This window comes from Schistocerca serialis, chromosome 2 (genome assembly GCF_023864345.2).
Source record: "Schistocerca serialis cubense isolate TAMUIC-IGC-003099 chromosome 2, iqSchSeri2.2, whole genome shotgun sequence".
In the NCBI taxonomy this organism is placed as follows: Eukaryota; Metazoa; Arthropoda; class Insecta; order Orthoptera; family Acrididae; genus Schistocerca; species Schistocerca serialis.
This window is the reverse complement of record NC_064639.1, coordinates 549,509,632-549,634,655: the sequence shown is the minus strand read 5'-3', so window position 1 is coordinate 549,634,655 and position 125,024 is coordinate 549,509,632. Positions and strand designations below refer to the sequence as shown.

General features: G+C 39.2%; 1 protein-coding gene across 1 annotated transcript; it reads left to right on the top strand.

The window, feature by feature from the left end:
• Window positions 1-14,081: 14,081 nt before the first annotated feature.
• LOC126457537 (homogentisate 1,2-dioxygenase) lies at window positions 14,082-123,929 on the top strand. Its single transcript, XM_050093895.1, has 10 exons — window positions 14,082-14,217; window positions 65,860-65,995; window positions 67,449-67,579; window positions 67,672-67,855; window positions 79,690-79,769; window positions 79,854-79,953; window positions 92,940-93,172; window positions 103,032-103,158; window positions 116,873-117,054; window positions 123,477-123,929. The coding sequence occupies exons 1-10, from the start codon at window positions 14,197-14,199 to the stop codon at window positions 123,615-123,617; spliced, it is 1,335 nt and encodes a 444-aa protein (XP_049949852.1). The 5' UTR covers window positions 14,082-14,196; the 3' UTR covers window positions 123,618-123,929.
• Window positions 123,930-125,024: the final 1,095 nt, after the last annotated feature.

Genomic DNA, 125,024 nt, shown 5'->3' with positions numbered 1-125,024 from the left:
TGCAGTTCACGCAGCAGAACCTTGAAGTATCTATTGTTTCTACTGCAGACTTAACTGCTGCTAAAAGCTATGATTGCAAAGTGCTTTAGCAGAACCAATATTCATTTTTTCGTAATGTCTTGGTTTTATTAGATATCCTCGTAGGTTCCAAGCAATGTTGAATTTTTCTATTTTTCTCTTTGTCAAAATCACACAGCTTTGAAACAGAGTCAATGGAGACAGTAGACAGTTGAAAGTGGCAAATTACCCCCCTCCCCCTCCCCCCCCCCCCCCCCCCCCCCGCTTGGTAGTACACATTATTGAAAGTGTGTTGCTAGTGGTAAGAGTGCGTCAAAAGGTTCTAGACCCCACTCACACATCAGTATCTCTTCAAAAAGCACGTTTTTAATATAAGTCAAGAACAATTAACGAATTAACTTTCGAAATGGGAGATTCCACTTGGACATGCAACATCCTGAGTCAGTGTTTATTATGGAATATTAGTTTAATCGTAAGGTCAAGCTGCTCGTATCAGTTGTGCTGTAGAGAAGCATTCTTCTATGCAGGTTGTTCACGCACTTGCAGAACTGTACCATGTTCAAGCGTCACAGACTGTCTCAGAGTGATAACTGTAGAATCTATAATGCTCACCACTCATATTGACTTCCTTTATCGCTCTCTAAAAGGGGAAGATGCCATAATGCGGAAACCAGTCGATGAAGATCAGTGAGTGCCATATCGTCAGTAGAGAAAGTCTCATACCTCGTTGCAGTTGCCCCAATCAACCTGCAAAAAGTAACATGGGCGTCTGAAGATGAGCACGTGCCTGACGCGATTAGTAAGTACCTATGCAGCAGGAAAGAACGGTGGCTGTTTTCTTGGCCCTGAGGTGAATTCTGAAACGCGAGAAACTTTCAGAAATAATCAATGGAACTCAGTACGCGAAACGATGCTTCTCACGGGAATGCTTAAAATTATGGTACAAGTTAAATCAGTAATCACACTAACTCTTCAGCACAATGAAGCTCTTAGTGCCTCAGGATTGTGACCGTGTTCTCCTGCCTGAAGACGCTTGAAAAAAAAAATGGTTTGTCTCAGAGAACGTAAACAACGTTCAGAAAAAGAAAAAAGTGAGGTAAATAGAGTTTCACTGCAAAATTCTGTTCATATGCTTTGACTATGATTTTGTCTTGTGTGCTAAATAAAGCAGAAGGCAAAGTTTTGTGTTACTGCTACTGGTTCCCTGCACTCTAAAATAAATCGTCAATTTCTACATGAAATCTGTTTTGTACGTAAGTGAAAGGTTTCCTAATTTTATTCAAATGAGTTTTATGCGTTTGGTTTCGAAAGATCTGCAGCAACGAGAAAAATACGTGTTCACATACTAACTAATAACATCTGAAATTAGAAATCACGGAAGCGTGTGTGCAGGTTCTATAAAACAACCTCCTGGAAGGTACAAACAACCCAAAAACAGACAAATCGTAGCAATTCGTGACATATGATCGCGGGAAACCGTAACTGGGGATATTCTGAGCCTTCATTTACTCACAAAGATGAACCTCACATAAAAAAAAAACACAACTGAGATGTCATCTAACAGCAATTTTGATTTGACGTTCTAAACTTGTTTTGACCAGTATTCCACACAAAATATTTTTGTTTCTCTTTCTTAGTTTTACAAGGTTCCCAGAATAGCAAAAATATTTCGATTTATAACACAGTTGTGAGACTGAAATATTTGCTTACTTGAGTTGCAGTTTTGTTGCTTCCTTTTAGTCAGAATTGAACATGGCCAGCATAAAACGAACTGCGCCTCTTGATTAAATATGTAACAAATAAATTTCTCCCAAAAGAAAGTTAACTTTCAATCTTATGTTTCTAACTTGGTAGTTTGCGTTCTGCTGCAGCACATATAACTAAAAATATTATTTCCTAGTGAAGTTGTCAGTCCGCATAATCACATACATCTAATCGTGAAAGATGCGGACTGCGGAGCATCGAAAAATTTTGATCAGAGAAATTGCACTACTAAAGCAGAACAACACCAAAGACGCTTCTACTGAACATAAACAAAGGAAAGAACAAATATTTTCATTTCAAACAAAATCACGAGCTCTGGTGTAGACCTACAAAAAAGTAACGGCGATTCGTAACAGATGTGTAACTACGTTTCGAATGAACAGCGGCACCGATTTAAAGAGATGAAATAACGTTTCACTTGAGTGCAACAGCAGCTACTTAAGACTAATGAATTGCTATATCAACTTGTGTCGTTTACTGTCCTTTCTTAGCACGCTAACAGTACGTATTCGATGACAGAAAAATAATATTGGCACAGCAATCAGTCATTCCTCGGAAAGAAAATAAATCATTCTAGTAAACAACTTTATGGTTCAGATGCATATGAAATTGAGAAGAAATGGTAATAGTCTGGAGAAAGACTAATCTGTAAAGTTTACACACAAATCCTGACACACGAAGTCCAAATAATTGTGTATCCAGTTTCCTGCGGAGCATTATGAGAATGTTCCTCCATTGTCATTTATCGTTACTTTCATTAGAAGGCGAAAATGACTACTGAATGATCACTGCGGCGGATGCAAGCACAGCTCGAACAGATCGCTGATAAAATGACATTTTCTGTGGTCACACGAACTCCAACATGTTCTGAAGTAGGTCCCAATCCCAAAATATACAAATAATATATTAAAATCCTCTTTTTATGTAATAATACACGCTTATTTACGTCTTAGAACACTGCCGTGACCTTATATAGGTTTAACTGATATTATATCAAATAAATTGTTGTACCGTACTTAGCGAACCATTAGTCTAATATTCTCAAACAACAAAAAATTTCTACTTCATAAATGTTTAGAAAACACTTTAATCTCGAAGGAGATCACTGGACTCGTTAAAACCATGAAACATAGACAATACAAAATCGAAAACTTCTTTCTATTCATACCTACCCATTTAGAAAGTCAGTGTGAAATCTACGTTAAAGACCAGCTGAATATAAATAGGCGAACAAACGATATGTGACTGTTTCCAGAGAAAACTTCATCTGGTTGACGAGAAGGAGCATTTCGATTCCGTTTCGGTAGCTTTTATCTGTTAGTCTCAGGCATACATAAGCATTCGGCAGTTCTTAGAGTAAGATGAATGACCATCCACATAGTTACCCAGAGTTACAGAATTGTGAATGTGCAGCCAGACTCAGAGTGTCCAATAGACTCAAAACTACCCTAATGATATTCTGGGCGGTTACAGTTGACCATTCAAGACGAAGACAGACCTGTAAGATGTACTTGCTTTAGCCGTAACCACTCTTTTAATTTCCCTAACCATCTCTTCAATTGCCTATATCGCGTGAACCTTTTTATTAAGATCAGGATTTCAGTCGAAAACGGTGATGACATAATGTTTGGCAGGGCCGCATAATGCATAAGTCTATTAGAAGATGTAAACAAGAAAGCTCGTATTAATGCAGCGCTTTTTGGTTTTAGAAGGGAGAATTTGAAGAAATGTACTTAATAGGGCTCAGGAGGCAACTAGCCTGACTGAGTCTTGCTTCTTTAGATGTTAAGTACTCAACACGCTGAAAGGTCCATGGGAAAATGCTGTGGTGTGCAATATGAGTAAGTAAATGGAATTTCCTGATACTTGTGGGGAGGAATGAAGCTATAATTTAATACGCTATCGACACTGAAATCATTATAGACGAGCACCAGCTCCGATTGGACAGTGAGGAAGCAAGAATTCTCCGTGGTCGACTTGAAGAAGTGGTTGGGGCTTTTGCCGGAAGGATCTTAGAAAATCTTGAACCAATATGAGCAAACAAGGCTGTGAACCTTGCTGTTCTCGTATGTCAGTCCAACTTTAGGATCCGAAGTTAGAGTAGTGGAATCGGAAGATGAGATAAATAACACCAAATGGGAACTAGTAGAGCTATCGCAATTGCGACGAAGAAAAAATCACAAACAGTATAAAATTCAGAAAATTTGTTGTGCTATAAAGGTACATAGCGGTGAAGAAATTCAGTTGTAGGCTTTACAGGGATGCACAGTTAATAAAGAGTATTACAGCTACTGCGGGCCATATTTTCCTTCCTGAAAAAATGCAAATGTTAAAGGAATCTAAGACATAACACTTGTTTCAAAAACAAACACAGGATATTTCACAGAAATCAGTGAAGTCCATGCACCAACGTGCACATATTTTGATTAGCAGATAGAAGACCTCTACTAATAAGGGAACATCACCAACTTTATGTCACACTTGAAGCAGAAAAAAGCACTCAGAAACTGCCCCGCACCAAAATTTGGGCCCTAATTCTGACAGTACACAGTTATGATCTTCTGTACATGCAGCTCTTAACATGTGCGTGTGTCTGTTAGTGTCTCCACCTCCACTGCAACAGCTTAATGCCCGAGCGTGAAGTACAGTTACATGGAGTGATTAAGAAATTTGTGAAATACTATTTTGACATTGGTAACACGTTTTTTTCGTTACGTGACAGAGCACCGTTTCTACCAGGTAGCTGGTAGATCTCTGAACATTTTTATGTTGCGAATCACAATAGCAGTTGTACACGAATAAAACGAATGAGTGTGTCATTAACCCTAGAATACATGTACAGAGCCTCGAAGGCCCTTGAAGGTCTCACTTTTAAAATTTTCCTGTAGTTCTTGATTTCATTCCAAACTCCTTTCCAGTATTTTCCCGCATCCCTCGTATGACGTCTGAGCTAAATTTTTTTCTAGGTCTTTTTTTGCAGAACTCAGAATATTTTCCGAAACACCATTAATGCCTATGTAGGGCTTCAGAAGCCCCCTTACAGTTATATATGTCCTCTATTCCACATTGACTTCTACATTTGCTTAGGAGCAATTGTTAATTCAACAATAACTGTAGTAGAGGCAATGATGCTGTTAGCACCAGCAGCAGCAGCATTAGTAGAAGTAAATGTAATAATACTATTAGAGCGAAAATAATAGAAGTTATCTCTATTTATTAGAGATATCGGTATACCTTTGAGTTTGTTGTTAGCACATGCATTATTATCGCATAGTATTGTTGTTCTCTGCTGCTATTGTCACTGAAATGCTTAGTTTATCTTGTTGCCTCAATGACGCTATTGTTACCATCATGACTTGGTTAGTTTTCCACACTAGCTGCTGTTCGAGTGACTTATATTTTGTTACGGCTTCATCAAGCTAAACAAGAGAGTCAGTACGTGCAAGCGCAGGTAATTTTGAAAGTGTTGTCACAATCAATGGTTTGAAGAAGCTGATACAAGCGAAGATGGAAGTATTTTTGAAGATAGAATTAGTGAAGAATCAAACTTTGAACCTGTTGATACGAATGTTCGGAAAGGTCATTACAATTACATATAGTATTACCTCATAAGAGTCTGAAAATGAAGTTCCACATCTACAATTCAGAGATACCAGCATATACATTAGTCGTAATGGAACAATTGGGATTTAGTTCCTCCTGCAACTTCTCGCGTGCCTGTTCAGAATTAGATTAAAAAGGCACCTGGTCCAGCTCGTGGGTTACACCTAAGGATGCCTGGAACTATTTCATCACTAAGTAAATACTAAATGAAGTCATTAACTGCACAAATATAGAAGGCAGTAGAATGGCTGCTTCACATGGTAAAACATATAAAAACATTTCACTTAATGAAATGCAGGGTTTTGTTAGTCTTTTACCGTTTGCTGGTGTCGAAAAGAGTTGGTAAGTCACTGTAAGAGAAGTATTCTTGGAAGAAAAGTGAAATACTACGTATAAGGCCACAATTTATGTAAATAGATTCGAAGATATAAGGAGAATAATAAGAGTCGCTGACAGACGCACCAGCGAAGCTCGATCCGTAGATGCTAAACCTTCAGTTGTTCGCTTTTTCTTGACAAGTGCAGAAACAGAACGATTCATAATGGTTCGCTCACAGCTGACGAACAGTTCCTCCCATTCCATGGAAGATGCAGCTTTATCCAGTATATGCCCACTAAGCCAGCCAAGTACGGCATAAAGATATTTTGGTTATGAGATGCTACACATGCGTAAGGTTTAGACGAAATTGTGTATTTGGGAAGGAAGCCGCATGAACATATTCAGTAAAATCTTCCATAGAATGTGGTGAAATATCTTGCTAAAAGAAGGACAATCCAGAAATATGAATGTTGGCAACTTCTTCGCTAGTTTTCAGTTGGTAGAAGTGATATTCCAGAGGCAAATAATAATGGTGGGGACAATCAAACAAAATAAATCAGAAATTCCCAATGAAATGAAACCGTCTGCCTCAAGAGCAATGCATTGTCTTTAGAGATGAAATCACAATAGTGAGCTATGTTCCAAAAAAAAAAAAAAAAATGAAATAAAATAAAATCGGTAGTTCTCATTACTACAACGCATCACGACAAAGACATCGATCAAACTCATGCAAAGAAGAAACTAGACACACTAAAGTTCTATAACACCAGACAAAGTGGAGTAAATCCAATTACCTGGGAGGTTGCACATTACATCTGCAAGATACAAGTAGGTAGATTGCCATTTACATAATGGATGAATATGACGGACGTTGCAGTAATGAACCGTGAAATTCTATTTTCTGACCAATATCCGAAGATCTGGAAGAACCGATCGATGGCGTTTGTTGGCAATAGATATAGTAGGGGAACTGGAAAGACCATTAATGGAACTTCGATTTCAGGAGCTTGGATTTCAAATCCCTAATCCCCCAAAGAAAACAGCTGATGCCATACACAGATGTGGTGTGTAAAAAGATGTCTCATCGCTGAACAGATTATCTGTATCAGGAAAGAGAAAAAGGTGCATATACTGCCCATGTAATCGAACCAGTGCTCTCATATCCTACCCAAGCAAAATTTCACTCTACAACATGGATCAGCATTTGAAGCCGTACATTCAGTCTCACGTATCCATAGAACAAGCAGGTTTTGTTGAAGAAAAAGAATCTCTTGAGCAGATTCTCAACATATGACAAATAATCGAGAAAGCGGCAGAGTTCGGTGTTCCTATCTTCATCTTTCATCTGCTTCTATGACTATAGGAAAGCCTTTGACTGTGTTGTCTGAGAAAAGTTGTGGCAGGTGCTTGCAGAGTTTGGCGTCCCACCACACTTGACAGAGCTGGTCAGAAGTCTACACAGTAATCACCTCGCAGCTGTGAAGACAAGTTCTTGCACATCTGATATCTTCAATGTTTCAATAGGTGTCAGACACGGTTGTCCCCCCCCCCCCCCCCCCCAACTTGCAATCTATGCAGAAAATGTCATTAGATATGCTGTTGATGGTTAGACTGAATGCATCTCAATTGGCGGTAGAACTATTAACAATCTCCGATTTGCTGATGACACCGTGCTTTTAGCCAGCAGCGAAACTGAACTTCCTGAGCTGTTAACAAAAGTAAAAGGCATTAGTCTGTCATATTGATTGGACCTCAGTCTCAGCAAGTTCATAACTGATGGATGAGTACAGGTTCAATTCACAGGTCGATTAAGGGAACTGAAAGTCGCGCATTCTTTCAACTACCTTGGGTCAACGATCTGTGACATGGGAAGCTGTGAATATGAGATAAGAAGACGGATCAAAAATAGCTCTGAGCACTATGCGACTCAACTTCTGAGGTCATCAGTCGCCTAGAACTTAGAACTAATTAAACCTAACTAAACTAAGGACATCACACACATTCATGCCCGAGGCAGGATTCTAACCTGCGACCGTAGCGGTCGCTCGGCTGCAGACTGTAGCGCCTAGAACCGCACGCCCACTCCGGCCGGCAAGAAGACGGATCACGCTAGGGCGAAAGACTATGAAGAAGGTCGCCAAGAAGTGGCAGAACAGAGCAATAACAAATACCACGAAGGTCCAGCTTGTTGAAACACTCGTGTTTTCCGTCTTCTTTTATGGTTGCAAGACATAAACACTTAAAGCCAAAGACAAACAGCGCATCGATGCATCTGAGCTTTGCTGATGGCGCAGGATGTTATGCATAAAGTGGACTGAAAGAAGAACAAATGTGTCCATTATTGAGCAACTCAGTATCTCCACCCGCTTTCCTTCTCGTGTCAACCACAAAATTCCCCATTTCTTTGGCCATATGGTGAGAAGACATGGAGAAAACCTAGAGAAATAATCGTGGAAGGGAAGATCGAGGGCAAGAGACTGAGGGGAAGAGCACCGAACAGGTGGACTGATCAAATCAAGAAGATCTCTGGTCTACCTCGTCAGCAGGCTCTAAGGGAAGCTTGTAACCGTCCAGGATGGAGACGTTTGGTCCATGAGGCTACGACGTTCACCAATGAGCACAACGACTTGTGATGATGATGAACAAACATAGAAAACGCAATATGATATGTACGAAGTACGTTTATAAGGCACACAGTGGCATTCTTTGTGCTTCTCGTTTGTCAGATGAAAAATTTTGTGAAAATGTACAATAATTATTTGTTAAACGTAGCTTATAATTCCTATTATTTAGACCAATAAGGATGTTGTAATTCAAAGAATTAAACTTAATAACTCCTACAAAAGGTATAACCGTATCTTTTAAGCGTATTAATATGATTATTTGCAGACGTTGTATGTAAGTGATTGTAACTGATAAAAATACGCTTTCAGAGTTCTTTACAAAAATCAATAAAATATTACTCAGGCCCTCCAGATTCTTTTAATATAATTTAAGAACATTTCAATATGTCAATAAATTTGAAACAGATAAATTCAACTCCAAAAAAAATGAGTACATAAAAAGAGAATAATTTAAAATAAGGACAGGGTGTCACAGACACTGCATATGCATTCATGTGTGTTTTCAATACTATACATCCTAGGGTTAAAGAAGTAACGCAGCGCTATTTAATTATTATTAGCATAGCTGTTGTGCGTTATTTTCTTTGGATTTTAAAGCTGGTACTGTTAAAGTGAACTACATTGGAAATATTACGTTTTTCAGCGTGGCTGACTGATTAAAATGTAAATCGAAAACCATTAGCTAGATTTGGAAACAGTAATTAGGTTTATTCATTTTTATTTTGAGATATTTGTACAATTGCAGAAAAAAAGGCGAGAACATTATTAAAGTAATACTGAACGTATATGTGCGTTAGATTGACGTATTATGTTCTCACATAACATACTATTTTTCGCACATAATAACACGTGTTTTCGTACAACATTTCAAAACACATTGTGCAAATGTTTCCACCCCCCCCCCCCCCCTTGCTCTTCCCTCGACTTCAACATCCCAGGAATAGGATGGCTCTGGTTGTCACTCCACTGCTGTACAGTACCACAGTTTAACATAATTGTCACAGTACTTCTCGTTCGGGCATTACGCGCTGAAATGGTAAGGGCGGATAGAGAGACCAACAACCGGACAGTGTGGAAGTTGAAAGCTGCACTTTCCGGATGTCATAACTGGGTACTGTCAGAACTGTGGCCAAAATTTTCACACACTATCGATTGCTAGGGTTTATCTCTTGCAAGTGTGCGTTTTTCTCTTTAAAATATTAAGTCAAGTTTGTGATCTTCCTTTGTAAGAGCTGAAGAAGCCAACAGATGATAACAAAGTCCACTACAGAATGATAACGAGGGATCTCAATACAAAAGTAGGAGAAAAACTAAAATATCATTCTTCAGTGGGAAACCAGAAATGACGGAGATCACACAAGTCCGCACTGAAACGTAATGCCACCAATATTTTATGTGAAATCTGATAAATATTTTTAAATAAGACAGACGTTCAGAACATTCTACATCTTTATTCTTCATGCTACATTTTTATTTCCCAATGTAGTATCCCTGACGATGAACACATTTCTCCCAACGAGAAACTAATTTGTTATACTGTCACTGTACATGATAATGATAGAGGCAGAAGAAATTAATTAAAATTTGTGCTACCATCAGGATTTGAACCGAAGTCCCCTACTTACGAGGCAGATGTGCTAACAGAGCTGCACAGAGAAGATAAGTCTAGCACTCTCTCTAACACAAACTTCAATCATTCAGCCCATTTTCCCCTTCTCATACAGTTACTATTGCTGGGCCTCTCCGACATTGGAATAGCACCCCAGCTTTGTACGTAATAGGGAAAATGGGCGGAAGGTTTGAACTGAAGTTTGTGTTGGGGAGGGCATTCGACTAAGATAGTCCATACAGCACTAGTAAATGAGTCTCGGCAATGGTGACGATATGGGAAGGGGAAAATGAGCTGAAGGCTTGAACTGAATTTGTGTTAGGGTTGCATTGGGCTTACGTGGTGCATGTAGCTACGTCAGCTACAAAGCTGCGGTCTTATGATGGTTAGCACACCTGCCTACGAAGCTGCAGAGTCTTGTTCAAGTCCTCGCTGTGGCACAAATTTTAATTTATTTCTCCAGCTTCTTCTATCATCATCAAACTTAATTTGAGACTCGTATGTCTCGAAGAAGATTTAATTCCATCTGGTCAACGATTGTTTGACTTTGATGACAGAGCCGCGATATCACTTTTACTTACACCGCTTCATCACTATCATTGTGAAGTCGTCGAAGGTGCACTTTAAATTTTGTAACCAGATGAAAATCGGATGGAGCGAAGTCGGGACTGTATGGAGGACGGCCGATGACAGTGAACCCAATGCGTCGGACTGTTGCAGACGTCGCAGCACTCGTGTGTCATTTGGCATCTGAGTGGACGAACTCTTTGAATTCGAAACTCGATTACAGCTCGCTGTTTCTTACGCATCGATATAGTATGTCAACGAACAGAATTGGTGCCACTGGGTTACTGAGACCCCACGCGTTGAAGCTGCTGTCCCGAATCGTCAACAAACAGTCTCTGTTTAGTGCGCAACCAGCGCACAATGCTGTATTGGGGGCATTTCTATTGAGAAACCTGTCACAGCAGACAAACATAGACAGGTACGGCAATGTGAATTTGTACCGACTGCACGGCGCGGCCGAATACTCCGAAACTGCTGGTTAGCAAGTCCGCACCGTACTGCGGTTGTCTTCGATTTATTTCAGATACATTCAGAGATCTGATCGTTATCCTTGACACCTTAGAATTCATTGGACATATTGTACAGTGGTCCCCTTATAATACTGATTTCAACCAGTGTGATTATTTCTTATGGGGTTATCTGAAAGACAGGGTCTTTAAAAATGTACTGCAATTTCCAGGGAGATTCGTGCAACCTAAACTAGTGTTCTTCACAAGATCATACAAAACATTTTCATCGATTCTAAAATTGCATCAAGACACTAACAGTAGCAAGCTTTACAAAAAACACTGTAAATGTTTTGTGTGAAAAAGGTGACTGTTCAGTGTATAAAACTGTTAAGAAAGGGAAAATCTTACTACCCAATACGTGATTAGCTTTTTTTTCGCCAGTTTAGAATTTTTTGCGGTGCACCTAGGGACTTTTCACATGTCGTTGAAGGACATGGTCGAAAATTATTCGGCAGCACGGCTGTCAGCTATGAAGATCAGTAAAAACTGTCGAGAGGACTTTTTTGGTCCTAAATTGGCATTTGGTCATCGTCATACAGCGGTTCAGGTCTAGGGTCCTGATTGCACAACTTACGGTTCAAACTCTGAACGGCTGTTGAATGCAAGTCTTTTTGGATCTTTTAGGACAAGAGTCGTACTTGTAAGTTCGGTTACGTGAAATATTATCCGTTTCGATGTAATCGGGATTTTTATGTTTCCTGACCTGGTTTAATCGGGAGTCGGGTTTTCGGGACAATCCTGTCCAGATCGGGGCACCTGGCAGCCCTGCTGCTTTTCTCGGTTGAAGAAACCATTATGTGTCAAGAACTTCTGGAATGGCGAAGAAGTAATTTTGGTGGTGGAAAGTTTCCTGAAAAGCCAACATGTAGATTTCTACTATCAACGTTTCCGCCATGTCATCTTTTGTTGGAAGAGAAAAAGGTTGAATGTCTAGAGAAAAACTAACACCATCACTGAAAGTTATAATCGCAGTTTGATTTTTTTTTTTTTTTGAGATAATAATTAAAACTTTATGATTGCCACTAGCACAAATAAAAAATTAGTAAAATTAAATAACTCCATCGATTTTGTTTCAAAAGCCTCATTGGTCTTCAACTAAGACAGCCGCAAAGAGTGTCAGAGTGTCGTTTCAGTCAGTTTACAAGAATAATTTCCGATTGACAACTTCAGTGATAACTACGAGATTTCTGTAGATTACCGTGTTGATAAGAAGCTCACCTCCTGCGAACCTTGCAGAACTAGCACTCCTGAAAGAAAGGATATTGCGGAGACATGGCTTAGCCACGGCCTGGGGGATGTTTCCAGAATGAGATTTTCACTCTGCAGCGGAGTGTGCGCTGATATGAAACTTCCTGGCAGATTAAAACTGTGTGCCGGACCGAGAATCCAACTCGGGACCTTTGCCTTTTGCGGGCAAGTGTTCTACCAACTTTTTTTTAATCTCGTTTTGTTCTATATTGTTCGTTGCAAACGTCTGATGACTTTCGTTCAGGTCGTTCGTTGTTCCGTTCACTCAGTTTTTTTGTTACAGAGGGTAGCTAAAATGGTTCAAATGGCTTTGAGCACTATGGGACTTAACATCTGAGGTCATCAGTCCCCTAGAACCTAGAACTACTTAAACCTAACTAACCTAAGGACATCACACACATCCATGCCCGAGGCAGGATTCGAACATGCGACCGTAACGGTCGCGCGGTTCCAGACTGAAGCGCCATAACCGCTCGGCCACCAGCGGCCGGCGAGGGTAGCTAAACCCTCTGACCGAACACGCTGAGCTACCGTGCCGGCAAAAAATCTCATTTTGTTCGCTTTCGTTCGTTGCATCTTCTCGAGGCGGACGTCGTAAGACACCCGTTTAAGTTCGTCGTTGATCGATTAACTCAGTTTTTTTTTTTTTTTTTTTTTTTTTTTATTACAGAGGGCAGCTAACCTTCTGACCGAACACGCTGAGCTACCGTGCCGGCACTGAGCTAACCTAGCACGACTCACGCCCCGTCCTCACAGCTTTATTTCTGTCAGTACCTCGTCTCCTACTTTCCAAACTTTACAGAAGCTCTCCTGCGAACCTTGCAGAAGTAGCATTCATGGAAGAAAGGATATTGCGGAGACATGGCTTAGCCACATTCTGGGGGATGTTTCCAGAACGAGATTTTCACTCTGCAGCGGAGTGTGCTCTGATATGAAACTTCCTGGCAGATTAAAATTGTGTGCCGGACCGAGACTCGAACTCGAGACCTTTGCCTTTCGCGGGCAAGCGCTCTACCAACTGAGCTACCCAAGCACGACTCACGGCCTGTCCTTACAGCTTTAGTTCTGCCAGTAGCTCGTCTCCTACATCCTTTCTTCCAGGAGTGCTAGTTCTGCAAGGTTCGCAGGAGAGCTTCTGTAAAGTTTGGAAAGTAGGAGACGAGGTACTGGCAGAGGTAAAGCTGTGAGGACGGGACGTGAGTCGTGCTTGGGTAGCTCAGTTGGTAGAGCACTTGCCCGCGAAAGGCAAAGGTCCCGAGTTCGAGCCTCGACCCGGCACACAGTTTTAATCTGCCAGGAAGTTTCATATCAGCGCACACTCCGCTGCAGAGTGAAAATCTCATTCTGGAATAGATGTCTGCTGGTTACAAGTATCGGAAAACTAACGTGTTGACGATTCCGGCTGTGTTAACCATCTGCGTCTACATCTACATACATACACCGCAAGCCACCGCATGGTGCGTTGTGGAGGGTACACTGTACCATAACCAGTCGCTTCCTTTCCTGTTCCACTTGTAGATATAGCGAGGGAAAAATGAGAGCCTAAATGCCTCCGTATGAGCCCTAATTTCTCGTATCTTATCTTCGCAGTCCTTAAGCGCAATGTACCTTGGCGGCAGTGGAATAATTCTGCAGTCAGCTTCAAATGCCGGTTCCGTAATTTTTCTCAATACTGTTCTTCGGAAAGAACGTCGCCTTTCCTCCAGAGATTACCATTTGAGTTCCTGAAGCATCTACGTAAACCAGAATTACACTCGAATGTTCATACTAAGACAGCGTAGGAATCTACATGATAAGGCCGCAACAGCACGCCGGAGCAGTAGAACAGGTTCTGGTCTTGTTTACTCGAGGGGATACACCGCCCGGCCTTGGGTCCCTGGCAACCGCTCCGTTGCTGCGCTGTTGACAACCGGCAGCTGCCGCAGACGAACGCGCCATGGACTTCGAGGGCCTCAAGGTAGGGCTGCAGCTCTCGTCTCATGTGCAGTCTCCACCTAACACTGACGAAACTGTCTATTTGATTAGGTCCACAAAAGCATTGCTTGCCAGTTGCTGGAATCATTTAGTGACTGAATCTGTTTTGACAAATCTAAATGACATATATTCGCTTGCATCTTCTCGTACAGTCTGGAGCTCCAATGAACGGTACGCCTGCATTCACATGTTATCACATATAAGGAAATAGGAAACTACGAATACACCACATTTGTCGTTCTAAGTACATGTCAGTCTGCTTTAAAGCTACAGACAGCAGCAAAATGTTCGTTTAATATTTGCTAGAGCAAATCCTACACGCAGCTTGTTTGTAACAGACTGCGCGACTGCGTTCCTCTTTTGATAGTGTAAACGGCATTGTGACGAAGATAGACTGCTTTTCCGTTTCTGCTAGTCTGTACCTACCGCATTGTTCTTTCGTCGGCAGGAAATATCACTCGCAGCCTAGTGGAACATCAAAATTATTGATGAACTGTGTCGAAATAGAAAAAAATATAACTAAAGGAATGTCTTTAAATGAACTGTTCCCAAGTAAGTACACGTAATATTATCATGAAAGGAACGTTGCATTCATTTACGTATGTGGTCTCATTGGTTGAGCCTGGTGGCCTAGTGGCAAAGCGCGTGCCTAGAAATTGGAAGGTCGTGGTATCGAATCGCGTTCGGCTCACGAGAAATTTCACTCTGCCTTTAACATAAGCGTCACCTTTCAACGACGTGAACATTCGCCGAAAACGACTGGTGGTTCGCATTCAACGTTACACTATTAAGTCCCTTTTCCCCCTGTAGTATTGCTGAGGTAGGTTAGGGACACAGAAATCGCCGAAGTGGCGGACAATCGAAAGACTTGCACCACACCACTCAGCCACACTGATTTATAATTATGGCTCCATTAAAGAAAAACAGAAACGAATTTTGATAGAGTTAACCTTTCCGTCATCGATTACTTTTTTCCGTCTAATAACACCCTAGTGCATCGCTGCATGACTTAAAGAGTGAATCTGAAATTTGTTCCTGTTGATAGCAACCTCACAGTGTGCCGTTAGACCACTCGGTGCGCCTTGACAGCAGCATCAGCTCTTTCGGTTCAAGCATACAGGAAAAACGCGTTCACTGTAATAGCTCCACTCTAATGCAACGATTATAATCATTCAGATATCTCGTTAAACGAAACACCTGATTTTGGCCATAGGTAAACCATTAGCGTTCACGTTATCCGCACCATGAAAATCCCTTGAGGTAGGCGCATATCGAAGCAGTTTTCTTGTGCCTTTTTTGCTTTTTTAATGTCATATCAGCAACAGAGAGCACAGTATTATTATTTATATAGCCTTCTCGTACTATTTCTTGCCTTGCTTTTATTTATGACGTAAGAAAGTTACTGTGTTACAGGATTAGTATAACACTCTCATGCATTGCGTGTGTTGTATAGAGAAAGTGAAGGCTTCTGGGGCAAGTTTAGAGCAGTGACTTTTTGTCACTCTCCCTTCTCAATAGGCTAGTTTTTGCTTGTTACAAGCCCGTCTGTTGCTTACCGAGTAGAGAATGGCTGCAGTCGTTTGAAAACACCACCATTACAACTCGACTCTTTTGATATTCATGATGGATAAAGTGACGAGCGTTTTCCTTAGTACTTGTTCAGACCTGCTGTAAAAGCCGTTTCTCTCGAAAATGTGTGTCCGATCTGGTTCCGGTAAAATGCGTCTAAGGCAAACCGATAGGGGCGAATTTAATGGTTACCTGTAAGCTGTTTCGAAATGAATTAAACGAACTCAGCTTGATTTCCATGATGGATAAACTGACGACCCATGTTCCTTAGCGCTGTTTATGCTGGGTGCTTCGGACTTGTTGTAAAGGCTGTTTTTCTCAAAAATGGTATGTCCGATTTTTTCGGATGAAATGTGACCTATGCAAACCGATAGAAGCGAATTTAACGATGTGCCTTACGCTACCTGTAAGCTGCTTACACCAACTTAACTACAGAATTTCGATTAGCAATATAGTACAAACTTAGTACCTTTGAGTAGAGAGCTCTATAAATTGACCATTTCCCGCTGGATAATTTTTTTTTATGTGGCACTGATTCGATACCTTGAAAAAAACTGCTGGAGCCGATGATTCGAGCAGAGTTCAAGAAAGAATTTTAAAAAAAGTTAGGACAAGAGATGTGCTTTCAAATACGAAGGAAAACGTTTTCTGTGATTTTCTGCTCTGGACAAGCTTTAATTTTCCATTTCCCCACTTATAAAAAGTTATTAATAGGGATTTTTTTTTCCTGTTTTGATTTGCGATACTCTCGAAATGCTTTCCGCGTTCTTCTAAGCACAGCCCGTTTGCGCACTGTAAGTACTCACAAGTACCTCTCCATCTATTGGCGGTAATCTTTCATCTCATCTTTCATTATATGCCAATGTCTTTGAAGCGTCCCGAAAGAAGTAATCGAAGGAGCTAAGTCACTTGCATTTTTCTATCGATTTACAAAACAGTCACGCCTAGCCACTTAATAATGTGCCACCTGTACTCTAGCCGCAACTCATTAACAACTATGTTGCTAATAGGACATCTTTCAGCTATTGTGTAAATGATAATTTGATTAGACTGAGTCCGCAGCAGACATCTGTCATCTAGACATACTGGACTCTTTGTGACGTAACCATTGATGGTTTTTTTCTTCTGACCTTTAGTGAACATTGTAGATAGTTACTTCGCTATTCGATCTCAGGTGAAATATTGGAGACATAGCACGAGCTTGGATTGGGAAAGCTTGAGGAAAGAAGTTGTTTTCTTTCTTTTTCATAAGAACCAACCTGTGATTTGCGTTAAGCAATCTAGGGAAATCACGAAAAATCTAAGCACGGATTCCCGGACGGAGATTTATGCTGTCGGCTCTAGTCTGCAGTCTCACTCCCTCCACCAGATTTGAAGTCTCCTCATCAATCCATGTTATGCAATTTGGAAAGTACAGATTCTGATTTAGTAAACAGTTGCGGCAGACGATTCCAGTCTGTAAATCAGATGCGCATAATGACTGATGAACATAAACGTAATAAAGACGTACAACACAATGATGTGAAATTCTGTATAACGTAATACAGTTCACCCCAGAAGACTGTGCGAGAAGATGTCAATCAAGATTTATTGCTCCCAGAATCTACGAGTTGGCTCTAATGCGTCTACTGACTTGCTTGATGCGATTGTGTTCCATTTTCAAATGGGCATTATGGCTGAAAAACATGTCGCGAGCAACTTTTTTTTTTCTTCTTCTTCTTTTTTGGTAGTCAGTCCTGTGACTGATTTGATGCGGCAGGCCTGAGCCAACCTAACCATTTCAGAGTAGCACTAGCAAACATCCTCAATTACCTGCTGGATGTATTCCAATCTCTGCCATCACCTACAGTTTTTACTCTCTACAGGTCCCCTCTAGTACCACGGAAGTTATTCCTTGGTGTATTTTCCCATCTCCTATCGCCTTACCCCTTCTTCTCGTCAGTGTTTTCCATATGTTCCTTTCCTTGCCCATTCTTCCTCGCCCATTCTTCCTCATTCCTTACCTCACCAGTCCATCTAATTTTCAGCATAATTCTATAGCATCTCACCTCAAATGCTTCGAGTCTCTTCTGTTTTCACACAGTCCATATTTCACTAGCATACAGTACTAGTCAGCTTTTTTTTTAGGTCCTCCTAGCTTCATCCGGTATATGTTAATCTGCTTCCAAGCTAGCACAATTCATTCGCTTCGTTCACTTTTTGTTCTCCAATTCTGACGTCAAGTTTATTGCAGGTCTCGTTTCTGCTTCGTTTCATTACTTTTGTCTGTCTTCGATTTACTCTCGACCCATATTCTGTACTCCTTAGACTGTTCATTCCATTCAACATATCCTTCAATTCTTGCTCACCTTATCTCACACATTATCAGCGAATCTTATCGTTGACAACCTTTCACCCTGAATTTTAATCCCACTCGTGAACCTTTCTTTCATTTCCGACAGTGCTTATTCGATGTATAGAAAGACTACACCCCTGTCTTATACACTTCCGATCTGAGCACTTCGGTCTCGATCTCCCATTGTTATTTTTCCTTCTTGGTTCTTAACATATTGTATGTTACCAGTCTTTCCCTATAGCTTTTACACATGTTTTCCTGAGAATTTCTACAATGCTGCACCATACTGCAATCTTGATATTGCGATAATTTTGGCAATTTCTCCAAGCGCTCTAAGGGTATCAAATGCCTCTGTGCTAGAATATGATATTACTAAACACTGCGAGGACTACCAAAGATAATTTTGACAGTGCAGTGCCAGATCACATCTTGGCACACACGAAGAATGACAAAGGCCACCAGGAAACGCAAATTACGCACTCTGTTGTCAACAGTTCCACTCGCTACAGTTGAGCTGGCGCCGTGTGCTGCTAGGCGAGAACTTTTAGGTGGCGTCATAGAGTCGGTACAAAATAAAAATAAAATCACGAAAAATGTGCAGCTGTCACAGTTCTATTCAACGGTACTGATTTTGTGCCATGCTCCCATTTGAAATTCTAAAGTTGAGATTGTCTTTCCTCGTTTCCGACCAGCTTCCACAAAATGTAAGGTTTATTAATAAGCCATGGATCAATGGTAACGTGCCGCCTGGTCGAATAAATCACGTTTCTTGTTACACCAGGTCGCTGGTCGTGTTCAGTTCGCCGTCATCCAGACAAACGGCTGTTCGAACCACTCAGCACGCCATAGACGCAGATCGACTGGGCTATATTATGCTATAGAGGACAGTCACATGGGTTTACTTTGAACCGTTACAGTAATCGAAGCACCATGACAACATGACATGTGAACATTATTGCGGAACAGCTGCATGCCTTCGTGCCTGATGTCTTCCCCGATGGCGACGGTGTCTTCTAGCAGGACAACTGTCTCTGTTCAAGGCCAGAATCGTGGTTTGAGGAGCTTGATAGCGGACTAACGATGATGTCTTGACCCCTAAATTCATCTGATTTCAACCCAATGAATCACATCTGGGACGCTTTCGGCAGCCTGCTCTGCGCCCAGAAACAACCTACCTTTAATTTACGTGTATTGAGTGACCTGTGCATAGACGTATGGTGCTACACACTTCCGGAAACCTACCAAGTACTTGTCGAACCCATCCCACGCAGAACCGCCGCTGTATTGTATTCCAAAGATGGATCAACACACTATTAAGAAGGCGGTCATGACGTTTTGGTTCATTTCTGTGGTATGTTTTCCTAAATCACATTTTACCAGAAACAGGATTTTTCAGGGAAAAGGGCCAGTGCGGTAGATCTGAAGTATCCTGTGTAAGCACAGCCGAGAAAGTGCGACTTGTTGCAAGTGCTTTTGCACACCTTAATGTTTTTTGGAAATTTGTGGTAAGGTTCTATGGGACCAAACTGTTAAGGCCATCGGTCCTTAGAATTACACACTACCTAAACTAACTTAAACTAACTTACGCTAAGGACAACACAAACACCCACGCCCGAAGGAGGACTCAAACCTCCGAGGGGGGGGCGACCCGGCGAACCGCGAGAAGTCGCCTGGACCGCGCGGCTATCCCGCGCTGCCGCCTTAATGTCTCAGATATATTTCTATGAGGAAATGTGAAGAGCGAACCTTATGTCACCTCACGGGATCCAAAAATGGACTGATGGTATGAATTTTCGGAACTTTTGAACGAAACTAACGCAGACCTCAAACGGCCAGAACAGGTCGGCAGTGACTGCTAGAACGGAACACCCTCCGCCAAGCACCGAATGGTGGTTTGCGGAGTATGTATGCAGACGTAAACGACATGTAATCGCGTTTCAAGCTAGATACTTTAAACGCAGTCAGTGAAATAATCACGAGCTTAACATAAAGAATGAATGCGTCATCCATTTCAATTCTTTGCGTCTTTTCCTCAGTGCTTGTATAGCTTATCGTGTGATACGTGAGTTTTGGTAAAAATATGATTATTAATTCAATATTGCACACAGAAACATAACAGAACCCGTTCACGTGATAATCGAAATATAACCTTCGCTGTTCTACTCGATACTTTTTGGGCACGGGAGCACAAGTGCACAATGGACACTTCGGAGCGGACAAGATTCTTTGGCAGAAAAAAACTGTCTTCTCTGCTGTATCTATCATCGATAAGAGTTTGCCGCATACAGATTCTGACTCACTTCATGTCATTACAACTTCCATATCGGCCAGTAGGTCAACATACAACGCATGAGTATTTGAAACAATAAATAGTTGTTACAGTTTAAGGCATGCTGTAGCTTTTAAACTATTCATATTCTTCACGACCATTGAGTATGTACTGTAGCAATTACTTTTATGTCTGTTTCTTCTACAAGAGGCTCGAGCTTCATTTTTTATTTGTTTATGTTTTTTCAGCGTTTCTGTGATTTGCATGCCGTTTTTATGTGATTTGCGTAAATATTCGTGCTTGTGTCGTCGCGTTTAATTGTTTATACTCTGTCTCTGAGGTAGGGAATTAGCCTTATATTCTCCTTACAGGATGCAGGAAACTGCCCAGAAATAACGTGCAGATTAGCCAGTTCAACGAACCACATGACTGGTTCAACTCTTTTTGTTTCGCCATCTACCGGTCTATGCGTGCGCTATAAGAGCAGCTTCTGCGAAATATAACCTCAATCTCGTGTAATTTAACTCCAGTGGAGTCGCACCGAATGGCTCCATGACTGGACCCTTCTTGCGTAATCACTAGCTGCATTTCGTATGGGTATCAAAAAGGCGTAGTTCTGCTAACTAGCGTTACGTCCCTGTGCATTTCATGTGCAGTCTCCTGATCTTTTACTTATCGTCTGCTGTATTAGGAAAAACAGAGTACACCGCAAGTAGTTACTCGTATATGACTTCCTAACTTTTTTTAAACCATTGCATAATGTGTGCTTAGGGTACTTGACAGTGTTCGTATTCTTTTGACTCGCAACAGCTTGTCGGGAAAGCACTTGTCGCTCATGAATTCGTGTGATAGGCTCCGTGCCAAGGTCAGTGACAAACTTCATGTAAATAACACCCACAAAGCTTTAACGTTGCCAACTCTGCGAGCTCACACACACACGCGCGCGAGCAGAAAAAGACACAGACAGACAGATACATACTCTAAGGTGACAAAAAGTCATGCAGTAGCGATATGTACATATACAGATGGTGGTGGTATCGCTATACAAGGTATAAAAAGGTATTAATGGAGCTGTCATTTGTAATCAGGTGATTCATGTGAAAAGGTTTCCGACGTGATTACGACCGCACGACGGGCTATAACTGATTTTGAACGCAGAATGGTAGTGGGAGCTAGACTCATGAGACATTCCGTTTCCGAAATCGTTAGGGAATTCAATATCTCAAGATCCACAGTGTCAAGAGTGTGCCGAGAATACCAGATTTCCAGCATTACCTTTCACCACGGACAACGCAGTGGCCGACGGACTTCACTTACAAGAGGAGGCCGCCAATTGTGAAATTCAGATTCGATTCATACTGCGCATAATAAAAGCTCATGGCCAGAGGCGTAATGTGGCAAAGCAACAAGATGCACTTCTCAGCCGTTGTCTGGATTGCAAATCGTTCGTTTCATTTGTCCATAATGCTCTTCAAACCAATCGCGAACAATTGTGGCTTGGTGACACGGCTCATTGCCGTCCATAAAAATGTCATCATTGTTTGGGAACAGGATGTCCACGAATGGCTGCAAATGGTCTAGAAGTAACCGAATATAACCATTTACAGTCAGTGATCAGTTCAATTGGACCAGAGGAACCAGTCCATTCCATATAAACACAGCCCACATCATCATAGAGCCACCATCAGCTTTCACGGTGTCTTGTTGACAACTTCTGTCCATGACTTCATTGGGTCTACGCCGCACTCGAACCCTACCATGAGCTCTTACCAAATGAAAACAGGACTTATCTGGACAGGCCACGGTTTTCCAGTTGTCGAGGGTCCAACCGATATGGTCACGAGCCCAGGATAAGCACCACAGGCGATGTTGTGCTGTTAGCAGAGGCACAAGCGTCGGTCGTCTGCTGCGATAGTTCATTAACGCCAAATTTCGCCGCACTGTCCTAACGGATACGTTCGTCGTTCATTGCACATTGATTTCTGCAGTTATTTTAAGCAGGGTTGCTTGTCTGTTAGCACTGACAAATTTACGCAAACACCTCTGCTCTCGGTAATTAACAAGGGGAGGCCGCCAATTGTGAAATTCAGATTCGATTCATACTGCGCATAATAAAAGCTCATGGCCAGAGGTGTAATGTGGCAAAGCACCAAGATGCACTTCTCAGCCGTTGTCGAGAAAATCGACAGTTAAAAGAAACCGTTGCGGTGAAATACTCTCTACGATTAACAGCTTTCTACAGTGTCGTGGCGCAGCGGTGAGCGCTCGGGTTCGTAATCCGAAGGTCGCCGGATCGAATCTCGCGCCATGCAACCTTTTTTTTGTACTTGATTTTTGTAATTCAAATATATATATATAATTCCCGGCAATCAGTTGCAACAATTATGCATATAATAAGTTGTTGAAAGTCGTTTGTCGTGGAAAAACTGGCGACTTCGAACATCATTATGTTTTCCGCAAACAAAGTTGTATTTCACAAATGTTATTAATTGTCTTCATAATTTTAACCACGTATAGTTAACGGAAGACGTAGAAACGATATTCCAAAACGAATACGTATAGCGTAAGTCAAACGTTCGAATTAGAATAGAGAACCCACGAACACAAATTTGCTGTGGCAGGTATGAAATATAAACTCCGTTACTCGGTCGTTACACTCGAAGGACAGACGTTGAATGGGCCGAAGCGAGCCGCCGCATAACTAGCGTAGTTGCCTGCTAACTTCGAAAGAAGGTAGATGCGGTCCCTAGCGCAACATCGTCCAAAATCAGTGCGGACGTGAGAGCTTTGGTTACACCCTGTTAAAAAAACGGAAAAATGGAGGCGGTACAATTGGAGAGCGATCCGCCTTCACCAACATGCATAAGCAATTCAAACAAATAATAAAAAAATTGCATGACGCGAGATTCGATCCGGCGACCTTCGGATTACGAACTCGAGCGCTTACCGCTGCGCCACGACGCTGTAGAAAACTATTAATCGTAGAGAGTATTTCACCGCAACGGTTTCTTTTAACTGTCGATTTTCTCGACAACGGCTGAGAAGTGCATCTTGGTGCTTTGCCACATTACACCTCTGGCCATGAGCTTTTATTATGCGCAGTATGAATCGAATCTGAATTTCACAATTGGCGGCCTCCCCTTGTTAATTACCGAGAGCAGAGGTGTTTGCGTAAATTTGTCAGTGCTAACAGACAAGCAACCCTGCTTAAAATAACTGCAGAAATCAATGTGCAATGAACGACGAACGTATCCGTTAGGACAGTGCGGCGAAATTTGGCGTTAATGAACTATCGCAGCAGACGACCGACGCTTGTGCCTCTGCTAACAGCACAACATCGCCTGTGGTGCCTATCCTGGGCTCGTGACCATATCGGTTGGACCCTCGACAACTGGAAAACCGTGGCCTGTCCAGATGAGTCCTGTTTTCATTTGGTAAGAGCTCATGGTAGGGTTCGAGTGCGGCGTAGACCCAATGAAGTCATGGACAGAAGTTGTCAACAAGACACCGTGAAAGCTGATGGTGGCTCTATGATGATGTGGGCTGTGTTTATATGGAATGGACTGGTTCCTCTGGTCCAATTGAACTGATCACTGACTGTAAATGGTTATATTCGGTTACTTCTAGACCATTTGCAGCCATTCGTGGACATCCTGTTCCCAAACAATGATGACATTTTTATGGACGGCAATGAGCCGTGTCACCAAGCCACAATTGTTCGCGATTGGTTTGAAGAGCATTATGGACAAATGAAACGAACGATTTGCAATCCAGATCGCCCGCCATGTATCCCATAGGACATTTATGGTACATAATCGAAAGGTCAGTTCGTGCACAAAATCTTGCACTGGCGCAGCACTCTCTCAATTATGGACACCTGTAGAGGCACCATGGGCTCAATATTTCTGCAAGGGGCTTCCAACGACTCGTTGAGTACATGCCAGGTCGAGTTACTGCACTACGCTGGGCAAAAGAATCTCCGACACGTTATTAAACGGTATCACATGACGTTTGTCACCTCAGTGTATTTGTAAAGGAGTGTTTTCCTAGTATTTGTAACCCACGCTATATCTGAAAGGAAGAGCAGATGAAATACGATGGCATATCGAAAGATTTTTACTTATTTAATTACACTATGTGGTCAAAAGTATCTGGACACTCCCAAAAACATACGTTTTTCAGATTAGGTGTATTGTGCTGCCATTTACTGCCAGATACTCCATATCAGCGACCTCAGTAGTCATTAGACATCGAGAGAGAGCAGAATGGGGCGCTCCGCGGAACTCACGGACTTCGAACGTGGTCAGGTAATTGCGTGTCACTTGTGTCATACGTCTGTACGCGAGATTTCCACACTCCTAAACATCCCTAGGTCCACTGCTTCCGATGTGATACTGAAGTGGAAACGTGAAGGGACACGTACAGCACAAATGCGTACAGGCCGACCTTGCCTGTTGACTGACAGAGACCGCCGACAGTTGAAGAGGGTCGTAATGTGTAATAGGCAGACGCCATACATCTATCCAGACCGTCACACAGGAATTCCAACCTTCGTCAGTATCCACTGGAAATACTATAACGGTTAGGCGGGAGGTGAGGAAACCAGGATTTCGTGGTCGAGCAGCTGCTCATAAACCACACATCACGCCACCACATCGCTTGGTGTAAGGGACGTAAACATTGGACGATTGAACAGTGGAAAAACGTTGTGTGGAGTGACGAATCAACGTACAGAATTTGGCGATCCGATGGCATGGAGTGGGTATGGCGAATGCCCGGTGAACGTCATCTGCCAGCATGTGTAGTACCAACAGTAAAATTCGGAAGCGGTGGTGTTTTGGTGTGGTCGTCCTTTTAATGGAGGGAGCTTGCACCCCTTGTTGTTTTGCGTGGCACTATCACAGCACAGGCCTACATTGATGTTTTAAACACCTTCTTGCTTCCCACTGTTAAAGAGTAATTAGGGGATGGCGATTGCATCTTTCAACACGATCGAGCACCTGTTTATAATGCACGGCCTGTGGCGGAGCGGTTACACAACAATAACATCCCTGTAGTGGACTGGCCTGCACAGAGTCCTGACCTGAATCCTATAGAACACCTTTGGGATGTTTTGGAACGCCGACTTCGTGCCAGGCCTCACCGAACGACTTCAATACATCTCCTCAGTGCAGCACTCCGTGAAGAATGGGCTGCCATTCCCCAAGAAACCTTGCAGTACCTGACTGAACGCATGTCTGAGAGAGTGGAAGTTGCTAAGGGTGGGCCAATACCATATTTAATTCCAGCATTACCGATGGAGAGCGCCACGAACTTGTAAGTCACTTTCAGCCAGGTGTCTGGTTACTTTTGACCACATAGTGTGTTATAAAAGTCACTGTCTTGGTCACAGGCTACTTTATTAAATCTGATACATGATTTACAACCACCATCAGATCTAATGTTTACAGCATTGACGTGTAGGCGCATACTAAATAATTCTGATGATTGATTGAAAGCCAAAAGTGGTAATCAATTTAATAAAGAATCCTGTGGTCAAAACATTGACTTTTATAATCTAATTTGGTATAAATGACACAGGTCTCTTCCACATGTCCAAACGCCCTCATTTCGTGCTTTTACTTGTTGTTGGAGAACGAGAAGTAGTCATATAGCGAGATGTCTTGTGAACAACGTAGTGAGCCAGCATTTTATGATTACACATAAATGTTTTTTCAGTAGTACATCCAGAATTTAGCTTCTTCTCTAACCCTGCAAGCAGACCTGTACATGATAACCTATAACATATTTTCCTCCTCGTTTCCTTGCGATACTAGTGTTGCAGGACGGCAAGAGCGTGAATCATCTTCGAAGGACCCCTCTTCCAAAACACAATACTTAAATTTCAGCCTATCACCTTAGCACGGACACTCTCATAAATGCGTTAAAAAAAACCAATAGTACCCTTCTACATCAGTCCTTGTTTCTAATCCCTTTTTTCCCACACAGGGTGACCCAGAAGGAATGGTCGATATCTATGGATATGACAGCATTGCTCGTTTGAAACAAAACTTCGTAAGGACATGTATTCTATTCCGAATTGTTTCTGAGATAGAACACATTTAATGTACATTTATTTGCTTTTGAGCTAGTGGCGTACACGTACATGTCTTACCCAATCAATCTCTTTGACGTTTTTTCTAGCCCAACTTACAGGTATTCTTCCAAGTTCCTATTTTTCTTCTCAACGTGTAGTTCAACAGCATGTGTAGGAACAATAACACTTGTCGAAATGGTGCAGTGTGGTCTTACTGCCAGCACTGTACATCAGCTGTAATGTGACACGTACGATAATGCTTAGAGGTGAAATTGTTAAAAATTAGTATTTTTCAATCGACAGTTTGTAAAACACATGTTGTAATGTTTACGAACTATTGCACATATGTAAACCTGACAATATATTAAATAATACAAAAAAATAAATAACAACAAATATTAACCGTATTCCATCTCAGAAACTGTTCGGAATAGGACATAAGTTTACACGAAACTTTTTGCTTCCTGCTATATCTCTGAATGTTGGCCGCTCGTCCTGGAACATTCTGAATGTCATACGAAAATCATACTATGAAAAATTCATCTTGGAATAAGATTTGTCTGTAAATGATTCTATTACATCTTTCCTATTTCCAGCGGAATATTCGGTTATTATCAATAAGATGTGTGGACCAACGACTAACTCATTGTCACATATTGAAAAATACGGTTTTGGTGTGACTTCTGTTTTCTATACTGCTATTGCTTAAAACTTATTGCATGTTGGTTTTCGTCCTGGAATCTTCCACCGAAGATCCCTATAAGAAAGCTAACAAGCAACGTATCAGCAAGTGCTCACGAAAGATTTAGCAATTTTTACAGCTGACTGATACACTGGTCTGATATTAACATGTATTTACACTGGAATTTTAAAACGTTTTTCATCTCAACTACATTTAGGCTAGGTGCTTCTCTTCTTTCTACATATATAAGTTAAGTTATAGTCAACTTCATCATCATTTTACGCAATATATTTTTTAAAACAAATCCACTCATGCAGCAGGGTTCTAGCATCAAATTGTGAGAGCAGGAAAATGTACAGCTGTGCAGTTCACTGTAGTAAGCTTTAACTACACTGAGGTGACAAAGTCATCCGTTAGCGATACGCACATACAGAGATGGCGGCAGTATTGCTTACACAAGGTATAAAGGGACACTGTCTTGGCGGAGCTCCCATTTGTACTCAGGTGATTCATGTGAAAAGGTTTCCGACGTGATTGTGGCCGCACAGCGGAAATTAACAAACTTTGCACAGGGACTTGTAATTGGAGCTACACGCATGGGACATTGCATTTCGGAAATTGTCAGGGAATCCAATATCCCAGAGATCCATAGTGTCAAGAGAGTGCCAAGAATAACAAATTCCCGGCATTGCCTCTCACCATGGACAATACTGTAGTCAACAGTACCTTCAGGTGTGCCCAAGGGAAGCGTGTTCGGACCCTTGAGACATCACTTAGCGACCGCGAGCAGTGGCGCTTGCAAAGTGTTGTCAGTGCTAACAGACAGGCAACACTGCGTGAAATAACCGCAGAAATGAATGTGGGACGTGCGACGAACGTATCCGTTAGAGCAGAGTGACGAAATTTGGCGTCGGTGGTCTACGGCAGCTGACGACTGACCTTTACTAACAGCATGACATTGCCTGCAGCGCCATTCCTGGGTTCACGACCATATCGATTTGTCCCTAGACAACTGGAAACCCGTGGTCTCGTCAGACGAGTCCTGATCTCAGTTGGTAAGAATTGATGGTAGCGTTCGAGTGTGTAGTAGATCCCCCGAGGCCATGGACCCAAGTTGTCAACAAAGTACTGTGAAAGCTGGTGGTGGCTCTGTGATGGTGTGGGCACTGTTTATATGGAATGGACTGGGTCCTCTGGTCCAACTGAATCGAGAATTGACTGGAAATGGTTATATTCGACTACCTGGAATCCATTTGCAGCCATACGTGGACTTCATGTTCCCAAACAATGATGTCATGTCACTGGGCCACAATTGTTCACGACTGGTTTGAAGAACATTATGAACAATTCGAGCAAATGATTTGGCCATCCAGATCGCCTGGCATAAATCCACTGAACGTTTATGAGACTTGATCGAGAAGTCAGTTCTTGTACAACATCCTTCATTGGCAACACTTTCGCAATTATGGACCGCTGTAGAGGCAGCAAGGTTCAATATTTCTGCAGGGGACTACCAACGACTTGTTGACTCCAAGCCACGTTCAGTTCCTGCACTAGGCCGGACAAAAGAAGGTCCGATACTGTATTAAAAGATATCCCCTGACTTTTGTCTCCTCAGAGTACATTATTAATGAGTCACCTGCCGCTAGTTGTGTCAAATAGACGTGTCAGAAAGAGAAGTGAAATATACAGAATAGTCCAGAGCTCTGAAACACACTTTTAAAACATAAACAGGGGGACAAACAGAAATTGAAAGCAAAGTAGTATGAAACGGGTCAGGGGGAAAAACCTGAGGGTCTCGTTTACTAACTACAGATCAATTGGAATGAAAATAAATCTAATCTAATCTAATCTAACATGCTGGCCATTTTGAAATCCGCCATCTTGGATAGAGAATTATCAGAGAAAAATAATGACGCCTCTCATCTGAGCATAGCTTTATCACTCTCGTGTTATGACCGATGTTTCTCTCTTACAGGTGGAGTGAAAGTAGTTGGCGTTATCATATAATTCGAAAATTAATAAAGTTATGCTCAAATAAATACACCACTGTTTTCTTTTCTGTGTAATTATCTATTAGTCTGATATTTCACATGACCTCCATTCCATTTGAAATTCTTTGAAGAAGGCGGCTTCCAAACCCACCATGTTGGTAACTTACCTTCACAGTTTTTCCCCCCTCCCGATCCTACATAACTTGATCGAGCATGCCTCACCTCAGAACCTCAGTTCTGCCTGTAACTCTTTCACCTTGCGTTACTGGAAACCCTGGGAGAAAGTATATGACGAAAACGTCATTGTAACACTTAGTACAATGGGTAAGTATGTCTGCCAATCTTTCTTTTTCACTACAGTACTTTATCTCAAACGAACCTTCTTCATATTTCTCACTACCATAGTGGAATTTCGAATCTATATCTTTGCTTTGTTAAACTAAATCTTCTGATTTGATCATTAGAATATACTTTGATTGTCTACATAAAGAATGGTCTTCACTTCTCTTCTGGACAGCTCTTGTAGCAGGGTCTTGATGTGTTTTACTTCTTTGGTATGCTCTGCCAGGGAAATGTAATCTACTTCAGTTGGTGAAGTAGCTACAACTAGAGGTGTACATGTCCCGCTTTTAACCCGCCCATGCTTGCCCGGTGGCCAGGCGGGCAGGCCGCCGCTCGTTGTCAACAGAACGGGCAGGCTGCTTCACTCCCAGCCAAGCCAAGCAGAACCCAACCCGGGCAGGCTGCGGGAAACTTGCTTGCCTGCCCGTATTACTGCTGAGCTGCGCTACGCAGCCGTTTAGTCTGCGCGCGTCATTGTCGTATTATGAACGTTAATCAAAAGTTTTTATTTTACCTAAGCACCAAAAGACAAACCCCAACATTATATATATATGTATTAATTTCAGGTAAAAAAATATTGGTTTTATTTGTATATTCCTCCTTTACGCGTATATTTCGGGCTTCTTATAAATAAAAATTAATTGCCAAATGTGTTGATAAGCGTAAAACTCGAGAACGCCTGGACCAGTTCGGCTAAATTTTTTTTGCTGTGTTCGTAATTCTCAGGACAAGGTTTTTATGAAATAAAATTTTTCGAAAATCGACCGAAAAATTGGAAAATTTGACAAAAACTGAAAGTGCGTTTTCATTGTGTCCGTGTGTTTGTATTGCATACAATCTTGATGAAATTTTGCACACTATACCTTGAAACCAAGAGGAAGGTCACAGTCTACATAAAATTTCATATGGTGCATGGCAGAGGTTCCTTTACATAACGGAACTCGACAAATTGTACGTATTTATTCCGATCTTGATGAAATTTGGCACACTTGATATTCAAAGCAGGATGAAGGGCGCTGCCTGCTTAAAATTCTGAATGGTGCATGGCGGAGGGTACTTTACGCACACACTTCTACACCAACCTACAATTTTATTCCGATCTTGAAGAAATTTTGCACACTTAACCATCAAGAGGAACATCACAGTCTACATAATATTTCAGACAGTACATTGAAGAGAGTACCTTACAAAAGATTTTGACATCGTTTGCGGGTTACCATGAAAGTTTACTATGTACGCATGTTTCCATGGAGAAGGTTTTTGAATATTTACATGTGCATGTATATGTATATATATATATATATATATATATATATATATATATATATATATATGTTTATGTATATATATGTATATGTATATATATGTATATATGTATGTATATGTATATATATATATGTATTTGTCTATGAGTGTATATATATATATATATATATATACACTCATAGACAAATATATATATATATACATATATATATATATATATATATATATATATATATACACACATTTCTTTTAAACGAAATGTCTATGATCTTTTTGAAATTTGAGAGCTGTCTGACACATTCACAGTCATCGTGTTGGACAATTCGCGCACAGCAAATGTCGTTTAACAGTTGCAAACCATTTTTGGTTGAGTGAACGTGTTATATTGGCTGCAAAAAACCTTGATGTTAACGAAATGAATTTTCAGATTCAAAATATGACACCGGGCGAATTGTTGACATATAAGTCGGTTTATTCAGTTACTAACCAAGATGATATAGTCAACTATCCTACGGAATTTTTAAATTCGCTGGATTTCCCCGGATTACCGCCTCCCAATCTGTAATTAAGTCGGATCGGCAATCATGTTGCGAAAGGTAAACGAGCCACGTCTTTGTAATGGCACCCGGCTTGCGGGGAAGAAGTTAAAGAACAACGTAATCGAAGCCACAATTTTAAAACGAAAGTACAAAGGTGAGGACAGTTTGATTCCAATATCACTAAGATTCCGACCGACATGCCATTCGACTTTAAACTGTTATAATTTCCAATGCAGCTTACATTTGCCATGTCGATAGATAAATCGCAGGGGCAGTTGTTATATGTTTGTGGCATCAATCTTGAAAATCATGTTTTTCACATGGCTATTTGTATGTCGCATATTGCCCTGTCGGGACACCTTCAACTTCATTTGTTTACGCACCAGAAAACAAAACTATCAATGCTGCGTATCAAAAAGTATTACAATAAATGCTACCTAGCAATAAATTTTGACACTGATTCACTGATCACCACAAAAGTTGACAGATATATATGAGTTTTCATAGATAGATGAAGAGGAGATGAACTGAGGTGGCGGAATCCAACAGAGAGAGGACGAGGAGAAGGATAGAGGGTGGGGGGGAGATGGGCCAAGGGATGGGTTCAAAAATGGTTCAAATGGCCCTGAGCAATATGGGACTTAACTTCTGAGGTCATCAGTCCCCTAGAAATTAGAACTACTTAAACCTAACTAACCTAAGGACATCACACACATCCATGCCGGAGGCAGGATTCGAACCTGCAACCGTAGCGGTGGCGCGGTTCCAGACTGTAGCGCCTAGAACTGCTTGGCGACTTCGGCCGGCCAAGGGATGGGGAGTGGGGGGGGGGGGGGGGGGAGGTGATCAAAGAGATAGTGGGAGAGGACTAAATGGATAGAGAGAAAATACGGGAGGGAAGATGGACTACGAGAGTATGGAATAAATAAATGCCCAGGCAACGCAATGCAGTCTGTGCTGCACTTTTCAACACCGAAACGGATGGATATTTGTACTAAAGAAGTGAACCTCCATCCCCCAAAAAGAAGATTGGTCACCTCCCCAGAAGAATAAATTAACTACGCCCCTATTAACCACTGTACTGCAATGAGAACCAAATTAAGATTTTGGAATTCTAGATTCTTTAACTTTAGTATGTTTCAGCCAAGTATGACACCAATTATATAAATATTTAACTACGTTTCCAGGATGTATTTTACTGGTTCTGTGAATTCATTCGAAGTTGGAAAAATCATTCTAAATTGCCAAAATGCATTTTAACAAACTCGAAGGACTTGTTTCGTATCCAGTTCGTCTAAAAACTATAGAACTGGGAATACAATGGCGACCCTGAGCCATTTTTCGCGGCTCCTACGTTTGCGTCATGAGAGTCCACACTTGTAGTCTAGGTCTGCATCATGAGGGACCATATTTCGGACCATCATGATGCAGACTAAGACGACGAGTGTTTACTTGCATGATGCAAATCTAAACGACGACTCTAGACCCTCATAACACAGACCTAAACGACGAGTCTGAATCCTCATGACGCAGATATAGACGCTGTGGAGAGTGGCTCAGAGTTTCCATTATATATCTACTACAATACATTCATGGAAAAAGACGCTCTTCATTTTAGGAGTATTTGTAGTGTCTAGGTCTTCAGCATCTTGACTCTGCATGTGGGATTCCCCTTAATATACACTCCTGGAAATTGATATAAGAACACCGTGAATTCATTGTCCCAGGAAGGGGAAACTTTATTGACACATTCCTGAGGTCAGATAAATCACATGATCACACTGACAGAACCACAGGCGCATAGACACAGGCAACAGAGCATGCACAATGTCGGCACTAGTACAGTGTATATCCACCTTTCGCAGCAATGCAGGCTGCTATTCTCCCATGGAGACGATCGTAGAGATGCTGGATGTAGTCCTGTGGAACGGCTTGCCATGCCATTTCCACCTGTCGCCTCAGTTGGACCAGCGTTCGTGCTGGACGTGCAGACCACGTGAGACGACGCTTCATCCAGTCCCAAACATGCTCAATGGGGGACAGATCCGGAGATCTTGCTGGCCAGGGTAGTTGACTTATACCTTCTAGAGCACGTTGGGTGGCACGGGATACATGCGGACGTGCATTGTCCTGTTGGAACAGCAAGTTCCCTTGCCGGTCTAGGAATGGTAGAACGATGGGTTCGATGACGGTTTGGATGTACCGTGCACTATTCAGTGTCCCCTCGACGATCACCAGTGGTGTACGGACAGTGTAGGAGATCGCTCCCCACACCATGATGCCGGGTGTTGGCCCTGTGTGCCTCGGTCGTATGCAGTCCTGATTGTGGCGCTCACCTGCACGGCGCCAAACACGCATACGACCATCATTGGCACCAAGGCAGAAGCGACTCTCATCGCTGAAGACGACACGTCTCCATTCGTCCCTCCATTCACGCCTGTCGCGACACCACTGGAGGCGGGCTGCACGATGTTGGGGCGTGAGCGGAAGACGGCCTAACGGTGTGCGGGACCGTAGCCCAGCTTCATGGAGACGGTTGCGAATGGTCCTCGCCGATACCCCAGGAGCAACAGTGTCCCTAATTTGCTGGGAAGTGGCGGTGCGGTCCCCTACGGCACTGCGTAGGATCCTACGGTCTTGGCGTGCATCCGTGCGTCGCTGCGGTCCGGTCCCAGGTCGACGGGCACGTGCACCTTCCGCCGACCACTGGCGACAACATCGATGTACTGTGGAGACCTCACGCCCCACGTGTTGAACAATTCGGCGGTACGTCCACCCGGCCTCCCGCATGCCCACTATACGCCCTCGCTCAAAGTCCGTCAACTGCACATACGGTTCACGTCCACGCTGTCGCGGCATGCTACCAGTGTTAAAGACCGCGATGGAGCTCCGTATGCCATGGCAAACTGGCTGACACTGACGGCGGCGGTGCACAAATGCTGCGCAGCTAGCGCCATTCGACGGCCAACACCGCGGTTCCTGGTGTGTCCGCTGTGCCGTGCGTGTGATCATTGCTTGTACAGCCCTCTCGCAGTGTCCGGAGCAAGTATGGTGGGTCTGACACACCGGTGTCAATGTGTTCTTTTTTCCATTTCCAGGAGTGTAGAAATACAAGAATAAAATTACATTTTGCAATGTGTGTGGAACTCAACAAAATAAATTGTAATTTAAACTCATAATGTGTATTGCCTTACTCCACAAATGAATATTTTATTTTGCAGAACACTTTTCAACATAAAATCTTTACAAATTTTCCTTCAGTTCCCCTGAAAGTATTTTTAGGAGTATCTGGTTTGGCCTAAATAATATTTGGCTACTTTTGCAAACCCAAGTAACAGAAAATGGTTTACAAACAATAATTAATGTCACTTGGAAGGATTGAAATCAAAAAGTTTAGTCTAAAATAAAAATGAACTGTATGCATTACAAAATTTCTATCTCAGAAATTGACGCCCAGAAAGCACAAGAAAGAAATCTGCACTCTTAATTAGTAAATTTGCGCTCAAACTCATAGTTTCCCGTTTAATGTTCTACTGTATTTTCAATGTGTCTGCTGATTAGTGTTTGAATTAATTATGACGAGATCGTTTAGTCTGTCTGCATTAAGACGTGATCGTTTTTCGCTAATTAGGTTTCCAGCGCAACTAAAAATTCTCTCACTAGACGCACTAGTGGCTGGTATATTTAATATTTTTCTTGCCACACACGCAAGTCGAGGAAGTCGTTGGGAGTTATTTTTCCACCACTGTAGAATATCTCCCTCGTTCACACAGTGTTCTTGCAAGTATCTGCTGACTTCATCATGTAGGAGAGGAGGCTCTTCTGCCCAGTCCTCAAATTTCGCCATTTTGTACGGCCCTGGATTTGTTTCTTGGTTGCTGTGATTGGGCACTTGTACTGAAACTGTACAGGTTCCAATTAATATTTGCAGAATAATGTGAAGATCGTACTACACATAGTTGAAATTATAATAGGTTTTAGATGATGCTATCATTTATCGTCCTGTAAAGTCACCAGATCAAAACTAACTGCAGGACAATTTAAATAAGGTATATATTTTTGGTGTGAAAATTAGCACTTGGCAATAAATAATGACAAGAGCGAGGTTATCCCTGTGTGTACTAAACTAAGTCCGTTAAACTTCGTTTACAAGATCAACCAGTCAAATCTAAAGGCTGTAGATTCTACTTAATACCTCTGAATACAATTACGACCTACTTAAATAGGAATGGACACACAGAAAATGCTGTAGGCGTTTTAATGACAAAACACTCTTTTGGAGCATTGCTACGAAGTTGGAGAGCCTTACTATTGACGGAAGAGGTCGAAAGAGTCTAAATAAGGGCAGCTGGTTTGGTATTATCGTAAAACAGGGGAAAGAGTGGCGCGATCTATATATGAAATTTCGATCACCAACTTACACCTCCGAATTCGAAGAGATATTGTTGAGTCCCATATGCATTGGAAGAAATGATCATCAGAATAAAATACAAAAAAGCAGAGCTCAGACGGAGAGCTGTAGGTGTTCTATCCCGCGCGAAATTCGATAAAAGGAGACAAATAAGTTGAAAGTGGTTCGATGAACCCTCAACTAAGCACTTGCGTGTGTCTTGCAGAGTAACCATGTACATGTAGATGAAGAATATATGCATTATCTTAGGAGCTTACCTTCAGCACACATCTGTCGTGCTGCTTGGTAAACTTCAGTTTTTTCATCCTCGGTTAACTTTCTTAATGTGCGGTAGTTAGCCACCATAAACGTTGCAATTTTATGCAACATACTAACGCACATTTTCTGTTCTAGGAAGGCGTCAGCGGCTTGTTTCAAAGGTTTCATGTCCTGAAAATACATTTTCTCAACATACATATTTCACAAGTGGTTCTATAATATTCAGATGGAATAAAATTACAAACCTCTTCATCGTTATCCCGTACGGTACAGTGAGTTTTTAAGGCATAAAACCACGGTAGAACTAAATGTAGGGTTGGATCCTTGTCACTCTCTAGATCAACTGTGGCTTCTTTAAACGGCTTAAGAAATTCTATAAGCTGGCCAGTTATATGGTGGTCATAACCCAGCATCTTATCAGAGGCACCTTCGTTATGTAAAACAGCCTTCACTGAATCAATCTGAGAATGGACTGATACAAGCATGTCAAAATAACTATTCCAACGAGTTGAAACCCACTGCTTTAAAGATGAGTTCAGTCTCACACAGAGACCTCTTCTCTTGAAGTACGAAACCGTAGCCCGCACTGTATTAAGAATGGCTAATATATTTGGAACATTTTCTTTCAAAAACTGTTCGCTCAGAACATGTTTCAAGACTGTGTTTATACTATGAGCCATGCATGGAAGACGCTGATATACTTCGAGAGCTTTGACAATGTTACTGCCCTGGTCTGTGACAAACGTAATTTTGGCAATGTCTTCACAAGAAACACCCATAGTTTCTAAGCCATCTTCCAACTCGTTTCGAATATTCGAGCCAGTTTTTGGGCAGTCAGGAAACGCAGAGCACATTAGTACATATTTATTCAAACGCCAGTCTGAATTTATGTAATGCATTGTCACGGACATGTAATGCACCCCTTTGTAATTGTCTGTTCATAGATCAATTGTACTGGCACATATACCAGAACGAATCGCATGCACTATATCTGGGAGCATTTTGCTGCGCACTTTATCAGCTAAGGTTTGAACTTTCCTAGCTACTGTCACTCGGGAAGGCATAACATTTTTAATATCAACTGAGCCATATTTTTTACCTATGTCGATCAGTGTCTGCCCTAAATTAAGAAATCCTTCTCCCTCTATACTGCTAAATGGTCTCAGGTCCTTAGCACACATTTCGACGCACTTTTCGGCCACTAAATCTTTGTCCTCTTTCAAGATATTTCCGGAGTGAGGGAACTGCTTGTCAAATTTGCACACATGTCGTAACATACTCGAGGTTCCCGAATAAGTACTTAAGAGCTTTTTACATAGATTGCATTGAGACACACCTACCGATTTATTTGAAGCGGCCTCATAAACACACGAAAACGTTTCCCATGCGGCACTTGTGCTCTGTTTCGTTACCAGCATGTATTCGCCAGTTGTCAATTTTTTTTTAATCTCACTAAAGTTCGACCTATTCATTGTGCTGCCTCCACCGTTGCGATAAATGAACTGCAGGCTAACTACCTGGCTACTCTAGTCACGGTAGCTTGACAGCGCAACCTGTTGTCAGGCGCAGCAAGCTGAGCGGGTCCCGTGAAGCTTGGCAGGCTTGCGGGAACCCAGGTAGCCCGGGCTTGCGGGAGCCCGTATCGCCCGCATTGCCCACTATGCCTCAGTACACGCGCACTCTTGTGTTTACATCGCGGCAGGCTGACCTGCATGAATGGTTGCAGAGGTGCTAGGGGCAAGCAGGCTGCAAGGGGAATTTGTACACCTCTGGCTACAACACCTTGTGTCATGGGACATCAACTAATGTTAACCATCTACTTGAAAAAACATACATTTATGTGGAACAACACTGCCCATAGCAGTGACCTCCTTTCTAAACAAATAGTTTCTTGAAATTTATATAAATACAATAATTTTTGCTTATAGGATAATTTCTTGTCTAACAATTTACAAATTTTAGTCACAAGACTGATGTAGTTGACAGATGCTTAAGTACATTACCCAGCACCTATGATCTCTTGAAAGACAGCTGAACCCATAAAGGTGCTGCCATACAGGAGTGTGGGAATGGATCCACCCACATCTTACAGTTTTCTCCCTAGATTTCTCATCACATACTCCAATGAAAAGGTAACTTCCTGTCTAGCTTTCACATCAAATCCTGAAACATTGTTTTATGTACTAAGTATGCTGCTCAATATCTCCCTCAAATCACGTGGCAAATGTTTTGCCTATCTATATCGAAAAAATAAGTATTCAGATTTATGTCAGAATGGATTAAAAAGTGTTCACACATATGGAACATTAATAAACAGAGTTTAATGCAACGAAAAAACGAACTAATAAGGTAATATACACATATATATCTCAAAGTAACACTTACTTAGATAATCAGATGAAAAGAAATTATGTGCACAAGCATGACAAGTTGGACTGCACTGAGGCAGTATCCAACAAATGCCTACAAAATGAGTTATGGACCATAGTGCATGTGCTGACATAAGAATTCTGTGTTGACATACACATGTGTTTGGTTTGCACATATGAAATTTAAAGATACTATTAATAATATTTACAGTACACATGAGTAAAATGACTTTACCAAAAAGAGTTCCTGACAATTAAATTAAATCACTTTCTGCAGAGTACACAAGAATAATAATAATATTCAACACTAATAGCATTTTAAAATAAGAAATTATCATTAGATATTTAATGGCATTGTCACATTTCAAAATTGTAAAAGATCTACCCATTTAGTCACATGGCATATATGTATCAAAATCTAGAGCACAAATCTATTACATACCAGAATTATATAGTGGTATGAACCTGCAAATATAGTATGGCATAGACTTAAACTCAGTCTATAAACGAAACAGAAGTTTACAATCACATCATCTTACATACTACATTTTTGACAAAGGAGAAAAAAATGGATACTTATGGATCATGTCTATAAGCTTTTAGTTCAGTGATATTGCGTAATCCAAACAACTTCTATTAGGATGCGGATTTTCAAGAATTTTGAATGGTCCTATACAGTGGTGGATATAAAAACTTTGCGCCCCTAGGCAGACCATATTATATGCAACCCCCCCCCCCCCAAAAAAAAACTTTTTTAATATAATAACTATTACCCGATCACTTCACAGTTTCCGTTTTGTGTGGGAGATCTGTTAGCTGTTTCCGTACTCTGCTATTCATTGTTCTGATGGACATGTCAGCGGTGTAGTGGCGCTCGATCAAAATGTAATACGGTTCCTGAAATGTACGTGGTGTATGGCAGCAGATATAACAAACTTAAAACTGCATTGTGTTAACACATACTTCTATCGAAAGGCAACATAAACAAACACAAGGAAAATAACTTTTCTTTTGTAGCCTAAAAATTCAGCAGAGCGTGTAGGAGACAACGGATTTTTGTTATACATTCCGTTTTAATATGTTCTTTTACGTGATACCGTTGAAAATGAAAATAAAAAAGTACTTTTACAGATATGCGTTCAAAATTAAAATGAAACTGTCATTTAAGGATTTAACAACTTAAATGTGTAGCAGACAAAAAAACACGTTCGGTATTAATACATGAATCTATAAGGAACCGTAAGAAATGAAAATGAAATAGAGATTTCGGTGCACGAACTAATAACTAAATACAAACAAATACAGAACTGGATTTGCGATTACATAATTTTACAGACTAGAGTGGAGAAACCAAATTTGTTTTAGAATCTAATAGTTAATGTGTAAAGCATTAGGGTCCATGTAGCTAGATGCTGCATAATAAGTGTACACAATAACTTTAATACAATATGTAAGAGCTGAGCAGTTTTGTACTGCAGCTTCTGCTCTCACCATAGCTCTTTCTAACGGTATTCGCAAAGCTTTTACTTATTTATCGACAGAACTGAATTACGTTATTTATTAACACCTTTTCATCTGAGCTTACTACTCTTCGATAACGAATATTTCCCCGGTAACTATACATTTCAACAGACGCCAAGAATACGCATCAGTTATACAATATAAGTTGACTGTTCAGCGCAGAGCGGCCTGGGTCACGGGTATTGTTTCGTATGGTCTGGCGCCTTCGGTCATGTCTACACGTAAATGAAGTTTAGTTCCGCGTTCTGCCATCTGTAGGTAATACGTAGTCTTTAAATCCAATGAATGTGTCCTAAGTTATAATAAAAATCACATTATAATCTTAAATTTTTATAACTAATGTGAATAAATAAACAAACTCACCAGTCGGCAAAGTTTGCGTCTGGCTTTGATGGCAGAAAACTCGCTGCTCATATCTTCATAGTTCAGACGGTTATCAGTTAGGAGGTCGGCTTCAATGTGAAGAATGGACAACGCGTTCAATCTCTCCCCAGACAACGTAGAACGTAGGTACGGTTTCAGTCTTTTAAGAGCCGAAAACGAGCGTTCTGCTGAACAATTTCTAAAGTGCCATGCATAGAAATATTCTAAGTGCAATGTCAATATTCGGAAACACGAACTGTAACCTCTCTCTTCGTAAAAATTTACTCATTTCGACTGGTATGTCGCTGAGATGATTTCAAAAGTACACATTCACTAGGGAAGGAAGGCTCTAAATCAGTAAAAATATGACGCTTGGAGTTTTGCTGCACATTCAGCAATATAGTCATGTGAATTGTTATTAAGGTTACTGAAAACTGTGAAGGAGTCCAACAGTGTTCTGTAGCTTCCTTCCTCCTCACTAATTGGGCGTACAAGTCGTCGAGTACTGGGAGAAATGTTTCGACTCTAAATTTTTCCCTTCGTCAGAAAAACTTCTTCAGAGTCTGCTTCTTCGTCGTCACGAAGTTTGCGTTTTCGTTAACTTTTATAGGTCCACTCATAGTCTCTTATCAGTCACTATCTCCATGAATTTATTTTCATAATAATCGAACATGCCACGAACAGATGCAATAAATCTTACAAGTGATTCATATAATTCATGCTCTATTTTAGTATTAATATTTTCACTTTGTATTTACACTATTAGGTCTCTGGAGTATGTCCTCCAAACTTTCATCATGAATACTCTTTCTAGTCAGCTGAGTTGATTCAATAAAGCTGAAGCCTCATTTCGCAAAAGTGGTTTTTTAACATTTTTTTGACAATATGTGTGAGGGCATTAATAACGCCCTCCCAGTTTTCATATAGACTTACACCCGCTTCCTCTCTTCCTGACCAACGTGTTTTTTATAAGTTTTTTAACGTTTTGCTACCTGATTTCATGAAAGAAAGACGTCTATCCCAACGCTGTGTAAGAGCAGAGGAAAAATTATAAAGATTTTGCGCTACATGGAAAAATGAACATGCTTCTCGACAACAGCTTGCAGCACTAGTGCCGACTAAATTCAAAGTATGTGCTGCACAAGGCTCATAATGCGCTTTCGGATTTCGTTCCTTAATGCGTGCCTGCAAACCAATGTAGGTTCATGACTGCTTTCGTTGTGATATGACTGGCCTCTACAGTCAGTAATATCAGTGGAATTTGTAGACATGACTTTTAGTACGGCCTCACCTAAGTTTTCGGACTTGTGTCCTGGGTTTGGTAAAAACAGAAGAAAACGTTCAACAGGTTCACCATTCTCGTTCACGTACTATAATATGAAAGATAATTGATCAATGTGTGAAATGTCTGCAGGAGAATCTACAATTACAGAGAAATATTTGGCCTGTTTTATTTCACTTATGGTAATTCTTTTTATTCATTCGTAAAGAAACTTTATTATTTCATCATAGATTGTTGAAGAAAGATAACCTGTACGTCCCTGCCCTGGCTTTCCATATCGTTCAATGTGCTCTGCAAGAAAAGGATCAAACTCGGCCATAAGTTCAAGAGACATAAATTGACCATTGTATGGTAAATGGAATCTTTCAACTTGTCTACCTAGGGAAAGTCCACCACTTGTTAGTTTCTCCACTCCTGCAAACACCTTTTTCAACACCCTGCGCCAGTACAAAATGGCTCTAAGCACTATGGGACTTAACATCTGTGGTCATCAGTCCCCTAGAACTTAGAACTACTTAAACCTAACTAACCTAGGGCCATCACACACATCCATGCCCGAGGCAGGATTCGAACCTGCGACCCTAGCGGCCACGCGGTTCCAGACTGAAGCGCCTAGAACCGCACGGCCACACCCGCCGGCTGCGCCAGTACATCTTTTCTGTCTCAACATATGACTTGAAATGGTTATCTATTGTTCCAAGTGACCTTTTTTTTTTGTTAAGAGTGATAACTAAGAATTTTTATGTTCAAGTGAATTCTCATGACGAGATAAAATATTAGAAATATTTTTCCAATCTGCAACACCATTAGCAGCAATCGCGGCCTTACCTCCGAACAATTTACATGGTCCACAAAAAGCAGCACTGATGCAGGAGTATACTAGAAAATCACGCAAAGTTGCTTCACCATTTAAACGTTTACTGTAAAATCCATTTCTGTTCAAATATCTGGTTTTATCGCCTATAATTTTTATTTACACCACGTTACGTTGTAAGAGATCGTCGATTGTTGTTTAGTTGACACACCATTCTGCAGGATCATCACTAACGAGGTTATTTCTTTTTGTATGCCTGACTCAACACTTAGTTTTTTGTGAAACTCGAAATCAGGAACAATTTGCTTTCCTTCATTTTTAACTTTTGTTTCGTCTGTATTTACTTCTTTTACAACAGTTGCAGTGCCAGAAATATCACCCATACTACTTGAACTCGACGTCAAACCAGAAACATTTTTTAGAGAAAAATTATCTACTCTGCCAAGCGTTTTTAGAACATTGGCGTCTCGTTCTTGCCTTTCCTTCTATAATTTTCGAAATGCCGCCGCACTTATTTTTGCACTTTTGCTTTTTTTCACTGTTGTTCATGGTAATGTGCTTACAAAATTGTCAACCAACAGTCAAAACAAAAGAAAAAAAAATTGTAAAAGGAAGGAAAGGAAGACCGTATCCAGTTCCAATCGTACTACACCACACATGAGCACAAAGCTTTTTACTTTAAAAATGGCACATGAGCACAAAGATTTTTCCTTAAAACACGGAACGATGAACTGATCAACTCGCATTACTCGACGTAACTGTGCTATGAAAGGACGACAATTCAGAATAATTTAATTTCATTGTCACCTGTTTCTCTGTTGTCAGTGAACAATAGAAATACACCTGCCAGCTGGAATCCGTCTTGTAAAGGAAATGGGACAGTCCCTTTATTGGCTTCTGTTTCCCACGCCACCGGAATTTTAGCTGGGACGCAAATATGTTCTGAATATTCTTGTCACGCAAATAATTTTTACAATTTCTTGCAGTGAGGTGTGCTGGAATCACTCTTATCCCACTTATTCTTATAACATTTTAGTGGTTTCTGTGGGCAGAGAAGACAGACTGCAAAGTTTAAGTAGTATTGTTGGCAGTTGATGTGGTTTGTTGTCATTTGTGTGAACACTGCTGTTATGTCTACACGCAGATGCACCTTTTGTTCCAACACAAAATAAAAATAACCTTTCCTCGAAGAACAAAAGGTTACTGTAAACTGGGGTAACTTTGGCCCATTTTTTTCTTGTCTTTTCATATGTGGCAAGAAAACATAGGATAGTAACGTTGAGAAAATTTCAAATACTTTTTTCTAGCATAGTCAAAGACTTGAGCTATCATTTAATACAAATATTAAATGAAATGCATCACATCTATAGCTGTGGTACGATTTTTTAAAAAAGTGGGCCAATGTTACCCACACTCGGGGTTACTTTGACCCACTCAATCATTTCTTTAAAAAAAAAGGGTAATACATTATTGGATCAAAGTAACCTTAATAAATATCTCTAGAGTAGACAAAGAGGAGCATGATGGACAAATAAAACACTTAATTTTGAAGAAAAAACAGGAAATATTGAACTTTATTCATAATGAAATTCAATAAATTTACAATAAATATGATGGCATACAATATTTTAGCATTTTACATTCCCTTTCAAGGTTATAAAATGATCTCCAGTGTTTACAAAGAGATTATCATATGTTAAAGCTACAGTACAGTATGCAGTTGAGACTCATTAAATAAATAACTGAAGCTCTGGCACCTGAAAGTAACCATGTTTGATTGGTTGTGGTGGATTGATAACTCTCACCAAATCCTCCCATGGATAAAATAGTTCATCTTTTCGTTCTGGCCACTTGTAATATGATTTTGTCTTTTCCATGCGATTTACATTAGCTCCTTCCTCACTCACCTCTGACACAATTCCCGGATATTCTTCATGATTGTGCAAAACCATAACATATTCCCCAACTAGTAATTTTCCATTTAAAATTGTTTGTTGCTGGACATCACCTTCCAAATCTGATAAAGTTTCAGAATCAGCATCAGAGCCTAACACGATTGCATCCTCATTTTCTGAAGAATCTGAGTCGAAAAGAGTACTGCACAGTCTTCCCCTTATTCTTTTGATACTATCAGCTATATCTCTGCTATGACATCGCTGTACAATGTCTTCTGGTGTTATACTTTCCCCTGCAGTAACATCAATTTTCCTTCTGCGTTTTCTTATTGATGTTCCACCTAATACACATTTTCATTTGTCATGCAACGTCTTTAAAAATGCGTCTCCCACAAGAGAGCTGTCAACAGTATGAAATCCTAGTAGTCACAAAAGTTGAGATTTATCTGTGGGATAAATGCCACACTTCTTAAAACCGGCTTTCAAATTTTCAGCCTGATTTTCTTCAAGTGCACCTAGAAATTTTGAAAGCATAGCAGGAAAAATATCTTTTTGGAGAACTGAGTAGGAATCGCTGTCGCAGGAGTCTTTCCACGATCTGAGAATATGTCTCCATGCCTGTTTCATGGAAGAAACGAATGCAACATCAAGTGGCTGCACCAAGTGAGTGGAATTTGATGGAAGGCAAATAAATTTGATGTCATGTTCTTGACACAAACTTATAAGTGATGGGCGTATATGAGATGAAACATTGTGTCCTATTAATACTTTTGTTCCTGGTAAACGACATAAGCGAGCCAACACAAGAGAATTAAACCAGTCTTCAAACACTACTCTATCAAACCATCCAGATTTTGTGCAATTATACTGTGCTCCCCAAGGTCCATTCTCCACCCAGGTACTCCACAAATGTTCAGCTTTGTAGACAACATTGGAGGGAGTATTTTTCCACCTGCACTGCCACAAAACCTTAGAGAGATCGCAGATTTACTGTGGTTGCAAACAGTTTCAACATATTTCATGCCCCTTTTACATAAAACTTTATTAACGCCTGTGTCATCTGTCAAATTAGTTTCATCAAAGTTCCATATGTTGCCAGGAGGAATATCTTTCAGTGTAGTTTCTAGGTAGGTCAAATATTTGATCAGGTCATTTTCATTTAACAAGGCTCTAACTTTTTAAATATTTTTACTCAAACTGGTAGTACGTTCACTATGTCTTTTCAGAAATGATTTACACCCTTCATAACTTCGCACATTGTTTTTAAATTGCTCAACAGTAGCAGCTTTTCTTGAAAGGTACTTCTCCACTGTCATTTGAAAGTCAAATTCAGTGATTGGGTAAGCACACTCACTCAGCTGTATAAGGTGATGGACGAAACTTTGTTCCTCTGCATCATTAAATACTGTAGAATGTCCTATGTGTTTTTGATGTCATCCTTTTAGTTTATTTTTTATTGTACTGTGAGGAATTGAGAATGCAGCAGCAGCTCTTCATTGTGAAAGTTCACCTGACATTATCTGCTCAAGGCACTCTTCCAAAAATTCACACAGATTCGTAATCCAAGTTCTTTTGTATATTCTCTAGGCATTTTCAGACTATAAGATCTGAAACAAAAGATAAATACAACATTATTAACTACGAGATACAGATATATGCAAGATCCTTTTGGATTATTTTGGCCTTGGCCAAAGTAACCCCAAATTCTACAAAAACGTGCACCATTTTACATAACATTTAATTACATTATCTAAATTGTATTTCACACAAATGACAGTTTCTCACCATATTATCTAATAAAGGCAGAATGCTAAATTGCACTTACCTTATATTTAGCTTAACTGACATGCTCTCTCCAGGCAGAAGTTTTGTACATATAAAAGCCGCTAAAATTTTTACAGTCGATAAAAATTCCAGTGGTGCCAACACAATTTCACTTCGTGAAACTCACACCTTTTGTATCGTTCGTTTCACATTGTGAATGCATACAGCCCTCTTAATTCCATGTTAGCAATGTTACTTCCGTGGGAAAAAAATGTTTAACTTTCTCCGACAAGTGGGCCAAAGTTACCCGCAAAGGGCCAAAGTAACCCCAACTTATGGTAGTTAAGAAGTTTAATATAAAATTTGCAATGCCACATACTATTCGATTGCAAAGAGTGGGAACTTTGACATTGTGCAGGCTACAGCACAATAACTGAGACAAATGAAAGTTGGTTACTTCTTTTTTTCCAAAAAAAGTAACTAAGTAAATAAATAAATAAAATTTTTAAACTGTTGTGAAGTGTATATCACACATTATTAGATATTCTGCTTATGTTCTTTTCATATAAACATGTGTTTAAAAATGGAAAACATTACCAGAATCAACATGTTCTGCTAAATGGGTGTAATTAAATCGAAGCTCAGATATTGAAGACCACAGAACTTTCACATTAATTATAGTAATGGAGGACTGACTTGATACTTCCCTGTAATTTCTACAAGAAATTTAAGCAGAGCCGGGTTTTACATACTGAGGCCCACACATGTTACAGCATTTAGGAAACTGCTGTTAGTTTATCACAGTTTTTTAGGGGTCCCGATGTTTTCATGGGGAAAATATGGTAGGGTTAAGTAGAAGCCAACAATATACTCCAAATAATAACGTTTCAAACACTGTATTGTAGATTGCCTTCAAAACATTTTCAACAATCATGAAGATGATACCAGACAGAAACCCAATGTTAAATTTCCTTTCAGTCACCAAGTGAGCTATGTATATTTTGAAGCTTGTATTGTCAAATTTTGTTCTTAAGGCTTATTTAAACTAACAAGTTGTTTAACAATATTGTCATGTAGAAGAAGGTTTAATTAGATGAATGACGAACACTAACTTCACTTAATGAAGTTGCACTTGCACATACAAGAGCACGGAGCGAACTCCCTCCAGCCAGAACACATACGGTATACATACAGTTACAGAACATTCCAGTACAATGATTCTTGACATTTGTGGATACTTCCAGAATGTACTCAAACCGCATATATAAATTAAAATTTTACAATTCAGGTGAGTTTTGAACTCACAACTCTCCATGCAACAGTGTAGTATCATAACCACTACACCATGGTGACGGTGCTGCTCAACTTCTTCCGCGACATTGCAGTTTCCTTAATAGAACAGCATCTAGGTGTTAGGTCCTCCTGGTCTGGGAATGAGTCATCGGTCCTGCATACTCTGACTCCCGATGACTGATGTTCGCCCTAGTGGTGATCTTCTTAGAACTTCCTTTACCGCTACTCTCTTCATCACCTTTCCACTTGTTGCCTGTCTCTGAAGCTGCAAATTTACCCTGGGTTGCAAGATCCTTATAGGGCTTCATTCAAAGGACATGGACCATATCTCTGATCTTTTATCGTCTTGTGTCAGGGTCAAAATCTTCAATTTCATAAGTAACATCAGAAAACTTCCTTACAACTTTATAAGGTCCAAAATAGTGCCTGAGGAGCTTCTCAGAGACACCAACCTTCCGAACAGGAGTGAAGATTCAGACGAGGTGACTGGGCTGGTAGACAACCGGGCGGTCTGCTCACGTCATACCTTCAGTGATCGTTTTCTTGAGCCTGCTGTGTGCGGAGTCGAGCTAATAACTGCCAAGCTTTCTCAGCTCTGGTTAACACCTGGCCGGTGTAGCTGTCGTCCATGTCATCAGGATGCAACAGATACACAGTGTCCATCATCGGAGTCACCTCACTCCCATGCACCAGGAGAAATGGCATAAATCCTGTGGTGTCTTGTTTGGTGGTGTTGTAGGCAAACGTTACAAAAGGTAGCACCTCATCCCAGTTGCTCTACTCAACACTGACGAACATTGATAGCATGACGGCCAAGATCTTATTAAGGCGTTCAGTAAACCCATTAGTTTTCAGATGGTTGGCTGTCGTCATGTGATGAGTAGTGTTGCACCGGTGGTGTATCTCTGTCACAAGATTCGATTGAAATCTTTCCCTTAATCCATAATAAACGACCTTGGGGCACTGTGTTTTAATACAATGTCTTCCACGATGAATTTGGCTACCTCGAATGCTTTGGCTGTTTTCATAGATTTTGTAATGGCATAGTGCATCAGATAATCAATGCAAACAATAATCCATCTATTGCCACTAGCAGACGTTGGAAATCATCTGAGGAGGTCAAACCCAACACGCTGGAAAGGTGTTTTGGCTGGTGGAATTGGTGTGAGTCAGCCAGATGGTTTCTGAGGAACTGCATCTACATCTACAACTACATTTATACTCCGCAAGCCACCCAACGGTGTGTGGCGGAGGGCACTTTACATGCCACTGTCATTACCCCCCTTTTCTGTTCCAGTCGCGTATGGTTCGCGGGAAGAACGACTGTCTGAAAGCCTCCGTGCGCGCTCGAATCTCTCTAATTTTACATTCGTGATTTCCTCGAGAGGTATAAGTAGGGGGAAGCAATATATTCGATACCTCATCCAGAAACGCACCCTCACAAAACCTGGCGAGTAAGCTACACTGCGATGCAGAGCGCCTCTCTTGCAGAGTCTGCCATTTGAGTTTGCTAAACATCTCCTCTGGCACTCTCAACAGTGCCACACATAGTGATGGACACTCCTCAATAAACCTAGCCAGAAAATTCTCTTACGGATTCTATCCTAAATGTCCGGCCTCAGGTGTATCATGGAATTTCTGTAGAACATCTAAGTGCATGTGATTAGGAATCATTGGAAGCCACCTCTTTCCAAACAGATCAAAGTTTTTCTTGCAAAGTAATCCATTAACTACCTTAAATTGTCCTTTCACATCCTCTGACCAATTTAAGGCAAGCATAATTTGAGATATCTTGGCGTCCTTCTTCTGCTTAGCAGAGAGATCCTGTAGTGCAGTGAGACAGTCACTATATTCATCAAAGTCTTGATGGTCTTGCACAGGGTTTCTTGAGAGACAGTCAGCATCTTGGTGTTTTTTTCCACTTTTGTACACTATGGTAATGTCGTACTCTTGAAGACATAGTGCCCACCTGGCGAGTCGTCCTGTTGGATCCTTATGATCTGTCAAACAACAAAGTGAATGATGGTATGTAACAACTGTGAATTGCCTTCCATAGAGATAATACCATCACGAATTAATATTATTTGGAATAAACTAAACTTAACCTTACACAATGAATTTAAAACATTACTACATGGCCCAGATCACAGCAAGACATTGTCTTTTTGTTGTTGAGTAGTTTCTCTCAGTTTTTCTAAGTGTCCTAGAAGCACAGGCTATAACCTTCTCTTTCCCATCCGAAATTTGCACCAGGGACAGCACTGATCACATACCCACTGGCCTCTGTGTGTAGTTCTGTAGATGCTCTCTCATCATACAGATCAAGTATAGGGTCAGTCGTCAGAGCTTTTCACAGCACATCGAAAGAATCTTGTTGAGCTCCACCACAGATAAATTTACCATCAGCTTTTAATAACTCTTGGAGTGGCCTGGCTTTGATAAACAAAGTCTTTGATAAAACGACAGTAATAAGAACATAATCCGAGGAAGCTTCTCACATCTCTAATACTTTTAGGAATAGGAAATTCCATTATAGACCTCACCTTTTACGGGTCTGGCCGCACACCTTTGTTTGACACAAGGTGTCCAAGTATTTTGATTTCTTTTGCTCCAAAGAGACACTTTCTTGGATTAAGTTTCAGTCCTCCTTGTTGGAGACACTTAAGAATGGCCCTCAGTCTTTTTATATGTTCATCAAATGTCTCTGAGAACACTATAATGTCATATAAATAACAAAGACACACCGTCCACTTCAGGTGACTTAGAAGATTATCCATCATCCGGTCAAAAGTTGCTGGTACATTACACAAACCAAATGGCATTACCTTAAACTCATACAGGCCCTCAGGGGTGATGAATGCAGTTTTCTCATGATCAGCCTCATCTACTTTGATTTGCCAGTATCCCGAGTACATGTCCAAGGTTGAGAAAAACTTAATTCCCTTCAGACAATCTAATGTATTGTCAGTTCGTGGAATAGGGTAAATGTCCTTTTTAGTTATCTTTTTAAGCTTCCTGTAATCAACACAAAAGCGTCAACTGCCATTGTTTTTCCTGACGAGAACCACTGATGATGACCATGGGCTCAGCGAAGGCTCAATAATGTCATTCTTCATCATTTTCTCTGCGTCGTTGCGAATTATTTGACGTTCTGTTGCTGACACACGGTATGCTCTCTGGCTTATTGGCTGATGATCTCCAGTGCTAATCTGATACTTCACCGTCAGTTTGTCTAATTTGTTCTTCACTTCTGGATTGAAGAATTCAGAGAACTCTTGAAGAATGGCAAGTAGCTTCTTCTGTTGTTCCTTAGTGAGATCTGGTGATAGTCGAGATAGAAGATCTTGTCTCGTAGTGGTTGCCCACAGACTCAGCATGGGAGGTTTCTACGACGCTCAGCTGTTCTGCAATTAACGGCTCAGCGTTTGCTACACACGTGCATCTTGGAAGGATCTGTGGTTCTCGGTGACAGTCAACTAACCACAATTCACCAAATCCATTCTTAAACGAGACAACAGAGGCTGGGATGACCAAGTCATTCTCCAGTGGTATGCTTCTCTTACATTCCACTACAAGATTCATGAGTTGATGCATGGCATGACACATGACAGTTACCTTTCTAGCACTGACTGCAGGAATGACAACTTCATCCAGCATACATAGTCCCCACACACTTGAATGCACATCTTCCTGTCTACAGTATCTCATCTCGTCTAGCATAATCTTCGAGTGACCACAATCTATAATTGCCTGAGAAGCTTTCAAAAAGTCCCATCCGAGAATGAAATCATGACTACATTCTTGTAAGATGATAAATTCTAAGAGCTGTATATGGCCACTTATACCCACATGAATGACACATCTTCCTGTAGGTTTTACATTTTCCATTAGCCACCTGCAGCACAGGTGACAAAGAACACTTGTGAAAGCAGTTTCTTCCTCCATCACAGACATTGATACGGCAGTTTGGAAGCCATTCAAATTTCTTGTGTGTACATCTTTTTTGATGCATTGTCTCGATATACTGGCACCATTTTATGAAGTCGTCTGCTGTCGAAACCTCCTTCAGGAGTAGAGCATCATACATGTCCTCAGCAACACCCTTCATGCGATGTGCAACTTTATCTTCCTCCTTCGTTCTAGAATTCACTATTTTACACAGCTCCAAGACGTTTTGAATGTAGGATGCTATAGTTTCTCCTGGACACTATGCCCTACGCTTTAATTTATCTTCAGCCTTGCACTTCTGCCGTTGTGTGTCACCGAAATACTTGCACAGTTCTGTCTGGAATACTTCCCAGCTTGTGAACTCCTCCTCGTTGTTCTCATACCATTGCGTGGCAGTGCCCTCCAAGTAGAAGAATACGTTAGCCATACACATTGTGTCATCCCATTTGTTAAATTTGGCTATAAGCTCATATACTTTCAGCCACATGTTTGGATCTTGGCCATCATCACCAGAGAACCCGGAAGGATGCCTCATGTGGTGGCACACAGTTGTTGTCATTGTAATGTCCTCTTCTTCTTCTGTCTCCAATAGATTGAGATCTGTTGAATAGGGCTCGAACTTGGGTTTCTCATCACATAAACGGAGGCTCTGTCATGGCATGATGGAAGCCACTGTGTCGTCAATGATGTCCACTATCACAAGTCCCACTACCCAGGGCCTCCCCCAGAATAATGTCACGTAGAAGAATGTGTAATTAGATGAATGACAAACACTAACTTCACTTAAGGAATGTTTATTCAGCACTTGCACACACAAGAGTGTGGATAGAACTACCTCCAGCCAGAACACATACAATATATATACAGTTACAGAATATTCCAGTAAAATGATTCTTGACATTTGTGGATACTTCTAGAATGTACTCGAATTGCATATAGAAATTAAAATTTTACTGTTCAGGTGAGTTTTGAACTCAGGACCCTACATGCAACAGTCTAGTAGCATAACCACTACACCACAGTGACTGTGCTACTCAGCTTCTTCTGTGACAATATTAAAAATTTTTGGCATTTGTAAGTGCAGTGATTTTAAAACGTAAAAGGTTAAGATGAATACAGAGCAAAAATTACTGCACCCCTTAAGGTGCCACCCCTAAGTCAATGCCTAGTGGGCCTATATGTAAATCTGCCACTGGTCCTATATAAATATTGAAGAATTTATTTATTTCGGATGTCAACACTTTAGATTTCTCTGTGGCTTTCACCAGCACAAGATCTCCTACATCAAACTTAGAAAATCTGCCTTCATCGTCATGTCTCTGCTTTCTCCTATCCCCCTGCTTTTCCATCATCTCCATGACACACTCTTCTCTCTCTCTCTTGCGGTGACATTCTCAGAAATACAGTTAGCTGGTCGGCAACTAAACATGACTTCAAATGATGAAAAACCTGCTAAAGAATGTTGTAAGCTCTTCATAATATCCTCAAAATCAGTTACGTAATACATCCAACTGGTATAATTATTATTAAAAGATGTTCTCAACCATCTTCCAATTTCTCTCATATATTTTTCTGCAGGCTTACTCGACAGATGGTACATAGAGGTTAGAATATGCCTTACTTTTGCATGTTCAGCCAAGTCTTTCCAAGTTTATGATGTAAACTGAGAACCATTGTCAGATAAAATTGTTTTAGGAGTACCCATCAGATGAAAATATGTATTTAGAAACTTAGAAAGATTTGCTTACTGGTAGGTTTCTTAAGAAGAAACAGCTTTATGAACTACAAAAATGCATCAAACACCACAAAAACATAACAGAATCCATTCTTAGACTTAGGAAAAAGTCCATAGAGATTCACAGACATGAGGTCTAGGTTACTATTAGGCAGTATGTTTTGCATTTGACTTCTGCTTGTTTGGTTACTTTCCTTCACTATTTGACATCTGTCACAGCCAGCATTCTTCTTCTTGACTCTCCTTCCTATGTTATAAAAGATGTTTTCCTGAATCTTTTGCATACATTTGGTTGATCAACATTGACCAAAACTCTCATGCGTATAAGGAATTAAAGTATCAATATATTGCTCCAACCAATATAGTTTCCAGTCATCTGAGTCAGTCTTATATCTCCTGAATAAAATATCCTTATATACCTTATAATATTGTTAAGTCTTTTCTCCTCCTTTCTTACCCAACATGCTCTTAACCTATTTCCAATTTCAATCATGATTTTTATACCTGCGGATGTCTTTGCAAATTTTCAAGATCCCTTTTTCCTCTTTCATGCCTCTCAAGTGTTGTTGTTGTCGTTATGGTCTTCAGTCCGGAGACTGGTTTGATGCAGCTCTCCATGCTACTCTATCCTGTGCAAGCTTCTTCATCTCCCAGTACCTACTGCAGCCTATATCCTTCTGAATCTGCTTAGTGTATTCATCTCTTGGTCTCCCTCTACGACTTTTACCCTCCACGCTGCCCTCCAATACTAAATTGGTGATCCCCAGATGTCTCAGAACATGTCCTACCAACCGATCCCTTCTTCTAATCAAGTTGTGCCACAAACTCCTCTTCTCCCCAATTCTATTCAATACCTCCTCATTAGTTATGTGATCTACCCATCTAATCTTCAGCATTTTTCTGTAGCACCACATTTTGAAAGCTTCTATTCTCTTCTTGTCCAAACTATGTATCGTCCATGTTTCACTTCCATACATGGCTACACTCCATACAAATACTTTCAGAAACGACTTCCTGACATTTAAATCTATACTCGATGTTAACAAATTTTTCTTCTTCAGAAACACTTTCCTTGTCATTGCCAGTCTACGCCTGTCAAGTACATAATTTTAAATTCTTTCTCCCTTCTCCATAGTTATTAGAAGAGTCGCCCCTAAAGGTAGCATAGACAAAGCATCAGCAACAACATTGTCTGTGCCCCTAATGCATCTGATTTCACAACTGAACTGCTATAAAAACAAGAACCAATGAGTAATTCTGTAATGGTGCAGCTTACTCTTCTGCAGATCGTATAATGCTTTGTGATCAGTATAGATGATGCCTTTGTGAGCTATAGTTCAATTCTTTTATCTTGGCGGCTCGCGCATGCCCGCCCAGACACTGGAGATTGCTGCGTTGCCAGTTGCACGCGACGCACGTGCCAGTAGAAGCAGCGCCATAGTATAGCATAGTTCGCAAGCTTACGTATAGTGGGGAGCGCGCAGTTGATGAAGTAAAGCCACCACGGCCGCATTAACCCTTTCGCTGCTACAAAGACGTGCTCCCTGCATTCCGCGCTGTGGGCGATTTTGTCACTGCACTGCTCGCCTGTGCAGACACATTGTGTTCCGACTGCTTTGACACTCTTTATCATTCGATTCCACAAAAACTATTTGGCTCAAAAATTAGATTTTTACCTATCTTCTTGACTGATACCTTCCCCCCATAAATGACTTAATTTTGTTTCGATGTTCAACGCAGTTATTATGCAGCATTAAATATAGTAAACCTTTGCACGAAATTTTGAAGAGTTTGCAGAGGTAAAAGTCCATAGAGTATACTTTCCGTATGATCGATTTTAGTTGCCACAATGTTGAGAATGAAATGTGGACAAGATACCTATATATTTCATTTAATTTAAGTACCACATAAGTGTCATATGTAATATTGAGAAATATTCCACCTTTCGCGACTGTAACAAAAGTTTTACTTACACTGGGCACGTTTGGCTTTATTTTAAAGCACTTCAATCAATCAAAAGGAAGTAGACAAAATACATTAAACAAAACTGTGGACTTACAAAAACATTAGGACTTGAATATACCGTCTGTCAGTGAAGTGCTCAGAGCTATATCAAATATAATTTTGTGTGTGGCACACACAAACAGCATTTATTTGCTAAAACACTGATGAGCCAACACAAACGTTGAATATTGTGCTACCGCAGCACAAAACTACGAAAGATGACTTGGCAATGGAGGACACAAAATACAGCCCTCTTATGATGCTTCAAAAGAGAGAAACGCGTCTGGTCTAAATAAGTCGCTTATTACAGTTGCAGAAGAGGGATATATTTCAGTACCATTGGTAAAACTGCGACTGTGGAACAAAAACAAGAAATAGAACATGAATACCATTGTGTATGTGCCATACCTTTCACCAATGAAAGTGCTTTAAAATAAAGCCAAAAGCGCCGTGTGTATATAAAACTTTTATTACAGTCGCGAAAGACGGAATATTTCTCAATATTACATACGACACCTACGTGGTACTTAAATGAGATATTGTTATACAGTAAATATTATATGAAATCTAGGTATCTTGTCCTCATTTCATTGTCAACATTGTGGCAACTAAAATCGACCATACGGAAAGTATACGCTATGGACTTTTACCTCTGCAAACTCTTCAAAATTTCGTGCAATGGTTTACTACATTTAATGCTGCACATCAAAACAAAATTAAGTCATTTATAGGGGGAAGGTATCAGGCAAGAAGACGTGTAAAAATCAAATTTTTTGGTCAAATAGTTTTTGTGAAATCGAATGATAAGTGTGTCAAAGCAGTGGGAACACCATGTGTCTGCACAGGCGAGAAGTGCAGTGATGACAAAATCGCGCACAGCGCGGAATGCGGGGAGCACGTGTCTGCAGCAGCGAAAAAGTTAATGAAGAGGCAAAGCACTAGAAATTTCATTCAAACGAATAAAATTCGTGAAGTAAGGCACTCCAATACTGTTTTTAAATAAAAAAAATATCAAGCACCGCAGAAGGTTTGAACTCATAACCTTTCACTTGGCAGCCCAACACCTTAACCGTTCCGCTAGCTCAGCTCATTGAACAGTGTAACATCATAAGGACTCTAACACCTTACGCAACTACTTATAAACACTGTTGGTATGACTATGAATTACTCACGCTTCGTCGAAGTACAATAGGAAATAAACAATTACCGCTGTTCTTTATGGCGAAAAAGCAGTTCGTGAGATTGAAACAAACACCTTTCCTTGCTATCGCCTGAATTAGGAGTCTTATTGGTTGTTTGGTTTAATTAATTAATAGAATATGAAGCAATTGGTATAAAGAATGCTTTTTCCAAACTTTCTGTAAAAGAAAGTCTGCTATCAAGACATTGCTTTTGTTCTATTACTTTATTTATGACTGAACATTTCTAAAACTGAAGACACTCGTCCATGCTCTGCACTGCTGTCGAGATCTGGCAACGTCGTTCTCTGTTCATTGGCTGACTGTGTTTTGTGACATCAGATGCGCAGAACGAACCTAAACTCGGCCGCCAAGATATATGACGCGCACTTTAGTAAATAATTTTTAAACTTATTGAATGTCCAATGTACAGCCAAAAGTTCTTCCTCAGTTACAGTGTATGTCTTTTGATGCTTCTGCAATACTGTACTAGAAAATGCAAGAGATCTATGTTCAATAACACCTTCAACTTCAACCACCTGAAATAAATGAGCACCCAAACCAACATTACTACTGTCTGTCATAATACAAAAACGAAGAGACAAATCCAGTCTGAGCAATATCTGAATTTGACACAACTGTCCTATGATCCCCTTGAAAGCATCCTGACATTCCAAATTCCAATCCCAAACAGAATTCTTCTTCAAAAGTTCACACAGGCATAAAGCATTCAAAGCTTGGCTACTACAAAATTTTCTATAGAACCCTGTTAACCCAAAAATGATTTAAGCTGTTTTTTGTTGTAAGGAGCAGGAAAATTATTTATAGAATCAAGTTTCTCTTTATAATTTGCAATTTCTCTTTCAGATATAACATGTCCTAAAAATTTTACTTCTTCCACATCAAATTTACACTTACCTATTTTCAAAGTCATATCTCCTGAATCCAATTTTGAAAACAAATCCTAATGTTGTTCTAAAATCTTTTCAGTGACCAAAATGTCATCAACATACACAATATTTTGAAGTCGCTTCACTTCCCAAGACAGAATCCAGAGTTCTTACAAATTCAAAAACAGATACATTTAGCCCAAATGGCACCACACAGTATTGAAAACACTTTCCTCTATATAAAAATGCTGTATACCAGTACTTTACAGAATTAATTTCAAGTGGAATCATGAAATCCAGAGATCAAGTCCACTACTCATTAATTTCATGTAATCAAATTTGTGTAACAGCTCATCCATTTTCTCAGGATGGTCATTCTCTCTAATAAGAAACTTACTAAGATGTCTAGAGTCCAAAACAATTCTCACTCCACCATTCCTCTTACTTACCACAACCAAAGGATTATTATAGCAGTCCTACTTCTCTCAATTACTCCCCACCTACATCTTTCCTTCTCCAAAAGGTTGACAATCTCTAAGGTAAAGCATGCACTGATAGACTTTCATTTTCCCTGGTCTGTCAGTGAATACATTTCTAAATTCCAATAACAAATTCCTAAGTAGTTCCTTTTGTTGGTCATTAAGAGTTTGAAGCTTCCCTCATTTTAGAATCTACTATACTTCCAAAATTCTGATCCTCAGTCTCATCAAAATTTATATTGTCATACAACATCTGGTACTCACCTTGGTTCACAATGTTTTGCAAATAGTTACAACTCTTCCCACAGTTTAAAATAAAGAAATTAGTTTTCACATACATATTACTTTTCGGTTCCAAACTAAACAATTCTTTAGCACTCCACCCAAAAAAAACCCCAACTGTCACTATCCAATCCATACTGAGAATTATATTTACTTCCAGGCTGGGGATCACTAAGCATCCATGTTCAAAGGTCTTGACTGCTATACTAAAAGTTAAAAGTACCTGAGATTTTACAAATTTGCCTTGTTCACCTGTTGCTGCTCTTATTTTTACATCAACAGTGGGCCTTTCCACAAAATTCTTATTATACTTGAGCTTGTCTCTGAAATTTTCATATATATCACAAATTGGGCTACCTGTACCAATCAAACAGTTCCCATCCCACTGATTAGTCTTAATTTTAATGTAAGAACATCCAAAATATGTATCATTCTCTCTGTTGTCTGACACTTCATGCAAAATGTCACTTTAAATTTCATCAAATACTCCATCCACATAGTCTTCCCAAGGTTTTATGAACTTTACAGCTATTATATCATTACTTTGATTATCCATGTTGTCAATTAAAGATTGAACACAATTAATAGATTCCATGGCACAACTAACATCACTTGTTTCAGAAGGTTACTGTCAAAATTACACTTCCTGATTAGATCCTCTTATGCTTCATTCAACCGATTTGGATACAAATTCTACTAACCACAACTAACTTATTCCAGAATACACCTTTATCTAAGTTATCATCGATCGGGTCTCAAACAAAGTTCAAAATGTTTTCATCATTATTCTCCAGGCTCACAAATACCTCACTTTTATTGTTTGGATCATTGCTCTGCAAGATTTCAATGAAAAACTGTTTTAACTGGACTGGTATTCCATGACCCTCACTTTCATAACATACATTACTTACCTTACCTGTATTGTCAACATGATTTACATATAACTTTGAAACTTCATTATTCTTAAACTCCACAAATACCTGATACTCATCATCAGCAAATTCCTCCAAAATTACTTCATCCACAAGATCAATGAACAATAGAGGTCTCATCTGCATCAAAGTGACTTACCTCACCTACACTCATTTGCAATAAGCCACCAGTCTCAGACTTACAAACCTCAGTTACTTCACAGCTCTCATTCACATCTACAGCAAAAGTACCACCTAGTTCAGATCCAATACATTCATTACTTGATTTACATACATCAACAATACTGTTTTGTGCCCAAGAGAAGAAATCATTAGTACATATTACATCAACATTCTCACTACTCTCACATTCTGGTTTGTGATTAGCACTTACATCACCATAATCAAACATGGTATCCCGAAACTTTTGATCAAAACATAAATCAGAAATCTGATATTCTTTCTCTTCAGTTTCAGGTACCTGTGCCATATCATTAACAATGTTATCACTGGACAATTGCAAGTATAGTGATGCTGTGCTTGTTATGTTCCTCACCCCAAAACTGTTGAGCTTCATTGAGGCAAACTGCTGTTTCCTGAGTAGTTATTTCTGTGACTATTTCTTCTATTAAAAAGCTCTTGGTTATTCACATCATTCCTATCCTGCTGTTGTTCAGAATTTCTCACTCTATTGATGCTTTGATCCTGGTGGAAGTTACCATTATCTCTGTTTCTGTGATTACTCCCATTGTGATTTCTATCATTACCATTATTATGGTACTTACTTCTTTCTATTGCCCTATCCAGCCTGTCAACACATAGTAAAAATTGTTCAAGACAATCTTCAGGTCCGGGTATCAAATCCCACTGCAATCTTTCTGGTAATGTTCTTTTAAGTGCATCAATCAAGGCCATTTCATAAAATGGTTTGTCAAGATGTGCTAATTTTTTAAGTTGGTTCTCACAAAACTCTTTCAAAGTGTTGTGCCTATTCCTATAATTAGGACCATTCAAAATTCACTTTTCTCAAATCTTTGATATTTTTCTCACTGACTTAAAATTAAATATACCAATGACAGAGCTTCACCTTATAGAAATATTTTAACAAATTTAATTTTTTGACTGTCTTAGATGCCTGACACAAATCAATCTCCACAGTGGTGCAGAAAATCCACTGGAAGTGAATTATCTGATGGAAAACTTTTGATGGGAGTATTTTTGTTAATACAACTTTTCTGAACTGCTGAAATTTTTTGATCTAAAACAGTCACATTAGTTCACATATTTAAATTTTTTTGGTTTAAATTGGTGACATTTTGTTGGGTGGGTGACATTTTGTTGGGTGGTAGCTCCCAATTCACACAGTTTTTGCACTACAGCCTTCGGTTCAACTCTGATGTCATCAAAATTCTTTGAATGTTTTGCTGACTCAACTATAAGCTCATTTCCTAAAACAATAAATTATTTTCTGAAACATCAATTTCTTCGTTCACACTTTTTAACTCCTCTGACAACCCATTTTTTAACTCTGAAATTTGATTACTATGTTGACCTATCTGATCTCGTACCCTGTGCATTTGACTGTTTTTTGCTGTTTCATGGTTTTTAATTGTCTTTGTAGTGAAGTAAATTTACAATCATTGTCTGTTCTCATTTGAGTTAACTGATCATTGACTGCACTAAATTTGTTATTGTTATCCATCTTCATTTCCTCTAGTTGTGCCAAAATTAAGTGCAAAACATCAGTATTTACTGTTTCTTTACTGACTAAGATTTTACTCGCTCAGACATGTCCTGACTGGATCTTGCATCTTTCATTTCTACCTCGCTTTTGTTTTCATCCCTGTTCATTTTGTTGACAAGCACACAAGTCCACAAACGAATCAACTTCACAAATAATTTGTACTTATCTTTCCTTTTCGATGCCCCTGATTGTAGTTGTAAGGTTCTCTTCACTTTCATTCAATATGGTCTATCATTATTGGTAGTACATCATCACTGTTGGTAAAAAGATCCTTTGCTGGGTAGCCTTCAGTTTTGTTACATGTGATTGAAAATTTATTCATACATATATTTCAAAAATTAAAGAAATATAATAATTCCTGCAACATACAAAATTTCATTATTAGTCAATTAATCATAGACTTTCAAATTTACTTAGCTTTTCATGTTGAGATGGCTCCAGTTCTTCTTGTCTAGGGGCCTGATTCTTGAAGCTAAAAATCTCACATTACATCCTCATGGTTGGTTTGAACTAAATAAATCTGAAGATTGTTGTTGCAGTAATTTTTTTTTTTACATAAATTAATTATTTCAAATTTTAGTATATCATACAGTATTTTGATTTTTCACATTAACAAAGCTGAAATTACATTGTTCACAAAGAAATACAAAACTATGTCCGATTATGTCAAAGGCACGCTTACAACTTCCATACTCTGTGGAAATAACAATATGCCAAAGGTTTACAATTTTTTTTAACAAATGAATTTGAACTAGTTTCCATTACATTTTAATTTCGACTATTATCCCATAAATGAATCCATAAATGAATATAGTAAACAGTACAATGAAGAAAAAACATAAACAACCATCATAAAGGAATTCAAGTACAAACACTCTCTTTAAATGGGAATAATCAAAAATAATAATAATAATAGTAAACAGCACAGAATTATGTAATTAAGAACAGAAATCTCAAGTGTACCAATAATTTGTAATTTCAAATGTTTCTAAAAAAATAATCTCAAGACTGTACATTCAGTACTAGTACTTATCAAGTATAACATCAAGACTAAAATATTTTATAAAGTAATTCCTTTTGATAAATTTTAGCTTCAAATATAACATACTGTGTACAAAATAATACAAATGGTTTCAGGAAAGCAGCTGAGATAATACTGACCTGTCCAAAATTCAAAAAATAATACTGGTATCAACAGCTACTGTTGAGGAAAGGTAATGCTAGAGGAGGATGTCCCGTTACAACCACAACAATATTTCAAGGCAATCATTTCAGCGTGTGAGCTTCATATCATATATAACACTTGAGGCTAAAATTAAAGTATACTTCTGAAATCCTGATCACACTGGTATTGTGCTGTACTTAATCTGTAGTACGAGGGTCAGTCAAAAAGTAATGCCTCCTATTTTTTTTTCTACGTTTAATTGTCAGGAAATTTAAATGCAATTACATAGGTTGAAAACCACAACATTGAGGATCATTTTGTCATTTTTCAATGTAACCTCCGCCCATCTCTACAGTTTTGGTCCATCTTTGAACAAGGGCATGTATCCCAGCACGGTAAAAATCACAGCTCTGCTTCCTAAGCCATTGACGCACGGATGTTTTGACGGCCTCCTCATCTTCAAAATGAATCCCACGATGAGCTTCTTTTAGTGGCCCGAACAGATGGAAGTCTGATGGTGCCAGGTCAGGGCTGTATGGGGGATGAGGCAAAACTTCCCATCCAATTTTGACAATCTCGTCAGAGGTGTGACGACTGGTGTGTGGTCTTGCATTGTCATGCAAAAGAAGAACATCTGCCATTGATTTTGTTGGGCGAACTCGCTGAAGACGTGCTTTAAGTTTGTTTAGGGTTGTGACGTATTGAACAGAATTTATTGTGCATCCCCGCTCCAAAAAATCAACCAGAATCACACCCTCTGTATCCCAGAAAACTGTTGCCATAACTTTCCCTGCCGATCGCACAGTTTTGAATTTTTTCTTCCTCGGCGAGCTTGTGTGACGCCACTCCATTGACTGCCTCTTTGATTCGGGTTCAAAAAAATGCACCCATGTTTCGTCCCCGGTCACAATTTTTCTCAGAAACTCATCTCCCTCCAAACGGAAGCACTGCAAGTGTTGGGAGGCTATTGTTTTCCTTGCCTCTTTATTCTGATCGGTTAACATTCTTGGAACCCACCGTGCGCAAACTTTTGAGTACCCCAATTGTTTAATAATCGTGATCACACTGCCTTTACTAAGAGAAATAATGCGACACACTTCATCTGCAGTCACCCGACGGTCACCACGAATGATGTCATCAACTTGCTGAATGTTGTGTGGAGTCACTGCACTCACCGGCCTGCCGCTCCACTTTTCGTCAGTCAACGGTGTTTGCCCTTCAGCTTCCTTACAACGATGAACCCATCGTCTAACAGTGCTGGCATCCACTGTCACAACACCATACACCTTCTTCAGTCTTTCATGAATGCGTATGGGCGTTTCACCTTCTGCATTCAAGAATTCAATCACACAACGCTGTCTCAAACGAACATCGATGTCGGCCATCTTACAAACTTCTGCTGTGCTGCCACCTGTTGACACAGAAAGTTACTACTGCAGTGGATTGCAGAAGAAGGTTTGAGGAATGGCGCCAAATTCAAATTTTTCACTTAACTTAATTTCTTTAAGTAGAAAAAAAATGGGAGGCATTACTTTTTGACCGACCCTCGTATAAAGTTCATTTCAGGAACAAGTTTGTTCTCAATGTTGCAGTTTCCACAGAAATTGTTGAATAAACTGGCATTTGGGAAAACATTTTGGTACAAGTGTAACTTTGGCTCCTGTAACTATAAAATATAAAAAAAGGGACAGTCAAAATAAAGAAAAAGGAAGCAGGAGGAAAATACAGATTTAAAGTTGCCTGGCCATACAAATAAACAAATAAGAAACTACAAATCTGAGACCTAAAAAGACGTTAGCATACAAATCAACTTTTTGAAGTGCCACCATAATTCCTTTAAAAACAAGTTAATTGTCCAAGGTATACTACATGCATTATTATTTCATTAATTTAACACACTGGCTCCCAACTACGAGTAATCACTTGCCTGACAACCTGGCCACTGGCATCCCCTATGCATTAAACTCATAGGAAATTAGTGTCTGAATAAAGTCAGATACAAAAACATGTGTAGCAAATATGTGCAATCTAACAGGCCTTCAGCATCAGGGACAGCTGTAGGAAAGCATCAGGGCACTGTGGAACAGAATTTTTATTATAACACTTGGAATAAACTAACAGCAAAGCACATACAAAATTTAATAGCTGTAGCTGCAAAATGAATACCTTATGTTGCTAATGGCAATGAAAATAAAGTTTTTTATGATATATCTTGAACCATTCTTCCAGGCAAAGCACCAATTTTTCTTAACAACTGGGACAAAAGTACTGTGATTCATAGCATTTCTTTTGTTGCCTGCACACTATGCATGGCTTTGATGGCCACACTTTTTTCTCAGTGGTGAGTATTTCCACTAAATAATGCAAGCTGTCATCCATCCCGATTTTCTTGTGGATGTCTGGCATCTTATCTCCTGTCAATGCATAAATAAATTTTTCTCTAAAAGCTAGAGACTTGATACAACATTCAGTTGTTTGATTATAAAAACAGTGGGCACTCTGGAGAAAAATTTTCATTACATTTAGAGGAAGCTATTTTGGCCATCCAGTAGTTTTTCACAATACTGAGTAATACTACAGCATTTGATCTGACTGATCAACACCTGCCATGCCATTGTTGTAATCTTTGGTTTCAAGGCAACTTTGCCATTCCAACTGTGAACTTCCAACATTTTGGCACAGTGCCTATTAGAAATGGTCAGGACTTCCTTTTTGTCCTTCAATTTGCAAACGACAGCCTTATCATTTCTCTTCCATACCACCTGACCTTTCTTCTGTTTCATGGTAACTAATGATTTTGGGTCTTCCTTTCTATCATTATGTAATGTTCCACACATGTAGCTTTTGTAAGAGAACAACAGTTTTGTAAGTGATAGAGAATTATAAAAATTGTCCATATGAAACACATATCCTTTGTTCAAGAAAACTTCCATCAGGTGTAAAACAACTTCAGATGCATCATCGATCCTGTGACTTGCCACAGCAGATTTTTATTTTGACAATCACACCATTAGATTCACAGAACTGATAAAGTTTCACATCATATTTGTGTTTCTTGTTCTTGATATACTGCCTGAGAAACAGATGGCTGTGCCACAAAATCATTGACCTGTCAACGCAGAGATTCTTGTCTGGATCATAATTATTGCTCATGATGCTACTGAAATGGTCCAACTCTGGTCTAATTTTGTAGAATCAGTCATTGGATTGCAATGAGGTGTCTGAGAAGCATTGATGTCTCAATAACAGCTGGAATCTGTTTCTGCTCATAAAAGATATCCAGAATGTGACACTGTAAAAAAGACTTGTACTCCGCCTATGTTCTGTCAATGGAAAACAACTAGGTCCCACTTGCAACAACATTCCCAGAAATACTTTCATTTCCACAACATTTGTACCCCTCCATCTCAGGAGCCTGGCTGAATCATCTCCTCCCACATTTTACTGCTTCCTCACTCACATTTAGATTTGCTTGCTGATGTAATAACATTAGCAACTCTTCAGAAAAAAAATTTTAAAAATGAGAAAGTGCATTGATGCCAAAATTTTGTGAGTCCTCACTTAACACAAATACTTGTGGATCCTGATATGTCACTCCACTCACCACTTTTATTCATAATGCCTGCTATTGGAACAACTTACTGATCTTTTTCATTGCATTCACTGTTTTCTGCATTTGAATCCTCACTTGAAGATGGTTTAGTAGAGACTTCCATCATCAGAGAATTTATCCATAAACATGTCTGATTCGATTTGTTCATGTCAGCTTGCTGTTCAAGTTCTGCATCACTTAGTTTCCTCTTCTTACTAGCTACTTAATGGGGAAAATTGTACACAGATAATAATAAATGTCAGTGAACCATCCACAATGAAGACTGAACAACTAATGATGCAGCATGTCCTTACACAGATCATACTGTCAAACATGCTTGAAATGCACAAGCTGTTGACTGAGTGTTGATAATAAGTTCCCTCACTGTTGGTGTCTTAGCTGCATTTTTTACTCTGTACACCAATTTTAAGATAACTTGCAGGCTCCATTTTTCCACCAAGAAAAAACTGACTACAAATTAGATGATGAATCAGATTGTATGAACTGCTTGACATGGCTTCTGGGAGCAGTTTACTTATTTTGGACATGGCAGTCAATGTGTTAATGTTTATGCAATGTTATGATGTATGCTTTATGGTCTCAAAAACATACGATATTGTTTCCACCGTAAATGTAATACTGTCACCTGTTACAGTACTTAACTGGCTTTGGCAGTGAATTCACCTCTGAAGATCCAAGGTGTCCAGGAGCCCTGCCACATGGGCAAAACAGTCCTCAGAAGTGTCCTTATGGACTGTATGCAGAACAGTTATCTGGCTCTGCATTTACAGGTATCTCATACACTTCTGCTTAAAATATTTAGTAGATTTATGTAGTAATGAAGTTACGTTATAAAAAATTTGATCATGGTAGGGATTTTGAAAGCATTGTTCATGTGATTCAGGCTTCTTGCCCCTCTAAACATAAAATATTGAATTAACAATCACTTTGATTTTGAACTGAGTAGAATTTCAAGTCAGAGAGTGTTACTCAATAGTTAATTGTTTGTTAGTTTAGACAACTGGATGGGTTAAAAATATGTCCCATTATGCTATCCAGGTTTTCGCCTTTTGAAGTTTGCATTCTGCTAATAATTCATCAAGGTACATCCCAGTGCCCAGCTTACATCTTCATTTTGCCTGACAACCCAAAACACTGTTTTAATATGTTGGGTTGGCTACTATCAGCATTTATTCTGCTCGAGAGGACCTTAAATGTGATACTTTCAACACCATTCTTTCTTCCAGAGGTGACAGTCCTGCAACAATTAAGAAGATGTTTTACAAATGTACAGATGGTATTTTAATAATGATGAGAAACTGGATGGGGACAGTCAAATTTTGTGGTGCCACTCCCCACTCCTGTGTGCATGAGGAGGGTGGTGGGGAGGGGAGAGACTGCATGTGCACATGTGTGCATATGTGTGCTTTATCATAAAAAAAGGATTCATCAGAAAGCTAGCATAGTTCTCAGTCTTATTTATATACCTTTCAAAGATTCAGTGCTTTTTCTACTTGATTAGTTGTTACCTTTACACATTAAATGCCAAAGCTGGAAAATCACTAAAGATATTAATAGAATGTAAAAATTTTGTGCGGGAGAACTTATAAAGATACGTAGATGGAGAGTAGTGGACAGCTCAGATACGACCTGAGAGATTACAAGTACTGCCATTATTATGTTTGTATTATTAACCTATAGACTGACTTACATCAACTTCATAATCTTGGCTAAAGTTTCTAATTAACATACAAATGTAGTAGTAGTAGAAGTGGTGATAGTAGTAGTAGCAGTTTTTTTCATTTGTGAATCACTTTTATAGTAGCAGTAGTAGTAGTTTTACTGATTTGTGGGTCGCTTTTACAAATACATTGGACTGGTCATGGTATTAGAGTTTAAGAACAAAAAACATAATTCATATATATATATATATATATATATAGCCATTTACATACTTCCAGATCTAATTTAACAAGAACGGGAGAGATAGAGTGTTGTTTGTAGCTTTTTTTGTTTTTATTGATATTTAATTCTGATACCCAAACAGTTAAAATAAAATCCTAATAAATAATAGTTGTGATAAAACCATCTTATGTAGATAAAATTGCCATAAAATTCTAACAGTATTTTAAAGTGTTTATGTTCACTCTATACTCAGCAGGAATTTCAAAATATTTTACATTTTCAGATATCTTGTAATCTCTTCCCACTAATTATTGACCCACTATCGTATTGTTAAAACAGCTCCAAGAGAAGGAAATAAGAGATCTTGGCTATATCGTATCCGACCATCAGTCATACATGAACCCTTTCAACCATTTGCAAAAAAACACTTTGGGAATAATTGGAATGAAAATCCACCAAACCCAAACCAGGTATGGCATGAAACAAAATTCTGTATACATATCAATGTTCAGTGGTTTTTGAGAGTGTAATATTTTGCTTACTTTTGAAATAAAACTTTCAGATGAGATGGCTACCATTTGATTTGCCAAGTGATGATGAACAAGTTGATTTTGTCGAAGGTCTTCATACAGTCTGTGGAGCTGGTGATCCTCGAACAAGACATGGAATAGCTATACATGTATATCTATGTAACAAATCAATGGGAAACAAATGCTTTTATAATTCAGATGGAGATTTTCTTCTGGGTGGGTACATTTGATTATCATTACACAATTTATTTTATTCATATTTTTAAAAAAACTGATTTTTTGCATGTTTATACTTGACTTTATGGATGAAAATTAATTTTAAATATTCATTCCACAATTTTTCTTCATGATTTGTCAGTCAGAGATATCTAACAACAAATAATGGGAACAAATCCTTTATTTTAGCTTTACTTGATTGAATATATCAGTTACCTAAATATTAGGTTTCAATCAATAGAAACTATATTTTAGTGGTGTAATATTTGTTATGATACAGAAATTGTGATTGTGGTGCAGTACTGCATTCTGGAAATGCTGACATTTGCTTTCAACTTCACACTTGAAGGTGACTGATACCTGTCTCATTGGAGTAAACAATGATTCGCTGCAATTCCAACATCATCTGCTATTCAGTACATCACATTATTTTCAGTGTAATTGTATTGCATTTCATTTTATGACATTGCATCATTAACACAGCTGCCCACGAGAATGACAATTGCATATACAACAAACCATGTGCAAATACAATACGGAAACTTCACTTTTCACTTTATATAAAGCATCAGTAAAACTAAAATTGACACATGTTGCACTACCTTTTGTAACCCTTCTGCTCTAGTGAGTCTTAGGTTGCCCACAATGGACCAGGAATTACTTCATTATTAATTTTGAAATGACTGAATAAACAGACTGACAATAAAAAGTGATATTTACTGTGTAACAGCCACTGCAGTACTACATAGTATTAGACTGATAATAATGAGAGAGCACCAAACTTTCAGGTAATTGACCAAATTATTAAACTAAAACACAACTAAGCTTTGGAGGATGACAATGTTCTTGAAGAAATGTGGAAAAGTGTGATGGAACTGTAAACATCTACAAAACAGAATGGAAAACATTTGGGACACTTAACAAATACTAAAAGACTGGAAAATAGTGCTTGTTTATCTGTCGCACAAAAAGGGAAACAAAACGTATGTAAACAATTATCAAGACATAGCTCTCCTCCCAGTGAAGTACAAAATTCTGTCAAAACGTAAGCACAATAGATTAGAAAATCAAATGGAGCAACTATTAGGAGAACACAAGGAAGGTTTGAAGGGAGGAATGTTATGTATTGAACACATATTAAACCCAAAGCTCTTAATCAGATATAAGAAACTTTGTGCACAAAATCTTTATGAATCCTTTGTTGGTTTTAAAAAAGCCTATGACTCTGTCATTAGTGTTATCCTATTCCACACCCTAAAAAAACAATGGTAATCATTAAGCAAACTTTGACTAACACTGTTTCAAAAGTTAAATTTTTAGATGAAACAAGAAAATCTTTCAAAATTAAAACAGGCATGGGGTCCATTATTATTCATCTGAATTTACAAGAAAGTAGTATAAAAATGGAGAAAAGGAACAGAAGAAGAGATGATAAATAAAATGAAACTTGGAAGAAAGAGAGAGAACCTTGAAATTGGTTTCTTAGCTTTTGATAGTGAGTTAGCAACCTTAGCAGTGAACCTACAAAATGCTTTGAAACAGGTGAACATTCTCCACAAGGTAGAAGAAAAAAACTGAATTATAAATTTAGTTTGAAAAAAAAGTATACATTAAATACATAGAATCAAAATATGGAAAAATAAAGTTCATCCAACTAGGCCTCCTTGGGAAAAATAATCCAATCAATGCTTTGGACAAAGCAGCTAATGTAAGCACAGCCAGAAACATTGCAGTAGCATTGCACACAACAAAGTACACATACAATTTTTTTAAAATCCTGGTCTATTAATACAAAAGCTTGGCATTACAATATGGTGATTAAAACTGGGTGTCTTTATACCTTAGAATGCCTCTCCATAAACACAGCCAACAGTTAAATAATTCTGAGAGAAAGAAAAAAGAATAATTTGTAGTATTTTGGGTCTAAAATACAGTCAGTGGATTTGGAAACAAAAGCAACAAGGAAGTCCATGAAAACAATGATAGTATAATAGATACAATGATAAAATTTTATAGCCACTTAAAATCAATGGATAACAAGACCCTGATATAAAAAATATATTCAGTTTATTTGACAAAAATCCAGAAACCCAAATTTCATTGTTTACAGAAGCAAGAAAGATTTGCATGAGTTGGGAATAAAAAAGACCTAGAAAACAGGCATGAATTCAGGGAAAGAATAGGAAAGTTAAGGGTTTCCAGAAGAAAATACAAAAGAAGAAGTGGGGAAATGGACAGAAGAAAGAAGAGAATAATAGAGAATGAGAAAGAAGAAGTACTGGGAAGCCAAAAAATTGAAAGAAATACATCTCATAAATCAGCTGTTTCACATGGTACTCACCAGACCAGATTTGAATAATAATAACAGTGACTACACATAAAACACTTCTGAATTTTGTTGATTCAGAACTAGGGAGTAAAGAAATTAAGAAAAGCGGAACAAATAGTACATTGCAGTTTGATGGTATCTTCTGAGGTAAATACAAGTTAAGGCAAATATATCATGTAGCAATAAATTGTAGGTCTTACATTAACCTTGTATTTCTTTGCTAAAATAATACTAAAGATTAACACAGCTAAATAATATTACTGTACATTATACTGAAAATATTGGCCACTTATGACTGCTAAAGGAGGAAGGGGCAAATATTTTCCATTTCATAAAGATGATAAAGCTACAACAAAAATAACTGTTCTCATTTGTATCTACTTTATTTGGTATTGCTCGCTAATATCCAATAGCAGTACAGTGGTCCACTGCTGTATCATCTGCACTATATTACTGGTTTTATTTATTTATCCAGAGACAAATTGCCCTGTATGGATGGCACCATTACACGTACATATAAGCGTTATTTATAATAGAAGTACGTAAGACAATGGAATAAACATGAGAAGTTTATCACACACACACACACACACACACACACACACACACACACACAAACACAAACACAAACAAAAGTTGCACCGTGAAGGAATTACGAGGGTAATCCTAAAAGTAAGGTCTCCTGTTTCTTTGTAAGTACATAGACCTGTTTATTTCTACAATGGGTTACATCAGTAAACAGCTTAAACATTTTGCTATATTTTGACATAATCACCATTTCTGTCGATGCATTTTTGTAGATGCTGTGGCCGTTTTTGTATGCCCATGTCATACCAGCTTGCTGCCATGCTGTTTATAAATTTATGAACCTCTTCTTTCACCTCGTCGTCAGAGCTGAATCACTTTCCGGCCAAATGTTCTTTTAACCTAGAGAACAGGTGATAGTCACTGGTTGCCAAGTCAGGACTATAGGGTGGGTGGGTGATTATGTTCCCCTGAAACTGTTGCAGGAGAGCAACGGTTTGCCAAGCGATGTATGGGTGAGCGTTGTCATGGAGAATGTGTATGCCTTTGCTCAACATTCCTCTTCTCCAGTTCTGAATTGCCCTTTTGAGTTTTTTCAGAGTCTCACAGTACCTATCGGCATTAATTGTGGTCCCAGCAATTCAGCTCCAATGACAAGGTGAAAGAAGAGGTTCATAACTTTCTAAACAGCATGGCGGCATGCTGGTATGACATGGGCATACGAAAATTGCCACAGCATCTACAAAATTGCATCAACAAAAATGGTGATTATGTCAAAAAATAGCTGAGTGTTCAAGCTGTAAACTGATGTAAACCATTTTAGAAATAAACAGGTCTATGTACTTATAAAAAATAGGACACCTTACTTTTGGGATTACCCTCGTATCTGAATGGGACAGAAACAGGTAAATGTGATGTACATATACAGACAAACAGATTATTATAGTTTCAGAAAAACTGGATGATTTATTCAAGAGAAAAAGCTTCACAAATTGAGCAAGTCAGCAACATATTGGTTGACCTATGGCCTTTATGCAATCAGTATTCAGCTTGGCATTGACTGATAGAGTAATTGGAGGTTCTCCTGAGGTATATCAAGCCAAATTATGTTCAATTGGAACATTAGATTACCAAAATCCTGGCCTGGTTGGAGGGCCCTGCCCGTAATGCTCCAAACGTTCTCATCTGGGGAGAGACCTGGTGACTCTGCTGGCCAAGGCAGGGTTTGGCAAACATGAAGACATGCAAGAGAAACTCTCGTCATGTGCAGGTGGGCTTCATCATGATGAAATATAAAACCAGGATGGTGTAATCTTACCCTCCCACACATTACCATTAAAATCCTGTCTCTAAAAGTTTTGAAAGCTTCGAGAGGCATAAGATATACGAGGGCTATCCACAAAGTACATTACGTTTTGGAATTAAAAATAAATAAAGTATTGGAAATTTTTTTTATTATATACAGATGATAGCCACACTTAAATACTACTTTTCTACATAGTTGCCATTTAAATTGAGGCACTTATCGTAACGATGGACGAGCTTGGAAATTCCTTCGTCATAAAATTCGACCGCCTGTGCCTTCAACCACGTGGTTACCTCTTCTTGAAGCTGTGCGTTGTCATCAAAATGCTGCATAGCCAACCACTTCTTCATTGCTGGGAATAAGTGGAAGTTGCTCGGTGCCACTTAAAAGATTCGAGAACTTCACGAGTGGCATTTGCCGTGTGGGCCCGAGCGTTGTCGTGAATCAGCAAGATCTTTGAGCCCAACTTTCCCCTGCACTTGTTTTGTATTGCTCTTCTGAGGCTGTGCAGAGTTTGGCAATACCTTTGAGAGTTTATTGTAGTGCCTCTTTCCAGGAAATCCACAAAAATCACACCTTTTCTGTCCCAAAAGACAGTCGCCTTCACCTTCCTTGCCGACATTGTCTGCATGCATTTCTTGGGTTTTTGGGGGAATTTGTGTGCCTCCACTGCATTCACTGCAATTTTGTCTTGCAGTTCACATGCTTAACCCATGTTTCGTCACCAGTAACGATGCGATCAAGTAATGAGTCGCCATCTTTCTCGTAAGCGTCCAAAAACGTTAACGCTGCAGCCATTCGCTGATTTTTGTAAATCTCTGCCAAGATTTTTGGTATCCATCTTACACAAAACTTGTGGTAACCAAGCTTTTCGGTAATGATTTCATGCAACAGACTTCGTGAAATTTGTGGAAAACTCATAGAGAGTTCCGTTATTGTGAAATTACGGTTTTCACGGACCACGGCATCAACTTTTTTGACAAGTTCAGCAGTCACTATGCTGGGTCTTCCACTTCGCTCTTCGTCGTGAACGTTAGTTCGGCCATTTTTAAATTTTATGACCCATTGACGCACTCCACCTTCAGTGATTATGTTATCTCCATACACTTCACAAAGCTGCTGATAGATTTCTATCGGTGTACAGTTTTTTGCAGTCAGAAACCTTATTACAGCACGCACTTCACACTTCACGGCATTTTCAGTTAACGCTGACATTTCAAACTGTCACAGTAACTCAACGGAGTACAGCACGAACCTCTCACTAGCACGGCAGGATGCCGACTGAGCGGCGGAATGCCATGACACCAAGATGGCCGCACTAGCCCCACTCCTAACAGACACAAACAAAAATGTAATGTACTTTGTGGATAGCCCTCGTACAAAAGAAAAACTTTTTACTTATCTTCATTTTGACTTCTTGTTGGCTGCAGTTCTTGCGTCTTGCGGTACGGTCTTGAGCCTGAAATTTTTTTATAACATCGTGGGTTCCAGAAGACTAAATAATTGATGGTTTACTATCTGTTGCTATGATTTTCCTTTATTTCATCCCACTCTTCAATGAGGGTGAGTCAAATGAAAACCTTAAATTTTTTTTAATATTATTTATTGTGCAAAAGTGGTATAAAGCTGTATCACCTTTCAACATAGTCTCCTCCATGCTCAATGCAAGTCCTCCGGCATTTACAAAGTGCATAAATTCCTTTAGAAAAAAATTCTTTTCATAGTCTGCACAACCACTCATGCACCATGTGGCATACCTCTTCATCAGAATGGAACTTCTTTCCTCCCATTGCGTCTTTACATTGTCCAAACATATGGAAATCACTTGGGGAAAGGTCTGGTGAGTATGGTGGATGAGGAACACACTCAAAGTTCAGGTCTGTGATTGTTGCAACTGTTGTATGGGCAGTGTGGGGCCTTGCATTGTCATGCTGCAAAAGGACACCTGCTGACAGCAATCCATGTTACTTTGATTTGATTGCAGGTCGCAGATTATTTTTTAGGAGATCTGTGTATGATGCACTGGTGACAGTAGTACCTCTAGTCATGTAATGCTCAAAAATGACACCTTTTTCATCCCAAAAGAGAGTCATCATAACCTTCCCTGCTGATGGTTCTGCTTGAAACTTCTTTGGTTTTGGTGATGAGGAATGGCGCCATTCCTTGCTTGCTCTCTTCATTTCCAGTTGGTGGAAGTGAACCCAGGTTTCATCCCCCATAATGATTCTTGCAAGGAAGCCATCACCTTCTCATTCAAAGCGCTGAAGAAGTTATTCACAAGCATCAACACGTCATTCTCTCACTTCAGGAGTCAGCTGCTGTGGCACCCATCTTGCAGACACTTTGTGAAACTGGAGCACATCCTGCACAATATGGTGTGCTGACCTATGACTAATCCGTAAACATGCTGCAATGTCATTCAGTGTCACTTGGTGGTTTTCCTTCACTATGGCTTCAACTGCTGCAATGTTCTGTGAAGTCACAACTCGTTGTGCCTGACCTGGATGAAGAGCATCTTCCACTGAAGTCACACCATTTGCAATCTTCCTACTCCATTCATAGACTTGCTGCTGTGACAAACATGCATCACCATACTGAACCTTCATTTGTCAATGAATTTCAATAGGTTTGACACCTTCACTATGCAAAAACCGAATAACAGAATGCTGTTCTTCCCTGGTGCAAGTCGCAAGTGGGGTGGCTTTCTTTATACTGATACTGCGACGGTATGTGTGCATCTGCACTATGCTGCCACCTACAGGCCATTCTGCACGCTGTTTGTAGCACGATTACCAATGTACAGGATAACGGCACTATATTTCAATTTGTTATTACAAATTTAAGGTTTTCATTTGACTCACCCTCGTATATCACACTGACTCCATTTTCATAAAACCGTCAATTACATTGTTGCAGACAAAATTAAAAACACGTGCATTTCCATCAGAGGCATGCCTACTACTCCCAACATTCTGGCAGTACTCATAATATTCCAAAGAGTTTACAAACTTTCTTGACAAAAGAAGATTTATCACTAAAATATATCATTACTTTGTAAATGAGTCCAGAAATAAAATTTATAATTTTTGTCAGATTGTGTAATTAATAAGAGCAATTTTAAATAAGCCAGATACTTCATAATTTCAAATATTTCTAAAAGAAGAAGAATTTTAACTGTATGTACAGTTGATTTCTTTTTATTCTTTTTAGCCTGAAATATAATACATCATATACAAAATCAAATAAAATTCTTTTAGTGAAATGGCTGAGATAATGTTCACCTATACTAGTTACTTGGTATTGACTAATTTTTAAAAAAAAAAAAAAAAAGTGAGAGAGAGAGAGAGAGACAGATAGAGATAATGTTAGAGGAGGGAATCCCATTATAATGATTCTCCATGAAGGGCAACAAAATGGGGTGTAGAATATCATTGATATACTGGTGTGCTCTAAGAGTGATGGGAATGACAACCATAGGGGTCCTACCATAAAATGAAATGGCATCCCAGACCATCACTTATGGTGGTTTAGCCACATGGTGGGTGACAGTCAGATTGGTATTCCATCAATATCTGGGACATCTCCAGACATATCATTGCTGATTATTGGGGCTCAGTTCGAAGCAGAACTCATCACTGAAGACAATTCTACTACAGTCAGCGAGATTCTAGTCGAAATAAGTTTCTGGAGATACCCCCGACTCATTATGTGCTTTAAGCTTTGTCATATAAGGTTTTTTATTTATATAGAAACTCATGTTATTAGTCACCTTTACATTAAGAGTTACTTTATTGTCATTTGACCATAGTGGGCCACCATAGGTGCCTGTTCAGCCTTTACTTTTATGTCTCTTGTGTTCTGTCTTAATTACTGTACTGCTGTCATCATCAAATAACAGCATTTTTCCATGTGTGACCCACAGAAGGAAGTCATTAATGCAAATGAAAAACAGTAATGAGTCAAACTCAGGCCCTTGAGGATCTTTAGTATTCTTCATCTGAAAGATGTTTAACCAAATAATTTGAGTCACTTGAAATTTGGGATATCTCTGCCCTCTGCACTCTGTATGCTATGTAAGAGCTAAACCATCTATTCACCACCGTATTCCTACCACTTCAAGTTTACCCAGAAGTATTTCCTGATCCACTGTGTCAGATGCTTTACTAAGATCTAGGAAAATGTCTGTTATTTGTCCTCATTTATCTAGGCCTTCTAAAACTATTTTTGTAAATTTTGCTACAGCAACTTCTTTTCCTTTTCCAGACCTGAAACCAAACTGCTCTTTGCACAGCAGTTGGTATTTATTTACATAATTGATAAGTCTGCTTTTGATAATAGTTTTTATTATTTTTGAAAAAGAAGACAACAATGAAACTGATCTGTAATTCTCTATATTTCCTGTATCACCTTTTTTGTCTATGGGAAGAATTCTGAATGCTTTAGATGATCAGGGAAGCAACCTGATGAAAATGACTCATTTATAATGTCTGTTAGCTTAGATGCTGCTAATGCAGTCTTTTAGTAGACACATTGAAAATTCATTTAGAGCTGTGGACATTTTACTCTTAAATTTCTGTACAATCATACTGATTTCATCCCCAGTTGAATGTAGCAGCAGCATTGTGTAAGGTACATAGTTATTTGCAGCTGAATGTTGTACTTTTTGAATCTTTTCTTCCAGTTTGGTTGCCATATTACTAAAGTAGTTGTTTACAAAGTTCAAAAAAATGGCTCTGAGCACTATGGGACTCAACTGCTGAGGTCATTAGTCCCCTAGAACTTAGAACTAGTTAAACCTAACTAACCTAAGGACATCACAAACATCCATGCCCGAGGCAGGATTCGAACCTGCGACCGTAGCGGTCTTGCGGTTCCAGACTGCAGCGCCTTTAACCGCACGGCCACTTCGGCCGGCGTTTACAAAGTTGGTCACGTCCTTAGTGTTATCTGCTACACTATCTTTATTTCTATTTTTTATGTTAATCTGTTTTGGCTTTGTGTTTCCAGTTTCTTGTTTTACTATATTCCAAATGAGTTTGCTTTTATTGTTTGAGTTCTGTGTGGTCTTATCATTTTATCCTGCAGCAGTTCTCTGTACATCCTTTTCTATTTGAGAAAGACTGTAAGAAGGCTGGATCACTCTTATTATGTTTGATTGAAATAATATATTTCAGAGTTTCAGAGGATTTCCTGATACATTCTGCAGCCCAGTACTTTTTTAGTAGATTCCCCAACATAATGTATTATTTTAGGAAATGCTTCCTCACATTTTAGTTTGAATATATTCATGAATTTGTTGAATTTTTCATTCGTATGTCTTCCAGAATATGCTTCTTTTGCAGCTGTTGTTTCAGTGGAATCTGTGTGTAGGAGGGCAGGCTTACCTTCAGTAGCCAGTTGCTGGTTGCATTTTTGAGTGGAGCCTCTTCTGTCTGGATGTTCCATTGTCTCCAACAGAATTGGATCATTTATTTCATTATTTATGTAAATAGTTTTCATTATCTTGCATGTTTTTTTTAACATAAAATAGGATTTGCCTTTCTTGTTTAAGTGGTTTTCGTGTTTCATGATGCACATTCTTTAAAAATCAGTTGTATCAAGAAAGAAAACATTATCCTTAGATCTGCAATTTTTTGGTAAATTATTTGGTAAATCTTGTTGGCTTTCTGGATTTCCTTGTTTACGTATGACCATATCATTAGAACATGCCTGTAACGTAAGCCTATTGCAAGAACTTTTTGATCTTTTATTCTGTTTGTGATCATCTTCCGTGTTCAAGTAGCTTCACTAAGCTCATTTTTATAAACATCATTTGCACCACTGAATCATACTATGCAGAGATTTTGCAATGCCAGATTACTATAATTACAGACTTTTAAAAATTCTTTCATACAGGCATCTGGTTTGATGAAACCGTAGCTTTGAGTCCTTTCTGATGTCATAGTGTTTTGAAGCCTGTTCTGTTATTATCTAAATAGAAGACAACATCCCTCATTTCATTATCCACAATGTCTTATCTCAATTATTATGCATTTCATGTCCAGCTGGTCACTTGGGATAATTGTTTTTATTGTAAATACACTTGTTTCTTTTCACATGTTTGAAGTATTTGTTTACATCATATGTGTAACCTCTGAACTTTACATTTTCCACAGCAGTGCACTCATTACCACACATATGAGGTGCAATTGGATAGTTTTAAGAATGGGCTTGTACTTGTACAAAGGTGGTACTTACATGCTACTGTGATGCATCTCCTTCAAACTAGTCCCCTTCTGACTGAACACACTGGTTCCAATGGTGTTTCCACTTTCGGAAACATTCCTGGAAATTTTTTTCGTGAAGTGTGTTAAGAATGCTCTCCGTATTTGCCTGTATGTCTTCAATTGAGTCAATCGCTTCCATTTCAGAGAAAATTTCAGTTTAGAAAACAGGTAGAAGTCTGCAGGGGCAAAATCAGGGGAATATGGTAGTTGTGGATGCACAGGAAGTTTGAATGTGATCAAAAATTCAACAATGGAGAAGGCACAATGAGCTGGAACATTGTCATTGTGTAGCACCCAACTCCTGTCTTTCCACAATGCAGGCCTTTTCTTCCACACCTTTTTGTGCAAACACTCAAGGACACTTTTGTACTATTCCTGGTTAATTGTCTGTCCTCCAGGGGTAAATTCATGATGCACAATACTTGTATAATTGAAAAAAATCACCGACATTGTCTTCACCTTCTACCGACTTTGCCATGCTTAAGGTCGTGGTGAACCTGGAGTCTTCCACTGTGCAGACTGCAATTTGGTTTCAGGATCATATCCATATACCCACAATTTGTCACCTGTAATTACCATATTTAACAAATCTGTGTCATTTTTAGTCCAATTAATCAGTTCTTGGCACACTTCAAGTCGGTATTGTCACTAGTCACTTGACAACACTTTCGGAATGAATTTTGTGGACACTCGACACATGTTCAGATCTTCAGTTAAAATTGACTGAACTGCATAGAAACTTAAATTAAGTTTATCAGCAATCTCTCTAATTGTAAGTCTATGATCAGAGTGTGCTAAGTCGCGAACTTTCACAACATTTTCATTCGTTTTTGATGTGGAAGAACAGCACATCATCAAATAGTTTGTGGCTGTTTTTAAATCTGTTGAAACAGACGAAACATTTGACTGGCTCATACAATTATCTCCAAAAGCTGTTTTTAATAGTTTGTAAGTCTCAGAAGCTGATTTCCTGGTTTTAAAACAAAATTTAACACAAATTCGTTGCTCTGTTTTTACATCCATTTTCACACAGAATCTGGCAACAAGCCCTAACAGACCTGCACTCAACCAGCTCCCACAATGAACTGAATAAAGGAAATGCAGTTTTCTGTCAGAGGGCATTCAAGGACAAAGCAATGACACACTCTCCACTCTCTGTGTACCTGCCTGCCAAACCAATAAGCAGTAGTGGATCCACTCTTAAAACTTTCCAGTCACACCTCTTATGCTACATTTTTCAAATTATACCATATTATTAAAACAAAATTTGGACAGATCTCACTGAAAATTAGTTTTTCCAATAGAAAATTCATTTTTGTGCAGTAACACAAATTATAAAATCTTCTATATACATAGAGGAAAGACATTTATAACACAAGCAATAGCTGACTGCCCGTAACTGTTTCAGTGCCACAGCAAGGTGTACTGTATATTACAACAGAATTTGGGAAAATGACTGTTTCTCCAAATGAAATCTGTGTCATCCAGGTAACTAAACCATTCATAATTCTGCATCATTAATTTTAAATTAATTTGAAAACTGATTACGCATATTGATTATTTGTGTTACAGCAAGGTATGAGGTTTAATGTGCATGTTACCAAACCATCACGAGGCTATATACTGGAAGTTTTTGATAATCATTTCCAGCTCCCATACCTAGGACCTATTGGTAAGTGGAACAGATTTACTCAGTCAAGATTCAGATGCAGTCTTATCTCTCAAATAGTTGTCTTATGTAGTAGCCAAAGAAGTCTTTTAGGATTTCACAGTTTGAAAGTTAATAAAAAATTCTTGTGTGTTATCTTTAATTTACTTCAGTTGACACTAAGATGAAATCAGCCTATACAAAAATGCTACAGTGAAACTTTGTTTCAATGTTTCATCAAATTCTGTAAATCTGAACTGATTCAGTGAGAGTTCAATGACTTTATCATACCTCAAGGATATACAAACTGCAATCATATAATACAAAATAAGTCACATCCAAAGCTACTCAAAAACAAAATAAGAATACCTCATTACCTATTTCTACAATTTACCAGCATTTTTGGACTCAGAGATGCAAATTTCACATATTTCTAATGTTTGCATTAATCAGCTTTTCACGTTATCAATACATACACAGATGATAATTGCTTGTGTAAAGTTACACAAATGCTTTGTTTCAGGTATTAGATAAAAATAGCAAGTGAGCAGTAGAAGTGTCTCTTCCCAAGCAGCTGTCTTCACCTATCAGACATAAACATGTAAAAAGAAGTTTTCATAGTTATCAGTATGAGCAAATTAGCAGTTGTCAAAATATAACTCAACTTGATCCACATCCTTGAATGTTCTCCTCCACAATAGGTTTTACAGAACACAATATGTGAATGAATGGAGGAGCCCATAAGAAAATAATCTAATTAACAGCCTTGCAGACATATCAACATCTCACAAACAGAATGCATTATTTCGTATTTCTACATTTAGTCATTCCCCTCTTTCCAGCATTTCAAGACTATTTCCTTCTAGTACTAGTGGCAGTTATTTAGGTACTTGAACATCCTTAATTCTTCAAAAAACTGAACACTCACTTATAAAATAGCCTTGTAATTAAGATTACTTTATAAATGAATTAATGTGTGAAATATTTGACTTCAAGCATGTAAGTGAGAAAAATGTAAAAAAGGTTTGAAATTATGTTTAAGGTTTGTTGGAAGCAAGTGCTCTCCTTATCAAAGCCTGAATGAGTATTAATATGGGTAATTTTTGCCTTGTTATAAACAAAAACTAGTTTATGATGCATCTCAGTGTTTAAGACATCATATGTGCTGAATTGTGTGTCATAAAATGATATAATTTTGCAGGAATGTTCATTGGTATGTGTGGATACTGTCTGAAAAATGTGTTGTGAATAGAGTTAATTTCAAGGAAGTAATAAATTAAATAAATGTGCCTGATGCAACAGTTTTACTCCATGAAAATCAAGAATGTAGTAAGTGATAAAATTTCTTCCTTCCATCATAAGATAAAGGTGAGGCAATGGCAAACATGATATTGGAGGTTTTAGGCCAGGATGTTAGTGGAATGCAGGATATGCTGGAGAGACAATTTCCACCTGTGTGCAGTTGAGAGAAACTTGTGTTGGAAGGGGGTATCCAAAAGGCCCGTGAAGTGAAGCAGCTGTTGCAGTCATTTGCGTTGTGGCATGCAGCATGTTCATCAACTGAATGCCTCTGAACTGAAGTTTCCAGTTTGCCACATTTTGTTGGTGGTCATTCATGTGAGTAGACAGTTGGTTATTTGTCATGCACACATGCCGTACAGTAATTGCAGCATAAGTGATACATAACATGGCTGCTTTCAAATGTGTTCATGCATTTTATTGGGTAGGAAATACCTGCGACAGGACTGTGGTAGGAGCTCGTGTGGGGACAGGTCTTGCACTTGGGTCAACCACAAGGGAATGACTCATGGGATGCAGGATTGGGTGCACAGTTAGAATAGGGATGGATAAGGATATTCTGTAGGGTGGAAGGGCAGTGGAGCACTACTTTGGGTGATGTGGGTGGTATTTTCAGTAGAATATCTCTCATCTCAGGAAGTGACAAGATGTGAAGGATGTGGCTGACCTTTCCAGGCCCAGGGAGATACTGAGTGGTCAAAGGAGTACTAGTCAGTGGCTGGTTAACAGGTTTACTTTGTCCAAAGAGGAAATGACATGAGATGTCTGTTTATGGATGAGATGGATGAGATATCATCCATCAATGAAGGTTGCAATGCATAGTCTGAGACAATACAGTGATGTTCAACAACCAGATTCAATTAAGAATGAACTCACAAATTGCAATTATGGCTCTGCATCAGCTGTAGAATATTTCAGAATGAATGAAAATTTGTGCTGGACTGGGACTTGAACTTGAATTTCCTGCATGTCGTGAAGGGTTGCCTTAACCCCATCAGCTGACCAAGCACACTTCCAGGAGTGGCCCAGATCTCCATTTGTCCTAGTGTCTACTCTCCCTGGATGAGAATCACAGTAATGCAGTACAAGCACGAGGGAAACTGGATACCAGGACAAGTGAAGAGTTGGGCTACACCTGGAAGCATACTTGGATAGTCAAAGTGTTAAGGCGACAGCCCGCGACAGACCGGAAATCTAGGTTTGAGTCCCAGTTCAGCACAAATTTTCATTTGTTCTGAAATATTCTATAGCTGATGAAGATCCCTCATCACAATTTTTGAGTTCATTCTGAATGCCAATAAACACTCTGGAAGGCTTATTGGTATGTACTGACAATGGCTGCTTTCCACTGTAGATCTGGCAAGGCAGTAAGGAAGGGACTTTTTGACATGGAACATTGAGTCCAACATCTAGGAAGGTGGCATATCGAGTTGAGAAGGACCAGTGAAAAGAATTTGGGAATAAGTGTTGAGGTTACAGAGGAAAAAGCAGAGGTTGTTCCTGCCATGAGTCAAGAGCATGAAAATGTCATCAATGAATCTGTACCAGATAAGAGGCTTTAGGTGTTGATTGGATAGAAAGGATTCTTCCAGATTGCCCATAAACAAGTTTGCATAGGTTGGTGCCATGCATGTACTCAAGGCAGTACCATGGATTTGTTTATAGATTTGGCCTTCAAAAGTGAAATAATGGTGGGTCAGGAAGTTCTTGGCTAGGAGGGTTAGGAATGAGGTGGTAGGATTGGTATTGGGAGGGTGTTTGAAAAGACTGTGCTCCATGGTGTTGCAGCCATGGGAATAGAGGATGTTGGTGTATGAGGACATCACATCCATGGTGACCAACAAGGAGTTTTGTAGCTATGGTACAGGAACTGTGGAAAGGTGTTGAAGGAAGTGGTCAATTTCTTGAATGTAGGATAGGAGGTTACAGACAATAGTTTGGAAGTATTTGTCATCAAAGGCAGAGGTTTCTTCTGTGGGAGCATTGTGACCAGTGGCAGTGGGATAACTGGTAAGGTAAGGAGACATGTAATGTTGGGTTTGGGGGATAGGTGAAAGGTAAGAATCCAAAAGGTGGGGGGGGGGGGGGGGGGGGGGGGTTGCTTGTGTGAGGAAGGAGGACAATGGTTTCAGGTGTCTGGTTTTGGGATATACCTAAGGCCTTGAGGAGGTGCTGGAGGTCATGTTAAACTTCAGGAATGGGATCATGATCATAAGATTCAAATGCAGAGGTGTCAGAAAGTGATGGAACTTTTTTCTGTGGGAAGGATGACAATGTTTGGATTGGTTTTCAGGTTATGGATAGCTGTGTGTTCTATATGAGTGACTTCCAACTCAATAGAGAGCGATTTAGGAAAGAAAGGTGAGGTCAGCTTAGAAGTGAGGAATTCCTGGAAGATTACAAGGGATGACAGGCTGGAAGGACAGGAGGATCACAGGTTGGAGGCTGTGTGTGGTTTTGGTTGGCTGTTGTCTTTGGGGTGCATGGCAAAAAATTGTTTCCACTGCAGAGAATGAGTAAGGGAAAGAAGGTCCTTCACAAGTCCAGCATGATTGAACTTAAGAGTTCTGGCTAATGGTGAGACCCTTAGAGAGTATTGAGACTTTTGCAGGGGTCAGAATTTTGGTGAAATGTTGATGACAGTGCTATAGGATGGATGTTCAGTGTGTTTCATGGAGGCAGAGGAAATTTTTGGAGTTTTGAAGGCAGAGTATGTCAGCAGGGCATGAGGAGTTGGAGTGATAGGCTCTTTCTTGCCTATAGGTAATCCCTGTGGATGTAAGACAGGAATGGCTGGAACAGCTTCCTCTGATGTTGCTGAGAAGGCTGTTCCATTCCTTGATGGGCAGTGATGGGAAGCTGTTATCATAGAGTAAAAGGATTTTGTGAAAGGAGTAAAGGCTGTCAAATGTGGTTTGAGCTTGGATTGTATGATTATGAAGGACCAGACTGGTGAGGGTGAAGAATTGATGGAATGGGAAAAGGTGAAGGTTCTTACTGTAGGACGAGTGACATCTTGAGATGCCAGTTTTAATGGTAAGCCCATTAGGAGAGATACCAAGTGCCAGAGAAAATTTCAGAAAGAGGACATGTGATTCAAGTTTCTCTAGGGCAAAAGAGAGTTTTCAGAATTGGCAGAGGTAGAATGAGCATGGATTCATGGTTGGGCAGGTGGAAGACAAAAGCAATGACTGAAAAGAATTGTTAAGAAAGGTTGAAGATAGGAAGGTGAATTGACATGGGCAGCAGTAAATAAACAATGCATTTACAAATAAACATATGCGATCTGCTAACAGTCAAATTGTGTCTCACAAGCTGGCAGCGGCAAATATGCTAAAAACATCTCTGGAATAATATGTCTGAAAAGGGCTGTCACTGCAAGAGCAGCAAGTTGTAGTAGAGCACTCATTACTTTACTTTCAAATCCCAAATCTACAAATACATGGTCTTGAGAAAATCAGCCACATTATTCACCTCTCATCATACCTGAGATGAGGGATATACTACCAAAAATTCTACCCACATCACCCAAAGTCATGTTCCACTACTCACCCAAACTACAGAATGTCCTTGTCCATTCCATCCCTATTCCACTCCTGCTCCAAATCCTGCACCCATGTTCATTCCCTTGTAGTGGGCATAGATGGAAGACATGTCCCACATACCGCCTCCAACCACAGTCCAGTCACAGGCATTTCGTACCTAATAAAAAGGAAGGGCCACATATGAAAGCAGCCATGTGATATATATCAAACAATGAAAAGTATAGGATGGAATATCAACAATATTATGAAGAGGGTAGATTGCTTCAGTTAGTATTCCGTAGAAATGTTGGAACACATGAGGTAATACTGACCCTATGACTTATCTTAAAAGATGAATTAAGGAAAGGCAAACCTACATTTCTAGCATTTGTAGACTTAGAGAAAGCTTTTGAAAATGTTGACTTGAATACTCTCTTTCAAATTCTGAATTTTGCAGGGGTAAAATACAGGGAGCAAAAGGCTATTTACAGTTTGTTCAGAAACAAGATGGCAGTTATAAAGGAAGGGCATGAAAGGGAAGCAGTTGTTGGGAAGGGAGTGAGACAGGATTGTAGCCTATACCTGATGTTATTCAATCTGTATATTGAGCAACCAGTAAAGGAAACAAAAGAAAAATTCAGAGTAGGAATTAAAATCCATGGAGAAGAAACACAAATTTTGAGGTTCACCGATGACATTGTAATTCTATCAGAGACAGCAAAGGACCTGGAAGAGCAATTGAACAGAATGGACAGTGACTTGAAAGGAGGATATAAGATGAACATCAACAAAAGCAAAACGAGGATAATGGAATGTAGTCGAATTAAGTTGGGTGATGCTGAGGGAATTACATTAGGAAATGAGACATTTAAAGTAGTAGATGAGTTTTGTTATTTGGGGAGCAAAATAACTGATGATGTTTGAAGTAGAGAGGGTATAAAATGTAGACTGGCTATGGCAAGGAAAGTGTTTCTGAAGAAAAGAAATTTGTTAACATCGAGTTTAGATTTAAGTGTCAGGAAGGCGTTTCTGAAAGTATTTGTATGGAGTGTAGCCATGTATGGAAGTGAAACATGGACAATAAATAGTTTGGACAAGAAGAGAAGAGAAGCTTTCGAAATGTGGTGCTACAGAAGAATGCTGAAGATTAGATGGGTAGGTCATATAACTAATGAGGAGGTACTGAATAGAACTGGGGAGAAGAGAAATTTGTGGCACAACTTGACTGGAAGAAGGGATTGGGTGGTAGGATATGACATAAAATTGGTTCAAATGGCTCTGAGCACTATGGGACGTAACATCTGTGGTCATCAGTCCCCTAGAACTTAGAACTACTTAAACCTAACTAACCTAAGGATATCACACACATCCATGCCCGAGGCAGGATTCGAACCTGCGACAGTAGCGGTCACGCGGTTCCAGACTGAAGCACCTAGAACCGCACGGCCACACCGACCGGCCGATATGACATATCCTGAGGCATCAAAGGATCACCACTTTAGTATAGGAGAGCAGCGTGGAGGGTAAAAATCGTAGGAGACCAAGAGATGAATACACTAAGCAGATTCATAAGGATGTAGGTTGCAGTAGTTACTTGAAGAAGCTTGCACAGGATAGAGTAGCATGGCATGGAGAGCTACATGAAACCAGTCTCTGGACCGAAGACCACCACAACAACAACAGATTGCTTCTCACTATAAAAATGAGTTGCAGAGAGGCACAGTGAAAAGGCTGTTACACACTGAGATATTGGGCAAGGCCTTCTTCAGGAAAGAAAAGAAAGCACCCAAAGTACACACACAGTCACACAAGCAGGTACATCTCATGTATGCCTGACCCCTAATTCCAGCTGCTCTGGACAGACTGCAGCTGTCTGTGGAACACAAGCAGCATTCCAGAGAGGGCCAGGGAAGGGGGAGGGAATAGCAGGGTACAGGTAGGTTGGAAGAGAGAAGAACACTGTGTGGCAGAGCATGCAGGGACTAGAATGTGGCAGGACAAGACTGCCAGTTGCAGTGTCATGAGGCTGTGGGGGAGTTGAGGGGAAATGGAAAATGAGAGGAGCAGAAAAGGATGCACTGTCAAAGACCAGTGCACAATTAGGGTGAAAGGACAAGATCTTGGAGGAGGTGATAGGATGGAGGGGGCAGAAACTTTTGGGTGTAGGGTGTGGGGCCAGTAGGTTATCATAGGTTTAGGCTGGGATAATTTTGGGAGTGGAGAATGAGTTGTAAGGGTAACTCCCATTTGTGAAGCTGAGATAGCTCGAGTAGTGAAATAACTATTAAAATCAAGCATGTTACATTCAGCTGCATGCTGTGCCATAGGGGCAGTCCACTTTGCTCTTGGTGACAGTCTGGCAGTGGTCATTCATTCTGCTAGACAGTTGGCTGGTAGTCAAACCAATACAAAAACCTGTGCAGTGATCCAGCACAGCTAGTGTAGGACACTGTGGCTTTCACAGGAGGTCTGGCTTCTAATGGGCTAGGACAAGCCTGTAATGGGACTGGAATAGGAAGTACTGGGTGGGTAGATTGGGTAGGTCTTGCATGTGGATCTTCCACAGGAATAAGATCCCTGTGAATTGACTAGGATGTTATGGAGGTTGGGTGGGTGATAGAACACCACTTTATGAGGTTTGGGAAGGATCTTGGGTACGATGTCCCTCATTTTAGGGCATGATGATAGATAATTAAAAGAGTGCAAAGGATGTGGTTCAGTTGTTCCAGTCTGGGTTGGTACTGGGTGATGAAGGGGACACTCCCTTGTAACCAGTTCTTGGGGTGGTTGGTGGATTGGGGTTGTATACGGATATGGCGCAGGAAACCTGTTTGTAGACTGTCTGTCTTGAAGGTTTTTGTGAGACTATCAACATAATGGACAAGAGAGTTCTTGCCACTGCAATTATGCCGCCCAGTGGCCATGTTGTACGGGAGTGACTTTTAGTGTGTAAGGGATGGCTGCTGTCAAAACACAGGTATGGTTGATATGTTTAAAGTGAGCAGAGCCATGGGTGGAGCGATCTGAGATGAGGAGGTTAATTTCCAGAAGGGTGGCATGTTTTCACCCTCGATTGAGGAGAGCCAGTTGAAACAGATGGGAAGGCATATGAGTGGAGCCATCTGAGAGGCGGAGGTCAATGTTCAGGAAAGTGGCACGCTGGGTTGAGAAGAGCCAGGTGAAACAGATGGGAGAAAAGGTGTTGAGATTATGAAGGAATGAAAATAGGATGTTTTGGCCCCAAGTCCAGACCATATGTCTGACATATCCAGAAGAATCTGAATCAGATCAGGGGTTTGGGATTTTAGGAGGCTAGGAAGGTTTTCTCTAAGTGGTCCATAAACAGGTTGGCATAGGCGGGTGCAATGTGGGTGCCCATGGCTGTGTTGTGGTTTTGTTTGTACACCTTCCCTTCAAAGGAGAAGTAGTTGTGTGTTAGGATAATGTTAGTAAAGTGTATAAGGAATGAGACAGTGGGTCTGAAATCTGAACGACACTGGGAGAGGTAGTGTTCAACAGTGGCAAGACCATGGGCCTGAAGGATGCTGATGTTTGGGGAAGTGGCATCAACAGTGATGAGTAGGGATCCAGGAGGTAAAGGGGTGGGGATGTGGAAAGTCAGCAAAGGAACTGGTTGATATCTTCAAAGTGGAAGGCTAGATTTTGGACAATTGGTTGGATGTGTTGATCAATGAGGGCCAAAATTACTTTGGTGGGGCACAATAACAAGTTACAATGGGGTGTCCAGGACCATTGGTTTTGTGGATTTTGGGAAGTATGCAGAAAGTGGGTGTTTAAGGTGTCGTAGAGGTGTGCCACACTCTGCCAACATACCTCAGTCTTTTCCCCTTCTCTGAACCTCTTTTTTCCACTCCCTATATCCGCTCCCCCCAAACCTCTCCCCTACGGCTACCTGATGCTGTGCCTGGCAGCCTTGTCCTGCCGCCTTCTAGTCCCAGTGTGCTCTGCCAGGCAGCACCTAGTAGGCTTTGACTGAAAGCTCAGTGTGTAACAGTCTTTTTGTTATGCCTATCTTCAACTCAGAGAGTCACATTTATGGTGAGTAGCAATTTATCTTGTTCATAATGTTGTTCTCATTATACATCAGCTATACTGCAATTATTGTACAGCATTACAATTGGGCATGACAAGTAACCAACTGTCTACTCATGTGAATGGCCACCAACAAAATATGGTAAACTGCAGAATTGACCACCCAGTTGCCAAAAATGATGCACATCACAACACAAATGACTTCCACAGCTGTTTCACCTCACGAGGCTTTGGGATACACACTTTCACCACAAGTTTCTCTCAACTACACAGGTGGCAATTGTCTAGCCAGGATATCCTACATTATCACAGTCATCTTGACTTAAACCTCCACTAACCTGTTATTCACTGCCCTATCTTACCTTTTTTCCTTCTCTCTTCTCTCTCCTGTCCACACCACTCCTTCCCTCTTCAGATTGTGTACTGCCTTCTCCCACCACTCTTCTTACCCCCCCCCCCCCCCCCTCCGCCCCTCATGTGAAAAAAATCCTCTCTCTCTCTCTCTGTCTCTCTCTCTCTTTCTCTCTCTCTCTCCCTCCCTCACTCCCTCCCATCCCCCCCCTTCCCCACCTATTTCCCTTTTTTTCTCTTTGTGCTTCCTGTCTTCCCTTTCATTTGCATCTATCTCTCATTCCCTTTCCCACCCTCTCCATCCTCTATCACTTATACACCCTGCCCTCTGAAATCCTTTAGTTGTGCAGTCAGTGAGTCATCTGTCAAAAGACCTGCCCCACACTATCCTGCTACCCCCTCCTTGCCTCATGTGTCCTTCCTTACCATCTTCTCATCTCCGTCCACCTATGCCACTGCCCTTAATAATCAATAACCAGTCGCAGTGTGGAAGTGTGACTTTGGGCACCTGTTTAGTTGTGTTCATGACTGCATGTACTATTTGGAGAAAGAGAGCAATAGCTTGAAAGCTAATGTGTGAATTGTTTTCTGTTATTTGCCTCACTACAGTCCAGTATAGGTGAGCAGTTGTCTTTCCTGTATATTATGTACTGTTCCATCCAGGAGTTTCCTTTATTGTTAAATAATGTTGTGACTATTTCTTGTCCCACAATTCATAGTTTATGGGCTTACTTATGAAACAAGAGTATGCAGGTCATTACAAAACAAATATATATGCTAAGGCTTGTAGTCAAGATAACTTAGTCATACAATGCAAAACTCCACTATCATGTTGCTTGTAATAATGATGGATTGTCAGAGTCCACTTTATCTATTTGCTTGTAATAATGATGGGTTATTAGAGCCCACTTTATTTGCTTGCACTTTGTATTGGTGAACTGTTATAAATGAGCTCAGATTAAGTAAGGAGGACAGTTAGTTAAACATCTGATCTGCCAGTTGTTTTATTCAAATGGTTCAAATGGCTCTGAGCACTATGGGTCAGATATGATAGTCGGATGCTTCTATAGACCACCTGCATCAGCAACCGTAGTAGTTGAGCGCCTCAGAGAGAACCTGCAGAATGTCGTGAAGAAGTTTCGTGATCATACTATTGTAATAGGGGGAGACTTCAATCTACCAGGTATAGAATGGGATAGTCACACAATCAGAACTGGAGCCAGGGACAGAGACTCTTGTGACATTATCCTGACTGCCTTGTCCGAGAATTACTTCGAGCAGATAGTTAGAGAACCAACTCGTGAAGCTAACGTTTTAGACTTCATAGCAACAAATAGACCGGAACTTTTCGACTCCGTGAATGTAGAAGAGGGTATCAGTGATCATAAGTCAGTGGTTGCATCAATGACTACAAGTGTAATAAGAAATGCCAAGAAAGGAAGGAAAATATATTTGCTTAACAAGAGTGATAGGGCACAAATCGCAGAATATCTGAGTGACCACCATCAAACGTTCATTTCTGAGGAAGAGGATGTGGAACAAAAATGGAAAAAATTCAGAAACATCGTCCAGTACGCCTTAGATAAGTTCGTACCGACTAAGGTCCAAAGCGAGGGGAAAGATCCACCGTGGTATAACAATCATGTACGAAAGGTACTACGGAAACAAAGAAAGCTTCATCATAGGTTTAAGAGTAGTCGAATCATAGCTGATAAGGAAAAGATGAACGAAGCGTAAAGAGAGCAATGAGAGAAGCATTCAACGAATTCGAACATGAAACATTGGCAAACAATCTAAACAAGAACCCTAAAAAGTTTTGGTCATATGTAAAATCGGTAAGCGGATCTAAATCCCCTATTCAGTCACTCGTTGACCACGATGGCACCGAAACAGAGGACGACCGAAGAAAGGCAGAAATACTGAATTCAGTGTTCCGAAACTGTTTCACTGCGGAAAATCGTAACACGGTCCCTGACTTCAGCCGTCGCACGGACGCCAAAATGGAAAATATTGAAATAAACGATATCGGAATTGAAAAACAACTGCTATCACTTAGTAGCGGAAAAGCATCCGGACCAGACGAGATACCCTTAAGATTCTACAGTGATTATGCTAAAGAACTTGCCCCCTTTCTATCAGCAATTTATCGTAGATCGCTGGAAGAACGTAAAGTACCTATCGACTGGAAGAAAGCGCAGGTCGTTCCCATTTTCAAGAAGGGTCATAAATCAGATGCGAATAATTATAGGCCTATTTCGCTTACGTCAATCTGTTGTAGAATAATGGAACATGTTTTGTGTTCTCGTATTATGACGTTCTTAGATAATACAAATCTCCTTCATCATAACCAACATGGATTCCGCAAACAGAGATCATGTGAAACTCAGCTCGCCCTATTTGCCCAAGAAATTCACAGTGCCGTAGACACTGGCGAGCAGATTGATGCCGTATTCCTGGACTTCAGGAAGGCATTTGATACGGTTCCGCACTTACGTTTAGTGAAAAAAATACGAGCTTACGGAATATCGGACCAGGTTTGTGATTGGATTCAGGATTTCCTAGAAGAAAGAACACAACATGTCATTCTTAACGGTTCAAAATCTGCAGATGTAGAGGTAATTTCGGGAGTACCGCAGGGAAGCGTGATAGGACCTTTATTGTTTACAATATACATAAATGACTTAGTTGACAACATCGGTAGCTCCGTGAGGCTATTTGCAGATGACACGGTTGTCTACAAGAAAGTAGCAACATCAGAAGACTCGTACGTACTCCAGGAGGACCTGCAGAGGATTAATGCATGGTGCGACAGCTGGCAGCTTTCCCTAAACGTAGATAAATGTAATATAATGCGCATACATAGGGGCAGAAATCCATTCCAGTACGATTATGCCATAGGTGGTAAATCATTGGAAGCGGTAACGACCGTAAAATACTTAGGAGTTACTATCCGGAGCGATCTGAAGTGGAATGATCACATAAAACAAATAGTGGGAAAAGCAGGCGCCAGGTTGAGATTCATAGGAAGAATTCTAAGAAAATGTGACTCATCGACGAAAGAAGTAGCTTACAAAACGCTTGTTCGTCCGATTCTTGAGTATTGCTCATCAGTATGGGACCCTTACCAGGTTGGATTAATAGAAGAGATAGACATGATCCAGCGAAAAGCAGCGCGATTCGTCATGGGGACATTTAGTCAGCGCGAGAGCGTTACGGAGATGCTGAACAAGCTCCAGTGGCGGACACTTCAAGAAAGGCGTTACACAATACGGAGAGGTTTATTATCGAAATTACGAGAGAGCACATTCCGGGAAGAGATGGGCAACATATTACTACCGCCCACATATATCTCGCGTAATGATCACAACGAAAAGATCCGAGAAATTAGAGCAAATACGGAGACTTACAAGCAGTCGTTCTTCCCACGCACAATTCGTGAATGGAACAGGGAAGGGGGGATCAGATAGTGGTACAATAAGTACCCTCCGCCACACACCGTAAGGTGGCTCGCGGAGTATAGATGTAGATGTAGATGTAGATCTGAGGTCATCAGTCCCCTAGAACTTAGAACTACTTAAACCTAACTAACCTAATGACATCACACACATCCATGCCCGAGGTAGGATTCGAACCTGCGACCGCAGCGGTCGCGCGGTTCCAGACTGAAGCGCCTAGAACCGCTCGGCCACACCGGCCGGCAGTTGTTTTATTGTTGTACTGTAATGTGATATTAGCATTCATCCCATGTCTTAATCAATGAACTAAAAGCATTTTCATTTTAAGGTGCAAATGGTCTTGCCAATCCACGGGACTTTCTCACACCTGTTGCATGGTTTGAAGACCGTTCAGTTGAAGAAAGTCAGTACCGAGTTATCAGTAAATTCCAAGGACATCTGTTTGTTGCTCAGCAAGGGCACAGCCCTTTTGATGTCGTTGCATGGCATGGGAATTATGTGCCATATAAATATGACTTGTCTCTCTTCATGGTTATCAATGCAGTGCAGTTTGATCATTGTGTAAGTATTTTTTTAATTCCACTTCTTTATTTTTTTAAAGTAAAAACCAAGTGCTTCACAAATATTTCACAATAATAATCCTCCGTCACCATTAAAGAGAGTATAGTTAATGTAGTATAGAAAGACACCACGAAAGGGTAGTGGTGGTCTGTCCTTCCATAATTATATACCTGAAACTTAATGTTGCTTCCCACTAGCTGGTACAATCACATGGGCCAAAGGCTAACATACAGGAGAAGAAATCAGGGAATACTATCAAAAGTGCAGGTAACTCTCTATCATAAAGTGTAAACTAGAGCATGAAATTCTGCTATCTCTGCATTCTTGTCAGGACTACAGTAAACATATCAATCAATGGAAAAAAAATTACTTTGATATTATAGATATTTATGTGTAATTACTTTACTCAGCAATTAAATGAGAAATCAGACGCTACTGCAGTTTGTGTCCTGTCATAGGCAAATACTACTGCAAACGTGATTGAAGTTTCTGATAATGAGAAATGAGAAGGAGCAATCTGTATGAACTTTAAAGAAATATTTTACAGCCAAGATCGTGTTCAAAACTGTTTTTCATTGACCATTTTCTACAGATAAGACTGTCATTTTTAGATCTTCAAAAACTTTTTCAGTTATATGTCATGTTCCACTCTGTGCTCATTAGTCATGCCATGTTAACATTTTAGTCGAAAGTATATTACACACTCCACAAAGGTTTGTCAAAAATAAAATTACAAACAGGTTTGTCAACAGTAAAAATACCTTGTGGAGCTTGGCATGTCTACATATGTATCACTCTTTTGGTGCTTGTCAGTTGTTAAAATCAGCAATATATAGTAACAGTGCACATTTATGCCAATGTTTACATTTACATGATGAGTTTAGCTTATCTTGGAAATACATAGCGCAATTATGCACTATGTATTTCGAGTGAGTTGTAATTTTATTTTTGACTAACCTATGTGGAATGTGTGTATACTCTACACTAAAATGGAGCTACTAGTACAATGAGTTGTGAAAAAATGGTTTCAGTCTCATCTCCATAGTGGGAGACATATAGCAGAAATTACCTCAGCCAACATTGACAACCAAATTATTGCTTACAGATGTGATTTTCAGACTGTACAAACTGGGGTACCATTTTCGAGGCTCTTACTTCTTATTTGCGTAAATGTATGTAAACAAAATAGAAAATACTAACACTAACCGTAAGAAAAATGTATCTTATCCAGAAAAGCAAGAAAACAACCAGAATAAACCAGTGTCAAGATGACCAGAGATAATAAATGGTGCTGGCTGAGCTTTTGTATAAAGTATACTAAGACAGACTAATGAAGATTATATGTTACTGCAAGAATTCAGTCATACATTCATCATGTTCTGTAAATCCCACTAAAAGGAGAACCTTCAGGGATGTGGAACAAGTCAATGCATGGATTAACAAAAGATTAGGAAATCATAGAAACTTAATCCGTGTACTGCATTAAAAAAAAGTCTATCACAATACTCCATTATGCTATTCGTACTTGTGCTATCTAAATTTAATCAAATTTAATTAATCAATGAATAAATTAATAATATCAAATTTAATTTAATTAATTTATGCTACTTTGGAAAAAGGCTCCTGCCTCATCTGTTATACTAAACAGCTGCTGCTTATCTGCACTGGTAGCCTTATATTTACTGGATTACAGTGATATTTTGTGAAGAAAATATTTATGCACACCTGAAAACACTGAGCCATATTTACAGAATGTGTGCAATTTCTTATTATACTACTCACTTCCACTTAATAAACAATTTTTTTTCTTTTGTCACTATCCTGGGAGACAATTCTGTACAGTAACATGGGAATGAAAATGTGTTGAATAAGGCAATGCTCTTGTCTCAGGTCTCCCTAATGAGAAATGCTTCTTATGCTAAAACGTGGTGAACAGAGCTTCTGTATTAGTTTATCTTTGTGATGAGTTTATTTTAACTTGTTATACAACTAGATCTCAGTGATTTTACTCAGTGTGTCTCGTTTAGTGTAAGATCATCAATGTCTACTTCTGGTGCTGATGTTTGTTTGAAATCTCATAAAATGTGAGGTTTTTTTGTCAAAAGGAAAATTCATACATGAAAACTATAAAATTATGAGACAGAATTGCTGGTCATTACACTTATCTGAAGGAAGAAAAATATTAACTATTGCCAATAAACACATATAACAGTAAATGACACCATTGTATCTTCCTGAGCAATTATTCCTTCCTGAGGGAGAAGAGACAGATACAATGGGGAAGATTAAAAAGGAAGTGCAGGTCTCTCTCACACCAGGATGAGAGGGCATCACCTGTTGTGTGGGCAAGGGTAGACAAGCATGATGGAGGAGTTGCCATAGAAAGTAGGAAGTCAAACATAGTACATTGGTAATCAATGTTTCAGTTTAGAGATGATGAAGACATATTGAGGGATAAAGACAAAAAGAGGATAGAAATTAATGGCACAGTTAAGAACTAGGAGGAAAAATGATTAAGAGATAAATAACTAAGCGAAAGAAGGAAGTGAGGGCAACAAGTATGAAAAAATAAAAGCATTAGCTGAGGGGATCCAAATAACTAAATGACTCATGTGGTGTAGCAGGCACTCAGATTCTTTGAGTCATGCTGTAGAACTTGTTCAGGAACTGAGAACTGGGCGACCCATGGCTGGCAGCTCTTTTAAGGCTATTTATGTATGGGTTTTGTGTTGTAGGATTGCTGGATCCAATGATCCCCTAGAGTGTGGAGCACAAAACATAAATATTGGGGCATATGTGTAAAGGAAACACCCAGGGGGAAGGGAGAGTGTGTTTAAACTGAAACCATACCTTACATAACATTAGTAACTGAAGTCTTCGAGCCAGTGAGGGGGGCGGATGGTCCTGCCTGACCGGGCAAATCCTCGTACAGAAGTTGAGGAATCTGGGACGGGATGGTGGGTTGTGACGAACCATGGTAGTTACAGTACGTAGGACTTTTACCATTGATGGTCAATACCAACAGGCAAGGGGACAGATTGGAGAAGATGAATCTGGGTTAAGTTGTCATTGGGGATACTGGCTCATTTGTAGAAGATAACAAAAAACACTTTAGAGCTGCAAAGAAAATCTGTGTTGACATTCACTACCTCTTCCATATACGGGTTGACAGAATCTCTACAAGAGTCGATGGTGGTGGCAACACACGTTCCGATGCTGGCCCCTGATACATCACTAAATCCTAACAAGGGAGAAGTGGGGGGCTGCCTATAGGAGGGGGAGTCATCACACTTGTCACTCTCTAGTGGAATGTCACAAGCACCTGTAGCACTGTCACATGACTGGGAGTGGGTAATGTCACATATGCAGGAATGGGTGTCACTTACCCGCAGAGCATCCATAGATGCCTCATGCAACGCAGGTGTAGCAGGATGTGCGGGCTGACTGGGTGCAGTATCAGGCAGTTCTCCCAGAGCCCACACCAGTTTGAGGTGGCAGACAGTTATCATTTGAGGTGTGCCATTAATGAGCACTTCACATGTGTTGGTACGCCGCGATATGACTCTGTGTGGGCTCGAGTATAGAATTCTGAGTGCCAGTTGGATGGTGTCACCATGCACCATGATGTGAGTGCACTATGCCAAGTCTTTATGCAGAAATATGGGAGGGAGTGAGTGCGGTCGAGGAGGGGGCACACGAATGTTAGTTATTAGCTCCTTAACATGCCCAACAAATATCACAGATTTGATCTGGAGGAAGTGAAGGCTCGACCAGCTCTGCTTGGAGTTTGATGGGCTCTCTGTACAGTACTTCTGCCAGGGATGTGCCAAGGTCATCTTTGTACGCAGGCCGAATGCCTAACATTACCCATGGTAAGGTGTCGGCCCACTCACCTCTGTGGCACATCAGGGAAGCTTTAAGTTTTCTGTGTCAGCATTCGACAAGCCCATTGCTCTGGGGATGGTATGCTGTAGCCCTAAATCATTTCACCACACAGTTCACAAAGCTGTTGGAAGAGGGCAGACTCGAACTGGCGGCCCTGGTCAGTGGTGATAGAAACTGTGCAGCCGAAGCACAAGATCCACATTAATAAAAGGGCTCGGGCCACTGAGTCAGCTGTGATAGTAGTGAGAGGAATTACCTCTACTCAGCAGGTAAACTTGTCAATGGTAGACAGTATGTAATGGAAGGGGCCTGAGGGGGTAATGACCCAACGATATCGATGTGTATATGCTGGAATCTTCTTTTTTCCACATTGAATGTACCCATGGGGGGGCTGTGCATGGCATCCTACTTTTGCGTGCTGACAAGCCACATACCTTCACGCCCAAATGCGACATTGTTTTACTACCCCAGGCCAAATGAAACGTTCAGATACCAGACATGTGGTGGTGCCTATACCAGGGTGTGCCAAGTCATGGATACTATTAAAAATGTCCTGTTGGAGAGGTGCAGGAATCACCAGACATATGTGTCCTGTTGAAATGTCGCACCAGATGGGTGACGAAAGCCCATGAAGTGTCCATAACTCTAGTTTGAATCCTGTTTTAACATCGGAGTGCAATGTGGCAAGTTCAGTATCCTCTGTTTGCAATGTATGGAGTTCACTGAGGTCCAGTTGTGAAGATAAAACTGACACATGAGATAGAAAATCGGCAGCGACGTTGTCTGCCCCTCTGACATAACGTATTTCATCCATCAACTGACATATGAGGTCCATATGCTGAAAATGTCTTGGAGATGAGTCCTTACCTGGGTTACAGAAAGTATAACCAGTGGTTTGTGGTCATTGAATACCACGAGATGGCGACTTTATGTATCATCTTGTAAATATATGGTAGCGGCATAAATAGCAAATAGTTCCCAGTCAAAGGTCGATCATTTATGTTGGGAAGCAGACAGTCTGTGGGAGAAAAATTTGAGCGGCTGTACAACAGAACCCATGGATTGCTGAAGTACTGCCCCCACTGCTGTATCACTCACGTCTGTAGTAAGTGAGATGGGAGCATCAAGAATGGGGTGAGTGAGCGTAATGGCTGTCTGTAGGGCCAACTTTAGGTTATCAAAATGGGTGACACATATCTGGAGTCCACGTGACCGCCTGAGACCCTGAACTGAGAGCACCCGTCAGTGGGGCTTGTATGTTGGTGCCGTGGGGGATGTGTCTGCGGTAGTAATTTACCGTTCCAAGGTAGTGGCAGAGACCTTGAAAATCATTGGGCAAAGGCACCGTACTAATGGCCTTGACCCATTCTGGTAGGGGGTGGATGCTGTCAACAGAAATCCCATGGCTCAGAAAAGTGACACTAGTGCGGCAAAGTTGTTACTTACCATTGTTCACTGTGACACCATTTGCTTGTAATAGTTGTAATACTGTATTTAAATGAAGTTCATGTTCCTCGAGGGAGGAAAAAAAAATTAACAAGTCATCCAGGTACGCACATGCAAAGTCCAGCTTTCCAACCAATGAGTTGATGAACTGTTGCCACATCTGTTCAGCATTTTTAAATACTCAAACAACCCAAATGGGGTGATGATAACGATTTTTTCAATGTCCTCCGGCGGCATTGGCAGTTGGTGGTATGTCTTGTGACAGTCGATTACACTGAAAATTTGTGCCCCATGCAGTTGGGCAGCAAAGTCTTGAATATTTGGGATGGGATAATTATCTAGAATTGTTCTGGTGTTAAGCACCTGATAGTCACCGCAGAGGCAGAAAGTGTCATCTTTCTTGGGCACCAAATGAATGGGTGACGACCAACTACTGGAGGAAGGGAGAACAGTCTTACTGTCTAAAAGTTCCTGAATAATAGCTTTGGTGTGTTTAAGTTTTTTCCAGGTTTAAATGCCTAACCTTTGCATGTACCAGTGGACCTTCTGTGGTATTGATTCTCTGGACAGTACCGTTGTTGACCATGAACACTGATGGGGATGATGGACCCACACTCGATGCAGTATGGCAAACCTGTAATGCTCACACTTGTGTGTCTCAGGCCGACAGGTCAGTAGCAGTGGCAGTGATGCAAAATCCGGAGTTCCAGGATAAACATGAAATTTCCTGTCTTGAGCATCCAGCTCAATTTGTACCACCACTGATTCGGTTGTACAGTTCACACTGGCAGTTGGGAAACCCATAAACATAGTCAATGGGGTTTGAGCACATTGTGTCAGCTGTTGAGCACTCAGAACACGTGGAAAGTTCATATTCAATGTAAAATGTTCCCATTCAAAGTTTTGTGTGCAAAAAAACATTCTGTTGGTACAGAACACTGCCACACGACTGCTGACTCATGTATGGTAATGAAAAGTTATTGTTCATATCTGATGCTGGCACACATGGCTGTGGGAATGTAGAAGCACTGTCCTGTTGAGTACAGTTAGTCGGTGTGTTCACAAACTGCATCAAACTATTGCGAACACAAGGTGGATGATTGGAAAACAATGCCAAAGTGTCTGTTGGAAAACCTAGTTGACACGTGTGCGGTGTAGTGGGTGGCAAGCAATCCATTGTGTACCGTTCATGGTACAAGAGTTTGTCATAGCACTCGCGAACAAAATTTGGGGTCACCAGTATGGGTTTAGTGTTGTAGGATTGCCAGATCCAATGATGTATACTATAACACATGTAATAAGCACTATTTTCTTACTCAGAAGCACACATATACAGTTATATACATTCTTGATTCTCAGTGCACTGCTCGCAAAGAGCTTGCCAAACAAACATATTACATGCAAGTTGGTCAATAGTCGCCACATATGCTTTCAGCTAGTGTTGTGATGCTCATTTCCATGTGTAAAATGCTGTGCAGTGCTGTCTTAGTTGATAAACAGCATATGTGGTTGCATAAATTGCTCTGCCTTTGATACTGTATGATTTACCAGTGGTAGGGCTGAATTACTTGCTAGTGAATGGGTACAGGTTCAGGGTAGGAATCTTGGAGTAGGTGATAATGGTTTGGGAATGACATATGGTATGTCTGGGATGTTATGAAGGTTAAGAGAGTGAGGGAAGGTGACAGTAGGTTGTCATTTCAGGACTTGATTTAAGATGGTACAGTCTAATCTATTGAGGTAGTCAAAGCCTGGGTGGTGCTTTGTGACAAGGGGGATGCTTAAGAGGTTTTGGAAGTGGGGGCTGTATTAGTCAAAGGGTGAGAGAGGGAGACTATCCAACAGATTTTTTTGCATAGAATTTGGGGTAGTTATGGAAGAATAAAGACTGGGAAAGATTTTTGGTGTCAACATTCATGAGTTTGGTGGTGGAGAAGGTACATTTGCCACAGTTGCCCATGTTTTAGGGATGTACAGGATATTGAGGGCATGATGAGTAAATGTTGGAAGGCAGGCAGTGAAACAATATATTATTAAAACTACGGAATAATAAAAGGGCTCATCCTGGGGCCAGAGATAAAGAGTGACTGCCAGCCTAGGAATATGAAACAGGAGAGAACAGGGCCAGAGGCAGGGGCCAATTGCTCTGACTGAAGGTTCCAAAATCAGAGGGAGACATTACTGTGCTCTGTGCCCCCAGGTTTCTCCAGTGGGCACAATGGGACATGCTTCCAACTCTTGCTACCACCTCACAGAAAGATTCAATGGAACCAGGAGTACCTATGAATAAGTCCAGCACAGCTCTGTGTAAAACATCAGGAATGAAAAGGTTTCATAGACCATGACCATACAACCCAGAAGATTTATGAGCAGTTCAGACATCTGGTTGTGAAAGCCTTCATTGTAAAATCTGTATGAAGCCAGGGGATTCAGTTTCTGGGTGTTGAGGAATGCATCTTCCTGGTGGCCCATGAAGAGATTGGCAGAGGGCAGAGTCATGCTGGTTTTGGTTTTGTACCATCACCTTTTCCACCTTCATCATAGTTTTTACTGCACTACTCAGTTCATCTCTCTACATCATAGTACTTCTCCTTCCTCCTATCATATCTGGACTGAAGCTGAGGCAGTACTTACCAGTGTACTTTGTTTGACCTCACTCTATCTGGCTCCTCCTTGCTCATGTCTCTCCTTGCCCTCACAGCAGGTGGGATCCCCTGAATCTCTATTCTTAGTAACTTTCCCCTCCTTTCCAACCATCACTCATCAATGCCCCCCATCCTCCTTAACAAAGAAACAAACAAAAATTCAATGTTTTTCTACTTTTAGATGTGCTTATCAGCAGCACTGGAATGTGAGCTTTGGAATTTGTAATTAAACAGTTTTTCATGTGAATTTCTCTGTTGACACAGTCAAAATGAATATGTTCAAGCAGATCTAGAATTCTGTACCACCTCCGAACTTTTCTAGAAGTTACTTCCAAATATTTGTTAGATACGACTCATTTTAGTAATGAGTCTTAAATATGGCAGTCAAAGGATACTAAACAAAGCAATTGTGCTGAAGGCATGTGTGAGGCTGGAATAGGAGCAGGGAAGGGGATAAAGGCAGGTGGAGGACAAACACTAGTGAAGGTTGAGACCAGGGGGCTACAGGAATTAAGGATAAGGTCCAGGGAGTGTCCACCTCTAGCTGTCTCCTGGACATATTTTAGCAGTGGCCATTCATGCAAACAGTTAGTTTGTTAGTGGTCATGCCCAAGTAGAATGCCAAACAGTGGTTGCAGTTAGGTTCATAGACCACGTGGCTGCTTTCCCAGGAGGCACTGCTTTCAGTAGGATAGGGAATGCCTCTGACAGAACTACTTTACCTCTGTACCATTTTTTCAAACAGATGCTATCATCACTAAACTGTGCAGAAGAAGTACACATCCATGGTAAATAATAACAGTGGTAGTTTCCCCTTTCTTTTAGTTGTTCATCATTCCAACACAAGAAGGCCATGGTGGCTAATGTTTCAAGGCCAGATCAATCAGTCATCCTGACTATTGCCCCTTCAACTACTGAATAGGGTGTTGGCAGGGACTGTAGATTAGTCTGGACTCTTCACAGATACTACTCCAATGCTGTTGCACCTACAGTGCAGTAATCTGCACTGGTAGCCTGATATTTACTGGATTACAGTGATATTTTGTAAAGAAAATATTTATGTACACCTGAAAACACTGAGCCATATTTACAGAATGTGTGCAGTTTCTCATTATACTGCTCACTTCCACATAAGCCACTGCAGCATGTTCCATGGTTTGTGCAGAGACGTCTGAAACTAACTGTTGAATTTTTTAAATTATTGAATCAATCTTCCCTCTCTCCTATATAATATTGATGATACATTACATATGGTTAAGCAATTGTTCACTAATGAAAAGGAATCTGCTTCATACAGTCTTGTTGTGGAGTAAATGATCATATTTCCTAATTGTTAAAGTTATTTTCAGCTTTCTGTATGTCATTACCTGTAGACTGTTTATAATGGTTAGATCAATAGGTTTTCACTTGATTTTTCAATTAGTTTAATTATTATATACAATATTTAGCCTGTAGAATGTACTTACATGTTTGTATTAGGCCATTTAATTCCTATAATTCAGTGACATGCTAGTGTCTTGAATAAACACTTTATAAAATCTTCATATTAAGCCTCCATGAAAGTTCTCTACATAAATGTATCTAAAAGGTAGTTTGTATTTGTTATCATGTGCGTTAACTGTTTGAAATGAGGTTAACACAATTACTTAAAACATTCTTAGTATTTGCATTAATGAAGAAATAAAATAACAAACTAACTTGTCTTCAACAGTGCTGTTAAATAGGTTTATTATAAGTAGAGTTCTTTCTGAAACAGAAAAGTGTTATTTCTGACTACAGGCATTCATGTAAATTAAAACATCTAACAAACATCATATGCAACAAAAACACATGAATATAATTTCACTCTATTAAGTAAACTTCACTGTTTCTTCTAATTGCAGGATCCATCAATCTTTACTGTACTTACTTGCCCTTCAAACAAACCAGGAACAGCTATTGCTGATTTTGTCATATTCCCACCTAGATGGTCGGTGCAAGAACATACATTTCGTCCTCCTTATTATCACAGTATGTATGAACCATATTCAAATATTATTAAATAAATTTTGTTTTAAATTATTAATAATATTATTAATTTTCTGTATTCAAAACAAGATATGTATTATTTCAATAATATTTATGAGACCCTCCACTTCAAACTGTAGGCATTCCATAAAAGATAACAAGAGTAGAAAACTTCTTTCTGACAAAAATTTTTATTGTTTTAGTAGTGTTCTTATGGATGAATGTTTGCCAAAACTTATTTACATTTGCTCCACATGATTATGTAGTTAAGTTTGTTAATGTATTGTATATTTTGTTCTCATTGACTCATTTGCTGAACAATAGAGCTTAAGCCATCTATAGTCTTAACTTCCAGTGGCAAAGAGGCCACTAACACAATTTTTACTCTTCTATATACCACTAAATTATTTAACCCTTAATTAATTATGTGTGGTCTCTCAGACAATGAGAAAATTTTCGAAATTGCTCTCCAAAGTTAATTCTGGTGGGCTGCTTTTCTACCCCCTGGCCCCTCAATCCCCCATCCTTCTTATTAGATCATAAACCCTGCCATATTTTGTTATTGGTTGCATTATCACCTTCTTGGTTTATTGTTGTGTTGGGGGTCTCTTATATCACACCTTGTGAACTACATACTTGTTTTCTTCAGTATATGTTCACAGTAATGTGCCAGTTTTGATGATCCCAAGTTTGATGGTATTATTAATCAGTGGCTGGAGAAAGATGTCAGTGATAGACATCAAGAAATAGATGAAAATGATGAAAAATTTTACAGTAGCCAGTAATCACAGTTCTGCTAGTGGAGGATCATTTAGAGAAGGAACTTCAGGACAATTGTGATGGGGACCTTCATGTTCCTCCAACAAAATACTTAAAGTGTTAGTTCAAATCAAATGTGTTCCAAGTTGTATTAAATGAAAATATAGGTCCTAGTACTGACTGTCAATTCTGTACCCACAAAGGGCAACATTTATGTGCAAGTTTAAACCTTAGAGTTTAGTTTTTTGTGAAAATTTACTTGCTACAGAGATAATACAATTTTGCCAAACTTAAAATTCACTTCTATAACAGTTCATTTATTGGTACTGCTTAAAAAGTCCTCAAAGATACGAGATTTTGTGTGATAAAAAGTAAAATATTGCAGGCTTTATTTATTGCAATAAAATAAACAAGGAGTGTTTAAACAACACTTAACTAATTCTGAAAATAAATGTTACATAAATTAAATTGTAAATTTTATATGATTTGTGCCTTAAACATAAGGGTTTCAGAGATCTCACCTCATAGTATATTTTGCAGAAAAGTCACCTCATGAGTGAAGGGTTAACAAAGGGCCATGTACTTCCCTTTCTGCAGTTGGTGGGTGCATGTGAGTGTCTGTATGTGTGAAAGTGTTCACTTAGACTACAAAAATAGTGGTAGCTCAAAAGTTAGCAATATGTGCCATAAATGAAGCAGCTCCACATAAATGGATACCTTTCCATATTGTTTTGGTTTATAGAAAAGTGAAATAATTAACTCAGTTCAGTTTCTTTTGATTAGTTTTGTGCTTTTCCTACAAGGTGGGCAATTATCTGTAATTGTTATAACCACATTTTTCAGTTGTGGGCTCTTGATAACTGGGTCTCATGATTATTTGTAAAGAATAGCTGTTGATTGCTGTATGTTTCCTATTTTTTGACAATTTATGTGCCTGATAGATTAAGATAATCAATTATGCAAGTAAATTGACATTTGACAAGTCTGCAGTGGTGTCTGTATCAGTGTGTCTATTCCTTATTGACTATTTTCCCCATGATTCTGCAAGGCAAACATTTTTCTGAGGTTCAACTAGATGGAACTTATTACCTAATTCCACTCACACTGGAAGACATCCACAAAACTGCAATACAGCCCATGTGGTTTCTTTGGCTTGTGCAATGCTGTGCAAGCTTTCCAAAGCTTTATCAGTAAGATAATGTGAGATTTGGAATAATACTACATCTACATTGATGACATTCTCATGAAGGCAACCACTCAGGTGGAATATTGCTCCCATTTACAACAAATGTTTACTAGATTGTAAGAGTGTTGTTTGCTTGTAAAACCATCAAAGTGTCCTTTTGAAGTGGTGGAGAAAGGTTCCTGTAATATTATATCATTCCAAAAGGGATTTGACCACCACAGAATAACACAGCCATCTCCCACAGCCTCACATGATACATAAAATTGTGATGAATTTTGAAACCTGACAACTTCTTAACGCCAATTCATCCACACTAATGCACTTTTGGTGGCACCACTTCTCACATTTCTTCGAGGCACACTCAATCAGAGGACAAGCTGCAACAGGAAGAATAGGTAAAGACTGTATTTATTTAAGTGGAATCAGCCATAACAGAGACTGTACCCCTGTCACATCTGTTACTGTATGAACCTATAAAACTAATGGTAGAAACATCTGCTATCGCCATGGGAGCTATGCTACAACACTGGCTCAGTCAGCACTGACAACCCTTAGAGTGGTGAGCACCAACCAAGAGTAAGTGAAACTGAAATAGAAAGTTACTGAGAGAGAAGGAAATTGACACCTTCCAGGTGAGAGTACTGAACTAAAGGAGTAAATTACTACAGGAGTAAATTTTTCATGTACTCCCAAAGCAAATTTATTTGCTCAATGGAGTACACTGCTACATTAGTAACTTAAGGAGGAAATAAGGCCAAAATTTACTCCAGAGCACTGGTAAGAGTAAAGTTAGAGAGTGAGGTGTGTTATTTGGTTTTTGTGTGTTAAGTATTGAATTCTACGGATTACCTGGAGTTCAAAGAACAAATGGGGATGGAAGAAGAGGTAGACAGCCCAAGAATAATGGTTTTAATGGAGAGACGAGACCCTTTTGTGATGCATGTCGACAATGATTTCAAAGAGTGGTTTACATTTTGTAGAGAATCTCTTGAGTCATTGCTTGGTATTCTGGAGCCATTACTGCAGCATGTGTACATAACACTACTGGCTGATATACATTTTTTTCCCTTTCACTAAATTCTCTTTTACTACTTTCCTGCTTTATTTTCATCATGCATTGAAAAGGTTATTTTAGAAAGAGTTTTGCAAATTTAATTCTTGGTATAATAATTTTTCTGTTTACACAACTTAGTTGTTACAAATGTGATTGCCATTTTAAATTATTCTGATGTTGGATACTTTCTTATTTGTTGAAATTACATTTGAAGTCATTTGCTATGGACAGAGTAACATGAAATTGTGACTGTCTATAAAACTGTAAACCAATGTAATCTGAATCTTCAAAGCATTATGTGAAGCAAGGTGTATGAGCAATGTAGAATTATACCATTAGGTTGAAGGAGAAGGCATCAACAGAGAGTCGGGAGTGATAAAGAGAGAGTGGAGGTCATTGTTATGCCAGATGTATATACTGCTCTACACATGGTGTTTGTGACTGAAATGTCAGTGTTTGGAAAGTGCTTTATTATTTTGGTGTCTATCGCAATTAAAGATTTAGTGACTTCACGTGTTGTGTTGCCCATTTGCCTGAACTGTGTTTTGACTCTTTAAACATAAAACTTTGATGTGTAGACCATTAAGTGGGTCAAGAGGAATGTTTGATTTGAGTCTTCAGCTTTGGCCAGTGACATAATATTAATGGATGCATATATTTGGTGCATATATTCACAGTTCTGTTGGGTTGGCGAAGCCATCAAATATGAAAGCAAAAAAATAAAATTATTTGTGCTGACACACAGATGTATAGCTTAGCCTGAGGTACAGGTTAGGTTGGAAGATACCAGTTTGGTTGTGAGCTGGCAAAGCCAACAAATGTGATAGTGAAAGAAAGGAAAAAAAGGAAACGGTAATGGTGACAGACAGATCTGTAGCTTTGCCTGAGGTCTAGGCTAGGTTGAAACAGTTGTGAGTTGGCAAGGCCAAACAATGTTCACTAAAAAAACACGTTGTGGTTATTTGAAAAAATTGCCAATAACATCACATTATAGTCACCATATTTTTTATGGCATTTGTCACATGCTTCCTGTGTCACTGCTCAAAGCCGATGACTCATATCAAACATCCCTCTATATCCCTGTTAAGCTATTTCCATGCTGTAAAAATACTGTTTTTAATTGTAGACAGTAAAAACTGTTTAGAGCATACCATGGACTATGGAAAGAAACATAAAATATGATTACACATTTTTGTGTCATGTACTGATACAAAGAACTTTTAACTGAGAATGTATTATGTGCTGATTGCCACATAATTGAAGTGATTGCATAGACAATTGTGCATGGTACTTACTGTTCTGTTTAAACAATGGACTAATGATTTACAGTACAATTGACTTGATTTACTTTCATAGTGTGGACAGATATACTGTAAAAAGTGCCATGCCACGACTGTAACCATAAATCTGAAAACTATGGCTAATGTGTGTAACAAACATTATGGCATCAGGTTAAGTCATAAGTTAATGTAAAGAAGCATGTCTTATGTTCATTGTTGCATGCAGAAACACAAACTGGAATTAATTCTGCAAACATCTAAAATTCTTGTTAAATCTGTAGCAGGCTCTCCCGATCAAGGAGCTTAGCAAGACAATACCAACTATTGGATTACATTCAAGGATGAATTATATTGTTCTAATCAGTGATAAGCAAGAGTAACTTTTCATGTTGATTAATATTACATAATTGGAAATTGTCATATTGCAATGCTGTTTGGATTTCTTTCCTATAATAACCTTCAGAATAATAGTTAAAATCTATTTTCATACATTTACTTATTTTTTCCACAATTATAAAACATTTGCAAACGCATTGACTTACAACATATTATTGCAAACAATTGCAGTCAGTACCAAAGAGGTAGAAGTTAAACAGATTCATTTAATTGCCAATGCTTCTTTGTTTATATATTTTGTAATTGTTTATCTGCATCTGCATGTTTTATTGTTTTGCATTTGATTTCATTCAAATTATTGTGCTCTGCCAACAGGTTTTGCACACTATGTGTTGTCCGCCATTGCATTTTTAGGTAGAGACACATCATTTGCTTTGTTTAGGAGAATATTTTACCATTAGTAATCTGTTTGATTTTGACAAATGGGTGATCATTTGTGTTGTTATAGTTTTGAGTAATTACTTTCCTGTGTGAATATAATGTTCAACCAAATTGTAGAAAAGTAGAGTACAGTATTCCTGGTTTCAGTTAACTTAAAATTTCTAGGTGCGGTAAATTTAGGGGTGACAGACTGGGGTACTGTCAGGCTGAGTTATAGAATGTGGTCAGTTCTAGCTCAGTCAATGTTCAAGGAGATGCTATTTCGAATGACACAGTTACATTTTGTGATACCCCCTATTCCATTAATGCCACAAGCATAATACTTTTGGGATCCAAGCTTTGTCACTTAGACTCCAACTTCTTTGTGGACTGTGAATCTTTTGCACTGGTACTTACCAAACTGTAGTAGGGGATCTCATAAACATCTATCATACTACAGCTGGAAGAGCTCTTAACAGTGTGATACACAGTTTAATTTCCATAAAGTAACTGTAAGTGTTCATGCCACACAACCAAGAAAAGATATTGAGGACCAAAAGGGAATTCTATAGAACTGGTCATGGGGGCCATAGATTGTGTACAAGTATCCAAACTTTGCCCTTTTGGAGCACAAAGAGGACTATACAGAATTTGTAAGAATTCCTTTTCTATCAATATTCAAATCATCTGTAATGTCAATATGAACATTTTGAATGTGGTAAGCAATTGGTCGGGTTCCACACATTTGGGACAACAGTATAATTGCTGATTTGAGGCTACACAGGAGCCAAAGGACACTATAATAGAGCTCATATTGGTACCAGATGTGTAGTAGGGTGTACAATTGCTACTAGAATGTGGTAAATAGAAAAATTAAATGTACTGATGCCGAAATAACAAACAGAAATATTATGTCATGTGAAAAATAAGAACATGTTAACCATTGAAACAAATATCAGACAAAAATATGTTTTATGCATACAAAACATATTCATATTCATTTACAAAAACCTAAATTTCTTGAGCACATTGCCTGAAAAGCTGAAACCTGAAGTTTCCTTCATTTCATTCTTGAACTTATTCATAACTTCCATTTTCTAAGGTTATGCTCTTCTTCCATGATTTCTCTTTGTCTTTCAGTTAACAAAGTTGTTTTCATTATATTCCTCTTGTATTAAACACATTTTTAATGAATGAAGCTTGTCTGATTTTTCAAACAACTCCCTATTTTTCACTACAATTGCATGTTCTCTGCCTTTTTCCTTGGGCACATCTTCTAATAAGCTCCCACCAGACAATGCAAGCCAAGGATAATGACTGCAGGATGAAGTTTCATCTCCAGCACTTTCACTGCTGTCTTCAAAATAGTTAGTGTCATCGATGTTACCTGAAAGCGCCACATTATCTTCCATTGTATTATTGTCATTAACTCCAGTTAGCCCCTCAAAAACTTGTGGGATTGTAGTAGGAAATATTTAGCTTATATCATCAGTCTTCATATCAGCTATTCCATCACCACCTTAAAATTGTTCTCAATTACATTTAGCTTTCATCTTCTTTGCTTTCACTTTCATGCCCTTCCATGTTACTTTAGCTGCTCTTGTCACTTTTGTGCAAGAGAGTCTGCATTGTATTCAACATGTAGGGGAAAGTGGGGCATGTTGAGACACAAAAAATTAAAACGTCCATACATTTGTAAGTAGCCCCTGTACAGTTTCGATTTCACTATTTTTTGGAGTATATTTACTGTAAATACAATTATTTATGGAAATAGATGTAAATTTTGCATTGTTTTTGATAATTCTTTCAAAATATGAAAGATTTACAATGTCTCATGCTGCCTGCCTGGTGGGGTACATTGAGATACTGTATGTGGAAGGTTGAGACAATATGGGAAAGAATAAGACACTTTACAATTAGATTAGAAACATTGATTTTGTTCCTATTTTTTAATTATTTGGGGATAGTATTTTAAATTAAGTCATAAGATAAAATATCTCTGAAGAAAATAACACATTGTTGGTTGAAAATGGCAGAAAACAGTTGCAATGGTGAAACTTTTTACTGGAGATAAAACATGAAATAAAATAGTAATAGAATTAGAAAGAAAATGTTATGAACTACCTCTATAAAAAAAAACTATTTTAATGAATGTTACACTGCAAAAACAAAACAGGGAAAGAATGCAGCAATTTCTGGGTTTTTTTTCTTCCATGTTCTTGAGGTTGAGGTAACACCATAGCTATAGTACACATCTGGACATTAGAAATATCTTCAACTACAGGGTAGAAGAAATTATTTTCAGTCTTCTGCAACTTTCTCAGAAAACAAACTTCAAAGTCCCCATCATCACATTTTTTTCAAAACCTTCCCTATATAACGGACTACACTTTTCTTGCTGATAAACTTAACGAGAACATAATGTCCAATGACATGGTTCTGTGGAACTGTAACTTCACCTTCACTTAATTGAGGAATATCATCTTCCAATCCGATGTTCCATCAATGTGGTGCATTTCGTCTTCATTCTCAGAGCTAGCTTTCTGTTTCTTGAAGAGACTTGTCTTTACACTTGTAACCAGTAGGCCTACTTTTGTGGACTTCAAGAATTTTACATTCTGTTTTTCTTCCAGAATTACCTTTTCTGGCATATCTTCTCCCCTTTTCTCTAGGTTTCCTAGTCCTATTGTTTCTTTCAGCTTTTGGATAGCCACGGAACTGTTCAGGGCTGATGTAACTTGAAAATGGAGGAGAATGGATGTCTGTGTAATTTGAACTTTGTGAATTTTCCAGTTGTGGTGAAAAATCAGCCTTTCTTGTAGGATCACCATTTTGTTGTGGTAGATCACATTCAAGTGCTGTCTGTTCACTGTTCTGTCCTTCAGTTGTAGGATCCTGCTTTGTTTCTCTCTGTTCATCTGTGGGATGGTGTTTGTCAGTGACCATACTTGGCAGAAACATATCATCTGTGTAAACATGCCTGTCAACAGGAAAAATGCCAGTTTTATTGAATGAATTGGTTATATTTTCTGGAGTCATTGCACGTACATGGGCTATACCTACAAAAGCTGCAACATTATAGATGATGAATGACTGCCTGGATGTTCATTCATTCACATGTCTACAGCAGCATTATAATAAGCCTGAAATGGCTTCATAATTCCAACATTCAGTGGCTGAATTCTATGGGTTGAATGTGGAGGAACAGTTAAGATGTGCACTCCATTAGCTTTTGCCATATTAATGGCTTCAATGGACATGTGAGTTTCATGGTTATCATAAATTAGCAGTGTTTGTTGAGTCATAGAACTCCCAGAATATTTAATAAAATGCTGCATGAAGCATACAAAGTTAACTGAAGTCATCCAACCTGAGGAATGAGCCAGTCCAAGCGTTCCTGTAGGTACACCATAAAGCATGAACTCTTTAAAATGAACTTGTGGGAAAACCATTTCGGGTGGCATGGTGTTGCCCACACCATTGATCACAAGCAGTGTTTTTACTAAAGTTCCCTTTCCTCCACTGATAACTTTGGACACTTGTTTGATTCCTTTCTGTGCCATTACCTTTGAAGGCTGCTGGGTGGTTTCGGTTTTTGTCTCACTCAGGTTTTAGATGCAAGATGGGTCATAGAGTTCTGTATGTTTCTTAAGTAATATCTCTAAATTATCAAAAAACATATCCACATTGAAGTGACTGAAGGAACTGGCTCTTGCTAGACTGCACCCTTCACCAGTTTGAAGGGACAGTTGAGGATGGTGCTTGAGAAAACCATAGAGCTAGTCTTTGCCAGCAATACAATGTTTGTTTCATGTTTCAGGACATTCTATTTTATTGATTTTTGTTGTCTCATATGCTAACTTAAGTGTTTCTAAAGTTGTGAGGCCATAGAACATCTTTTTGCATTAGCTATTAAAAATTTAACAAAGTCCTCTTGTTGTCATCTGACAAAACACTGCGAACATCACAGTGAGCTTTCATTTCTATAGCATTGCCAGGATTAGTTCTTAATTTTTGCATGTATCTAGCAAGAGTCTGAAACTTAAGATTCATCTTTTTAGCAGCACTCCTGATAGAATCTGCCTGTAGAACAAGTTTAGCACCTTCCTACATTGTATCTGCATCAAAGCTACCCTTAACCTTATGCTTTTTTTCGTTCTTGTACCATTTTGAACCTTCAACAAACAATCTGAAAGCAAAAAGCATTTATTTAAATAACTATATCTATTTCTTTCCCACTTAAAGTGAGTATTTACTCTGTAAATGATGTCCCAACCTACCTCTCTGTGCTTTGTCTCAACATGCCCCATCATAACCTCCCACAGTAAAATCATAGTCTTAAACTCCATAAACAATTTCTCACTAATTTGAACAATTTTAGTTAAGCACAAATGCAAATGCAATAACCTTATGTAAATTACACAAAAACTAATTCCATAACAAATTAAACATATCAAATTACCCGAGTGTTGAAAAATTACATCACTAGTGAGAATTCAGTCCTTCCAGTATTTCTCAGATGCTATATAATTGTGCCAAAGCAAATGAAGTTCTTTCGCATTCTCCATGGCAAAGGTATACAGCTTTGTAGGAATAGCCAACCTAAAACATTAAAATTTGTTCAAAATGATGTTGTCTCAAGGTGCCCCGTGTCTCAACATGCCCCACTTTCCCCTATTTTTTTTCCAAAGCATCTGTTTTCATCTTTAGCATGTTGGCATTGTGCATTTTAGATTCAGCAGCATTAATGTACTTTTTCATTATTTCAGCAAACCACTCTTTTTCACTTCTGGTATGTTTTTTGAACATTTAACACTTACATTGTCTGTGGCTGCCACCACAGTGCTGTTAACTCAATCTTAAGCTGCAAAAAAATCGTATATGGAAATGTATATGGTGGCAAGTAAATTAAAATGGATTATCCATTAATAACGGATGCTGGTACCTGTAGAAGATGGGGTTAAGGACTGAATTATAGATTCATCCATTAATATCCTGTTTCTCTTTCATAATACACTGATCTCATCATTAATACAATAGGATTTAGCTTCTTTGAATTTTAATAATTCTTTCTAGCATAAATTACACCAACATGATATTATTGTCAAAAGGTGATGCAATAATGTCTGCTGACAATCAATAGTTTTCGAGATGAAATTCAAATGCCAGCAGTATGCAGAAGCAGCTTACTTCTGTAGTAAAAAGGTGCTACTACTTCAGTTACAACTAAAGAAGTAAACAGAAATTGAGTTCTTCAATGGTTACTAAAAGAGTACATTACCATGGAAGTAATTTACTAAAACAGTCCAGACTAAAGAAGCAACAGTAACTACAACTCTCAGTATTTTTAGCCAAATGTTGTCACAATGAAAAATTAAATGATCCACTTACACCCAGAAGATGTATGAGGGGCAGTCAAAAGAAAACTGAATACCCACCACATCAAGACCATGGCATGCAATGGTTCCATTCAAAAGTAATCACCAAATGCTTTAAGACATTTATCCCACTGAGAGGTGGGAAATCAATTCCTGTTTTGTAGAATGTGGTTGGCCACTGTCAGATCCACCACCACACCCACTCTTGCACTTCCTCATCCAACTGAAACCCACATCCACACATATCTTTCTTCAGGTCATCAGAGATGTGAAAATTACAAGATGAAAGCACTGGGTTGTATGGAGGATGTTGCAGTGTGTCCCAACCAACTTGCTGATGCGTAGCATGTAGCCTTTGTGAAATAGGCAGTGAGGCAGTGTGGGGAAGGGGGGAGGGGGGGGGGGCGGATGTTATCAACCAACAGCATGATTCCGCCCAACAGCATTCCGACAGCCCAAGGACAAACAGCAAAGTCAATAGCGGAAACATCCCACATCTCTCCCGAAAAGAAATCCAAAGCTGTTCACACAAGTTCCAGTAAGGTCATGGTGACCTTCTTTGACTGCAGTGGCACTTGCTCATCAAGTTTCTTGGATGACCTTCTTTGATTGCAGTGGCACACGCTCATCAAGTTCCTTGAGTATGAAATGACAATCAATTTGCAGAACTATGAAGACACTTTGCAGAAACTATGATGCACCATAAAGTCAAAATGCCCAGGAATGCAGTTCAACAAAATCACAGTGTGGACAAAATCATCCTGTTGCATGATAATGCTCACCCTCACACTCCCAAATGAACAAAGGCTATGCTACACTTAAGCAGTTTTGTGGCAAACACTGCAACAATCTTCATACAGCCCAGATCTTTAACCCTATGATTTTCACATCTTTGGCAGCCTGAAGAAAGACATGCATGGATGTCGGTTCAGTCAGATGAAGAAGTGCAAGTGCGGGTGTGGTTGTGGAACCTTCAGCATCTGACTGCATTCTACAAAACAGGAACTGATCATCTCATCTCCCAACAGAATAAATATCTCAGTGATTACTTCTGAACAGAACCATTCTGTGATCTTGTAGTGGTTGATGTTTGGTTTTCATTTGACTGCCCCTTATATGCTGCTTATACTGCAGTGAAAAAGTTTCTGCACTTGCTGGAAGGATGCTAACTCTGCAGTCTTTCACATCCAAGAATGAAGAGTACAATACTTTCAGTAAAGGCAGCATTTGGCTGGCCAGTTATCAGCAAGGATTTTAAGATGTCTGCCTGGCAAATGAAGCATTTCCCAATGTAATGAAGTCATAGAGCATATTACAGCATTACCTGGTACATATAGTGAATCCGATTGCAACTGACCACTTTTCTCACTGGCCAGAAGTTTTTCACTGTTGCCAAGAAATTCCTTCAGGGATGGATGGAACAAATCACTGTACCATTTCACATTAGAAACAAACAAGATAGGCAGTTTTAATCTCATCTTTTAAACACATTAACAACACTGTTGGGAATGAGCTTTATTCAAACAAGTTCTACCAAGTTTTGGATTGAATATCTATCAATAATTATAATAATCCTGTAACAGCTGATGTAGTGTTTGGACAAGCACTATGATTATCCAGCAAATTTTTTGTTGACACTACAAACCTTACCACTGATGGACATATGGACACAGATTACCAGTTATGACTGGTTGTTTCAGAAAAGGAATGCTGTCCTGCAGACCATTCATTTCCTATGATTTGCAGTTGGTGAGTCTATTTGCAAACATAAAAAAATGTTTGATGTTGACATGCATGACTCAATACTACAGTTAAAGTGAATGTGTTTTATTGCAACAGAAACTTTGCCCTCTGACCTTCAAGATGCTCAGCACAGCATGTGGCATGCAAGAAACAGTACAACCAGTAGCTGTGGTTAATAACCCATCAAAATATTCGGATCACAACCAAGTCATCGTGTGTGTATTAAAATGAGTGCATAAAAACTTGAAGTACATTGACACTAAATAAGGAGTGATATGGCATGCAAATAATTTGATGTTTGACGAGCTGTGTGCAGCGGTGCTTGTATAAGGTCTGTGTCATTGTGCCTATGTCTTGACAATTAATCTCCCTCCAAATTTGTCTTACTCATTTTATTCCAATATATCAGACTTGAATTATCTCATTTCCATAACTATTCCAACATTCATCCATTCATTCATTTATTTTGTGGATCCAATCAATGATAACCTTCAGATAATGTGAGATGTAAAACCCATCCATTACCTGCTTTTTGTGTGACACTGAACACTTCATATTTGTATGTCTGAACACACTAATAACTTGACCATATTTACCAAAAGAGTGAGATTGGCCCAGAGGTTTGGTTTGGAATAGCAGAAATTGAACTATCTTAAGAAGAAGAAAGTTGAAATAACTTACAAGTTCACTTCATCTTGTATTATCACTAGAGGCCTCTATGAATTAATGACATGGGATCAAAATCACAGCATCAGTTGGGACTGCAAAATAATAAATATAAAATACTTGAAGTTTTTGGATCTAGCTGAGTTTCATTATCAGATGATATAAATTTTGTTGTTACAGAATAGATTGTTATTGGCATGGAGTTTCTGTCACTATTATCCTATTCCATACATAGAAACTATGGATAATCATTTTAACATCCTTTTGCCAATTATGGACTGATAAGTCCATTATTCTATCGCAAACATTTGTTCTATTTGTACTGTCCAGGAACTAAAACCTGGAAATCCAAGTACAAATAACATCAATAGGCCTATTTAGTATTGATTCTAGAGCTTTGTCATATTGATATTACGTGTGCTGTGGTTGTTGAGCCAAAAATACACCTGAGGGGAGATACAACAGTGCATTTTTAATAATGTCCTGAGCTGTTTACAGAATACCAGATGACTTTATGAAGAATGATAGGATTGTGCTCAATGTTAAAAGATGTTCAACCAAGAAGAAAAGTGTAGGTCAAAGCAAAAGCTAATGCCTTACCAACAAGGAAGAAGAAGCAGAAGAGAAAATGAGATAATTCCTTCTCTTTATTACTGACCTATGTTTTTAAAAATTTTAAGGAGTATATTAAAAGATGTGTTCCAGTTATAATGAAGATGTTAGTTATTTCAGCACTTATTATGATTTCCTCTTTGATGTTGCAAATTATCTGCTTACTTTATTTGTTCTGTTTCTGTTTTTAACTGTGTTAAAATCATGTTTAAAGTAATTTATGCACTAATATTGTCCACAAACACCAATGAATACGTTGATAGATTTCTTTCTCTCCCTACAGGAAACTGTATGAGTGAATTTATGGGTCTTGTCATGGGCAACTATGAAGCAAAGGAAGAAGGCTTCCTGCCTGGTGGAGCTTCTCTTCACTCAATGATGACACCCCATGGACCTGATACACAGTGTTTTGAGGCAGCATCAAATGCAAAACTTGTCCCTTGTAGAGTGGCAGACGGAACGCAGGTACTTTTGTTTAAATATATCACTTTTATGCAATGATACACCAATGTTTTTGAAAACTGCAGAACCTAGAAAGAATCAAAGATTTGGGAATATGTAGAACAGTGTCCAAACAATAAGTGTGCACTGATATGTTGTGTGATGCCTCATAACAGGGCAACAGGCTTATACAGGGCATGTTGCTACAACAGAAATGAGTGGATGGAACCTGCAGACAGAAGGGGGTCATACAAAGTCATGAGCTTGTGGTGGACCACATCTGTGTGACTAACGCATGACAGCAACTTGGTCTGCATAGCTAGAACAGACCTCACAACTTAACAACAGTGTACTTCCCTGACCTATACATCTGCCTCTCACAACACACATTAAACATGTCTAGCATATGATTGGGTGGTAACTTGTTAATCAAAAGTCCTCGAATTATCATTGCTGATTCTTTGTTTACTGACATATAGACTGTGTATTGGAGAACCACCCACCCCTCGAAACGTATTCAGACCTCTTTCAATTTTTCATGCTGTGACATGGTTCTGATTGCAGAATTTGGAGACTGCACACCATACTGAATTCTTAAAAGGCAGAGATCAAGTACAGATCTGTAATCCTAATCATCTTTGTGTTGTGATTTATCAGATTTGTGGTATAAAGCTTATTTCAGTCATGTGCACACCACCTGGTGTTGTCAAAAGATAGTCTTGTTCTCAGGAAATAAGCATTGTGGCAGGTGAAGCATTGTGGCAGGTGATGGGATCCCACATTGTCTTCTTGGATATGATCCTCGTGGAGATGGTTTATCATAGTCTTCCTCTGATTTATTATGAAGTGTCAGGTGTATAATTGTGTTTTGTGGATGAGTCTTTATACAATATAGTGTTGTATTTGTTCTGTTATGGCTAAAGGGAAAGAAGAAGATACAACTCAGCACTCACACATGAGGACTACTGAGCCTAATATCCCCAGCTGATGAAGGATCACTGTTAATAATGCCAAATGCACTTTATGTTATCTATACTTGATGTTAACGAATTTCTCTTCTTCAGAAATACTTTCCTTGCCATAGCCAGTCTACATTTATATCCTCTCTATTTCGACCATCATGAGTTATTTTGCTCCCGAAAAAGCAAAACTTGTCTGCTACATTAAGTGTCTCATTTCCTAATCTAATTCCCTCCAGTGCATCATCTGATTTAATTTGACTACATTCCATTGTCCTCATTTTGCTTTTTTTGATGTTCATCTTTCAAGATACTGTCCATTCCATTCAATTGCTCTTCCAGGTCCTTTACTATGGCCGGCAGAATTACAACCTCCAAGTTTTTATATCTCCTTCATGGATTTTAATTCCTACTCCAGATTTTTCTTTTGTTTCCTTTACTGCTTGCTAAATATACAGATCAAATAACATTGCGGATAGGCTACAACCCTGTCTCACTCCCTTCTCAGCCACTGCTTCCCTTTCATACCCTTCTACTCTTATAACTGCCATCTGGTTTCTGTACAAATTGTAAATAGCCTTTAGCTCCCTGTATTTTACCCCTGCTACCTTCAGAATTTGAAAGGGGGTATTTCAGTTAACATTGTCCAAAGCTTTCTCTGAGTCTACAAATGCTAGAAACATAGGTTTGCCTTTCCTTAATCTGTCTTCTAAGATAAGTCATAGATTCAGTATTTCCTCATGTGTTCCAACATTTCTATGGAATCCAAACTAATCTTCCCCAAGGTCAGCTTCTACCAGTTTTTCCATTCATCTGTAAAGAACCCGTGTTAGTATTTTGCAACCATGACTTATTAAACTGATAGTTCAGTAATTTTCACACCTGTCAATATCTGCTTCCTTTGGGATTGGAATTATTGTATTCATCTTGAAGTCTGAGGGTATTTCACCTGTCTCATACATCTTGCTCACCAGATCAGATGGTAGAGGGGCTGGCTCTCCCAAGGCTATCAGTAGTTTGTAACGATTTTATTATTATTATTATTTTGGGGGGGGGGGGGGGGGGGAGGGGGGAGAGAGACTGGAATTAACAAAATAATCATTGAAAGATTATTTGATTAAAAACAGAGCATTTAGCATTTTAAAAGTTCATTGTTATACTTGTGTTCCAACGACATCAAGAAAGTATGATCTTGGGGGCGGGGGGGTTCCAAATATTACACTTCAGTCATTAATGCTGCAGTGATATTTAAAGTTTAGTTCATTGCTTATGCATATCTTAGTTCGGTGTAACTCTGAGTAATCTGCTTCTGCCACTGCTGCTGAAGTCGTTGTCCTGGTCCATTTCATCTGCAAACTGGATCTAGTTACATGAATTCCATGAAATAATCCAGGTACCAAGTCATTTTATAATGGTTTATGAATGGCATGCTGCATAACTTCTTCTTGGTGGAAGCCAACTCCACATAACAGGCTACATAGTCACGAAACCGTGTTACAACAATTAGATTATTACCCTGACATGCAACACAGTGGTCGCATCTGTGCACTGTCTCCAACTGAGCTTTTCTGAGCCTTCTGCTCCCCCTATTTATATGTTCTTAATGATGAAGCTAACAAAACTATAGTGCAAATCTATAAAATTAACAATTAAAAGTTCAAAGTTGTTGTGATTAACTATACGCAAATCATTCGTACTGTATGCCCAAACTGGCATATACAATATAAAATTTTTTTACAAAAGATAAACATCACATTATACAAAGGTAGTGAAAAACAACAATGTTAACCTAATTTTTCTTAATTATGGATTCATTAGTGAATGAAAAATAATGCTGGCATATATTGGACAAACATGACCTACAAGTAAACAAATTAAATAATAAATTTTGTGAAATTTAACATATTATACAAATCACTTATTAGATACAATTGGAATTACAAAACTTTCAATGAATTGCCTCTTCGGAGAGCATTTCATTAGGGTATCAAAAAAGGAATGTAAAACAAGGGGTTGTTTTATTTCAAGTTCTAATGGAATATCCTCTACTCCCAGGGCCTTTTTGCAACTTAGGCCTTTTAGAGCTCTGTCAAATGCTTCTCACAGTATCATATCTCCCATTTCATCTTCGTCTACATCCTCCTCCATTACCATAATACTGCCCTCAAGTACATGGCCCTTGTATAGACCCTCTATATACTCCTTCCACCTTTCTGCTTTCCCTTCTTTGCTTAGGCTGGTTTTCCATCTGAGCTCTTGATATTCATACAGACAGTTCTCTTTAATTTTCCTGTGGGCAATATCTATCTTACCCCTAACAATATATGCCTATACATCCTTAGCCATCCTTGCTTAGCTATTTTGCAGTTCCTGTCAATCTCATTTTTGAGACATTTGTATTCCTTTCTGCCAGCTCCATTTATTGCATGTTTATATTTTCTTCTTTCATCAGTTAAATTCAATATCTCTTGTGTTACCCAAGGATTTCTACTAGCCCTCATCTTTTTACCTCTTGATCCTCAGCTGCCTTCACTATTTCATCTCTCAAAGCTACCCATTCTTCTTCTACTGTATTTCTTTCCCTTTCTTGTCTATCATTCCCTAATGCTCTCTCTGAAACTCCCAGCAACCTCTGGTTCTTTCAGTTTATCCAGGTTCCATCTCCTTAAATTCCTACATTTCTGAAGTTTCTTGAGTTTTAATTTACAGTTCACAACCAACAAATTGTGGTCAGAATCCACATCTACCCCTGTAAATGTCTTACAATTTAAAACCTGGTTCCTGAATCTCTTTCTTACCCTTATATAATATGACTTTGGCGCAAATAGTGCCCTCCGCCACACACCACTTGGTGGCTAGTGGAGTATATATGTAGATGTAGATCTTTCACTTCAATTTGCCTTTTGTTATTTAGCTGAAGTTCAGTTGCTCTACTTTAATTAATATGCATCAACAGCTCATTATTAGTAATAGTTTAGAATTTCAATCTTGGTGGTTAGTCATTGTTACTTCCAGACTATTTCCTGAATACTATGTATGTCCTATTCCAGTATTCCAAAATGTTTTAATGTATTTTAACACATCTTAAATTGTAAATTTTCTTTGGGAAATTTATGTGCATTAATTATCTTGCTTTAAAATAGAATTGTTTTGTTAATGCAAAGACTAAGTCCAAATAAAACATAAATAATCTGTTTATTGAGAAAGTGAATCTACACAATCACAATGACAACTTATACAGGATGGATCAAACCCTATGTTACAAGACACAGTTGTTGGTAGACAGGTACCATGCGAGCATATTGTGTTAGTAAACTGATGTTTGAAAATACTTTGTTTGAGTGCTAGCATCTCTGAAATGTGGAGGAGGATGTAGGCAGTATGGACCACACAAGCTGGGCAAGGAGTAAAAGATAAATTGTATATTACTGTCAATTAATACCAGTTTAATTCACTTACAGAGGGTGCTCAACATGACCACCACTAATTTTGATACATTTTTGTGTCTCACTTTATGATGTCGTACTGAATACTTGGCCCCTTGCTCATTGGACCTGAAACCATTGGATTTTCATTTCTGGAGCCACATGAAAACCATGGTGTACGAGACACCCATGGAGTCATCACGAGATCTTGAGGCATAAATACAGGCAGCAGCTGGAGTCATCTGTGATATGACGGGAATCTTTTCCAGGATTAAGCAAGACCTCACCAGCCAATACACAAAAGTACCAGAGATGGTGATGGTCATTTGAGCATCTCCTGTAAGTGAATTAAAGTGGAGATACCAGCACACAAACAAAGCATTTTTGAACACACATTTATTAGAAAAATATGCTCAAATGGTACTCACCCACTGACTGAAACAATTTGTAATGTACCTCTTTGGTACATCCAGTAGATTTTTAAAATAGTCTGAATCAAAGTGCCTTTATTTGAGAAGAGAGTGTGCAAACATAATTCACATCAAATTAAAACAGAATAAGTTCTTAGAACAGTGATCAAAGTTTTAAGTCTAGACTTTCAAAATTTACTCAGATAAATATTTGCTCAGACAGTTAATTCAGAGACTGATTACACAAGACAAAGAATATCCCAAGTGGAAATAGTATTAAAGCATAGTAAAATAAGCAATTTTAATGATTAACTAATTAAGTTGAATGTGACCTCCAATGATAGATTTGCAAAGTGTAGTCAAGAGACATTAGCAGAATGTAATGCAGACGGTTTAAGTTTGCTATGCTTGACAATAAAGTCTCATCTGTAAGGCATGATCAAAACCATGCAATGGACACTTTGGGTGGGGCTCACCTGATGGTACAAGAATGCAAACAAAAAAACTATAATCAACCCAGATCATCACATATGATCCACAGCATTCAGCAAAAACAAATACCTTCATTATAATAGTCATGTGATAGGTGAGAATAATAAACAATTGTACAGCCACTGAAACATTTGGTAAAAGTGCAGCATGTGTTACATGATAAAGTCTTTGCTGTTTTCATCTTCAGTGACTGCAGTGTCTGCTATCATGAGACAGTGCTGAATGAATAGAATTAAGATGATGAGGTATGGTACTGCTTCAGATTATACACAGTCAGACTTTACTTCTTCATTTTACCCATTTCATCAAGTAAATGCAAAGACTCTACTCTTGCAATATGTCTGCAACCAATTTCCTGTTTTTATGTTTGCTTAGCCCTCTCCCTAGATGCTAAAGGCTGATTATTTCCAACCCATTATTTCCAATGAGTAAATCATAAGGAACTGGGCTTTCAAATTTGACAAGTAACCTGTTTTGTAAATGGCAGTTTCTGGTAAAAACATACATATATTGGATTATCCATATTTTTTGGTTGTTCATACAATATCAGACCCACATTAAGCCAAATAACCAGGAGCTTGATGTGCATGATGTTTGTCAAGAAAATGTTGCAAATTTTGTTATGAGATGCAGACCACCATCGCAACATGTAAGACTGGTGTACCTCTTATCACTTGACTCTTCCTTGTGTATTGTAGATCTTGGCTTATGTAATGGTAAACAATGACACAGAGGATTTAAATGTGTACATTTTCATCATATCTGTGGCAAAAATAAGACAGACCAATATCTTCAAGTATACAATACAACCTTTTCATTCCCTTAATTGATGCAGTTTGCTACAATTTTGTGAATTCACTATGCTGTTCCCAGTTCCACAACATACTTAAAACCCACACATAATCAGTAAGAAGTGCTTGTTTGGATTTTTTATATTTTGTCTATCAGTTGCATTTGATTCTTCCACTGTTTCTATAGCAGTCAGTCCTAATATAACTTAACATTTTTAAAAGTGCACAAATGAAATGAATGAAATCATACATTATCTTTAATGAATGAGCACTGCCTTGTTCATCCAGGATTGTTCCTGTTTTATGTGTCCTTTCATGCAAAACTTTCATTTATGCTTATTAATAAATATTTCTTCAAATCTTTTGCAGGCCTTCATGTTTGAGAGCTCACTTAGTCTGGCAGTAACAAAATGGGGAGAAGAGACATGTCAAAAATTAGATGCTTCATATTATAAGTGCTGGCAGACACTTAAAAAACACTTTAATCCAAAAGAAAAAGAACCACAGTAGATGTTTTTACAGCTGTGGTAATTCATTCAAAAGCAGAAGCTGTAAACCAATGTTTCTGTAAAATTGTGTTTCTATAATTATGTCACCTTCATTGTTGGTGCTGGTCTCTACCTACACTATGAAATATATTGTACTAATCACTCAAACAATATACTTACCTATGGTGTAATTGATCTGCTTGCCATAATTCATGAACGCAGCTGCAAACAGCACCAATGTACTGCAAATGATGAATTAATATTTCTTATGGAATTTGACACCATATTTCATTCTATATGTATCAGATAGTAGCTCTGAAATATGCAAAGTAAAAAATAAAAATAAATTTTATTGTTTGTAAATAAAAATTACAGATTTATTGTACCATACATTTAGTGTACGCCTGTGCATGCACAGGCATGTCCCCCCCCCCCCCCCTCCCCTCCCCTCCCCTCCCACACACACACACACACACACACACACACACACACACACACACACACACAGAGAGAGAGAGAGAGAGAGAGAGAGAGAGAGAGAGAGAGAGAGAGAGAGAGAGAGAGAGAGAGAGAGAGAGAGAGAAGGGAAGGAGAAAGGGGGCACGAATGATGGGAAAAAGGAGTGGGGAGTGGTTGGGGAGATTGCTGACAACTGAGACGGAGAGTGCCAGGCACACACTATAGGAATGGGGTGGTGGTAAGCTCATTCTACCCCCACTTATAGGCAGCACGCAATGATAAGAAACAGATTGGAAGGGGGGGAGGGATAGAACGGAGGAAGAGAAGATACTGCAGAGAGGAAGCTGAGAGTGCTGGGGGGGGGGGGGGGGGGGAGGGGTGCACATAAGGTCATGGGGCAGAGGGAGAGGTGGATATTTAGCAGGTATTAGCAGAGATTGAGGCCACAGGGATTGTGGGGTCTAAGGATGTGTTGCAAGGAGAATCCTCATCTATATAATTCAGAAAAGCTGGTGATGGAGAGAAGGATCCAGATGGTGTGTGTGTTTTGAAGCAACCATTTAAATCAAGCCTAGCAGTGTATTCCACTACTAGGTTGCTTTTGGCCACAGTTTGGTTGTGTCCATTCAGTTGGGTTGACAGTTGGTTCATGGTCATTAGAGGTGGGCAAACTTGTTCATCTTTGGGAACTAGTTTACTGGTGACCAGGTCTTCTAAGGACCTGTTTATTTTTTCTCATTTACAGTTCCTTGTTATATATACTTATGCCTGCCTCGAATTTGAATTTTTTTCATACAACAATAAATGAAAAATAAATAGAAGTATTTTTAAGAAAAACTTTAATTCAATATATGTTAATTAACATTTGCATTTATTAATATAAATGGAATTTTATTAAAAGTAAGACTACTTGTGAGATTCCAACTAGCAACTTTATGGTTACAAAAGTTCCACACTACACACTCAATTA

What these genes read in the sequence shown, in the direction of transcription:
- LOC126457537 (XM_050093895.1), top strand. Translation starts at nt 14,197, where the DNA reads ATGGACTTCGAGGGCCTCAAG. An exon ending in ATCTGGCTCTGCATTTACAG is followed by an intron (nt 65,996 to 67,448) that starts GTATCTCATACA and finishes TTGTTAAAACAG; the next exon opens with CTCCAAGAGAAGGAAATAAG. An exon ending in CCCATACCTAGGACCTATTG is followed by an intron (nt 79,954 to 92,939) that starts GTAAGTGGAACA and finishes TTTCATTTTAAG; the next exon opens with GTGCAAATGGTCTTGCCAAT.